Source organism: Mus caroli, unplaced genomic scaffold (assembly GCF_978045245.1).
Source record: "Mus caroli unplaced genomic scaffold, Mus_caroli_1 scaffold_9, whole genome shotgun sequence".
Classification (NCBI taxonomy): domain Eukaryota; kingdom Metazoa; phylum Chordata; class Mammalia; order Rodentia; family Muridae; genus Mus; species Mus caroli.
Window position 1 is genome coordinate 21656335 of NW_028227264.1, and position 138977 is coordinate 21795311.

Sequence of the window (138977 nt, forward strand, 5' to 3'; positions counted from 1 at the left end):
TGTTCACAAAGATACTTAGAACATGAAACTGACTTTTATTGAAAATATTTAAATGCAAAACAAGGGAATTGCTAAATGAGAAAAATAAAGCTTAAGGTTCAGTTTTAGAATTGCTCTGAAATGTTTTAAATTTTTCTTTAATATTGAGAATATCACGCACTGGATAATGAACTGTGATCATATCTACCCTTTATCCCCCTCTCCGACTCTTCCCACATCCTCTTCAGCAATTCCTTCCCAACTTTATGGGTTTTTTTATTATTCATTTTAGGTTTTTTAATAGCTCACTGAGACCAGTTAGTGCTGTTTATATGTGCTTGGGTGTGAAGCTATCTGTGAGGGCATGGGAATTCTACCCATGACCACATCCTTAAAATGATTACCCCCACCCCAAGCAACTATAACCTACCACTAGCTTCTCAGTAAGAGGCAGGAGGTGGCGCTCCTCCACTGCACCCGGGCCAGAAGCTCGGCCGGTGTGATCTCATGCAGATGTTCCCAGGAACTGGGAGTTCATGAGTGTGATGTGCGTTTCATATCCAGAAGACAGCATTGCGCATGGCATTCCTCTTCATCCTGCAGCTCTGCTCTTACACATCACATCTCTGCACTGGAAAATGAAACAGGAAGCCGTTTTGGCTATGTCTGCATCTGGTTCAAACCAAAGGAATCTCCTCACCGAGTTCCTTGTGTTCTCAGACAGGACTGAGATTAACTGGCCTCTTAGATTGAACGATAGTCTTAACATTAAGCATGTAGGTTATTAAAATATGGCAAAGATATGGTTTGGCAGAACAGTTGATAGTATGAGTAACTGTTCCCTCTGGTTACAGTGAAGTGTTTCTCAGAGAGAATGGGCATCTTCTGCTATAGATATGGGCACAGACAGGGCCCAGGATAGAGCAGCAAGCCATGTGCACTGTCTGAAGGCACCCCCGTGAGCATGCCAAGGGCCACAGCAGCACCTATGGCAGGCACCACTTGCACCACACCTTGAAGATGTTAGCACTGGGACGGTGAGCATCCTCCCTGCTTTTGGTAACAGTGTCCGAGTGCTTTTATATCCATAATACTTTGAATACTAGCCTTTTTAGGTAAATCTATAGTGAAAACAGGTTGACTCAGTTCATTTGGGACCCAAGAAACAGGTACATGATTTTAGCAAAAGCAAACACACAAAAACCACTCACAATACTTTGGAGTTTGTGTACTGTTTGTTTCTTTGTGCAGAAAAGTGAAGTTCATGGTGGAAAAATAAGAGCTTGAGAGAGAAAGAGTCACTGTCACATCTGAGAAATACATTTGACGTGGCTTTCACTGGACACTGAGTAGTCTGCTCCTGGGGACTGTCCTCACTGGACAAGGGTAGTGGCTTTCCCCCAAACCCAATGAGACGTTTTCTTATTAGGGCGGCAGCATCCAGAAGTTTCTTCCTGCTTCACTTCCTTGTTTCCACCCTACTTCCATCCCATAATAGTTCCTCAATACATACTTGACCATTTGGAGTTAGCTTTTTGCCGGGTACTACAGATCTGGGCATAAAGATTATGAATGAGCCAAATGAATGTAGGTCTTCTCACAGAGAGCATATGTCCTGACATTTGACATATAAAAAGTGCTTACTATCACGCCAGGCAATGTAGCTCAGTGTGGCAGTATGCTATGTCAGAACTCTGGGAAGTGAGGCAGGATGGTCAGAAGTTCAAGGCCATGTTCCACCACAGTGAGTCTAAGGCAAGCCTGGGCTATACTTTATTCATCATAAGAAAATGCAGCGTGGAAAAGGAGGAAGTGTACAAGGATGAATTCACTTTGGGACCACTGGGCGCTTCAGCAGTTGGCCAGACTCTAAGGACCACTCTCTCCTGTTGATCTTTTTTCCTTCAGAAAGTGACAGAAATTATTTTTTTAGAAATCAAGTTTTCTGGAAATAATCAGTTTTGATAGCCTATCTAAACCGTCACCAAGTGGAGTTGTTCTGATGGTTGTGACTGGGATTCAGGGGTATCTTGGATACCAAGGTCCTGTGTTTGGAAGACATTCACAGAAGGCTGCTGCTTCCAGTAGAGGGCAGAGATACATAAAGAAGGGAGGGAGTAAGGGGAATTTGCAACATAACAGCCTCAAACAAATACATTGAGTATCCTCTGTACAAAATGTATCACAGAATGTATATATTCAACCTTACCCCACCCCCTCGCAGCAGTTGTTCTTGTTGGTTATTTTGTCTTTAATGAAAAGGGAGTGTAGAAGGAAACCCTCATGCAGGTGGTAATCTACCCTTGAAATCCCAGCACTTAGGAAGGGAAGGCAGGAGGATCAGGGATTGCATTTCTGATCAGCTTTCACTGGCTACACAGCAAGAGCCCAGGCCAGTTTGAGATCCCTGTGACCCTGTCTTCAAATGAAGTGAAGGGAGAGGAAGGGGATTGAGGCAAGGGAGGAGCAAGAGAAAGAACAGGGACAAATGAAGATTAAGCTGATGGTTGATGCCAATCTCATTTCCTGTAATTCAGATGCATGCCTCAACATGCTGATCTTAACGCCTTGTCTTGGTGATCATTTTGATTGACGCAAAAAAAGTTAACCAGGAAGCACTATTATCCAAATAATCCTCTCAAACACTGAAATTGAGCCGAGGAGCCAACACTGTTGCTTCTTGCAGGGTTTTAAGAAGTCTGTCACCTACTTACTCCCAGTGGGTTCCTGGAGGTTGTGAAATTATGGGATTTTTTTTCCCTGAGCGTGGTGGAAGGCAAAACCAGATTTCCTGTGTGGGCCCTGCATGCATAACACCTCTACTTGTTTTCAGGGGAGTCTTCTAGAACTGAACCAAGGAGTCTTTAAATAAACTTGAAAGAGCATTAATTCCCACTTGGGCCAACCCAAAGTACAAATTTTTAAGTGTTTACTGTAAGTACCGTTACACAGTAGTTACTCACTCTGAAAGCTTTAGACATGGGCAGACAGCTGAGCAATGAACTCACTTAGCCCCAGCTAAGGCGCACTGGTTCCAGCTTTCCCTTCAGAATGCTTGCTTTGTATCAGTGTTGTAACAGGAGAATGGAAATACTGAACTCCACCGAAGGAAAAATAGTACTAGAAATTAGGTATCTACCCCAAATAACGTGAAAGATTTATTCTTTTTAAAATTTTGTATCACTAAAGACTTAGTGGTGAAGACTTCCAGGTCCAAGCTAGTCTTCCTGTCAGTCGACCCAGGAAACACAAGGCATGTTTTGGTGATGAACATGTTATGGTTTAGTCCATTTTCCAGTGTTACATAACCAGAACTATATAGCTTGTAGCTTTTATGGTGGACATTTTTAATTTTAATCTCAGTTCTTAGGAGAGTCACCCCAGTTTGTGTAAATATATATATATGTATATATATATATATATACATATATATATAGTCAGCTAGCATTTTGTTTGTAATGTGAGTATGGTTTTATATTGTGGGCTTTACCCTGGCATATTTACCTGCTGAGGAACATCTGACCAGTCCTGTGTTAATATGGTTGAAATAGGCATAAGCATTCATGTGTAAGTGTTACAATAATATATTTTTTCTTTTTATGGGATAAACGTCCCACAGTGCAATTGTTAGGTCACGTGCTAGTTGAATAATTTTTTTTAACTTTTATTATCTTTTAGGTGAATGTGTGCTTTGCTTGCATGTATGTCTGTGTACCACATACATGCCTAATGCCCATGGAAGACAAAATATGGTGTTAGAGCCCCCGGAACTGAAGTTACAGATGGTTGTGAGACACCATGTGGGTGCTGGGAATTAAATCCAGGTCCTCTGGGAAGGCAGTCAGCATATTAAACAATGAACCACTTTTCTGGCCCCTGAATGGATAATTTTACAGAAAATGTGAAAACCACTGGTTGCCACAGTATATATTTTCAAGATAGTCCTTCACTGGATGTATGGCTTGTACTGGCTGGTTTACTGTCAACTTAACTCAAGCTGGAGCCATTCGAGAGGAAGGAGCCTCAGTTGAGGAAATGCTCCATGAGATCCAGCTGTAAGGCATTTTCTCTGTTAGCGATCAATAGAGTGTGTTTGATGCCATCCCTGGGCTTGGGGTCCTGCATTCTATATAAAAGCAGGCTGAGCAAGTCAGGGGGAACAAGGAAGTAACTAGGACCCCTCCATGGCCTCGGCATTAGCTCCCACTTCCAGGATCCTGCCCTGTTTGGATGTCCGTCCTGACTTTGATGATGAATAGCAATGTGGGACGTGTAAGCCAAATAAACCCTTTCTTCCCCAACCTGCTTTTTGGCCATGATGCTTTGCTGCAGCACTAGAAACCCTAAGATGCAGCTCATGGAGTTTTCCCCCAGTCAGTGGCTTACCCTCTACACCTCTCATCTGTGGCTTTTGCAGAGTGAAAGATTTTAATTCTGATGAAATCCCTCTTATCCATGTTTATTTACTGCTCATGTTTTTGGTACTAAGAACTCTTTGCCTAGCCCTAGATTCCAAAAGTCTTCTCCTTTGTGTCTATGAGTAATGTATCTCTATATTACCTTTAAATAAAGAGGCATTTTGAGTTAATTTTGCATAAAGTCAGAGTTGGATCTAGATTCATTTCTTAGCTGTGTTTCATTACTGTGTTTGTTTAAAATGTTTTCTTTCCCCTGTCCACTGGGTTAGTTTTCCTTCTCCACCAAAATCGGTTAGTCAAGTGAGGTAGAGGACAGACACAGTTGATTTGGAGGTATGGGGTGGGGATGTGAAAGGAGTCCCCCTCTTGGTTATCTGCTGTGATCCACTGAGCTGCCACTCTGCATGTGTACCAATGCCAACCGTCTTGGTTACTGCAAATAAGAAGTCTTGAAATGGGCAAGAGGGATGGCTCAGCGTTTAAAAGCACTAACTGCTCTAGTTCTAGAAACCATGTATAATGGGATCTGATACCCTCCTCTGTCATGCAGGCATACATGCAAATAGAGTATCAATCAGTCAGTCAGTCAATCAATCAATACATAAATAATTTTCAAAAGGTTTGAAATTAAAGGGAGGCATTATTTCTGCTTTATTCTTCCTTTCTGAGACTGACCACTCTTTATTTATTTATTTATTTATTTTGGTTTTTTTCAAAACAGAGTTTCTCCATATAGCCCTGGCTGTCCTGGAACTCGCTTTGTAGACCAGGCTGGCCTTGAACTCAGAAATCCACCTGCCTCTGCCTCCCGAGTGCTGGGATCAAAGGCATGTGCCACCATGCCTGACAAGACTGGCCACTCTTATTTTCAGTGTCTCGATATTTGACTATTTTCATGGCAGCTCTGGCTATCAGATTTTAAGTGTCTAACTCTAGATATCTGTAGTGTGTCCACTTCGCCACCTGGAGTCATGAACAGTCTTTGAACTCTCATTTATGTCTCCTATCATTTCCTATGTCTGTTATAAGTATTCCCTCAGTACACATTCAGAACCATACTTAAGGTCATAGTTGTAAAAGGAACTTTTATTGCCTGATGTAATTGTAGTCTCCAAGGCTTACTGCTGAAGCTTCCAGCCTCCATACAATCTTGTCTAGGCCTAGAATGTTTTCAGCCTCTCGAGACTTTCTGCGGAATAAACTAACCCTTTCTAACTCTTTCTGAACTCTGTCTGTCTGATCAACTGAGCTGTTCTGGCTCAAAACTCCTCTCCACACTGATTAAATCTTGCTTCTTTCTCAGTCTCTCCTGCTCTGTTTGGCCTCATACTTAACTTTGGCAGTCTGTCCTAATCTTCTGGCCCCTTCTCATTTTCTGGATCATTCTGTCTTCACCTATGTCTAGCTTGTTCTCTATTCAACCTTTCTCTGTAAAACTCCCCCAGTACCAGTAAAACTGCCTTGTTCCTTTTTTTCTGCACTGCCTCTCAAGTAGCTTCTCTTTCCTCTCTCTTCTCATGAGAGCTGGGCAGATCTTATTCTGTCAAATCTTTCCCTGATTCGTCACTTTGTCTGCCACTCAATTAGACGTCACTTTCAAATGTGGTGCTTCTTCTACCAACTAACTTTGCCTTCATTGTTTGGGATTAAAGGTGCATACTAAGGGTGAGCCACATGACAACTAGAAACAACTTTCTCCAGTAAATAACACAATCTCGGGGTTCACAGTGTGATCAAATATCCTGCAACACATAGTTGTTATTTAACCTCTGAACACAGGTTAGAAGCCTTTTAAAAAGCAAGGGTGTGAGGATGGTTCCTCATACTCTCCATGTTGGGTTCATTTCTTCCTGATAGTCTAAACGTCTGTGGTTATCATTACATTTCTGTGTGACAGGCTTCCTTTGACCTATACTAGTTACTGTCATTGCTACTCTGTTAACATTCAGTTCTGTAAGTTCTTTTTCATACCGTCTGCATTTTCCCTTTATCTTTGAAAGACCCATCCTTTTCCCTAGACATAGAATTCAAGGTTAGTAATTCCTGAATGCCAGCACTTGGTAAAGATTGACCTTCTCCTTTCATTTTCTAGCTTCCATGGCTCCTCCTACGAAATGCACCCGTTTTCAAATTTTCTTCTATAGGCATGGTATCTAATTGTTTTCTTATTTCATTCTTTTGTCTTCAGTTTTTGTGTTTTGTTTTTTGTTTTTTTTTTTTTTGTCTTCAGTTTTCAAATGTTTAAACCTGAACATGGTTGTGGGAATTGGTGGCACTTCGGAACTCACATTGTTTGAGAATTTTCAACTTATCTGTGTATTTATGTCTTTGGACAAATTGGGCAAATTTAGGGTCATCATTTCTTCAAGTCCTTTCAAAACGGACCCCTGTCTTCTCCTGGGCACTCCCATATGAATGCCAGACCTCTAACTGTAGTCTTGTGGGTCTTTAAGATCTGTTGGAGTTGCTGCCCATCTTTTACCTGTTGTTTGAGTGGGAATTAATATTTATTGTTTTATCTTAAAATATATTGCCTTTTTTCCCTCTGTGTCTTTTATTTTGAATTCACCAATTTGATGAATAGTATATGTTGGAATAGATATCTCAATGAATGAGTCAGATTTCATCATTTTAAACAGATTAGAAAAATTAGTATAACTACAGAGGAAACCAGAGAAGCCTCTTGCTTTAAAACCCTCCTTCCAGTTTTAGCTCAAATATCAAAATAAAACATAAGTATATAGAGTAGTAATATGTTCTTATGGTGTCTCTCATGTGAATTGCAAACTCTCAACTGTTAAACATGTGTACCTGGGTGAGGCTGAATGTGAGTGGAAAGCAGCCGACTAGAAAGGGGTCCTTGAGACTGTGATGGAGGCTGAACAGGACAGGGTGGGGACAAGAGAGCAAAATGGAAGTGAGAATGACAAAGGACGGGGACAGGGAGATGGGGGTGTCAACAATAAATAAACAAAGAGCCTCAGTGACCAGACTTGACTGGATTAATTCGTAAAGACGCACATTCTCCGAAATGAAAGAATGCTCATTTCCTCAAAGCTTGTGTGGAAAGCTTAAGTGCAGTGTGTTGACAGTCCTCTGCTTTCAGAAAGATTTCCTTAAAAATATGCAAAACCAGCAAACATCATCTACATAAAATCATTTTTCTTAAAATTTCAGTGTAAATAATGTTAATTGGTTAAATACAACAACCTAGTCAGTTAATCAACACTGACTTAATCTAAAGCATTTCTTTTACACAATGGATACCACAGTATCTTAGAAACAAAAATGTGGTGTAAAATGTCATAGTGTTGCTTTTAGTATTTTGTTCTTACCAACATGAAGGAGATTTTCTTTACTACTTAAGAAATGTGGGATTTTTTTTCTTATTCATATCACATCCTTAATTTCACATTGAGTCATACTAAATATACCAAATTATACTGTATTATTGGTGGCCCAACCAGCACCCACAGGACACTTGTCCACTCTGTTTCTCTTACATGTGTGAGTTCATGGCTATGTATGAGTGTCCTTGCATGTGTGAGTTCATGGTTATGTATGAGTGTCCATGCATGTGTGAGTACATGGCTATGTATAAGTGTCCACATATATGTGAGTGCATGTGCACATGGATGCATGTGCCTGTGGCGGCCAGAAGTCCTCGCTGTGTATCTCCCTTGCTCTTTTACCACCTGTGTATTGAGGCAGAGCCCCTCAGTACCCAGAGTTCTCTGATTGGGCTAATCTGGCTAGCCAGCTTGCTCTTGGGAATCACCAGTCTCTCCCTCTAGAGCACTAGGCTTGTAGGCTGCCACCATGCATCATGCCTGCCTGTAGTACTCACAAGGGTGTTGGGATACAAATTCCAGCCTCATGTTTCTGGGTCAAGAGATTTACTCACTAAGCGGTCTCCTCAGCTTGTCAGTTCTTATTGATGCTCAGGCTTCTTTCTGAAACTATCTTTCCTTTTGGTGAGTAGATTCTTTAATCTGGAAGGCTGTAGGTGGAGTTGACATTGTTCTAATGGCCAAGATTGCAGATGCTGCTTTAGTACTTATTTTGTCTCAGTGATGGTTTAGAGATAGATAGGCAGAAACCCAGTCTCAGTGGTCCGTCAGCATACACTGTTTCCTTTAACCTCTGATGCAAACTGGGAGAGATGCAGAGCAGCATTCTCAGATGGGGAAGCCAGACCCTAAAGAGACGTTTCCATTTTATGATGAAAAGATATCTGCCAAACAGGCATGAATGGGAAGAGCCCTTCATCCCATTATTCATCCAGAAAGCATTTGTTGGGTTCTTCTTGAATGCTGGGCCCTCAGAGCAAAGTCTCATTCACTAGTTTCTAACACTGGCAGTAATAAAATAATCCATAGTTTTCCATACTTAATGAGAAACAAAAGATTACCTCCCAAAGTTTCATTGTTGTATCTAGGAAGACTTGTTTTTCCAGGCAGGAATTTTAGTTCCAAGAAGGAGAATAAGACAATGAGAACAATGCATAAAAAGTTCTTTTCAAACTTCTCCAACCAACAGTCTTCCTGCTTGCCTCACTACGGTGCAGAGAGGCCTCGGAAACACAAACAACGCTGTGTTCAGACGGAGTACTTGACCCGGGGAAGATGAATGACCAGACCTAGTCACCATATGATTATAAGGGTCAGGTAGTTTAAAAAGAAATTACAATCTGAATCGAAGCAAGGATGAACAGCATTGCTATTGATTAGGGTTGCTACGGATCAGCAAATAAGCATGACCCCGTGAAGAAAGGCTGGTGTTAGGGAAACTGCGTGTTCCTGGAGATGGGCAAAGCTTGTGTAGGGGAGCTAGCTTTTGTCTGTGATGCCTTTGCCCTCTTGGTTAAAGCTGTTTTGGGTCTATGTTGAGAATTTTAGAAACCCCAAACATTATGATGATGGCTCCACTTATAATTCAAAAGCAAACTTTCTTTTTTTTTCAAAATGGTCTAAAACTCACATGGATCCTGGCATTCAAATGGTCCTCCGTTATTTCAAAATAATGAGTAAGCGTTTCTTGGCCATTTCTCAGCGCTCCGTTTTGTGGGTGCCCTGAATGATTACTTAGTCTGTTGACTAATTCAACACTGATTGCATTTCAACCAATTATAGTCTTTCTATAATTTTGTAAAGTCTACGTAGAGAGGAGGGCTATTATTTAGACAGGAATTTGATCACTATCTTAGTTATTCGCTACTGCTGTGAAGAGATTCCATGACCAAAGCAACCTCACAAAGGACAACATTTCATTGGGGCTGGCTTACAGTCTCAGAGGTTTAGTCCATTATCATCACGGTGGGAAGCATGGTGGTGTGCAGGCAGACATGGTGCTGGAGAAGGAGCGGGGAGTTCTACATCCTGATCCACAGGCAGCAGAAGGAGACTATGCCACACTGCCTGTGGCTTAATCATATGAGGCTTCAAAGCCCACCTCTGCAGCAAGGCCACAGCTACTCCAACAAGGCTACCACCTCTGAATAGTGTTACTCTCTATGGGCCTATGGGGCCCAATTACATTCAAATTACCACCCTTACTCATAGAAAGCCATATGTTTTGTCTTGGGCTCCTCTAGGCTAATTGTATTGAATGGCATGCATATACTGTGGAATGTTTTTCCGCTATAAAGAAAACCTGAAATGCTTGTAACTTGAAAAGATCATATTGAGTGAGGCACCATGAGGGGGTGGTCGGGTGGGGCAGGCAGTAGCTGGCATTAATGCTGTCCTAAAAAAAATGTGATCACCCCTGCAGTCCTTTCATGACATTTGGTTGCAGTCTCCCCCACATCTGAATCAGTGCAGGAAAAAGCAAACAAATTTTTAAAAAATCTACTTGAATAAAAATGTCTTTATGAAACCCATCTCTATGTGCAATGAATATATGCCAACAATTTTTTTTAATCTCTTATGCCATAGGGTAAAAATCTACTTCAAAGATGTCTTTTGTTTTTAATTTGTTAAAATACTTGGGAGATTTATATAACTTCCCAAAAAGAAACTTTTCTTTTGTCCCCACTGAGTCTTTTATTCAGCAATAATGATTTAAAGATAATTCTAATTTGTTCTTTTAGGTATAGTTTTCTCTAGGAAAAGGTTACTATTAATTAGCTATTATAATAAAGCAAATAGATTATCAAGAAAAACCTCTAGTGTTGATTTTTCACATGTATCATTTACAATTTAGGGGCACAAAAAATTAATAAAAAGCATTAAAAAAATCAAGATAATGCCAGTGTTGCATGCCGATATCCCCTCCAGCAATTGGGAAGCTGAAGCAGGAGGATTCCAGGAAGTTTGATGTTAGCCTGAGCTACATGATAAGCAAGTCACACAATAAGACCTTACCTGAAACAAAAGAAGCAATCAGTACATATGTCCAGGTGTGAGGGTGCATACTGTTGCAGTAGGTGAGCTTCCAGTAGGGGTACCACCCACCTCTAAGTACAAGTGCAGATTCTCCTTCTCTAAGATCTGCTGTATGCGGGCTCACATCCAGCAAACATCCGTGACTGGGGGAACTAAGCAGCTGGTTATAGATCAGATTTCTCCACCTTTCTTTGGATACCTAGAGCAGCCCTTAATTTGATTCCTGAGATGAGAAGATGAGATGCGTTGAGCTTTCCCACTCCCTACTTCCCCCAAACACATCTCCTTTCATGCTCTCTGCCTGAGGCCACACTGCTCCCACTGCTCTTCTGTAAGACAGAAACAAGGTCTATGCTCATTTCCGTTTCCATCTGTACATTTTGAGGACATACAAGTGTTAACACCTGTCGTCTCATGCTTGAGTCTTCATGGATCACAAGAGTCCATCATCTCCCTTAAAATGACAGTGTAGCAACTTTTGCAAGGGGTTTATTGGAGCAGTGACAGTCTCTGCTCCAATAAAGATCCAATGTGTCGTTGGATCTTCCATTTCCTGGACTACCTGGTTGGACTGCACTTCTCAGTGGGAGAGGAGTGCTCAGTTCTGCTGGGTATCCTAGGGTAGGGTGGTACCCAAGGGGGTTCCCTTCTCTAAGGAGAAGAGGAGGGTGCAATGAGAGGAAGGATTTTGTAAGGGAGAGAAGGGAGGGGCTGCAATTGGGATGTAATGAGAATAAAAAAATAACAAAATTATGGGGGGAAAGATGGCAGCAATTCATAAGACCTAAGGTATGGGAATGATGTAGCTGTTTGCCAACAGCTGAATGCATAAAAGAATACAGTTACGATGTATTCATTGGAAGATGTGTGTCCTCTCTCTCTCTCTCTCTCTCTCTCTCTCTCCTTCTCTCCTTCTCTCCTTCTCTCCTTCCCGCCCCCCCCCTCTGCCTGTGGATCAGGATACATGTTTCAATCACTGATCCAGTGCCTGCCTGCCTGCAGCCATGCTCCCCATCATGATGATAATGGATAAAACCTTTGAAACTGTAAGCCAGCCCTCAACTAAATCTTTCTTTCCTAAGAATTACCTTGGTTGTGGAGACTCTTCACAGCAATAGAAGAGTGACTAAAATATGGATGGAACTGGAGATCATGTTAATAAAAATAAATTGGACCCAGACAAACGTATTTTCTCTCCTAAATGGAATGTAGTCATAAGGCATAAATATTATTATGAGGGGGGAATAGGGCTAACAAAAGGGGGACCAAGAAAGGAAAAGAGGAACAGAAATTCATATTACTTCTCAAGTGGAATCTAGAGGGGTATGTGTGTGTGTGTGTGTGTGTGTGTGTGTATGTGTGTGCCTCTGCATTTGAGTGTGCACATGTGTGTCTCTCTGTGTGTATATATGTGTGAACATGTGTGTACACGTGTGTGTACATGTGTGTGTACATGTGTGTTTGTGTGTTTATGCACATGTGTGCATGTGTGTATTTGCGTGTGCAGATGTGTATGTGTGTATGCATGTATATGTTTGTGTATCTCTGTGTATGCATGGATGTGTACATTTGTGTGTCTATCTGTGTGTTTGTGTGTGTGCATACATGTGCGTGTGCACACATATGTGACACAAAAGCAGACAGAGAACTATTTGGAAGAAAGAAGGAGGGGCAGGTAGAGAGTGAAAAGAATGTGGAGGCACAATGAAGGGAGGTGAATAGGCACACAATACAATCATTTATATATGAGCATGTCATGCCATACTGAAACACACTATTTTGCACAATAACATTTTTTTGTTTTCTCATGTTTGTATTTTATAATTTTTATTAATTATTTTATTTATTTACATCCCAAGTGTTGCCTCCCTCTTGGTCTCCTCTCCCAAAGTTCTCCCCCTTCCTCCTTTCCCCTTTGCCTCTGAGAGGGTTTCCCCCTTCCTTGGGCATCAAGTCTCTACTCCCATCTGAGTATCCTCTCCCTCTGAGGCCAGAGAAGGCAGTCTTCTGCTACATATGCCCCAGACCAGCCTGTGTATGCTCTTTGGTTGGTGGCTCAGTCTCTGGGAGCTCCCTGGGATCCAGGTTAGTTGACACTGTTGGTCTTTTCATAGGGTTGCCATTTCCTTCACTTCCTTCAATCCTTCCCCTAACTCTTCCATAGGGGTTCCTAACCTCAGTCCAATGCTTGGCTGTAAGTATCTGCATCTGTCTCAGTCAGCTGCTGGTGGAGCCTCTCAGAGGACAGCCATGCCAGGGTCCTGTCTGCAAGCACAACATAGCATCAGTAGTAATGTCAGGGATTGGTCCCAAGTTGGGCCTTTAAAAGTCTAACTCAACAGCTTGATCAGAATGGAGCATGTAGTTCCCTTTGCTTCAAAACAGGATCTCCCTCTGTAGAACAAGCTCTCCCACGTGACAGAAGGCCTTACGCTTGTCATAGACAAGGATCACTTCCTTTTCTGAGACTGGAGGAGATCTCACTATCATTAAATGATGATGAGTTCAATAGGAAGTATCTGCAGGTGTGTGGCTCCTCTTCTTCCAGTCTGAAGGGCCATGAGTGATGTCAGGAGACCAGGCCATATGTCACACTGGCTATGTTCGTTTCAGTTCCATCCAGGGTGGCTTTTGGATGCCATGGATGTACGTGGCTCTAGAAACATTTAGCCAGGCTTGCGGAGATTTTTCTTTTTGCAATCTTAGGGGTAGCATCTGAGAAAACATGATTTAACTGGCTTGTAGTTTTGAGGGTGTTTGCATGGTATTATTATTCTTAAGCATTCATGTTTGAAGGATGAATAACTCTGAAGAGTTTCAAGTATCATACAACAAGTTTTCTCTAAGACAGCGCTTGGAAGATAGAATGATGTTTGCTTATTCTCAGTTAGAAAAGTTACTGTTTAAAAATTGAATAGTTCACATTACTTGGCATCTCATTTGAATCAGTTGACTCAAGGTAAAATGAACATAGGTACACAAGATATTACAGAGGGGGGAAATCGGTGAGATTCATCAAGTGAGTTACACATCTAGTCTCATTTAAGATTGTCACCAATAAATGACAGAGATGTACTTATAGAAACATACTTATAGAAACCCAAACATTAGATGCTGCAAGCTATAAATGTTTCTATAGTTTAGAAATAAGAGAGAAAATGAGGTGTTCACTGTTTTCAGCCCCGTATTTTGTTTAAAGTAATTGTGTTTCAAGGCAGCTACTCATTCACTTGTTTCTGTTTAAATGAAGAACAGGACTGAATAGCAACTTTTGACATTTAAAAATTAACATTTACATTAAGATAATCTGCTAGAATGCTTTCTCCCATGAATTTAAAGAGATTTATAAACACTTGGGTAAATTTCATGTTCATATTACTGCCTTTCAATTATATTTTCCTATAACTGTAAACAGTAAAAATGAAGCCATCTGTCCATGGCAGGCAGTGGTCATCATTCTTGTTTATTTTATTCTTAAGCTTAAAGCATTTGTTCAGCTGGAAGACAATTTTAGAAATTAAGACAAAGATTAAAAGATACTGGGTTCATAGTAATGAAGAAAGTTATGAACTGAGTAACCAGTTGAAAATGTATATCCAGGACATTCAAAGAAAGAAAGTGTGTGCGGTTTACTTGACTAAGCTATTGAATTTCCAACATGAAACAAGGCATTAAATATGTGCAACAGAACACATTATGTATGGGCATATTTTACCATTTTGATCATAGAATGTTTCAAAGGTTAAACAGAATGAGAATTATTTCAGTTAGAGTTTGGATTTCATGCTCATGTTTTGCAGTTTTACCCTTGGCTTTTTACAGTCCCTCAAATCTTTGAGCTGGCAATTTGCAGTTGGTTGATATATCTCTATATCTCTATATCTATGTATCTATATATATCCAAACATTATATGTTATATATATATATTCAGTTTTAAGAGAATAGATGAGGTATTTTAGTCAACAAATACATGTCTTGGATAACCATATCTAGGATTTCCATATTAGTTACTTTTCTCTTTTTCATGATAACATTCCTGCCTACAGCCATTTAAGGGAGGATGGATTTACTTAGGCTTACAGTTTGAAGAATACAGTCTGCCTGTCACAGTTGGATAAGACATGCTCAGCAGGTGGCTTCATGGTAGCAGGAGAATGCAGCTACAATGTTCTACCTCCTCACTTGTTGGCAGAACAGGAAACAAAGACAAGAAAGGAGTGGGACTCGGCTATACATCTCAAGGTTTCAGTGATTAACCTCCTCCCTTGAAGCTCCAGTACCTGAAGTTTCCACAACATCTGAGGACCAAGCACCTGCACCAAGCTCATGAGCCCATGAGACAGATTTCATATTTAAATGGTAATAAGTCCCAATTGGGATATGGGGACAGAGCTTGTGTCTATGGGATCCATATATGAATAAGCATATGAACCTTTTAGACCCTGGAGAGAGCATCAACTTCCTTTCCTTGTACTGAAAAAAAAAAAAAACCCCAGGAGAAGAAGACCTCTTGAGCTTCTCTCAGGATTATGCTTGGTCGGAGGAGTTCAGAAAGTTAAAAATCAGGTATTTTCATGTAAGCACTTGGGGTTCCACTTAAATCTGATCCTGTCCTATAGCCATTCCCACTTTCAGTGCAGTTCACTGCCCCTTATCAAACTGGTATCCGATGGCCTAATAATTAGCACTGAGACCTGAATCTTTGATTTCTCGCCAGCTGTCATCTCTGTGATCACAAAGCAATCACTGACTACTATCTCTCTACTAAAATATTTTTAATATTTCCCCATGCTAAATCAATATAGTTTTGATTTCCCAGCATACCTACTGAAGTAGCATATGTGGTCACAAATGAACTGGCTTTTTCAGGGCGGTTACACATCCATAGGTTTTGTACAACCTCACTGAAAGTATTCAATGTACTGTAGGAAATGGGGGCCTCACAGCTCAAACCCAGGGCAGCAAAGATGTGATGGAGGGAAAGTGTTCCCCTCTGAATTATCTCTTTCAGTTGCAAGCACAGTCACAGACATGTTCCTATTTGCTGCTGCATACACTCCAGAAATCTCTGGGAAGTTAGGGACACTCCAGAATCTTTCAGAGTTCATTGCCACAAAATAGCAGGACCGATGCACAAAAGGAAGAAAACAAAAAAACAAAAAACCTGTTGTATATTTTGTATGTGATCATGAATAGTTAAAATGTATCACTGATTCCATTCATTTTGATGGCAATGGTTGGTTATCTCCTCTTTAGATTATACAGTGGGAAACTGGCCAATATTCTCTCCCTAAATTTCCATATGACCATGGCAAATCCCCAGGGAACCGTCTCCAATGTTGGTAGATACACACCTGATTTTGATTGGTTTTTCATCCTCCTACCGTGGTGCTCCGTCTCTGTGACAGCTAAACCAACCTCAAAACAGTGAACATTCCATGTGTAATTGGCTTGGTTCATTTGCCACGTGGAGATCTGACTTTAGTCAGCAGAAGGGCAGTCTTATGGTATACTTCAAACATCCAGATGTTCTAAGTACCAGAAATAGCTTCCCACCCATATTCTGCCCAAGTAAATATTTCCTAGTAGTATTTCTAAGAGAGATGTTGCTTAAGTTGAAACAACTGTTCCTTTGTATTGCTCTTAGTGGCGAAGTGGCAAGCTTTGATCTCACATTCTGCTGGCAAAACAGAACTCAGCCAGAGGAGGCTGAAGAGTGAGTCTAATTAGGTTACATTCTTACTTGAAGAACAACCAAATTGACATACTTTTTTTTGTGGTATTTATGCCAAAACAAAATAGATCATCTTGGTTCAGAGTGCAAGGAGGTATAAAATTCTCAAAATTATTTATACTCATTTTCCTTCCTGGAATTTTTCATTGTTATTTTGCACAGATGTTTTAAGAAATTGAATATCTTGAACACTGGGGTTCCTACTGTCTATATTTAAATTTTTTGGAAGTTTATGAAAAAATGCTGAACCCTGATAAATGTTATGTGAATGAGTCACCCCCTTTCCTATGCAGAGATCTGAAGAGGGTTGACCCTTATGTATGAACAAGATCTAAGAGGCATCAAAGATATTATCAAACAAGCAATAGAGAAATAGGAAACTCAGGGAAACCAAAATAGCTGGTTGTTTTTGGTAACTGAGACCCAGATGAGGAGTATAGGTCCTGAGAGGGGTTGAAAGGAACATGAGAGAGAGAGCATGGTGCACACACCCCTATATCTGTAGACCTGAGGCTTCACACTTGATCTTCCTGGAAATCTTTGGGGATAGATCAGAGTTCTCAGGAGAGACATTTATCAATGTAACCTGAATGAGGCTCGTGTTAGCATTTCTCCTGATTTCTTACTGGTCTAGACACACTTAATGGATACTTACCATTTTTCCAGGCAAAGGTTTATGTTTCAAAGCATAGCAATAATTTATCAGACTCAAATCTGCACCTCTGGTATGTATATGTTCTAGTAAAGTATAAAAGTTAAAGCTATTGGTATCTTTAATAGTGATAAGTACCTGGGCGGAGGGTGTGGAGGACAGGGACGGAGGATAAGGGAAAGAAAGATTAAAATTTTAGAAACAGAAGCACAAAAGTCAAACAGAAGCAAAGCTGTAAGATGACCTAGCTTGGAAATCAGACTGTTGTTTCCACATTACCCACAGGTCAGCCATTCGAAGTGGAGGGGGCAAGCAGCACAAGATCTGAGTACCAGCAGGCAGAGAACACTAAATACTGCCCTCAGAGCCAAACGTGGTGCTGATGCTCAGATGGCAGGCTCCTGAGAAAGAAGCAAAGCCTAGGAAAATACGTTAGTAAAAACATCAAGGAATTGGTCCTTACCATCTCCTGGGTCTAAAGCACACTGAGCTCAAAGATAGCAGAACTTATTTAATAATCCCAGAAAGACAAAATCAGAAACATGACACACACAGCGTGAGGAAAACCTAACAATGCTGAATTCGTAGGAAGATGAAGACAAGAAGCACATGATAACCAAGAGGACCACAAAAAGATCACAGTGACCTGTCGTCTCTACTGCCCTGTGTGCTGGTGGAAGAATGCGCCAGATGGGCTTGTACTCACTAGACATACACATAACTCTGGGGTTGTGAAACCCCACTTCCTGAAGAACCTCAAAACCCAAAACTGAAAAATATAGTCCAGAGCCAGTAGCTTTGAGATACATGGAGGCATCAATTGTGTATTTTATCAGTACCATGGCTGCTGCTGTGAGAAAATATCACTAGACACAACTAATGGAAGGAGGAGTTTATTTTGGCTTGTAGCTTCATATGGGGTGACCTATTATGGTAATAGGCATGGCAATAAGTGGTAAGCTTGGTCGTAGACTTACAAAGCTGAGAGATCACATCATTACCCATACGTGCGGAAGCAGAGAAAATGACTTAAAAATGGGATGAAGCTATAAACTCTCAACATCCTCCCTCAGTGATGCACTTCCAGCAAGAATGGCCTCCTGAGCCTTCACAACAGTCCTACTGAGCTGTTCAAATACACAAGCCCATGGAGCATTTCTCAAACCACCACACAGAGCAGCAAGTCTCAGGTTATGGCTTCCGTGATTCCTCATGGTAAACCTGAGAACACATTACAAAGTTATAAAACTCTCTGACAAATAAGGCATTCTGGTGAGAATCACAGGAATAATAAACAACAGAACCAAACACTAATACATTGGAATTAACATGTTAAATTAATAATAAAACTGTATAAAATAGTAAAAGAAAATACATATAAAAATCACTCAGCTTTCCAAAACCATGAACACGAAGAACAAAACACTAGTATAAATAATATAACCAATATGGTCATATAATGGGGGAGGGGGTGAGAAAATATTTTTTTTTCTCTGAAGCTGGACAGAGCATCTGATCTAGCTAGATGTGGTATTTTCCTGAAGCAGCAGCAATGATACTAACATACTTCTTTAGATATGACTTACAACCGATGCTTTCCATGTAGAAACGCATTTGACAAGACCAGTACTCACATATGATAAAAATATCTCAATGAGACAGAGATAAGAGGAAGAGATAATATGCACCCATGAAAATATCTAAGGAGCATCCTATGTAGCTGAATGACTGGATATTTCTTCTTGAAAATCACCTTCAAGGCATAGAAAGCTACTGGTGTTCCTTTATTCAACACTGTGATGGAGGCCTCTGCCAATAAATAAAAGAATCATTTGCTCCCCTCTCCTTTTATTAGTTTTGCTGTTGTTTTGGTCTCTGGCTTTCCTTTGGAGTAGCTGGCTTTCCTACAATACTCGTAGGGTGTGCACTTTTCCACTCTGAGAGCTGGGGCCTGGAAATAGCAAACACTGAGACTTAGTGGGACTTGTATTGTGCTGGAGATGCCAAGATGGCAGTTTCAGTAAGAAGCCCTAAATCCAGTCCTCAGGCTGAGTGGGTCTTCCAATGAAGAATGTTCTGGCTTCCATCCTCAAAGTTTCAGCCCACTCCCAAAAATCTAGACACAAATTTGTAACACACAAGACCTCACTCTCCTCTTCCTTCCCTCACAGATTCCTTTGGCCTCATCAGTCTCTCTGACACCCTTTCTGAAGAGTAGCCTTTCAGTATGGGGCTTCAGTAGACACGGGTCTATAGGTACAGTTGAATGGGATTGATCAGTTGGGCTTTGGTTGTGTTTTCTCTAAATTTCCTGTCCTATTTTGATGGATGTCTCTACTCCCCCTCTCTTGAGGAATTGCCTGGAATCCCTGAAGCTGATGAATCATTTGGAGAATGCACGATTGATTTAAGAAGTCACCCACTCCTGGGTAAAGTTGTTCCCCAAATGTGGTAAGCACGTGAGCATTGGTCAGTACCCGACCCAGTTGCCCCGAGAGTGTCGCTCTTTCTTTTCTTCCTAGTCTTCTTCCTGGGTTTCAGGCTCTGCAGAGTGAAACAGCTGAGGCTTGGGAGGGATCCAGGTAAGTCTAGACCAAAGGTGACTCAGCTTGCCAGGTCTACTCAGTGGCATTCCCCTATTCTGCACATATTTTCACATGCCAGGCAGTTTCTACAGTTTAAATTAGTTCATTGAAAACCTCTCATGCTTAGAAATAGTTAAAGTCAGGATGAGCCCAATGATCACCTTTGCTTGTTGAGGCATGTCTGTCTCTGGTATGACCCCATAAGTCCCTTCTCCGGTCATACAAAAAAAAATCACACTTCTGGTTTTGGAAACCTATTGTTCTTTCCTTGGCAAATGTAAATAAAAACACTTATCTTACCCTACAACTTCACATATGACAATTCCTTTGGCTTATTTATTTTTGAAAGTGTAAGATACAGAACAGTGACTTATGAATTCAGCAATAAACAAATCAACAATGCACATTCTAAACTCTCAGGATCGCTGCCTAGTTCCAGATGACTTACTTAGACTTGGGTTTTTACTTCCTTACAAATGAATGGCTATTTCAGAATTCTCAGGAACTAGATCTTTCCATTTGGTCAAAGGTCAACTTGATGCAGCTCATAGAGGGTGAGTGTTTTGTGAGTGATGTCAAAGCCCTCAGGGGAGTCTACTAGTCTGAGAGGACCTTATTCAAGGATCTCACACAGCAGTCTCATGGCTCATGAGACATCTGGTGTCTAACTTGAAGAATTTCTTAGTTGGCCCATAGCAGTTACATTTAATAAAGCCTCTTGCGTGCTTATGGGGCAGGGCTGGTGAAAAAATCCACACTTAGCATCAAAGCTGAAGGTTTGGTTAGTACACTGGAAAATCTAGTTGGTCCAGGGGGAATGGGTGGGCCCCTTGGCCTCTTACACTTTCCCTTTGCCTTTGATGCTATTCACTCTGTAACTCTTCCTCCTGTATTTATAGCTAATGACTCAGGAAAAGGCTCATGTCTCTCCTAGCCGTGTGATGGGAGGCAGGCAAGGTTAACAAGGCTCATTAGATGCTTTTAATCGAAGCATTTGTAAATATTTTTTCTTGCTTCACTGCCTGTATTTTAAAGGCACTTCTGCTGCATTCATCTCTCAATCCACCTAATTTCTGAAGAGCCCCTGCCTCTCCGTAATTGCTGCTGCAATGGGAGCAGTAGGTTCTTAATAGAATTTGTATGTGCATATATGAATTCAATGGGTGAAAAGAAATAACTTTAGATTATTTAAACATTGCATTTGTTGTGTAAGGACAGGATTAATGTGGGAGGGTCAATGGAAAAATCTGGTGTCTTCCCAAACTTTCCATGCCTCTGTGCTAGGGAAACTATTTCTAGGAGTGAAGATGAATTTTGTCGTTAGTGCTATTCTTTAATTTTATTAACTACATGCTTACACATTATTTCCCAGTGCTAAACTCTGAGGATTTGGAAGATGAGTCTACTTTTTCCTAACAGTCCCTGTGATAGATAATTACTGTCACCTACATTTTACAAAGCAGAAAAATGAAGCACAGAGAAATTAATTGAAGTTGCAAATTGTAGGTGGCGAGGCTGAGACCCAATTGCATGAATTCACCCCTTGTACCAACATCCATGTTCTACCTAACCTAAACTCTCTGAACTGCTGCCGTATTGTCACCTACAGCTTTACCTGCTTACAGAACTCAGAGAAGGAAAGCAAGGAAGAAAGAAAGAAAGAAAGAGGAAAGAACAGGAGAAGGAGGGGCAGAGAAAATAGGGAGAGAAGAATAAAAAATATGGAGGGGCGAGGGAGATCACAAGTGGCAATCATCTGTCTCTATCATCATTCACACACACCATATATAATATATAAAACATATAATATGTATATGATCAATGTATATTGATCAGAACAGAAGGAAAAGTTTAAGTTTCAGCATTTTTCCTAAATACAGGATTCTGCTTTAAACTGCAGACCCAATAACTGAGGTTTACCTCTTGCAAAATTGGACTAAATTGACTTTAGCCAGATGTTGTAGATGTGTGTGTTTTCCAGGAAGATTCGGCTCTTCTGTAAAGCGCACTGTTTGTGTGCAGGCTCAGTCTGCAGTGGAATGGAGGCTGCACAGGAAATGTGGTCGGGAAAGGAAGCTTAAACACTGAGTCTTATAGAAGGAATGCTCACCATGACTATGTGCCACCATCAAATAAACACAAGGGAGAAGCTGAGACCACTTTTATTTCTACAATAACTAATGATAAAGTGATTTACATATATGCAAACAATTAATTGCTCAGCAGAATTTGCTTCCTAATGAATTAACTCGATAAATAGCTATATTTTGAGATACTATCACATTCATACACACACACACACACACACACACACACACACACACACACACTCCTGACTTTGGTGAGCTAAAACCTTACCCAGAATAACACTTTCTATTTGTTCCTTTAGAGCCCAAGTGCATGACTTTTTGCTGGTTAAAACTTTGTGTCTTGCTCCATGCAGAGTATCTTGATGCAGTTTTATTTTATGTAAATGTTCTTCTCCACAGTTTTTGTTTTGTTTTAGTTCTAATACTACTTACCACATGGACAAAACAATTCAAGTTTTATTTAGGAGAATGAAGGCCTCGTTTTGGACTTTTATTTTGTAGCACTCAAAATAAAGAAAGTAGGCCAGATGAATAGAAGTAGAAATAAATATAGGTAGATGATGGGCAGGTCGAGAGAGAGAGGAAGAGATAGAGGGAGGAAGGGAGGGAGGGAGAAATGGAGAGAAAGACAGAAAATGAGAGTGAGAGTGAGATAGAGATGAGAGAGAGAGAGAGAGAGAGAGAGAGAGAGAGAGAGAGAGAGAGAGAGAACAGACAGACAGATTTCATGTGTTCCAAACTGACTTAAGTTGGCTACATAGCTAAGGCTAGCCTTGTGCTCCCTGGTCCTCCTGCCCATACCTCCTAAATGAATCATCACTCCCAGCTATAATAGATAATATCTTTAACATTATTTAATGTTAATGAAAATGTATTTCACATTCAGTTTAAAGGGGGAGTTGTCAGGTCTGTGACCAGCTATGTTTATTTCTTCCAATTCAGGCTTCAAACTGGCAATTCAGGAGACTAGGCCCGAATCTCTGTCTCCAAGAACTGGGCAAGTTCAAACAAATCCAGGTCTCAGAAGCTGCCCTGCCACCTGGCCTGAGGCAAGGCCTAGTGTAAGACTCTGGCGAGACCCTCCGAGTGAACAACTAGGACTCAGGAATCAATGCAAAAGCAAGAGGAATTTTATTGTCCCAACATTCTGGGATCACTGCACATAAGAAGAGAGAATGACCACATGAAGCCCATTCAGCGAGTTTTTAATACAGTTTTCAGAGCAGCAGCCATTAGGCATAATGTGATTGGCAGAACTGTGTGACTTTTAAACTGATTGGTCTCTAGGGAATGAGGTGGCAAGGACTTCCCTTGTCTGTAGGTGAACAATGGTTGGTCCACCTTGTGGAATGTGTCTACATTCTCTGGGCCACCCCATCCACAGGTGTTGAATAGTCGCCCCCCCCCCAGCCCCCTTGGAGTCTGAGGAATGTAATTAAGTCTCTCCCTTCTGGAGGGGAGGGGTGCCTAAATGTTCCATGACCTTTCTCTCCCAGGAGGGGAGGGGTCTGGTGGAATTTTCCAAAGGTCCTGAGCTGACCTCCTCACTGAGGGCTCCCTTGGGCATCTCCCTCATTCTTTGTTTTTACGTATTATTCCAGGATATCATTCTTCGGACGAATCATGAACCTTGTATAATAGTAGTAAACATTTGTCTGACATTGTCACCTTGAAGTAGCATGCAGCTCTGGTGCTAATTTCTCAGGTTCACCATGTGTTAAAGAGTCAAGCTTAATGTTCTTTATCCTAAACAACTTACGATTTTCACAGGACCTAGACTATGCACACATCTCTGCATGATCATGATGAGTTTTAAAGTGGAAGGAAGGTTGGGACCAGGACCTGGTTTGACTGTGTAAAAATTTTGACTTCTTTGTCAGACACAGAAAAAAACAGTTTCCAAAAAATCATCTCCAGGCTCCTCCCTTGAATAGTTATAGATTCAAGTTTCTTTACATGGCTAAATCTCACAAAAGTTTCTTATTTTTCACATCAGTCTTGGTTCTGCTAGGGAAGCAAAGGTGCTCTTTAATAGTACTGGAGATATAAAATTAATGTGGATTTCCTGCATTCTACCTCAGGGGAGAGTTCTTTCCCTGCTTTGTGTTTGTTGGTTTTTCTTAGTTATTAGTCCTGACATGTAAATATCAATAATGAAACCTTATCAGTCAGGTCCATTAATGAATTTTTTTTCTTTTTAGATTATATGTTCAAAATAACAAGAATTTAGCAGACAAAGATAATAGAGTAGGGAGGAAGGAGAAAACCTGGCAAGAGAAATGGGTAGCGTGTCGGTATGGTAGAAATAGGGCATGTGCACATCAAAAAAAACATACAGAAAAACCCAGTGATCTGCATAGTAATTATACTGCAATATATGTCAAAATTTTAGCCAGTGATGGGTGGATAGCTGCAGTTATGGTCTGAATGATCTACATGCCTTTGCTTTCGGATGCCGCTACAGGTCACAAGATAAACACATAATTTTAAACATTTGATCCTGGCAATTTTCTCCATAATGTTTTTGTGCTATGAATTCTAAGCAGTTATTACATACCTGGATTTCTTTTGTTTCTAAAGTTGTATGTTTCAAGATATCCACTCCCAGTCTATGCTACACAAAGTTTACATTTTCAACTTGCACATGCTTAACAGCTTAAAGAAAATAGATTCAATAGTAGCAAGCCCCTTTAAAAGAATAGCTGAATTAATTATCACTGGTGAGTGTGTGTGTGTGTGTGTGTGTGTGTGTGTGTGTGTGTGTGTGTGTGTCTGTGTGTGTGTTCTCTGTGACTGACTTGGTTTTCCTCCATGTATATTCAAGATCCTTGTAGAATCTGTGAGTACTTCAAGGCCTTTTATTGATGAATAATATGCGAAATGGATAAAACCAATTTTCTCTTGGCACAGTGGTATCTTTCTATCACACACAAAGGAAGGGAAATGATTCTTTTTGAAAACCAAACTATAGTTATATGAAGACAGCTATATAGTTTGGATCTTAAAAAGTAGCCGTTTCTAAAAATAATTGAGACTAGAGGTTAGATTTAGTTATGAAATAAAATCACACAGCAAATAAATAGGCACACATAGTTTCCCTCTTTATCCCCATGCTGACCAGCGTGCTTCAAAGCCTTAGTCCTCAGTCCCAAATATGCCCGATATCTGTCACTTTCCATACAAAGATAAATGCTTGACTCTAGATTTTTCCTCTTCAGAAGAAACTTTATTCATTATTTGTTATTCTTTGTAATGGCCATAATGACTTCAGTTAAGATCTTGGATATTAAAATTTAGTTTTATATTTCTGGTCTTCATGTTCTTTCATTACAATACAGATTATAGTCTGTTATTTCAGTATAGTATAGATTTCACTAAATTTTCCCAAACAACGTGAGGAATTCTGGAGTCAAGTGAGTTACCCTAGACCTGCCTGTCAAATGTGTTGTTAAATTTGCCTTCAACTTTGAATTGAAGTCGTTATCCTATTTTGATAGAAGGCATGCTTTCTTTAAGTTGATGGCTACAGAAATATAAGAGATCAAACTATTTAAGTGCCAAGTCTGGCAGAGAGGATGATGAGTGGAGAGATATAGGCTTGGATGAGGAAAGTGTCTTCCCCTCTCTACTCTCGACTCCACATCTCTTCCAATCTGTCAAATCACTGCCAGGGGAGAGGCTCTAGTCTCCTCTGAGAGGAGGACATGGAAGAGATAATATTGATTGTGTTGGGCAACCCATTTTCCTGCTTTTTAAATTTAAAATCTGTATTCTGGATCAGTTCGCTTTTCCGTAGGCCTCATTTCCTTTATCTGCAAGATGATAATATGGAAATTTCTTTTAAGGTTCTTTACAATCATAGTCCTTTGGTCACCCCCCTCCTCTCTCTTCCTGCGGTCTCTGACGGCTCAGGTTGTCTGGTCCCCTCAGAAGTGAGATCTAACAAGACACGAGAATATGGCGTTCTAAGGTTAAGGATCGGTCGGGTAAGAGCACAGCCCGGAGGCCTGGCCTCACCAGGCCCACAGGCATCTTTTAGACATGGCTCCATGGTAACACAGCTGAGCACTGGGAATACGTTGCTGATGCCCCTGTGCTTCCTTGTAACGAGGAATTCTACCAAGCAGCATCATTAGTAGAAAAAAAAAGTTTTGCTTCCCCACCCCACAACCCCAACCTTTTAAAGTTAAAGCTGCTGACTTTCAGAGCATGGCTCACTAGCAACACGGAAGTATATGTCTTGACTGAAGTGGTTTGCTTGCTGTGAATCGCAACAGGCAGAGCCCAAGAGTGATTTTCATTGTCAAGTCGCACCCATTTCAAAGCCACCTGTAGACTCTAGGTAGTAGAAGCAAATCCACTTGATCCTCATCCTTTTTCTTACCTATCTCTACTGTCACTCACAGCAGCAGTGACCTCAGTGAGGAGCACACAACAACCCACATGTTTTGCAGCACCTCCTGCTGGACCCACATGGTCCACAGCACCTCGTGCCCGACTCATGGGGAACGGACCAGCCCTACCAGTAGAATGCTCCAAGGCGAAGACCGGTGGCTTTAAATGTTATCACTGCTTTTACTGGAGATAAATTGAGTGCTGGAGAAAATATATTTCAGAGAGACATCTCATTTCTGCTTCAGTCTTTTCTGCCATTGACTTGGGGATGAATTTGAACTAGAACACTTACCCACCAATGCAGATTGGTTATAAAGTGAGAAAATGCTTCAAGTTTCCTATTCTAGAGTTGAAGAACGGCTGACCACTTACATAAATATTTTTCTTTGTGCTCCCTAGAAAACAGAAACTTTACAAATATTTAGTATTATTGTTACTCCTTAGGTACAGCGAAACAGGGAAATTATGATCGTCTCAAGAAGTACGCTCTTTCAGACCTCCTAGTGTGCACCCAATAACCTTGCTTTGACTTACCCCACCTGCCAGTCTGCTGGCTTTCCTATTCTCCATCCTGCAACCAGCCCTGTGTAACTGACTAACGTGACAAAATAAATAAACTTTAGCAACAGAGGTTTGGGGTGGGGATGAGGAGGCTCAGCTTGGGTACTGTCACCCCGGCTGATGTCCAGCTGTGTATCATCACAGGATGAGTATCAACATAAATACTAAGTTTTGAATTCCTGAATGAAAACTCTGAGAATTGATCTGGCTGAATGTGAGATCCCACACAATTCTAGTTCTCTCCCCACCTCCTGCCTTCCCTCCTTCCTTCCTCTTCCTTTTCTTTTATCTTCTCCCACAGCCCGATCTAGCCTTGTGTTCCGAGGACATGGAAAGAAAATGAGCCCTATCCAAGGGTTCCAGTCACTCTGTTTATTTCAAGTGGCGTCTTCACAAAATTAATTCACTTGTCGGCACATTCTTGCCCAGCAGTCTGTCCTGGGATATTTCAGTGCAAGCAGGTCCTGGAAATGGTTCAGAAATGCACAGGGTTATCTTTGGAGGACAGATTTGCAGGGTTTTTCCAAGTTTACTTCCTTAACTCTGCTTTTCAGAGTTTCCTGACTGTCACATTTCATTTTTAGAAAATCAATAGCATAAAAGATGAACGTGAACTCTCTCTACCTTCAATCCCATTCTTTCCTCTGCTATACACCAAGTTTTAATGGAACTTCCTCTTTCCTCCCTTACCTTTTTTTCCCCCATTGCTAAAGACCAGATCTTCTTAACCACACTATACAACTACTGAGCCACACACTAGGTCCCCTTCTGATTTCCTTATAAATTTAAGACAGGCATTAATGCAGTAACCTCTTTCTAAATGAGTTGGCAAGAGTGTTTTGACCTAGGAAACTCAGGTAATTACAAGGGGAACATAAGACAATTTTTTCCATTTTACCTTAAGTACTTGGCTACTTCAAACCAAAGTAGAGTAAGTAGAGTGTCTCTCCTGAGCAGGCACTGTGCTAATTGATCATTGTGTTCAATTAAGCTCAAGATGAACACATTAGTGTTACTGTTTCTCGAGCCCCCAGAAGACTGAGTCATAACACCAATCACGATAGACAAAATACAGTAATTTCTTTTTATAAAAAAATTTGTGTCACCAAACTGACCTTTCCATGAAATATGTAGATTACTGTATCAATCAGCATGGTTGATGGGAGCTGCTCTGTTGATTGACACATACACACAAACCCAATGTTGTTTAAGTGAGTATTAAATACATACAACTTTAAATTGTTATCTTCTTGTCTATGGATTATTTGCGAAACTATTTTATGTATTTTTCAACAGCTTACATATGTAATTTTTTTTCGAGACAGGGTTTCTCTGTGTAGCTCTGGCTGTCCTGGAACTCACTTTGTAGACCAGGCTGGTCTCGAACTCAGAAATCTGCCTGCCTCTGCCTCCCAAGGGCTGGGATTAAAGGAGTGCACTACCACCGACCACCGGGCTACATATGTAATTTTAACTTCATCATATTGATGATATTGACATGTAATGTTATCATTTAAATCTACTTTCTTCTTGGAAAAAGAGAAACAAAAACTTCATGCTCCTTGAACTTCATGAATCCAACTTCCAGCTCTCTCTGTTGTGTATTCATGTGTGGTCTCTTTTATTTTGTCTTAGTTTGGTCAGGGTTTCTATTGCTGTAATGAGACACAGTGACCACAGCAACTCTTATAAAGGAAAATGTTTAATTGGGGCTGGTTTATAATTCAAAGGTTTAGTCCACTAGCATCATGGTAGGAGTCATGGCAGCAAACAGGCAGACCTGGTGCTGGAGAGGTAGCTGAGAGTTCTGAATTCTGATCAGTAGGCAGCAAGAAGAGAATGAAACATACTTCTTCCAACAAGACCACACCTACTCCAACAAGGCCACACCTCCTAATAGTGCCACTCCCTATAAGCTATGGGGCTATTTCTTTCCAAACCATTACAATACCCATGTAAATTACAGCATTTGATCACAGTACTAACGCTTGCCCTCTCTAGCCCACTTAGTTAACAGGACTCTTAGAGGATAACCTAGAGACATTTGGACTTGGTTTTCCTGCAGATACTCATTAAGTATTTGTTCTCTGCCTGTCTGTTCACTAGGCAATGGGGCAGTTAAGAGACCAAGCATGCACACAGACTGTGCATGCACTAAAGTGTTCTGGGTGATATAGGACACCTGAAACTGTTCATGTACTGCCACTGAGGAATTGATACCACTTGAATGAGACATGTGCAAAGAGATTCAGGAAATATTTCCAAGGACAGAGGAGAGAAAGCACAATCCTGGCAGAGCAAGCAATCTGTAATGGTGTTGGAACATGAGCGTGAGGCTGTGGGGCAAGTGGGACATTGTCACCAGACAAAAACCAAGAGCCTTGAGTGGATTCAGAAACCCCTCCCGGTAACTCTCATATCTGAGAATGGTTGGCATTTCATCTACTCCTGACTCGGTTCCTGTCCTAGAGCATGTGACCATGACACCCCACATGAGGATCATGACAGCTAGTCACATAACATAGAGCCCGGAGTTCTCCATCCTAATGCGGTAACTAGGTTGGCCGACTCCCAGTGTTTAGCCAATAAGATTACCTTCCCAGACATTCCTTCCTACAAAAGGTATTTAACCACCGGCCCACCCTGATGAAGTCGTATTCACACATTTTCCATGATGAACAATGAATAAACAGTTTGGGCAAGCAAGGACTGTCTCTCTTCTCAAGAACCGCAGTGGGGGGTGGGGGGGGGAAGCCTTTGTCATACAGAGCCACCTAAGTCTCCCACAGAAGGTCCCTCTGTGCTCTGTATACTCACCCTTGAACTAACCCAGTCCCCCCAATCCTTGCCCAGTGCCTACCACCCTCTTTGTGGTTTCCAGCGGCATCTGGGTGTCCTGGAGTTTGGGAACCCCAACTTTAGGTCCAGCTTGTGTCATTTCTTACCTGCGCTGGGACCTCCATCTTAGGATACTGTCCGCTGGGAACCCGGCACCCTGAGAATGAATGCAGACCCACAGTAGAGGAAGTGTTCATGTACCCAGAGCCAATGATTAAGTGGGGCAAGCAATCGGATGAACAGGAACGTCAGTCAAATCTTATAAGGTGAGGCATCATTGCGTGACAAGACAGAAAATGTCCTGGCAGATGTGAATTTGGAATTTTAATGGGAATGCACAAGAAGCACATATAACTGATGTGTTCATTTCCAGGGTAATAAAAAGGTTACAAAACAGAAAGCTTAGCTTTCATTATCCTGACATCCCTGCCATTAAGGGCAGAGGATACTCAATATAGGAAGACTGCCGCCGGTGACATAGCAGCCCATTTCTCTTGTCTCCATCGCTGGCTCTCTTACTCTCTCTAACTACATCACTCCTTCTTCCCGGGAATCCAGCAACATCAGCCAAAGCCTTGGTAGATGGTTGAAGTTGGAAGGCTGCCACCATCTGTTGCTATCCTCAGTACCTCCCCAGAGGGCGCTGCTGCAGCATAGGCGCCACCCAATTGCACTCAGTACCTCCCCAGAGTTGCACTGGGGCTCTGTTCCCCTTGCTCTACTTCTCTCAAGACTCTGCTAGCTCTAACTTGACCCAAGATCCTCACATCCCTCTTTTCTCATGCTGTCCTGTTGTCACCGGCTAACCCTGTGTACAGTGGCCCCTTCTTATCTGGGAATAAATTATTTCTCCAGACAGCTGCCCAAATCCTTCAGGAGGCAGTTCCATCTCAAAATTGCCTTCAGAAAAGACTATATTTATATATAATGTACATATTAATATAAAACTTAATTGACATCATTGTGGCTATTTTAGGAATAATAAACTGGAAAACTAGAACAATAAACATTTCTCTTCATAGAGAAAGTGGCAGATTTGGGGCATACTTGAGAAATAGATGAGAAGGTTTTGAAGTACTCTAGTCAACACAGGTAAAGGAGTTAAGTGTGTGTATAGTTATTTCCCGTGTTGCAAGATTTTACTTCATCTCTAAATCAGAGCTCTAACTTCAATATTTTGAAATTTTCTACAACATAAGCTCCACACTAAATAGTTAACTTCATATAAATATAAATTGGTTTTCAGAAAGAATTAAGCTTGATACCTTCTAACAGAGTTTAAAGATGTACAGGTTTTGCACAGATACATACATATATACATGCATACATACATATGTACACAAAATATACATACACAAACATACACACACATACAAACCTACATACGCAAACATACACACACCACACACACATGCACAGATACACACAAACATACACATACACACACACAAACACACATACTACACACACACACCACAATCTCTCTCTCTTTCTTTCACACACACACACACACACACACACACACACACACACACACACACTGTGTTTGTTTGAAGCTTTGTGTCAACTTGACACAAGCTAAAATCATCTGAGAAGAGGGAACTTACTTCAGTTAAGAAAATGCCTCCATCAGATGAGGCTGTAGGCAAGAAGCCTGGAAGCCGTTATCTTAATTAGTTATAGATAGGAGAGGGCCCAACCCGTTGTGGGTGGTGCCATCCCTGGGCTGGTGGTCTTGGGTTCTATAAGAAAGCAGGCCAAGAGGAGCAAGCTAGCAAGCAGCGCCCTTCCGTGGCCTCTATTATCAGCTCCTGCATCCAGGTTTCTTTCCCGCTTGACTTCCTGCCCTGACTTTCTACATGATGAACAGCAATAAGTCCAATAAACCCTTTTATTTTTCCAGCTTGCTTTGTCGTGGTCTTCGATTGAAGCAATAGAAACCTTAAGCAATAGAAACATGCGCGCGCGCACACACACGCACACGCACACACACATCCTATACTGACATCTACATACACTTGGATAGAAATAGTACAGAGAGCAACAGTGTGCTTTATCTATATTCTTATCGGTATTTTGGTCTGATCTCCCAGTATTTGTTATCCTATTTTGTTTTTGATTTTGTTTTGTTTTTTTAAATCAGACAAGAGTTTACTTCTGAAATATGGTAAAGTGTATATAAACTAATGAGGAATCCAATGTGCCCTCAGTATGAGTACTGAGCATCTGGAATACAGGAGTGTTGTGTTCAAAGACCAACAAGCCAAGCAAGACTTGAGATTAACAAGACCATGGCCAGAACTTAAAAGGATCAGTGGCGGCAGTGGCTGGAGAGTGAGGGATAAAGGGACTCAGAGGAAAGCTGACCTTGACCTAATCCTCTTCTGTATAGGCAGAAGTCATTCCTTCACCACCAAACGGAAGAGATCAAAACCCGACGGAAAGCTAAATCAGCAGGAGAACTAAGAATTGCACCTCACCTCCCCAGCCCTGCCTCATCCCAGAAGAGGAAAGACTGAAAGAACGGAGAAGAGGATGAGGGTGTGCCTTCCTTGCTGGATGAGCAGGCATCACTACGGGCTCCAGTGAGGAAAGTCAGAAGTCAAAAGTTTGCCAGGGATGCAAACTGCGCAGTTACCATCTGGGGGTGGGGGTGCTTTCTCTTTCTCTCCTCCGCACCCCAGATTTTCCCAGCTGTCTCTTCCCTCCCATGGTCCCGAGAGGGATGCTTTTCTATCCCATCACTTTCCGATTCCTTTCCTAGGTCCCTCCCAGTCTGCACATCGATTCCCTTTTTCCTCCTTTACTTGGCTGGGTCCCCTTTTCTCCGCCTCCTCCTGGAAGCTCCTCGCCTTCTTGCCCTCTTAACCCAGACTTCAGGGACAAAATCGGATACACGGTGGCAGCAGGTGGATGCCTGGGGAGAGGCTGGGGAGTCTCCTGGTAGGACCCAGAACCACCGGGGGCGGGGACAGCGGGCGGGCGCGGCCAGCCCCGGGGCGGTCCCAACTTGGGCTCCCTGGTCTTCGCCCCCCAGTGGCTGCAGCCCAGGTGCGGCGCGCGGGACAGGAGGATGTGCGGGTGGCCACTGCTTGTGCTATGGGCGCTGCTCCCCGCGACGGCTGCGGGGAACCCGGGCCGCTCGTACCCGCACCGCGTGGTCCTCGATCCCGAAGGCAAGTACTGGCTGCACTGGGGCCGGCAGGGCGAGAGGCTGGCCTTCCGTCTGGAGGTACGCACGAACGGCTACGTGGGCTTCGGCTTCTCGCCCACCGGGAGCATGGCCGCGGCAGACATCGTGGTAGGCGGAGTGGCCCACGGGCGGCCCTACCTCCAGGTAAGCTCGGGTCCCTTCGGGGAGCTCCCTGCGCTGGGATCGCCCTGGAAGGGCGATGGGCAGTGCAGTCCACCCAAAGGCGAGGCTGATACGGGCTCCGTGCAGCAGAGTCCGTCTCACCTCCTTTGCCACCTTTTGCCCCAGGGTCATCCGAGACTGCCCTGGGGTCCCTGCCTGTGTCATTTGCAGTCTTCGCCCGGGGAAGTTTACCTCTTCGGGAAGCTCGCATCCTGGTGCCCCACTTCACCGACCATTGCGCACAGCCCACACATTCCCCCCCCCACCCCATCAAGAAAAAAAAAAAGACCACAGCTTTTGAGACCTAACTGGTCGGACCTGCGTGCACTTGCCTGTGTAAGGTTGGGAATCGCAGTCTCCAGTGGTTGGTTTTGGGGGGCATCCTAGGAGCAGCACCAACATTTACTAGAGCATGCACGAGATGAATGAAGGGCCCTGAAAAATTGGTTAAGGAAGTTTTGTTATAGACAGCTGTCGAGGAAGCCAGGTTTAGCGACCCATGCACAACCTAGAGTCTCCAAGCAGAACCCTCTATTCAGGGATAGGTTTTCCGCTTTAATAGGCAACAAATTCATCTGATTCGCTCCCTGCCCATTAGCTCTAGGGGAGAGAGCTCTGGTAGATGCTACCTGATCCCGGCATCTTTATGTGTAGGGAAACGAACAGAATTCTGTAGCTCGGCTTCCTGGGTATTGAACTTCATCTGGGTCATAGTGGATATACACACTTTCTTACGGGCCAACTCCCATGCAAGAACGCAGGCCTTTGCTAAGAAGCCTCACGAAAACTTCTGAGCAGCATAAGAATGCCCCTTGTGAATTTCAGCGTGTATACTTCCTCCAGTCTTCTAAGATGGAGTTTTCACAGCATTCTGACTGAGGTGCTATGGTATTATAGCTTCAGTTCTGACGCTGAAATGTTTGGCTGGAAACAAATCGACAGCAATTCAAATTTTCAAGCCACCCTGCGGTGTGTTTACTTCTCCCCAAGTCTTCACTTCCTCGCTACCTACCCCCCACCCCCGTGTAAGTGCTGTGCACCTCTGCTAGAGTGCAGCCTGACGGGGTTCGCTCTGCTGACCTCCCCGACGACGTGAGCCTTTCTGATGCTGCATCATCTCTGATATGGAATTTGATGGCTGAGAATTTGATCCCAGGCCTCACTAGCCAACTAGCTTACTCTACCAGGATCTGAGTAAGATGCTACCTTATTTTAATACCCATTGCAACCAAAGGGGAAAAAAAAATAAAGCTGTTTTTGTAGAGTATCATGACCCCAGCACAGCCTATAGAAGTGGGCATGAGGCATCTTGCTGTGTAACAGCGATCTGGTACACTTTAAAATTCAACTTGATATTACTTTTGTCCAAACAGCAGCATTTCTAGAAAGCCCATACAATTAGTTATCAAATGAAAGTCCAAGGGAAGGGTCCCGACCCAACTGCTGCTAATGCGCCCATCACAAACATCTTGCTAAACCAAAGAATATTTGCTTTTTTTTTTGTACAAATCAAGTGTTTTTCTGATTGATTTAGAAACTCTGAACTCTTCTTAAAGCAGTAGTTATATATTAATGTGAGACGCATTAAGAATGGACAACTGTATGTGCAATGAATGGGAAATCGCCCATTCTATTTTCCGGTGCTTCAGAAACACATTCTTTGATTTCATATATGAGCTACACAGCTTCTTATTTGCCTGACTTCCTTTCCCATTTCATTTCCTTAGCGATTCTTCTGATTTTAGGGCACACATTAAGTGGTTAGGTGGCAAGAGAGCCTATTTGAAACCTCTCTAATAAGGTAAAATATTAATAATATCAATAAAAAAGTTCTGATTACAGCTGGCAATCTAGAGTGGGAGATTTTATTTTCTAATCCTTAACGCTGTTTTTTTTTTCTCCCTAGATATTTATTTACAATTTCTCGTACAGTGGTATGATAGGTGTGCCTTAATTAACTATACTCAAACCAAAGCTTCTTTAATGGGACATATGATTATATTAGTACACTTTGGATTTCATGCAATTTTGCTTCCAGTGAGAAGAGACTTTGCATAGAACAGTGACACAAAAAGCATTGGTTCCTTGGGGCGTTAGTGTTAAGTACAGCGTGCACCAAGAGCTGGACAACAGCATCAGGCTGTGTGGTTTAACCCAAGCTGACATCTCAGTCACTCCCCTTTATGGCTCTCCCCTTATAGTTCAGCCCTTTTCATGTAATTTTGAACGTAAACTTTCATGTTTTTAATATTTTGATTTTATTTTTTAAAATTACCTATAAACACTCCTTTGCAAATGGGTATGACTATGGGTGATTGCTAAGCAAAAAGGAAGAGGATTTTTGGCTCCATGCATGCCACAAAGCCAAATGCCTGGAGAAGTCAAGAGGGCAGGCAAAGTGGGGCATGGCCTGAGGAGAAGAGGTGAGATGCAAGAGCAGCTGGAGCATGCGGGATAGCCAGGCTTTGTCAGTTATGCTTTCAGGGGAGCACAAATTCACCATTGCCAGATATTTTGTTTGTATTGTTTTAAAGAGAACACAGAAATTCAGTGTGTGTGTGTATATGTGTGTGTGTTTGCTGCTATTCACTCAAGTCTACACACAGTGCACACATGTATATTTTCTACTGGGGTCTAGCTGACAGATGATGTAATCTTGGACCAAAAAGGAAAAAAAAAAACTTAAATTGAATCAACTGTTAACATAAATCAGGAAGGTCCATGGGACGACGAAAGGCAAGTCTGACTTCTTTCCAGGGTGATTATTCTATGCCAGGAGATGATTGCAGTATCTGGGAGTCTTGGCCATTATCTGGGCTAGTGACTCTTATGTTAAAAAAAATTACCGCAAACATAATATTTTAGCATATGAACTTTATTTTACTCAGACATATATGATTTGAGCAGGGCTTGGTAGAAGCAACTGCTCTCCTCCATTCTGGGTCAGCTCTAAGAGGAGCTGTTGGCAGTATCTGAAGGCTTACTCACCTTTCTGTCTGTCTGTCTGGGACTGAGGTTAGCCAGTGGCTGGGCCCTCACTCAGACAGCTCTGTAGTGTGACTGTGGCCTTTCCACCTGGCTGCTTGGCTTCCTCACAGCAGAGTCGCTGCTCTCAGACTGATCATTCCTAGAGGCCACGGGAGAAACTCAGTGTAGCCATCTGTGATCTTCCTTCCATCTGAGTCAGTCACTGATGGAGTTTTGCTGTTGTCACAGACCCATAGACTCAGATAGGAGCAGACCTTATCTTGATAACGGAGTATATCAGTGTAGCCATTTTTGTAAAGTGGATCCCACCACCCCTCTCTCCTTTCACCATGCCTCTGGTCACTCTAAACACTGATGTATGATTGTGTACTCTATTTTGACATTGCTTACATCAGTAGACAATGTTCACTCATTGACCAGTCCTCTCCTTCTAATCGTATTCACCCCACCCATACCTCCTGTTTAGCCACTCAGTTCCCTCTCTGTGAACCTTGACAAACCTGTCTTTTTTAATGATTCCCAATCACTTGTTCAGGTTAGACCCTGTAGATGACACTGTAACATTTGCTGGCTGGCTTACAGAGGGACTGTGTTTATATATATATACATATATAATATTAATATATAATATATAGAAAAATGTTATATGACATATATTATGTATAATATATAATCATTATATCATATATAACATATAATCATTATATATCATATAAAATATATGTTGTATATAATATTTTTGTATATGAAATATATATACATATATATGTATGCATGTATATATATACATACACACACACACACACACACATACACATGGATTTCCATGAATCATCAAGGCAACTGGCTTAGTTAGTCTTAAAAATATACTTGGGGCTCCACATGGTGGCACACATGTGCAATTCCTGCACTAGAGAGACTGAGGCAGGAGGATGCTGAGGTTGAGAACAACCTGGGATACATAATAAGATGCTGTTTCAAAGCAAACAAGTGAATGAACAGCACAAAGACCTAAGGGTCTGTTAATTCTGGAAGTTCAATTTGCCCATTTGGGGATCTTCTGGCCTTCTGAGAGGTATCATCATCTGTACTGGTCCAGCTACAGTCAAAACGGGAAGGAAGAGAGGAAGGGATTCCTCTAAAGGGAAGCCTGCCTCTGGGAAATCTACAGGATAAAGTATGAAGGATAAACGAGGCTTTACACTTACAGAATTACAGTCCATCTGGGGTGCTGGACAGGTCATTTTCTAGTCTGTCTTTAACAGCAGGACCCGGGTCGGGTGGGAAACACTCTGTCCTGTACAACTGGCTTCTCAGAACCACAGTAAAAATACTTGTCTCTTGCATCAGCCAGACTTTCAATCCTCTGATGGACTCCTGCCCTTCCCCTGTTCTTTGCCCCTTTGACACAACTCCACCCCCATTGGGATCATTTAGCAACTGTGAGTGCCCATTCGAGGCTAGAAATTCCGTATATGAATGCCCAGTTTGTGTGAGCGAGAGAAGAGAGCATCATTGTCAGATGTGCTCTTGATTTGCACAAAAATTGATTCACCCCTTCCTATGGGGGTAGACATCCCCAGTGAATGGAGTCTGACACATATGTCATCATTTGTGGTAACCTTGCTCGTTGGCCCATTCAAAAACTGAAGCTTTTCTGTGTGGAGCAGTGTGGAGCATCTGGGTCATTGCTGTCAGGCCTCTCACTGAGGAAGTTCCTGCAAGAGATCTGAAATCACAGAAAACAGGGAGCATTCTTCTTGGTTAACGATGTGCTTCTTTTTAAACACACCCCAGCCAACTGCAGCAAAACAACATTGGCAAAGCACACTGAGAGGGTGCAAGGCTGACCCAGCTCAGCTCAGCTTCGCTAAGAGATAGTTATAAATCTGGGATGATGCCCCTGACTACCAGATGAGGGAGGGACCTTTCTAAGCTTCTTGCTCTCAGCTCTGCTCAACAAGGAGACAAGTCCAACTGTTCAAATGCAAGATGGTGGTGCTCAGCTGTAAGCTGTGTGTCTCTCCTGGCAGGAGCAGGAGGTTTCTTAATTAGCCTGGAGAAACAAGCCAGTCTCAGAGCCAAGGAAACAACGCACCTGAATTGACAGGCAGAGTTCAAAGCTTTGGGCTTCCAGAGCCAGATTATGGCAATCTTGGAAGGAGAAGCCAGAGTCCACTTCAAAGAAAATGAATGGCGCTTGATTGATTCATAGTTTGTAAAGGAGTGCTGTTGAAGTTACTCACGAAAGAGATGAATTCATTACCCAGTACTGTGTTTCTGGGAATGTTAGAGCCATGTATAGCAACAACAATAATAAAACAGTGCATACAACAATAATAAAACACTGCCTCACAGTGCTTTGCTGTAGTAGAGATTAATCACTAGTGAAGAACTTTTAAATAGAAAGATCCTTCAAGTAGGAACAACGGATTTCTTTAGGAAGCTTCTTCCAAATTTTTCTCTCTTTGTCTCTGTCTCCGTCTCTGTCTCTGTTTCTCTCTCTCTCTCTCTGTGTGTGTGTGTGTGTGTGTGTGTGTGTGTGTGTGTGTATGTGTGTTAACTACCTTGTTCCAAACCTGAGAGAAGTGAGTCACAGAATGAGTTATGTATAACATGACTAAAAATAATTGTGACACAAAGCATAGCTTCTTTCCCATCCAGAATCTTCTGTTTGTTTTGCTTTTTGAGACAGGGTCTCTCTATGTAGTCCTGGCTGTACTGTAATTCACTATGTAGATCAGGCTGGCTTTGAACTCACATAGACCCACTTGCCTTTCAAGGGCTGGGATTAAAGGAGTGGACCACCATACCCAGCTTCAAACTTGAAATTTTTTTTTAACTTGCTAAACTCTAGGGTAAAAATAAGTGTTTAAAAGACAGCATAGAGCAAGCCTATGAGAAAAGGCTGTAATTGTAGGATGCTGCTCAGTACACTGCTTGAGGACCTGGGTTTGGTGTCTGGAACCTGCATGGAGGCAAGATAACTAGCTCTGGAAAGTTATCCTCTGGTCTCTCCATGTGTGCACACACCTCACACACCTCTCCTCCCTCCCAGGAAAACAGTAATAAAAAAAGGTATAACTTTATTAACTGTTCTGGGATCATCAATTTGACTGCTATATTAATAAATGGTTTATGAAGAAGGCATTGTTTGTTCCCTGCCGAAGAGTAATGGGGTCTTTAAGCTGCTTTTGCAGGCTAAATGTTAGTGGTTTGTGTATTTAATCATTACCCCATCAGAGTTTGATGGCTTCCTTTCAAACTCCCTACTCCTTTTCTGCTCTCCTCGTGTTGTAGGTGAGGAATAGGCCTTAGGTAACTGTTAAGTGGCCTTTTGGTGCCTTACAGATAGAGCCAAAGCCTACAGTCATTCCCTCTGAATCCTGATTTGGTGCCACTTTGACTTCTGTAAGAAGCCTCCATAAAAAATACTCTAGTTTCCTTTCTAAATAACAAGAGTACATGTACTCTGTGAATTATGTTTCTTACTATATTTATCCTACTATAAATGTCACAGACATGTACCCCTCATTTTGTTAAGTCTTTTAGGTGTGCTGATCATGTAACTCTCAAACGGCCTATCTGAGGCCAATATCTTAGGTGGAAACTCTGGGCTCTGGGTTCTTCATCATGGAAGCCACCCGTGGTTTCCATACAGTGGCTTCAGTGAAAGCCTCACCTATAGGCAGAAGATGCTGGGATGCTTGATCTTCCATTCAGGCAATATTGATTGACAGTTCTAGATGCTGGGGAGGGAGGGGGCAGATCCTATAACCAGAGGGCATCAGGAGTCTTATAAGCCTATATTATAGTTTAGAGTTGTCCATAAGCAAATAATTGTTAAAAAAAAAAAAGGTATCAGGAAGTGATAACTGTTGAGCGAAGAACTCAAATGGAGGGATGTGAGAAGGTGTGGTGTCCTGACTAACTCACACAAGCAGGAGGAAAGCAAGAGGATTGTCTTTGGCGGTTGACTATAGTGTTTCCAACCCAGTGTGTCATATCCTAGGAAGAAGGTGGTGTTGTCTGTGAATAAATGACTCTGAAGACCTTGAATGCAGGAACCTATTTAGCTGGAGAAAAGGTAATGAATTGCCCTATGTTGTAAAGAATTTCTGAACCACGTGGGCTCTTTCTCCATCTCAGTGTTGGGTGCCATGATGGCCCGTAACAAAGAGGATTCATGTCATGGCAGACTACAGAGCTGTGATAAGATGCCAGATAGCTGAGAATCAGGAAGGATATCGTCTAGTTCAACCTCAAAAAGTAAGTGATTTGATCTTCTTTTAAAAAGCTCCCCCAGTAACTGGGAACATTATCATTTGGAAAAGCAGTTACTTTGCCAGCAGAAGGACTTGAGTCTGTTGCTCAGAACCCATGTGAAAAAGCCAAGCATGGTGTCAAACGTGTAACCCACTGCTCTGCAGTAATGGAAAAATACGGTCCCCGAGGACTGCTGGCCAGTCAGCCTAGCCTACCCTTCGAGCACTAGCCTCCATGTAAGAGTTTGTCTCAGAACTGAGGTAGACACTCCTGAGAAGTGATGATTGAGGCTTTCCTCTGGCCTCCATACACATGTGCACACTCTTGCAAAGGCATTTCTGCCACAGTTTCCAAATCCTCATTACCCACCTGTGACTGAAGATGACCACGTATGGATACAGGGAAGCCATATTTCAGGTTCCTGAGGAAAGTCTAGTATGAAGGCATGTCTGCTCGGTATTGATTTTCTGTGGTCAGGCTCTGTGATGGAAATCATGGGTCTTAACCTGCAGTGGCTTGGAAGATTTCAGGGAAAGAAGTTCATAGAAAGTCATCTCACAGTGTCCATGTGATGGGGTGATACCTGTGTAGTTGTTCAACAGTATGCTTTAAAATGGAAACACAAGGTCATTGTTCTTAGCATGCATTTAATAAATTTGCATATAGTTCTAAGCATTTCCCCAAATTCCTATGCTGTGACTGAAGCAGCAGCTTTTATCCTCTGAGTATAAGTGTGTTTCAGAGTTATGCCTAGCAAGGGGTCTTTCTCTCCTCCCCATAACCCTCTTTATAACTACACACCTTATGCGGGCTTGTACTAGTAGTATTTCTAAGCAAGATTAATATCTACCCACACACAGCGTAAAAGGTAACAGTTATGTGTTGCCACAGGCTACCTTATTTTTTTCATTATTAACTGAAGGTCCCAGGCCCTAGGTTATACCTAGTCTATAATTTCACCAAGATGAGGATTCTGATTAGAAACTTTTGATTAGAGTTAACAGTAAATGCTTTCTTTTATATTTGAACATACTCTCTAGTGTTTTTCAATACATAAATAGACAACCTTTACCTCCCTCACCCATTCTGCAAGATCGCTAATAAGCTTAAAAATACCCTCAGGTTATCCTTGCAGAGCGAGACAGAGAAGAGGCATAGGAGTGGTAGATAATTAGTATCTTATTAGGGCATGGATGGAACATTGCAGGTTGATGACTGTGTCAGTGCTGCCAAACCTCCCTCAAGGTAGCAGGAACAATTCCATGTGCTTGGCAGGATCTCAAGAGAGACGGTTGGGTAACTGGTGTGGATAAGACCAGGAGTCTTCTAGGCTGGGTATGAACCTCACCAACACTTGTTCTTAATTCTTGTGTGGCCCTTGGCAAACCCTTAACCCTCCCTAAGTGGCAGCTTCCTTTTGTGCAGGAGGGAGATCATGTTTTTTAGCTCATGGGTTTTGCAAGGATTAAACAAAATAGGCATTAATGCTCTTAGCAGAACTTTATAATTGAGAGCTATGGCTGTAATGATTCCGTAGTGAATTATGGGAACTTCCCAGCTTTTGAAAAGGCATTCACTAAGTATAGAGATCGGGGCTTAAAATGTGAGGAAGCCTGGGGACAAAGTGCAGGCAGTTGAGTGGTGATTGTTTCGATCATTAACAACTGGAGGCCAGCTTATTTCCATAAACATAATTTATAGGATGTAACTGGGTTTTCCTTTGCTTTTGAATTGTTCTTTTAGGTTAAGGCCTTAAAGAAAAGGTGCGTGTGAATAACACAGCAAAGCATCTGGTTTAGGTTGAATAAAACTAACTGTATATTCACAACCTTGTAAAATTGTACTAAATCTGCTTCATGTGGTAAAGGCCTTCGTTACATTAGTAGGTAGATTCCAGTTCACTGTAATGGGGCTGCTAAACAGAGATTGTATTAGCTAGTGATCCAAGCTGTTCGCATCAAAGGATTCAGTAGTGACACTGTACTATATCTCAGGAGGTATACACCAAAGGCCCTTTCTAGGAATAGCATTTTCAAAGGACGGGTGGGTAAATGACAGCATTCTGTGGGTCACTGAAACTTCTGGAAATCTGGATGCCCAAAGAGCTGACAGTGTTCTCACAGAGAAAGAATGATCATTATTATCATGTAGTGGACAGACTTCCTCCAGAAACATGGAGGAAAGAAACATCACTTGTAATGCTCCAGTTGGCACACCATAGGGGTAGAAGAATACTATAGCTTAGCATCAGTGTTTGTGTCTGAGATGCCAACCTGGAATGGTTGGCCCTGTGAGGTTGTGAGATCCTGAACTTCATGCTTCAAGTGTTCAGCACTGTGTGCTTGTATCTTAGAGCCATCTCCATGGACCTGGAGCGAAGGACAGACTAGGTAATGAAGTGCTTGCTGCACACGCAGGAGGCCTGGTGTTTGGATCTCCAGAACCAAATAAACAGCTAGGGAGGTGGAAGCTGGAGGGGTGGGGCCGCAAGCCAGTCGAGTCACACTGGAGAGCTTTAGCGGTGGATGGCATCTGCGGAAGGACACTGTAGCACATGCGCACTCCATTCCCAGTCACAAATGCATGCGCAAACACGTGCTAGGAACGCTTTTGGGAGAAAACGTGCTTGGTGCCAGCCAAGATTAGGTTTACCTCAGAATTAGTTTCCAGCTATAACCCAATGCTGAAGACACCTAAGCATGCTCTCAGATAACCCAAGAAATGAGCAGAGGAAGGTTTAACCATTAGATAACTCCATGAAGTTTTAAAAATGACAGTGTGTGTGTGTGTTTGTGTGTGTGTGTGTGTGATAGTTATGTATAGTGTTTTTACAGTGTTATGAAAGCACCTCATCTCTAGCCTTTTAATAAAATTCAGTATATTTAACAATATATAGTGGCTCTGTTCATCTTTAAATCTGAAAAACATAAAAATAAGAATATCTCTTGGAGGGCCTCCAGAGCAAAGCTGTTGGGTTTCTGAGGCCTGTCCCCAATTGGCTCGTTGCTTTCACCTTTCTTGAAATACTTCCTGCCTCCTGACCTGCCCACACAGTACAGATTCTACGCTCAAACCAGTCTCCTCGCCAGCCTTTCCTATCTCAGTAAGCGGCAGCTTTTGCTAGCTACAGTTAAAAGGTAGGAGCAACTGTTTTTTCTCCCCTTTCCTTTATCCATGGTCGAAACCCTATCTTCAGGTCCTCATGTCTTTCCTACCAGAATCTAAAATCCTCCAATTCTCTTCGGCTGACCTAAAACCAGTGGGATTACTGAGAGATGTTTGTATCTCTGGGTCACAGTCTACATCCCTCCTCCTCTTCCATTTCAACACAGTAGCCACAGTAGTCTGTGAATACTTAATTCATAGGCACACAGATACACACACACACACATACACATGCATGCGCACAAACACATACACATGCACACTTGCATGAGAGGAAGCAAGGAGGGACAGGGCAGGAGAAATGGAAAGGGAGAAGATAGGAAAAGAGGGGACAGGAGCCTAAAACAAAGAAAAAAACCTGCTGTTCTAAAGATTTTCATTCCTGTTTGGATAAAATAAACCTAGGTTCTTAAATGAAGTCTTCTAAACTTTATTTTTAATTAAAAGATAGGTTAGGAAGGAAGGAAAATAATATGGTTAGAATTGAAGGGTCTAACAATTAACTTTATTAAATATGTCTCGTAATTCTATAGATGACTTTACATGCAAGCTGAAATGACTGACCTCGTACAACACTGTCAGAAAAATCATGCTCCTCGGGTGGCACCTTAAAGAAGCACAGGTTCATATTTTGCAATTCCGATAGGTATTTAATGACTCTCAGGAGACCGAGGGAGAAGCCTGCCTGATACTGTTTCCTAAGCACAGTCAAGTTCGATTTTGAGACTTCATTTTGATTGCTTAGTGAAGAACTTCCTTTTGAAAGTTAATGAAACTCGAAGATTTTGTTTATGCAGCCAGCCAGGACAGCTTCGTGCAGCCTCCTGATCACATAGGATCACAGGCGCTTCTTTACTCAACAGTATATATTACACTGTGACTATTATAACACGGCTTTACCAGCATCGCAGAAGTTGATATCATAAACAGAAATGTGTGGTGCGATGGGCTTGTGGGTATTGGGAACAGAAGAGGAACTGCAGGCACCTGTTGCAGGAGATGTTGACAGACGAACACGCTTTTCTCAAGACCTCCCCGCAGCTGTGCTTACATCCAGCGCCCCAAGCTGAAGCAGTCTATTCATAGCTTTTATTACACCCACCAGAGTTGCTGCTTCATCCTGTTTAACGCAGCCGCCGTCAAAGCCCTATTCTATAGCAGAGATTTCATTTCCGAGAGGAGGAGAGAGACTGACGATGAGCGAGAAGCAACTGAACATCTGTGTGATCATGTTTCTGAACAAGAGACCTTAGCAATCCTGACAGCAAAGCTAGCTTTGGGGTACATTTTCTTACTTTGGAAATGGCAGCCAGGGTTCACGGTACCCTATGAAATAAATACTGCCAGCTCCCTGCCAACTGCTGGTGGGGGCAGCTCGCTTTATTGTTGCTGCACAGCATTTTAAAGCCTCAATTACACACTTCATGGTATTTTTTGTTTCAAAGTTTAAGTGTTGCAGAGGGAAGATCGTGTGAGAACATGCTTCTGCCGAGAGACGTTCTGAAGCACAGCTAAGGAAGATCTTCATTGTTGGGTTTAATTAACTCATTTTTGGATGATATCTTATTAGGAAAATATGAACAAGGTCAGTGTATGATTAGTAAAATAATCCACAGTCAAAATAATGTAAGTCCATCTGGAAGCTGGGCTGAGTGTCTGTGGCAGAATCAGTGGAGACCCACACAAAACAAGCAAAGAGGTGGGATAGCCGTGCTTCGTATCTGTTCTGCAGAGCTCTGAAGCTGACTGAGCACAGCCAAGCCTGGCTTCTGTATGTCAGCACTTCTGCTTGCATTGTTTAGTGACTTCTGCAGAATCCCAGTCATAAACTATTCCAACTTTCGTGAAATTATGCTTCTCTCTATCCTCACTAGCTCCCTGGTGTTGCAAGATCCTATTTTAATGAATTAATGAAAAGTGTGTGTCTCTTTGTGTGTGTTTGTATATGTATATTTAAGTGTGTGTGTGTGTGTGTGTATGTGTGTACATGTAGGCAGTATGGGTATGCACATATGGGTGTGTGTGTTTGTATACATGTGTGTATGTATGTGTGTGTGTGAGCGTGTAGTATGGAGGCATGTGTGTGAGTGTATAGTATGTGTGTATGACTGTGAGTGTGTGTGATTGTGTGAGAGTGTGTAGTATGTGTTTATTAATGAGTTTGTGAGTGTGTGTTTCAGTGTGTGAGTGTGTACTATGTGTGTTTGTTATATGAGTACATGTGTGTAATATGGGTGTACGTCTGAGTGAGTGTGTGTATAAATGTGTAATGTGGGTGTATTGTATGTGTGTTAGATTGGGCATGTGAATTTGTGAATGTGTGTGTTTATGTTAGTGTGTAGTTCATGTGTGAGTGTGTAGTATGAGTGTGTATGAGTGTGTGTCTTTGTGTGTGTAAGTGTGTAATGTGAGTGGGTGTGTAATGTTGTAGTATGGGTATGTGAGTGCACATGTTTGTGTTAGTGTGTATTATGAGTATGTGTGTAGTACCAGTGTATATGAGTGTGTGCTTGTAGTATGAGTGTGTGGTGTATGTGTAGTGTACGTGTATATAATGTGTGTGTGTGTGGTATGGGTATGTGTGGTGGTGTTTGTATAGAGGCCAGAGGTGGACATCAGGTATCTTGAGTTGGCTCCCCTTTTTTATTTTTTTTTAACTGTTATTAAGAGTCTCTCACCGACTCTAATGCTCACTGAATCTGCTGGGCTGGCTAGCCAATGAACGTGAGGGAGCTGCTTATCTCTGCCCCTCTCCACTCATGGTGTTGGAGTTACAAATGCACACTACCACGCCTGGCTTTTTTCACAGGTGTTAGGGATCCAAACCCAGGCCCTCAGCTTGGGCAGCAGACACTTAATGATTGAGCATCTCTCTAGCCACTCACTTGTAATTCATCTTAATTGGAAGTTTTATTTGTCACTATTTATGTGATATTTAGAATAGATGCACTAAATGCATAGAGGGTGCAATTAAAATGTTATAACGGCTTCAGCATTCTACCATGCCAGTACCTGTGTACTGTGAGCCACATTTCTGTACTTATTTGAGGTCTCAGACCATCATGTACTACAGGCAGATGTCTGAGTAATTACTCCTCTTGCATGTGCAGTGCAGGTGTGTGTGTGTGTGTGTGTGTGTGTGTGTGTTTCCATGTGCTCTGTAGATCAGGGACTGGCCAGGGCATCATTTGGTTTAACTATCAAGAAAGAAATAAGATACAGTGAAAACGAGCTGGGAAATTTAATATCACAAGTATTATGCATGTGATATGTAAAATGAAGTATATGATACTTCATTTTATCAATATCAACCTGTAGGTTATTTTACCCATATTTGAATTCTCAATTGGTTAATGTTTGAGTATTCTAGTATCATTTTCTTCTCTCTGGAGGACAATAATGCTCCTTTGATTGACAACCCCTACCCCCAAATAGCACTTTGTCCTGTTCTTACTAAGCTGTCAGTAAACAAACTCTTTAAAAAACAGATGAACTAATCTAACTCTCAGCACTGTATTAGCTTTCTATCTCTCTCTCCTTTGTTTTTCCTAGTAAGAATGTCTGAAGGGCATGAAGTTTGAGATGACTTTGTCCTCTTTTTTCCCTTTTCCCTCCCTTAATTGCATCTGAAGATTTTCCAATGTGCCATTTATGCTGTGCAGCACCACACTATGAAGTCTGGGCTTGGCTCTTGTCCACACACTTTCTTGTGTTCCCGTTAGTTCAACTTTTCCACTCCTACAAAGACACACACACCAGATGTGTCTTTTTCTTTTTTCTTATTTCTCAAATGTCCTCATTGTGTAGAGTAGTCACCTCATAGACTCCCCCTGCTAGATTGTGATAGTTCAGACTCCCAAAATACTTTTCATATAAAGGCTGAAAGATCATGACAGCATTTCAGAGTGTCACAGAAAGCTGAGCTTCCTAGGGGCTCATCATCTTCTAGCATCTTCCACACCAGGTCGTAAAGATGTAATTGACAGGATGGATTAACATAATATATTAGATCACCTTTGGGTGGTTCCATTTAAAATATGGCCCACCATTTTAAATGTAGAAATATATAATTAGATTAAAAGGAATAGTTGTCCATCTCTTGGCAGTTGCCTCTGGCTTGAGATGGTTTTGTAGTTTCTAGAAAGTATTACTTGTTACGTAGGAATGCAAGGAGGGGAATAGAGATTCAGAATGGCAGCAAACTCTTTCTGCCGGGATGACCAGTGTAAACTGTATAGAGAAATAGGACTGTGAGTTTTGAAGTAAAGAGCAAGCTTCCGCAGGTGATGTTCGTGGAGAGGATCTCAGTTAGAGACTAGAAGATAGAGAGAAAGAGCGTAACCAAGGCAAAGGTGGATATTTAAATATTTGAAAGAAATAATACAGAGCAAGCATGTATTATTATTAATCATAACAACTGTAGAAAGCTAGGTTAGGCTAAGTTTGAGGGAAACAAGGAACCTGTAACCTAGATTTTAGTATGTTGTAGTGCATGCAGTTGGATAAAATGCAATGACATACTGAGAGCAATGCTGTGACATCTCCAAGCAAACCTTGATAGCACCGTTTAATTGATAGGGTCAGAACTGAATTGTTGAAACGAAATAAAACAAGGCAGATTAAGCCTTTCAAAATCTGACTTGATAGGAGGAGAAGCTGTCTGTACAGAGAGGAGCCAGGGGAAAAGTTAAAAACAATGAAAGCTTGAATTTGGGTAGTTGGAAGAGTGTCAGATTATTGAAAACAATCTGGAAAACGCATGCACACATTGGGCCTGGAAATCCAAGATTGGAGTTGGATTCACTTCACTTGAAGTAACAGCAAGACTTGCAAGTCAAAGGGGCTTTGGTGACATAGATTACAAGATGACAATCTGAAGCCATTCCTTAGAGGATGGGAGGACTCAATAGGACCAGAGACCAAGGCGGGGATAGACGAGGCCTCTAACAGTGCCTCAACCTTGGGCAGGAGGATGATTTCATCCCTCTCATTAACTATAGCTATATCATTGGTGACCCTTCTATGGTTGAAAGTTGAAAGCACTACCCTTCTACTGCATGGTTACTGAGAGGTTTGGCTGTGAATAATCTCTTCTAGTGACTTGAAGGCTTTTGTTGAAATATGAATCTTCTTGGTTAGACCTTTTATAGGACACTTAGATGACTGTTTCTCTGTTTTTGATTCAAGTCTCTATATACATGATATATTATTTGTATATTGCAGCCATGGTTTTCTAATTATTTCTGTCTTTACTTTTATTAACATATACACCTAGTTCTATGAGAGATATCAGGTTGCAATTTTTAATAATGTCTTTCACATTGGTATCAGGGTAATACTAGAGATGTAAAAGTATGACTTATAAACTATTCTCTTACTTTCTAGGAAAGCTTAAGAGGGCTTGGTACCCATGTTAGGTGCCACCTGTAGGCTTATATTTTTAAATCTACTTTAATAAGGGTTCTTAAGGGCTTTAACCTCCTTTCTAGGCTATTACCCACCAGAAGTACTGGAAAGTTAAGTAATAGGACAAAGGATGGTGTGGCCATCTTTAGAAATAGTTCTTTGAAGCAAACCCAATCTTCATTGTCAGGATTTCAGCAATTCAGTTCACACACATCAGCAATAGTTGCTCAGTCCACTCACAAACAGCACTGACAGCAAGGGCAGTTTGATCCAGAAAAAAACCTCAAGTCTCTGCCAATCAGTTAAGTCCACAGAAGTGGCAAGAAGCCATCAGAATATCACAAGAAGTTCTTTGGTGTGTTTCTGTCTACAAAGTCAGTGAAGGCAAGGTGAACCAATGCCACAGAATCATCCGTGAAGACCAGTGTCAGCAAAGCCCAATGAAGACCATCAAAGAGTGGCAAGGTGAACCAATGCCACAGCATTGTCCACTGTCTATTGGGTTATACTTATACCCTTTCCAAACATCATGTGTTCTCTCAAGTGTCTTCTCTAGAGCCTTCCAGGTACATTCCAGAAAACACCACATGTCTGTTTTCAGCAAAACATCCTCTCATAAGACAGTGTCCAGTAAAACATCACATGACACAACTTAGAAACCAGAAATCTGTATTAGTTTCCTTAAGATACTTGATGAAATTTCAAGTGAAATCATGATAGCCTAGACTTCTTTTGTAGGAAGGCATTTCACTTATGAGACCACTTTGATTGTCTGTTCTCCTGAACGACTTTTTTGGCTTATGACTTCTTATTTTTGTCTAAATTTTTCCATCTTTTCATTAAGAAGTGCATGTCATAAATGTTGAATGTCTGTATAATCTGAAGTGATTTTTTTCCTTGTATTTCATTTATATTCATTTTCATCCCACCTGTTCTATATACTTCTCTTAGATGTAGTACATTTTAGGATTTATGTGAGTTGGTATTTTCTAGGATAGAAAGAAGGTGAGGAAAGAGCCTTCAAGTGTTATGGCTGAGATTTTCACTACGAGAGAGAAGGCACATAGGGTGAAGGTGGGGAAATGTTGACATCTTGTAAAGATGCCTGTGGTTGGAAGGCCTGAAGTCAGGTAGACCTTCAGTCTTTGATGATCTGAACTAAATATATACGTGGTAACACCATTTGGATACCTGATAAATAAGGCTCTAAAAAGGGGTAAATGGGGAACAACCATTATGTGGTTCAATTATTTTACATATCAATATTTAATTTTATATAAAATTTAATTTAGTTTTAATAACATGCAGCCATATTTTGGTCCACTAATGTTGTGATTATCAGCCTTTGTTAGACAGTGTCACTTAGGTCCTGAAATCCTTAAGAATCATCCCGTCTCATTCTTCTGCATGCTGGCTCCACAGATGAATGCCACCACACTCCAGAAAAGTTCACTCCAGACTTTTCTAAACATTAAAGTCTGCATAAGACCTACAATTCTAGCTTCTTGAGGAGCTGAGACAGGCAGAATGCAACTTCAGATTCAATACCATCCTGGGCTACAGAATAAATTCAAACCCACCCTTGGCACCCTTGGCACCCTTGGCACCCTTGGCACCCTTGGCACCCTTGGCACTCTTGGCAGTAAAACTCTGTTGCAAAAACAGAAAGAAAAAAAGTGGGGGGGGGAAGAGTACTGGGGACATGCCTTCATACTAGAGCACATGCCTGCCACATGGTACCACAAAGTCCATCATACGTACATATATACACACTTCTTATTGATTTATCTGTTACAGAATGAAAGGATCTACAGTGGTAGCTAAGGGAGTCTTCTCCTCCTCTTTCATAGCTAATTTTTCTGAGAAGCCAGAGAAAAGTAGATAATAGGAGTTCGTCTCTGGAGAGCAGGAATGAGATGAATGTAATCTTGGCAAGCAAGATGGATATTTTGTACAACTACAGGTTTGGAAAACATTTGCAAGATCAGGATAATTGTTCTACCCTTTGAACTGATTATGGTTTGCGCTGTACCGATTTTGTTCACAAGATGAATTATATGAGGAACATTACAAATATGAGCCAGTGTAAAGGCACAATGGCTCCCAGTCCCTTCTTTTCTACAGGCACTGGGGTGTCACTTTCGGGCTCAAATCTATGTGATTGAAACCAATAGGCACAAAATCACCATCCCAGGAGATGTGTTTTAAATCACTTTCATGTTCACAACATTAGTTCTCAGAATGAACAGTCAGCCCGCATCTTTAGCACATATAGGGAATATTTTATAAAAAACCTAATATAATAAGTTTCTACAGGCAGGGAAAATAAAATTAATGAATCCATCACATTCCAGCAGTGGGCATTACAGAGAAGGACACAGACTGTGAGCTCCGGCTGACAGCATTTGAATGTTTTCAGTTGGATGGTCTTGTGCACCTTGCTTCAGTGTTGTTTGCAAACAGGAAAAATGGTTTCGTCTCATCAATTTGTTGTACATATAGCACCCTGCAGCAGACCCTGGAGTATAGTGTACATACAGGTTGCAGTTGTTACCCACTACTGGAATGTGACATAAATAAAGGCAGTTAGACTCTGTTGTTAGTTATCTGAGGCATTCTTGAATTAAAAGACCTTGTGTATCTAGACCTTGGATGTCAACTTCTACACATTTGGTAATTATGTTAAAGTGTACTCAGAATAAATTTGCCAAGTGTCAAGCAAGTGCCACTATCAAATGTAAAGGCTTTTCTTGTGTTGAGTTTTCTGAGTCTAGCACAGCAATCAATTCTTCAGATGTAATTTAATGTCATTATAGTCATCAAAGTTATATTATTCTTTTTCTATTGAATATTTTATTATTTATATTTTAAATGTTATCCTCTTTCCTGGTTTCCCCTCCGGAAGCCTCCTATCCCATCCTCCCTCCCCCTGCTTCTGTGAGGGTGTTCCCTCAACCCACACATCCACTTCCACTTCTCAGCCCTGGCATTCTCCTACTCTGGGACATCAAGCCATCACAGGACCAAGGGCCTCTTCTCCCATTGATGCCTGACAAGGTCATCCTCTGCTACATATACAGCTGGGGCCTTGGGTCACTCCATGTATACTCTTTGGTTGGTGGTTTAGTCCCTGGCAGCTCTGGGGGGTCTGGTTGGTTGATGTTGTTGTTTTTGGTATGTATATTCTCACACAACATGATTTTTTTCAAAAATGGAATACGTTAGAATTTGAAACACATAAATAAACTATATAGAAAACTATATTTTCGTTAAGCAATAGAAATCACACCTTTATCTTGATCCTTTTTAGTATGGTAAGCTATATACTATTTCTTAATCTACAACATAAATACATGCTACCCCTACCTTGCTATCTTTCAAAGATCTCAGAATTTTGACTTCTAATACCCTCCAAAGCCATTCACCAGGACCGCTGGGCATCAAATTAAGGTCATTTGGCTTTCAAGCCCATTGTTCCTGTCTGCATCCCAGAAATAATCCACAAAACTAAATTTTTTTCAGTTTTCAATACCTCATAATTTAGTAATTTATTTTCTTTGTATATTTTGCATTTCATCGTAATGAGCATGTGCCCTTACAGCTTATTTTGAAATTACCCATGGCTCCCCTCCATGCTCGGGCTATGACTGATGGGATGCTGCAGGAGGTCTAAGAGCAGAGAGGGCTGACCTTGGGGTTGGCTTTGGCTTCGCTGCTGACTCTCAATGGTGGGGATAAGCCATTACACACTACCTGTCTCCCCCTTTTCATGTGTACACCAGAAGAAATCCACACAGTGACCTCAAATAGGCACTCATTTCTAATGCTTTGTGGGTACCATGGACCTCTACTGCTTGTCCACAAAAGGCCAGTTCTTTAAATGTAGACTGGTTTCCTAGATAATCAACTCTCAATGGGTAATAACCCAATCCATTAGGAAGTCCCAGGATTCATAACGTAGGATTACATAAAGGGTATTATCATAAACAAACCAGGAATGGACTTTGCACAGTCCTTTAAACTCTTTCAAACTATTTTCATACTTAAGAATACGTATTTTTAATATCCTGATTTTCTTTTCCTGTTTTCCACAGGACTATTTCACAAATGCAGACAGAGAGTTGGAAAAAGATGCCCAGCAAGATTACCACCTAGATTACGCCATGGAGAACAGCACACACACGGTGATTGAGTTTAGCAGGGAGCTGCACACGTGCGATGTCAATGACAAGAGTCTCACGGTAAGACACGTGAGAGTGACGACGCTCACAGGCAGTGTGTGTTCAGTGTGGGGGGAAGTGCTTGCTACAACTCGAAGAGGAGCTCCTGCAAAACAGGATTACCAGAGTCACACACTCCTCAGGCATCTCTTGAGCTCTCTACAAACTTGACAAACACCCACAATTTTAAAACTGTAATTTTCATTCTTTGAATTTATACGCAAAGTTAACATTTTAAAAATCTCTTTGAAGGTTGTCGATTTAAAAGAAATAAATATACGCCTTAGCTTTTTCCCTATAAAAGTTGAAAATGGATAATAAACGTTGAAGAACTGTACTACACAAAAGATAATCATGCTGCCGGGTGGGAGGGGATAATTCCTCTGATCTGTAACCGATTTGGCTTTGTAAATTTCTAAAATCCAGATGAATAGTCAGTTGATTATAATCACCTATTGGCATGCTATATGAGGTTTCTTATTTTCAGATTTGATACAAAATTATATTCATGAATATGCAAATTAAATATCTAGAAGAGACACATTCCTGTGACACTTTCAATGGGTTGCATGTGCCATTTCATTTTCATAGAACGATAACATTTTTTATTTAATTCACTAGAGCTTCAAAAAAGATAATATAAAAAAATCTGAAGTAATTCTGATTTCCCTTCAACCTAAGAGCCAAGGAGGAAAAGAACGCACATGAACGGGCTGGCTTTGCTTTTCATGTAACACATAGCATAATTACAGTTCAGTTGGAAAACTTATAAGCATCACACAGTAGAGCAAAGAGAACACCTAAAACAAGTAGCTTTCTCTTTATTATGCATTCTCAGAGGTTTCACTGTAAGGAGATGGCAACCACCCTTACTGCAGAAGGAAGGAAGGAAGGAAGGAAGGAAGGAAGGAAGGAAGGAAGGGAGGGAGGGAGGGAGGGAGGGAGGGAGGGAGGGAGGAAGGAAGGAAGGGAGGGAGGAAGGGAGGGAGGGAGGAAGAAGGGAGGGAGGAAGAAGGGAGGGAGGGAGGAAGAAAGGAGGGAGGGAGGGAGGGAGGGAGGGAGGGAGGGAGGAAGGAAGGGAGGAAGGGAGGGAGGAAGGAAGAAAGGAAGGAGGGAGGGAGGGAGGGAGGGAGGGAGGGAGGGGGGAGGGAGGGAGGGAGGAAGGAAGGAAGGAAGGAAGGAAGGAAGGAAGGAAGGAAGGAAGGAAGGAAGAACGGAGGGAGGGAGGTAGGGACGGAGGGAGGAGGGAGGGAGGGAGGGAGGGAGGAAGGAAGGACTCAGTCATTTTCCCACTCTCCTGCAAACTTTTCCCTTCCCACCCCAGAACCCCTCCAGCAGTTTCTCTCCTCGGTTCAATCAAAACCAGTTTCACTTGCTTCCCCTTGGAAATTCCCGGAATTCATATACTGAGTACAGATTTGAGATGTGAAGTAAACAAGCTTGAACATACAACTGTCTTCTTCTGTATTGGTATTTCCTGTAAATCCATTGTAGAAAACAGTCGGGGTAATTTAATGTCTTGTAAAAGTATCTTTTATGCTAAAATTATTTTTAAGGTAGTGTATAAAGTAGTAGATTTAGTTGTAACATTTTCATACAAATACGTTGTTATATTTTGCTGTTTGCCTCCCTTCCCTGCTGTCTCACCCATTGCCCTCCCCCACTGCCCTCCTCCACTGCTTTCCCCATTGCTCTCCTACACTGCCCTCCCCCACTGCCTCTCCCATTGCCCTCCCATACTGCTCTTCCCCACTGCCTCCCCCATTGCCCTCCTACACTGCCATTCCCTGCTGCCTTCCCCCACTGCCCTCCTTTCTGCATCCAGCTCTTTCTGGCTCATTCTTTTCTTTCTCTTGAATATTTTTTTTTTTGCTTTGTTTTCTGTCTTTCCCTTGTCTTGGAAGATCTCAGCCAGCTCTCTCATGATGCCCAGTCTAGTCTTTTCAAGTCTGCAAAGACACACACATACATAATTTAAACTCCAGTTCTACTTACTACAGAGAACATAGAGATGATTTCTGAGTCTGGTTCATTTTATTTAACATGGCGATTTTCAGTTGCATCCGTTTTCCTAAAAATACCAGTTTCCTTTCAGAACAGCTATGTAATGTTCTATTGTATGTAATACAACATTTTCTTTTTTTTTTAAGATTTATTTATTTATTATATGTAATACAACATTTTCATTCTCCACTCATTAGTTGGACATCTAAGCTGATTTCATCTCCTAGCTTCTTAGAATAGACTAGAAATGAGCATCTATAGGCAAGTGTCTCTGTAGCAGGATAAAGAGTCCTCTGAGGGATGCCCAGGAGTGGAATAGCTGGGTCATATGATTCTGTTTTTCTGCTTTTTGAGCAAACTCTATGCCAACTTTCAAGATGAAAGTTGAATTAAGGGCTGAATTTTCTCACACCTCACCTATATTTGTTGTCCTTGGTTTTCTTGGTGATGGCTGTTCTGACTGACAAATAGAATCTCAAGACTAGAAGGGAAAGAAGAGAGGGGTAAGGGAAGAAAGATGGGGAGGGACAATTAACATTAAGAGCCATTGGGGGCCATATGGAAGCCTACTACTGTAGACATCTTAAGTCACTAAGTAAAACCACCATTGTCAGGACTGGCTTACATATAGTAGATCCTTTAATCAAGGTGGCATCAAGGAAACCCCCAAAGATCTCAAAGTTTAATTTGAAATTCTCTAATAGCAAGGGAATTGAGACTCCTGTTTCAAGTATTTGTTGGTCATTTGCATTTATTCTGAGACTAGTCTATTCTATTCAATAGCTGATTTGTTGTTTGGCTGATTTGGAAACTTGTTAATTTTTGTAGTTCTTTATGTAGTCTTTTACCAAAGACACTATTCCCCTTTCTGATGAGTCGCTTGCTTGCTTTCTTTCTTTCTTTCTTTCTTTCTTTCTTTCTTTCTTTCTTTCTTTTTCTTTTTTATTAGATATTTTCTTCATTTACATTTCAAATGCTATCCCCAAAGCCCCCTATACCCTCCCCCAACCTTGCTCCCCAACACACCCATTCCCGGTTCCTGGTCCTGGCATTCACCTGTACTGGGCATATGATCTTCACAAGACCAAGGGCCTCTCCTCCCATTGATGGTCAACTAGGCCATCCTCTGCTACATATGCAACTAGAGACACAGCTCTGGGGAGTACTGGTTAGTTCATATTGTTGTTCCTCCTATAGGGTTGCAGACCCCTTTAATTCCTTGCGTACTTTCTCTTGCTCCTTCATTGGGGGCCCTCTGTTCCATCCAATAGATGACTGTGAGCATCCACTTCTGTATTTGCCAGGCACTGGTATAGCCTCACAAGAAAGACCTATGTCAGAGTCCTGTTGGCAAAATCTTGCTGGCATATGCAATAGTGTTTGGGTCTGGTGGTTGTATATGGAATGGATCCACAGGTGGGGCAGTCTTTGGATGGTCCTTCCTTCTGTCTCAGCTCCAAACTTTGTCTCTGTAACTCCTTCCATGGGTATTTTGTTCCTCATTCTAAGAAGGAGCGAAGTATCCACACTTTGGTCTTTCTTCTTATTGAGTTTCATGTGTTTTGCAAATTGTATCTTGGATATTCTAAGTTTCTGTGCTAATATCCACTTATCAGTGAGTGCATATCATATGTGTTCTTCTGTAATTGGGTTACCTCACTCAGGATGATAACCTCCAGATGCATCCATTTGCCTAAGAATTTCATGAATTCATTGTTTTTAATAGCTGAGTAGTACTCCATTGTGTAAATGTACCACATTTTCTGTATCCATTCCTGTTGAGGGACATCTGGATTCTTTCCAGCTTCTGGCTATTATAAATAAGGCTGCTATGAACATAGTGGAGTATGTGTCCTTATTACAAGTTGCAACATCTTCTGGGTATATGCCCATAAGAGGAATTACTACATCTTCTGGTAGTACTATGTGCAGCTTTCTTAGGAACCACCAGACTGATTTCCAGAGTGGTTTGTACAAGCTTGCAATCCCACCAACAATGGAGGAGTGTCCCACTTACTCCACATACTCACCAGCATCTGCTGTCACCTGAATTTTTGATCCTAGCCATTCTGACTGGTGTGAGGTGGAATCTCAGGGTTGTTTTGATTTGCATTTCCCTGATGATTAAGGATGCTGAACATTTTTTAAGGTGCATCCCAGCCATTCAGTATTCCTCAGTTGAGAATTCTTTGTTTAGCTCTATACCATTTTTAATGGGGTTATTAGATTTTCTGGAGTCCATCTTCTTGAGTCCTTTGTACATATTGGATATTAGTCCCCTATCCAACTTAGGATTGGTAAAGATCCTTTCCCAATCTGTTGGAGGCCTTTTTTGTCTTATTGATAGTGTCTTTTGCCTTACAGAAGCTTTGCAGTTTTATGAGGTCCCATTTGTCAATTCTCCATCTTACAGCACAAATCATTACTGTTCTGTTCAGGAATTCTTCTCCTGTGTCCATATCTTGGAGGTTTTTGCCCACTTTCTCCTCTATAAGTTTCACTGTCTCTGGTTTTATGTGGAGTTCCTTGATCACTTAGATTTGACCTTAGTACAAGGAGATAGGAATGCATCAATTAGCATTCTTCTACATCTTAACTGCCAGTTGTGCCAGCACCATTTGTTGAAAATGCTGTCTTTTTTTCCCACTGGATGGTTTTAGCTCCCTTGTCAAAGATCAAGTGACCATAGGTGTGTGGGTTCTTTTCTGGGTCTTCAATTCTATTCCATTGATCTGTCTGTTGCTGTATCAGTACCATGCAGTTTTTATCACAATTGCTCTGTAGTACAGCTTGAGGTCAGGCATGGTGATTCCACCAGAGGTTCTTTTATTGTTGAGAATTGCTTTTGTTATCCTAGGTTTTTTGTTATTTTAGATGAATTTGCAAATTTCCCTTTCTAACTCAGTGAAGAATTGAGTGGGAATTTTGATGGGGGTTGCATTGAATCTGTAGATTGCTTTTGGCAAGATAGCCATTTTTACTATATTGATCCTGCTAGTCCATGTGCATGGGAGATCTTTCCATCTTCTGAGATCTTCTTTAATTTCTTTCTTCAGAGACTTGACGTTCTTATCCTACAGATCCTTCACTTCCTTAGAGTCACACCAAGGTATTTTATATTATTTGTGACTATTGAGAAAGGTGTTGTTTCCCTAATTTCTTTCTCAGCCTGTTTATCCTTTGAGTAGAGAAAGACCACTGATTTGTTTGAGTTAATTTTATATCTAGCTACTTCACTGAAGCTGTTTATCAGGTTTAGAAGTTCTCTGGTGGAATTTTTAGGATCACTGTGACCTCCATTTCTAGATTGTAGTTCATTCCAGATGTAGTGAAGTTGGCAACTAGGGTTAGCCATCACAACCTGAGAATAAGTAGACTTAATCATGAAGTATGGTCTTTGTAATGTGTTTTTGAGTTTGTTTTGATAGAATTTTCATGAGAATTTTTGTCTATATATTTAATATGGAAAATGGTTTGGTAGAATTTGACAATGAATCCATATAGTCACAAGCTTTTCTTTGTTGTGTTATTATTTAAATCTTGTTGTTGGTTATACATATATTTAAACAATGTATATCCTCTTAGTTTAGTATGGGTTGGTCATCTTATTGTGCAACATTATCCATGAGTACACATGAACAAACATGTACTTACCTGGCAAGGAACTAACAATGGATTAAAGATAGTACCAAAGTTAAACTTGGTGAACCAATACATTTCACTGGAATTATGAACAGGAATATAGATCAGAAGGTACTGAATTACTCAGGCAGGTACATTAGTAAAAATTCACCTCAGCATATGCCATAACTTACTTGGAGTAGACTGGACAACTTGCAGGCAGTTCAACAGTTTGGACTCTTTCTTTTAATCATTTCAGCTGGTCTCTGCTTCTTTCAGATGTATGGGCAGATGGGGTCTGAGCCTTTTCTAGACAGCTCAGCTTGTCTAAGCCTTTAAGTGGTTCAGCAGACTAGAAAGTATTCTCAGAAGCTCCTCTTGTCTGAGTGTGCCTCTTAGAAGTCCTTAGAGCTTACATACATTTGGGAATGAGGAACCCACAGTATCTGGTCAGTTTCAGGAACTTCCTGAGATTGTTGAGTTTTTTACCTCTGGAATTTAAGGAAATTACTTCCAGGATAGAATGTTTCACCACACTTAGTACATCCTGTACTTTATATAATGTCCCTCAAAGATGGAAGGTTTTATTCTAAATGAAATTGTTACACAACCTATGTATTTCTAGAATTTATCATTTCTTCTAAATTTTCCATTTTTTGAATACCAATCTTCAAGGTATTCTTTAATGAGTTTCTGTATTGTATTTTGATAACATTCTCTCTTTTAATCTCCAATTTTATTTATTTGAGTATTCTTACTCTTTATTTTGGTTAGTTTCACTTGTGATTTGTCAATTTGGGTTTTTTTTTGGGGGGGGGGGAGGAAGAGGGTAAGAATCAACTCCCTTGATACTCTAAATATATTTATTCTCATTTCTTCATTCTTATGGGCTGCTTTAAAGAGAATTCTTTAAGTATAAGTTAGTGGTAAGGAAAGTGCTGTTATGAGACATAACATACCCATGTATGATTACTAGGATAGCACCGTGAGAGTTATCTGGGCCTACCATCATGACGATCCCGGAGAATCTGGTCCCAAGTACCATGACTTAAATAGGGGCACAAGGAGTCTACGGTTACTGAATCCCGAGAAAGCCAATGTGGTGTCTACAGTCTTACCATACTTTGATCTGGTAAATCAAAACGTAAGTTCCTCTTTCTTTCTTTCTTTCTTTCTTTCTTTCTTTCTTTCTTTCTTTCTTTCTTTTCTTTTTCTTTCCTTCCTTCTTTCCTTCTTCCTTCCTTTCTCCCTTTCTTTCTTTTTCTTTCTCTCTTTCTCTCTCTCTTTCTTTGTTTTTTCTTTTTCTGTCCTTTTCTGTTTTTAAACAAAAAGATGGGTTAAACAAAAGTGTATAAGACTGATTGCTTATGTTATTGAATTTATTGTCATCTCAACCAAATGTGACTTTTTATTTTCTTCCCGTTTTTCTTAAGACAGGTTCCCATTCCAAACAAAGGCACAACATACTGGTGCCAAATGTTTAAGATCCCTACATTCCAAGAAAAGCATCATGTGATAAAGGTATGTGACTGTCATGTGGGTCAAACTTCAATGATATGAGTGGAAAAAAATCTTTTTTTTTTTAAATGAAGATAGTAAATATACAGAAATGATTTCTAAGTAAATGAGAATATTTGATAGAGAAGAAACACTCTTTAGAGACTGAAAGCTTGTAGTATTCCATCTATCTTCTAACTCTATACATCTAAGGTAAGTAGGCACTATTTCTGTAATAGGAATTGCTATTTTAAATAGTATATTACATATTAATAAATCCTATGCGGGAGAGTGACTCTTCTCACATTGTTTGAGACTATCTGATTCATTGAAAATACTAGATCTTGTCATTTAAGAAAATGCTGTTGTGTTTTCTTGATGATAGGAAAAAAGATTAGTGAATTTCTATCAAATTGTGAAAATGAAAACTTATACAAGCTCAAAATGAATGAGCTCAAATTGCCCCTGACGTGCAGTTCTCTTTTCCTGTTCCCTGGGATTGGATCTCCCCAGATTCTTACGTCTAATTAATGCATGAACTCTCCTCTGGCCCTGGTTGTTATTGGCAGTACCAAAGAGATTGAACATTATGCCATTTGCTCTCCAAAACCTCACTGGATACTGTAGAATAAGACAGAGTTAAATATTGCCAGCTGAATGACGCGAACCCTTAGGAAGCCTGATGTTGCTACATTTGTCTTGGCTCCCAGAGTAAGTAATGAAACAGTGTGGATGTAAGAGAGGAGCAAATGGTTAGACTGTGGCATCAAGATGGCTCCTGCATCTGAATCAGCGGTTCTTCCATTCATTAGCATTGGTCTCCCAGGTAAAGGACTCTGAATACAGTTGTAGCTACAGTTCTCTCTGCAGTAAACATCTCAGTCTTAACATTCACTCTACCAAGCTCACAGCATTTAACCTGAGGTAGAAACACTCATAACTCAGAGTGACTAAAACATGTAGATTTCAAATATATTCATCCAGGTGTCCAGATCGGTCTTTGTTTTGGGATGCTCCACAGCTGTGTAGGATACAGAGCATGTATGAGTTACCAGATGGTCCCAAACTTTTACCGCATATATTTTGCCAACAGATGTCTTAGCAACCATATAACTGTGAATGCATTGCTTGTCTCTACAAAAAGTTATTTTTTTTTCTTCATGTAAATAGAAAGTGAATGCAAATCTATGTACTTAATGCAGGGTCAAAGTTCTTCAATTATATCAGTAAAGTCTTTCCCAGAAAATAGAATATTCATAAACACTATGTGCCATTTACCAGTAATTTTACAAGCTTCTGGCTTAAGAAACAAGTATGAAACCAGGTTCTGAAATGAAAACACGCATTTCAAAAAATAGGCCCTTTATTCACTTTAAACTTTGATAGATGGTAAAATTCATAACTGCTTCCACTCACATGTTTTGTCATTATAATTACTAATGCAAAAGATGGAGTTGAATGAAATAAATATAATTGTGTCATCTGTGAGATGCCAGTATGGATTTCCTTTGCCTGAAACCTCATCAAGAATTCCTAACTAGCTTTTTTTGTCACAAGCATATCACAACACACAGACAAAGAAGCTCTTGAATAGGTACTTTGTAATCCATTTATGCCTTTACTATATATTTGTAGCAAGCAGAATTAGTGGCATGTAAGACTTTTGCAGTATTTGCAGTCCTACCAAAACCCAGGAGATCTTTACCTTGAGGAAGACAGGATCTGAAAGAGGGTCACCAAGTTGAAGGAGGTTCCTGTCATATTTTGTGGGAGAGGAGAGTTTTGGTGACTAACACCTTAAAATTGAATTATTTAGATAAAAATATCTCTCACAGGATAGATTTCTGCTCTTATCTCTAAGCCCCCAAAGTAAGGTTTACTTAATATTATGAAACACCATCCTCCAAGTAAGACAGCATACGAAGAATCAAGCCCTGCCAGGAATAGGGTCAAAGAAAATATTAGTGTTGTACAAGTTGTTAGAGTCCATATTTCAAAAGATGGTTTACTTTTTGATAAATGATACAGTAAAATTCTTAGGAAGTTTATGAAGAAGAACTTTTAGATCTAGAGCTCTCCTAGAGATATCTTGTTTCCAGTCTCTTTGTCCTAGAAGAGATGATATCTACTACTTTATAGGCAATATGTTATCTTCCCATACAAAAAGACTTATGGTTTGAAAAGCTATGGGTCAGATGTTTGTCATTTCCCTCAGGTGCTTGCCCAACAATGTGCTAACACTGTGTGGAAGGGGCTCCACTCGGCTGGGGAGATGTGCTTTCAGGACATTGACATTTCAGCATTGGCTGGGAAGCCTTACAACCTTAAACACAGGGTGAAAAGAGATAGTCAGCTCCCACAAGTTGTCCTTCCACTTCTATACATGAGGTTCAATACCTCCTACTTCTGCATATTTCTGCAGTGCCTGCACATGCCTCCTAACAGACATGCAATAAATAAACAAAAAAATATTTAAAAAGTAGGCCTCAGTCCTTCTCTGATACAAAGTACTTTAAAGGAAGATTGTTTTTGAATTATCAAGTATGTGATTTTGAGTGAGCTTCAACAATGTTGATTACAGATCATTTTTAATAAGATTAATTCAAAGAGAGTTCCTATTTGTGGCATAAATGTCAATGCTATCTATTTTATGGCTGTAAACAATAATAAGACTAAACAGATAAAACATATCAGTCATCCGATCATGACTTTATTTAATTGGAATACTTAAAGTTAATGATAATAGGTTAAGTCTTAAATTTTAATTTTACTCATGTAAACATGATTCAAAATTAGGGTTATGCTGCAATGAGGTAAATATTGAATTACTAAAATCACAAAATAAATGATTTGTCTGGAGGAAGATAGGATTACAATAAGAGTTACTAGTTGTTCAAATTCTCTGGTGACTCTAATGTATTGACTTCTATTTGATTGTGGAAACAACTGGCTGAGTTGTAAGTGGGAGGTGGGTATAGTGGCATCCCTGTATTCCAAATTCTCAGGAAGCTAAGGCTGGAGGAGTGTCACTTCAAGGTCAGCCTGGGCTACTTTCGAAACACGGTCTCAAAAGAAAATATTGTGAGTTTGAAAATGTGTGTGTTAGATGCTAGCGTTTCATTCTTACAAATGGATGTGTAAATTGTAGACAGCTTATGGTAGTTTCTATTACACAGACTCTCCTCATCTTGGATCATTTGTTTGGATCACCTGCTCTGCCTACTGGTAGCCCACACTCAGCCCACACTATCTCAGGCCACATGACCTCAGGCCAACATGGCTTTTCTTTATTTAGCCTTCTCATGCTGTGTCTTTACCTTCAGCTTGGAATTTATTTTAATAGATGACTCCTTCATCTGGTGCACTCAACAATGATGGAATTGTCAGGACTAATAATACTTAAATATGCCGCCTTCCAAATTCGGGTTATTACTTGGTTTAATACAGTTTCTTTTAAGGGTTGTTTTGTTTTTATCACCAGAGAATTCTCTTCCCAGAAAATCCATACCATGAGTTTATCTGTTCAAACAAGACATATTGTTGGCCTAACAAATATTCAGTGATAGCTGGATATTTTAGAGAAGAAAATACTCACCATGTGACCCAGCATAATCATGGTCCCCCCATCTTCTTGGAGAATTACTTTCCTGGTTACCTATAGGGAGCTGAATGCATCTCTGAACTTGAATTCTTTTACCATGATTTGCTCATCAAGTTTAAGAGAGAGTTGTGAGCCATTCCTTAGTCCTCTTTATTAAGTGGAAATGATACCTTCCTCGGGAGGTTTTTAGAGTAAGGGATAAACAAGATTTTGAGTGGTTTGGGGTTTTGGTTTGTTTGTTTGTTTGTTTTTGATTTTTGTTTTTCTCAATACAGCAGACTCAGACTCAGAAACTCTTTGACAACGTGACAGCTGCTGTTGGGCAATTTAGTTTCATTGATTCTCATAGAATGACTTTTCTCTGAAAACTGCATTTTCTGAAAGCCTGGGAAAGAACAGATTACTGGGCTAAAAGTTCAGTCAGATCTGAGTCTCGTTTAGGGCTGCTTTGACTAATTATAAACTGTTTGCCTTTGTATGCTAATTTCCCCTCCTAAAAATTGGAGAAGTCGATCATACTTTACTGACTTAATTAACTTTGAGCATAGGTGTTACTAGGACTTATGAGTGAATCAAAAGGGGTTAATATTTAGTACCATGACCAAACTGAAACATTTAATAAGCTGATAGATTATTTGCAACATATAGCTGCAATTTTATATATTGTTCATCTTGTTCAGTATCTGGGATACTGAAGGGTTTCCCATCAGCCTTTTTAGATGTTCAGGGATTTAAATAAAAGCTACGTTGTGAAGTTCGGGAGAAAGCTCCCTCAGTAACACACTTGCTGAGTAGACACGAGTAAAGAGTTTGCTCTCCAGCATCCGTGTAAAATGCCTGTAGCTTCATTTCTGGGGAGACCGAGACAGGAAGATCCAGTCTTGCTGATTAGACAGTCTGGCTGAAAACTTCAGGTTCAGTGTTAGATCTTGTCTAAAAACCAATAAAGTTGAGAGCCATTGAGGAAGCCTGTTAATGGTGACCTTCACATGACCTCTGTGCGAACACATATACCGCACAACGGAGACATCTACATTATCAGTCACATCACCTAGGGAGATCACCTTGAAAAATAAATGCTTTAGTGAATGCACAAAAGAAACATCGAAGTAAAGCAAAGCACTGTCATTTTTAATACACACTGGAAGAGAAATGCTACGCTTTACGTGTGCCCCTGAATATATGTATTTATCTCCATAAGATCAGACTTTATTGCTGCTAAATCTCAATGATGGATTGTAGAGGATGCTTCCTAGGGAAACTCAGGCATAACTGCTCTTAAATAGGCATGAAGGGTCCTTGAAACCTGAATACTGTATGACCATAAAATAGTTACTGGAAACTTGATTCCTTGTTGTAGGCATAGAGTAAACGTTTCTGTCATCATATCATAGATTAAATAGATTTGGCTGTGCTCATTCATTTCTTAGAATGAAAGGACATTGTTGAGTGGAGAACTTCATCGTTAAAGCATGTCACAAAACATGAAATGTCCTAATAGGTTACTATTTTAAGAGAGTAAACTGTTAGAGTTGATTTTCATAATCATGGGAATTTGACCCTGACTGATATAAAACTCCTCGATCCTCTGAGGATCAGAATTAGCTTTTCTCTCTGTGTATCTCACTCCTGTCTTCCTCCTGAAGTGGCGTCTTCACTGATGCTGACTGCCTTCCCTCCCCATGGCGATGCTTGTTGGTCTTGTCGTCAGGGTGTGTGCCCACACTGTCATCAGTCTTTGCCATGTGCTCACGTTACCATGTGGGAACAAGATGTTTGCTGTTGACTGACTCGGTGGTCCAGTGTGCTTTTCCCAGATCTGCTCTGACCACGGGGAATGGCTTTGTCTCACCACTGTCTAGCTTTCATCCCTGGCTTTCTTACCATACTCCCTGGAGGCAGATCTTTGGATCTGTCGATGGATCTGTTTAACAAGTTGAGACAAATGCATTTTCACAATAAGCCTCAGGTTAAGCCATGTTCCACTTCTTCTAAAACCTTTGCAATACTCATGATTCCACTAAAAGTTCATGCTGTAAATAGAAAAGTTTCAACAATCCACATTTTAGTAATTTGTGCTACATAGAGAATCAGTGACAAATAATTATATCCCTTATATTTAAAGCATCTGATTTATACACACACATACAAATATAGACATACACATACACACATATATATGAAAAGGTGAGAAGCCCAGGGTATTTGTGCTGGCTAAACCTAAAATTTTGGATGGAGAGATATTAGTAGGAACATCAACCTTACTGGTAATGATGTGACTTAGAGAAGCAAATTTTAAAGATTGCTGATACAGGCAGGGCGCTCAATGTTGAAGACTTTGCTCAGTATCCTCCCGGGCTACATCTATGTCAGATATATCAGGGGTTTGTCTCTCTACCTGGGTGTTCTTTATAGTCACATAAACTACAAAGGGATTGAATTCACTCTGAATGCATGTCTATTCATGACCGTGATTTATTGCCCTGATAATTAGCTTGCTGACCCTAGAAAAAGCACTTAACCTTGCCTGCTCCTCAAATTCCAGCCCAGTCAGATAAAGAGATTTCACCGAATGATTTCAGTGGGTTCTTTCTGCCTCTAAATATCTGTGACTTGCTGAAAACTATGACTGAAGTCTGTGGTAGAGATCACATGTCCTATGGTCTGAGTTTCCCACACTCTGATTTCTCACTGGTCTATAGTAGGTTCAGAGTGAAATGTGCCCCTTTCCCCAAGAGGTTAAAAGGCCTTCATAGGGGCTCCATAAGCATAGATTTTGATGCATCTCCATCCTCTCTAGGGCATGCCACCAAGAGAACCTTGGAAGTCTATACACAATTGTAATAGTTCAGTATGTTAACAGACTCAAGTTTTAAAAGAGAGACCAGGAGACTTTATTCTGCCTGGGCTCTAAACTGTTCAGTTTAATCCTTACACCCACAATTGACTGAGCTTGTTGCTATTATTATTCAATGACTATTACATTAAACTAAACAATAAAATTCACATGTTCACTGTCTTTATTGTGTAGTGGCTTAAGCACAGTCTATGATGTAGGACGTCATGATTCAAATCTTGACTCCTCAGCCAATAGATGTTGATTCCAAGCGAGTTCCTCACTTAATTAAGTCTTAGGCTACCATTTGTAAACATGGCTAATAAAAGTACTTGTTCCAATTGTTAGCTGTCATTACCAAATGAGTGTTTACGTGTTTAGCATGTATTGGCTTAATAAGGACAAAGCCATGTTACCAATTTACATGGTTTTCAAACCTCTTAAATCTCAGGATAAGACAGAGGCAAGGCTTTACTGAAAGAGGCTAGAACAGAGCACACTGGTATATCCTGACTCTGCTTTTCATTAGCTAAGTACCCTTGGGCAAAGAAAACTCTCAGAGCTGGCCTCTTCAGTCGTAAAGTAGGAAAAGTAATTCTTGGTGAAGATTAAATGAAGACAAGCAGAAACACCTGTTGCATAACAGGCTCGTAATTGCTTGTTTTCTTCCCTTGAAGGGAATTATAGAGACGGAAGACTAAAAGGTCTAGTATTTTCTCATATAGGCTTGCCATATAGGATTTTCCTAAAGGCTTCACAGAGGCCATGGTAAGCAGTAAGTCACTATATTATTTTGAAAGAAAGATTCCTTAGGAGTTAGATTTCATTGCTTGCTTCCATTACTCTAAACCAAATGAAATGTAAGCTTGTTCTCCCCTGCTCTTTTCTAAGTAAGGACAAAGACCAGCTGGTGACTCTCCCTTGGGACATTCTTGGACATTCTTAGAGCCCCCATTAGTCTTGCATTTGGTGACTTTAAATAAGGACATTTTTCAGCAGACACTGGATATTTATTTTCCTTAGCTTTTCTTCTACCACCCAACCCTTCTGCCTCCATCTAGTGTATCATTTTCAATTGTGCAGAAGGTCAGATGAGAACACACTAAAGCATTAGCACATATGATGGGAGTTAGTGGCTGTAAAATTCTCAAGTAACTTAATCATCACTTCTGTTGACAGAATACAAAAATGTTTATATTAAATTCCAGGTGGTACTGTCACATTAGTAAAAATGGTGACGCCAAGCTATGAGTGACTTTAGTTTGTGACACTGGGAAGTATTAAGTAAAACTTCTGTTTATTTTTGCTACTTAGATATATCATCTCATCAGGATTTCACAGTTTCTCAAGATAAAACCAACTTTCTAGAACTTTCTGGAGTCAGGCAAGATCAAAGTAACTTATTCAACCTCATACAATGCATCGGAAACAGGACCGAGATTTGAGCATAGATCCTCTGAGAAAAACTAACAGACTGTTGTCTGTATTGTATGGTCTTACTAACTCAAGCCTTCTGCCTCCCCCACCTCCAAAGATATTTGTGGTAAAATGAGAAAAAAGATCCACTCGAAAAATGTCAGATAGCACAGATTCAGCCTTGAGTCTTTTCAGTAGACTTCTGAAAGCACAAGCTACTTTTGTTTTTGTTCTGACAGCTTTACTGAGACTTGTGATATATAAAGAACTGCGTGTGTTTAATGTGTACTATTTGGTGAGTTTGAACACATGTGCGCACCCCTGACCTTGTTCCCAAAGCCGAGGGAAAGGATATCTGCACCACCTCCCAAAGCTTGATAACGTTCCTTTGCCTCTGTTTTAGTAAGAACACTCAACATGGGTTGTGCCATTTTAACAAACTTTGAAGTATACAGAACCATTTCTCGCAAGGTTGCTTCTGAGACCCATAGAATGTGAACATACTTCGTGGGCTACATAAGGCACCCCTACCAGAACCTTCCGAGACTTTGGGTTAAAAGTCCTGCAAGCTGACAGACTTTACGTGGCATCCGAATACACAGAAGCCCAGAGTTTTACTGCTTTGCTAAATATAAACACATTTATCAATAATGATACATAGAAAACCTCATGAGTGATTTAGGAAATGACTTAAGGTCAGAGTTCAGACGTTCAAGCTAAAGATTATGCATATGTTTCTAGAAAGGGGCAGAATGCTGAGCCTAAGATGATGGTGCAAGGAAAAGAATTAAATGAGAAGGAGGCCATGGGCTCTAACTCACCGAGCATGTGCCGTAGCATAAGACCTGGCTCTAACTCACTGAACATGCGCAGTAGCATAAAGGATCCTGGGAAACAGGCCAGCAGCTTTTTGGTGGAGTTTAAAAGAAAAAAATCTTCCTTGGAAATGAAAACACCGTTAATGGGTCAGTTCATCCCCATTCCAACTATGGTCTACATAAAGGGACCCGTGAGATGAAACACTAACGTTTTCATTTGGTCTTAAGTTTGTGGCAAAATGCCTGTAGTGCCATAAAACAAGAAAAGACACGTTGGGAAGAAAGCTAGAGAGACTGGCTGCCTAAGACCCACTGGTAGCACAGATTTCAGTCCTACTCCAACCACTGGCAACATGAAAACTAATACCATGATTCCTCCAGGAGATTAAATTCACATTACCCAACCACTGGAAAACTAAATCTGAGAAACTGAGAGGTGTGTGATGAACAATCCCTAAGAATGTTGTTTCTTCATTCATGAAATATTGGAACTCAGAAAACTGAGGATTTATAAACTCATTAATTTATAAGCACTTCTTTGCATTTATTGGTAAATTAAGTTATAATGCAAAATTATAACTACAAAAATAATGCAGATAGCTTTGTGTGTTCCTAAAGAGAATTATATTACAATTTTCTGTTTAAAAAAATCATATTAGTATACAACCAGGATGGCATCATAGAATTGACACAATTGAGGTAAAAACAAAAATTATTATAGTTTTTATGAATGGAACTTTTGTCACGCTTGAAATGAAAACTGACTTGTAATAAAAGAGATATTTGCAATTTAAGTTTGTATAACTCATGAGTTGAATATATTTCACAGCTTTCTACTTGGCATTCTCAATGCTGAATTTACACATTATTAAGCTATTATCAAAATTTCGGAAGAAAAGCCTAATAATACAACTATTTTAGAAAGGGGAATTCTAGCAAATTTAAAAGCATTATGGATTTGTCTTGCTCTGGTGAGTCACTATTGTTCTGCTTGGTTCATATCCTTAGGGTACAGCTTAAAAATTATCTAAGTTAAATCTCTTAATACGGTGCCAACCCCTGTGTGAAGGGGTGGTTGTTTAAATTCTTTGGAAAAGTTCTACAATTAATCCTGATGCCAACCTATTGTTTGAGAACCACTGCTTTGTTCTTATTTAAAATTCCCAGATGGTTCTTATAACTTTTTTTTTCAAACCTTATTTTTAATGATGGTTCTTAAATGCTCTAACCACCCTTGTAGCCCACCACCCACCAGAGGTAGTGGAAAAGAAAGGATACTGGGGGTGGGGGACAAGGATGGACTTGTTTAGAAAGGTTCTATGGAGCAACTCCCATCTGTGTGATCTGGAAATTAGCAGTTCACTTCACAGATTAGCAGTCAGAGGCAGCTTGATCCACTTGCAAATAGTTCACGGATACACCAGCAGTCCAGTTTGGCAGGGGCAGGTTGGAAGCAGAGGTGACACTACCAGGCAGAGACAGCCAGGCCTCAGCCTCAGCTCGAGTCAGTAGAGAGGAACACCAGGAGAAGTTCTTGGTTGTGCTTCTCTAAGGGAAGCAAAGATCAGTGAAGACAGGAGACCCACAAGCATTGCACAGCTTACTGTACCAGCAAGCCAAGCTCTGTCTCTTGCTCCATGGAGTCCTATTTATACCCTCCAAACATCCCGTGTCCTCCACACGCCTTTCATCGGCATGGTTTTGCCTCAGCAAGTGCATCCAATCAGCCCAAGTCTGCAGAAGTGGGAAGAAACTGCAGCACACCACCAGAGGTCTTTTTGGTGTGTTTCTCTTTATGGAGTCCCAACAAATGCAGCTCCATGCTACAATGTAAGGCAGAGCAATTCATGCATGCTCTTAGCGAAGAATCCCTCATCACGTGTCCTTTCACGTGCTTGCTTTAGCAGAACATCCTCTCTCCTGTGTCTGCTTCAGCAAAATGTTCCTTCATGTGTTTGCCCCAGCAAAACACCATCCAACGAACTTTCCAAAGAACCCTTAAGTTTCAGGCTTTTGCTATATATTGGTATTTTATAGAACACAATACACTGTTTTTCATAGTAGAATTAATACTCTCTTTTATGTCTCAACACATACTGAAGGTTGAACAAACACTGAGCATCTACTATCAGAATGTGGTATTGTGCCCTTGAAGAAGAACCCAGGTCACTAGAGAAATGGCTTAGTGATTAAGTGTACCTACTACTTTTAGAAAGGACTCAGGACTGATGTCCAGAATCTACAATGGTGGCTTACGATGCCATGCAACTGCAGCTCTAGGCCTCTGTGTGATGCTGCAACATGGGATACAGTACACCTGAACTTAGGCAGACACGGCCATGCCCATAGCATTATTAAGAACAAATCTTTATAATTCAACAATTATGGTATTGACATCATTTATTCCTTGGTGCATTGTGTATTTATTTGTGGAAATAGAGACACCAAAAACCCAGCTACTTCCTGGAGCTACAGCTGTTTCCGTTATAAAACCAGAACAGCTTGTGAGCTAGAGGATGCTTTCTTCATGTAGGGAAAAATTCATGTTCTAGTGAAACTGGTGCACCAAAGTTATATCTGTACATTAATGTTTACAATGTAAGGGCAGTTTAGAAACAATACTGAAGGCTATCTAGCTGGCTTTTAAAAGAATGTCTTTAAGTCATTTTGTTGCCAAATTTTAAGGAAATCATTTCCTCATTGAAACCAAATTCTCATTGAATCTCACTGTATCAATATTTTAAATGGTGAGTAAAAGCAAGACCATGTAGATAGCTTTTAGCATGCACTAGTTATCTATTGCTTCTCAGCCTGAAGAATCGTGAAAACACAGCAGCGCTAGCCGACAGTGCCAGAGTCTAAGTGTGTGCTCTGCCCACTGTGTATCTAACTGCCTGGCACCAGTCTTTCATTCACACCTCTGAATGCAAAGGACAAGAGAGTACCTGCCTGAGACAGTATTCAGTGCTGTCCGGGCCTTTCATCACGTAAAGTGATGCTTGTAATGTCAAATCTGAATGCCCACTGACTTCTTGTAAGGGAAACCATTTTCCTTAAAATCACTGACTGCCTCAGTGGGTTTAAGCTAAAATGGGTTTAGCTTTCCATTTGATGACATATATACTAGCTGGTTTTGTGTGTTAATTTGACACAAGCTATAGGCATCAGAGAGGATGCCTCACTTAAGGAGATGCCTCCATGAGACACAATTGTCAGGCATTTTCTCAAGTAATGATCAGCCCAGCCAATGGTCGGTGGTGCCATCCCTGGGCTGGTGGCCCTGAGTTCTATATAAGAAAGCAGGCTGAACAAGCCATGAGAAGCAAGCCAATAAGCACCATCCCTCCATGGCCTCTGCATCAGCTTCTGCCTCAGGTTCCAATCCAATTTAAGTTCCTGTCCTGGCTTCCTTTAGCAATGGACTATGATGTGGAAATATATGCTAAATAAACCCTTTCCTTCCCAACCTTTTGGTCCTAGTGTTTCTCACAGCAATAGGAACCCAAATTGCAGCAATATACAAACCTAAAATGATGTCAAGATTATTTATTTTCTTATTGTCCACAGTTAAGAAAAATATTCCTCCAAGCAGGCACACTACTAGCTACTACACATTTATAACCTCAGGACTCCAGAGGTGGCGACTGGAGGATCATGGCTTTGAGGGCAGCCTGAGGTATTGTAGCAAAATTCTACATCAACAATGAAAAAGAAAATCTTGCACCTTAAATTCACCCAGCTAAAAGTACCTTTGGTTCTCTTGACTATTAAACTCTTCATGTCATTTTGTTGTTCCATGTATGTATAACTGTGTGGTATATGTAAGCACATACCAGTGTATATGTACAAGCTCCTCAACACAACTGTGGCTATGACAGCCATGAGCAAAGATCTATCTTAGCTTTTCCCTTTACCTGCCATGATCTTGGTATCAGCATGTATATCCACGTGTAAGGGCAAATGCTTCGTAAGTGTCATGTTTTAGACAACACACGCTGACAGATTGCTTAATGTATGCCAGACACTGCTTCACTTAACAGTCATGCCATTTCCCAGAAGAGCAAACCAAGGCTCAGAAAGGATAGATATCTTCTTCAAAGCCACAGAGCTGGAGGTGAGATAGGATGGCTGTTGGAGTCTTAATACCCTGGTCTCCATGACTGCTGTATACAAAGGTAATAGGAACAAAGTGAACCACAAGAATGGGATGATTTAATTTTATTTTGTTAACTGAAGTTGAAGGGCCTTTTCTTTCAGCTCTCAGAAAAGCTTTCAAATACGTGGCTCACCCTTGACCTATAATAACTTCTCTGAATCTTGTTTTTTTTTTGTATTGGCAAAACAGATATAGTACATGTTTACAAATGACCATGGAACTTATTTGAAAATGCTTAGCAAGCACTTGAGGCCGAGAGATGCACGAGCATTCGTTACCTTATTGTCTTTTATCTTCTCTGACAGTCTGGACTAGGTGTCTGATTTTGTCAACATTTTATTTTATGGATGTTAGAAAATGAAATCTAGTGAAAAAAAATCTCATTATCAATTAAACCAGAATTTAAATTTAAGCCATAAACTGCTGTTATTTATCTACATCTCCGTTTTAACATGTAAAAATGGAAAAGAATCCCCATATGTATATATAATTAAAGAATTTTCTATAATTAAAGAATTTTCAGAGCTTTTGAAAAAGCTCTAATTACTTGAATGCAATTATCCAATAATTCAAAGAAATTCACTTTGATTTTGTTGATCCTTTCAAGATATTTCAGAGTAGAAAGTTGAAATGTATTTGTTTATAGCTGACTGGCTTCACTGAGGTATATCAATTCCTTTATATTTTGGAATTCAATACTTTAACCATTTTTGCTTTAGATTTCTATGTTCTAAGCAGGTAGGAGATTGCTACCAAACACACTTTGTTGTGTAAGCTCCCTTCTACTGAGGTTCGGTTTGTAAGATTTACAGCCACTAAATTGACAAGGTCAGAGAACTAAGCTCTTCTGTGCAGTGCTAAAAAGGGAACAGCAGCTTTCTGAGTAATGATTTCCACGTATGCCACAATTAAAATTTTCCAACAGTTTGTTGATGTGATTACATATTTTCCGAATACTATTTATTGGAGTGCTAAGATTACCATTATGGAATAATCTACATCTTCAGTTTGAGGTAGTAATATTAGGAGATTCCATTGTCAGGCCTTGTTCCCTACACTGGAGGTCTTGAAAAGAAGTCACAACAGCTGCATTCTTGATCCCTCCCCACTGGGAGGATGAGGGAGAATGGCCTCAGCTCTGTCTCTTAAGACAATGCTCTTATTTTCCAACAGGAGACTGCATTCCTGTTGCTTCATTGCCAACATAATAGTACTGGTTTTTATTTTAATGCCTCAAATATTTTTCTTGTTTATTCTTTAATTTCATTAATTTTATCATTAAAAAACTTGCAAATAAAAAAAATTACACAGCAAAAGTACTTAAACCCAAAGTCTACCTAACTTCTAAACAAGTAGGAGTGAAACACATTAAAAAAAATTTATTTTAAATGAGTGATGCTTCTCTCTAAGTTAACAAATGGTGACATATATCTATAGTCTATATTTTTATGCTCAAAGAAATACTTATAATATTACATAAGTTTTTATTGGTTTAATTTACCTTCTTTTTAAAGTTACTTTGAGAATCATTTAGTAATTTTATCAAATTACCACACTTTTTTTGCAGGTTAAAATATAGTAAGCATTTAGTTCCTAATTCAGCCCTCTGCTTTGTATAAGCCCATTTTTGTGGTCATCTTCCACTGATGAGCGTTCAAAGTGACTTGAGGATTTTGCTCATCAGTTATAAGGTTATAAGCATAACCTTAATTATTGATAGTTCCACTGATGGTTGGATTACAAGACGCTGGTCAAGGGTATAGATATTATGCATTTTAATATACTTACCAGGTTAGTTTCTAAACATGTATCTCTCATCACCACTGATGTGAGATTATCTTTTCAGTATCCTTTTAGCCCTAGGTAGGTTGGTCATTGCCACCTGATGGCTAAAAACATAGATGGTTGTAAGGGATGTCAGGACACCTTGTTATCTTCTTTTTTTTTTTTTATATTTTTATTACATATTTTCCTCAATTACATTTCCAATACTATCCCAAAAGTCCCCCATAGCGCCCCCCCACTTCCCTACCCACCCATTCCCATTCTTTTGGCCCTGGCATTCCCCTATATTGGGGCATATAAAGTTTGCAAGTCCAATGGGCCTCTCTTTCCATTGATGGCCGACTAGGCCATCTTTCGATACATATGCAGCTAGAGACAAGAGCTCCAGGGTTCTGGTTAGTACATCATGTTGTTCCAACAATAGGGTTGCAAATCCCTTTAGCTCCTTGGGTACTTTCTCTAGCTTCTCCATTGGGAGCCCTGTGATACATCCAATAGCTGACTGTGAACATCCACTCCTGTGTTTGCTAGGCCCCGGCATCGTCTCACAAGAGACAGCTATATTTGGGTCCTTTCAGCAAAATCTTGCTAGTGTATGCAATGGTGTCAGCGTTTAGAAGCTGATTATGGGACGGATCCCAAGGATTAAGTGGTTCAACTTTGTTTCGTCAGATTTGGGCTTTAGAAGTTTATAAGTGCATGACCAAAGGCTTGGAGGCAAAGATAGTGCTGGGGGTGTTTGAAGGGCTCATGAAAGGACCAGAAAAGTCATGCAAGGTAGGCCACTAAATAAGGTCTGGATTTTTTTAAAAGCATCTTTATGTGTGTTTTTCTTCCCCTTCTTTTTTCCTCATCCCCGTTCCTGTATGTGTGTGTGTACATTTAGATGTGTGGGTGTGTATGTCCCTGTGAATATATACAGAAGACCAAGCAGGACATTGGGTGTCCTCCCATATGCCTTTTATGCTGGGGTTATAGGCACACTCAGCAATGTCTGGCTTTTTACATGCGTGGTAGGATTCAAGTTCTGCCCTTCATGCTTGCAGAAGCATATTTACCTACCAAGACATCTCCCTAGTCCCTGAAATGAACTGTTTTTTTTTATTTGTTATTCTTTTTTCAGCAGAAACAAAGCACATATATATGTGAGTACATGTGTGTATGAGTACATGTGTACATGTGTATGTGAGCACATGTGTATGTGAGCACATGTGCATGCGAGCACATGTGTTTGTGGGCACATGTGTATGTGGGCACATGTGTATATGAGTCCATGTCTATGTGAGCACATGTGTATGTGGGCACATGTGTATATGAGTCCATGTCTATGTGAGCACATGTGTACAAGCATGTGATTTTAGAAGTGAAACTTCAACAGGGGATGTCCATTGTTTCTCCATCTGATTTTTGAGACAGGGTCTCTCATTGAACCTGGTGCTCAGTAATTTGTCCAGACTGCCAGGCCAGTAAGCCCAGGAATCCTCCTGCTGGCCTTAGGTTACGGGCATGCACTACTGCATCCAGATTTTTCTTGGGCACTGAGTATTAGACTTTGATTTTCATCCTGGGGAGACAAGTGCTTCCAGCACTGCATTTGGAGAAATGGAATGGTCTGCTGTAGAATTTAGAAATCGGCTCACTGGAGCTAGGAGTTCTGCCGTGGGTATTTGGACAGGGTAGGGTGGGAGGAAAGGCAGCTGCTGCTGGGGGAATGACCTTGGCAAGGGGCTCAGAGGGCCATGAGAGCTGCTGCAGAGGACGAAGCTCACGTGCTCATCCATTTGATGTTAGGCATTGGGACCATAATAACATCTAAAAGAAACTGGTGGTTCAAAGCTCAGAGGGTATGGCAAGTTCTTTCTTAGAACCATGGTTATAACTCAGTTTATCAGCTCTTCAGATCCCTTCTTCATCTGCCAAGAAGAGAGCTCTACCATATTTCTAAGACTGGAAGCCTTTTCTCTGAGCACCTAAGGAGAGTGAATTACAAAGTTAAATGTAGTTTTGCTTTTATATGCCTGGGAAAATACCCAAATATAGAATAAATCACCAATGAGTTTTATGTTTCATTTGTAAGTAGACCCATTTTTCACTGTAATTTTTATGGCTCACAGCCTAAGAATATTTAAATTCTAGCAAACTATTGCATTTGTTTTGTTTAAAAGGAGGAGACATGTTTAGGGAAAAATAGCAAAACAAAACAAAAACAACAGAAGACAAACAATGACAACAACAATGAAACAAAACCAGGTTAAGTCTATTGAGACTAAAAATCTCCAGTTTGTGCTTGAGACTGACCTGGAGCATCTGAGGGGATGCACTGAGTTCTACTGGAAGGCTAAGATGAGTGGCAAATGTTACACAGCCTGAATTCATGGGGTAGTTCTTATGTAGAGAATGCTAAAGTGTTTTCCCTATGCCTTAATTTATTCAATAAAACACAAGCAAACAGCTGCAAAGACTAAGAACACATTGACCTGAGAGGACTGAGACAGTCAGAGCCAGGCTGACTCCATGACAGGCTACAAACTGGCAGTTCGGGAGACCAGGCCTAAATTTCTGTTTCCCAGAACTGGAAAAGTTCAAAGCAAGTCAACACCTGTCTTCCATCCTGATGTATGGTGAAATCCTGCATGCAGTTTCTCTGCAGAATAAATGCTCCTTGCTGTTACTTGAGTCTGGGGAAATCATTTTTGTGAATCACAAACCCTTACATACCTAGGCCTCTGAGTGTTGACATCTGTGGGAGAAGAGTAACTTCATCACATTTCTGGAAGGCATCAGGAGCCTTACAAGGTTTGAGATTCAGTATAGAGCCATTTATGAAGACAGACAAACTTACTAGAGTAGGAGTTAGTTACCTCTGCAGACAGGAGACTTACCCATAGACAGTAACAGCAGTGTTTAATCCGTCAGGTCCTGATATTCCTAAGACTGTGTTATGCCATCTTTGAGCTTCAGCACTGCACGCAGATCCCAAGAGCTCAGTAAATCTTTGTAGAATCTATGAGTGGAATCTAGACTAAGAGGAGGAAGAACTGGTGAATTGTTACAATGTTCAACCCATCTGTTTTCTCTCTGTCTCGGACAAATGAACTTTAAAAGGCTGCCCTATATCCGAGGAGTCTGTGTTTAACTGAAAGGCCAGGCTGCTGAGCTCTGTTGCACAGCTGAAACCAAAAGTCAGGAAGCAGACGACTATTGCATAAGCTGGATGGTTATCAGGTCAAAAGCAAGTTTATTTGGAATCTTAGAGAATAAAACAACATCAGTATCTCCTGCCTTTGTTATTGAAAAGGAGAATTTACTTTGCAGGCCTTTAAGTGAGTTATGAATTCTGGGCTTCTGGATAGAGTCTGGAACCGACTTTTCCAGGAAGCAATGTTGCTAATTTGTATTGTGTGAAATTAGATCTCATCTTTAGATTATGTCTGAAGATATAAAGACCGCCATTGTCTCATTTCCTTGTTCTCAGAAGTAAAAACAAGACACCTCATTTATTGAGTTCCTCTAGCAAATAAACCTTTAAATTATGATGAATAAATGCTAAAATAGTGTGCTTTGTTTAGTATTACGAAATTATTGTGATAAATTATACTTAATATAGGCAATGGAAGTTTGAAAATGAGTTTCTATGTTTTCTTACAAGGGAGGTAAGAGTCAAAACATGAAGAATTTAATTGATATGTTCAACTTGTTTTTCTTTGTAAGTCATATTGGATTGAATGAAAAAATTTTCCACTTCTAATTTGGGGCTGTGAAATTTTATTCTGAGAGCCATCTGTTGGTAATTAAGTTCTGTCCTGTCCTGTTGGCATTAAGACCCTGAAATCATACATTTAAAAAAATAATAAATGGAACACATAAGAAAGACAAACAAGATGAGCCCAGCAGGGAGATCTTCCAAGGAGACCTGGAGTGGAACTAAAACTCAGAGAGTAGGAAATACTCAATGCAGAATCCAGGAGAGACTGTGGTACACTTGTGGCATCCTCCTGCAAGGAGATGAAGCTGTCAAGGGATCCACACATTTGAGCTGCGAAGATTTTACAGCAGCTTTCAGTAATAAAACCATGTTGGTGAATTTAAGAGATGAGCGCCTCAGGGGCCATAATTGAGTTTTCAAATGGAGTATATACACTGTTTGACAAAACCTATCATAGCTAATAATCTAAATATAAAATTTAAAAACAAATTACAAGAGGAGATTAATTGTGTTGTATTAACTCAGTATTTGGAAACTAAACATCTATAACATTTAAATTAGAAAGTTTCCCTGATATATAAAAACCTAGAAAGGGTGTATATGTGAGCACTCTATAATGACTTATATTCATATACATGTTTGAATAATGTTTAAATCAATACATGTATGCCTGCCTTCTCAAACACTGTTCATTTCGTTATGTTGAAAACATCTTTTCTTCTACATTCGTGAGAAATACAATGCACATTATTTCCTGTAGTGCTTCTCCTGGGTCATAGCCTGTCAGAACCTGCTTGGATCTAACTGTAATTCAGCATGCAGAGGGTTGATTGATAGAAGTAAATACTTTGAAGGTTGGTGCGAACTCTTGCTAATTAACTATGATGGCCCATAAGAAATATAGTTTAATTTTTCAAAGAAATAAAAAGTTATGGAGAGAAATGTGAGCATCGATATTGGGTTGGTGCTCTCTAATGTGGGGGTTTCTATGGCAACATGTCCTCGTGAGCATCTCAATGATGGGAACTGGAGGCCAGAATGTTAAATAACTTCTTAGAGGCCATTTATTGATAAAATAAGAATTTTAAATATATATTGTGAATTAATGTTTTCTTCACAGAAAAACAAATCAAGCATACAGAGTTATTAAATGAATAGCAAACTGCTCTGGATTCTAAAGTCCGAACTTTATTTTTCTGCAAATTCACACACACACACACACACACACACACAGAGAGAGAGAGAGAGAGAGAGAGAGAGAGAGAGAGAGAGAGACAGAGAGAGACAGAGAGAGACACAGAGAGAGAGAGACAGAGACAGAGAGAGACACACAGAGAGAGAGAGAGAGAGAGAGACAGAGACAGAGACAGAGAGAGAGAGATGCATGTGCACACACACGTGTATATAAAATGCTACTTCCAATTCTTTCTTTTGTTGCATTTAGTTTTCTTCTCTGGGATGGAGGTGCGGAACACATAAAAAAGTCGGGACACGAGTGCACCTCATCCCCTAGCTATGTCTTCTATGTCACTTTCTGATGTGTAGTTGTGTAAAAGGTTCCCTGTTTTTGCAGGGCTCATGCCCCGTATAGCTAGTTCACCCATGTCTGTCTATCCATCCTGAGTAGACTTGTCATAAATCTAGCTATACTCATCTCATTGACATAATGGCTGCACTGAAGACCATACCCTGGTTAAAAATAAACCTGTTTAAATATTTTCTAAACCACTTCTCTATTATATGAAAGATATATATAAGCTGTATACACACTTGACTCTATAAATTTCCAGAATTTGAAATGTACCAAACAAAAATCTATCTTTCAAAGACAATGCATATTTAAATGGATACCAGCACCGCCATGTCAGAGAGTATATAGTGTGTCAGTGTGTGTGTGTGTGTGTGTGTCTGTGTGTTACACATACTTATTAGTGTAGATGTGTGTACATGTATGTGCAGGAGTTGGTCTTTATATTTCATTAACTCTCTTACAAGTGTATGCACTGAACACACAAACACACACACATACACACAGGCATGCAGACACACACACACACACACACAGGCGTGCACACACACGCTCTCACAAGATTCTGAAAACCTTTGCTATATGTAACAAATTGGCAGCATGAGAAAATCAATGAGTTGCTCCTCAAAGTTGGGGAAAACAATGGCATTCAATGAAAACTGTAAATATCCACTAAGTTAGGCTGAACCTAGTACAACTTCACTAGTGTTTACTGTAAGCTCTGCACTGGGTGAGAGCTTTATTTTTTTTATAGTAGACGAAGATTTGATTCGAATTTCCACTCATTAATAAGAAAACTAACTTTGGCCAAGGTAGAGAAAGGGACATCAGGAGCCAAAGCTCACAAAGGGCAGGTGTAGGATTCAAAACCCAGACGTGGGCATCAGGCTCTGCACAGCACTGCATCCTGAGGAAAACAGAGAGATAAGATGTGCATGAGCCAGAATCAGAGGAGGCAGCCAAAGAAACAAAATGAATCTCAAACATGAGGAAGATGTTAATAAGTAAGGTTTGATCCAAGAAGACTGATGGATGAGATGGGCAGATGAATGAGTTAAATGGCGGTGGTAAGAATGAACATGTGTGAGAAGAAACTGGAGTCTCATGCCTGAGACGTTGTGTTAACAGAACTGTGAGGGTACTGGGCAGTTGGTAAAGGAGAGAAGGCCGTGACTGTTGGAGAGGAATGTTCATCTGTTCAGCTACCGTACATGGCTCAGCATTACTGGTTAGGATGCCAGTGTGCACAAAACAGTGTCTTGGGGAGCCCAATTGGGACCTGGAGTGCCCTTCTCCTAACATTTTCCTCAGATTGCTTATGTTGCTATAAAAAAAAATACTTCAGACCTTGGAATGTATCAAATGTTGAAGTTTACTTATGATTCTGGACCGTGGAAAGCCCAAAATAAAGACACTAAAATGAAGATCTGCAAGGTTAACCCCGATGAGTCCAAACACAAAAAAGAAGGAGGACTTGCTAATCCCCTTGATTTGATCAGTGTTGTGCACATGAGTTGGAACATCACACCAAACCTCCAAGACACATACCATCAATCTAGCAAAGTTTTATTTAAAAAACAAACAACATCCCTCAAAAGGCCATGAGCATTGATAACTACTGCGGCTGCAGCACACACACACACCACACATAGGGCTCTTAACAGGGAATTTACTGAAATGACTGAAACCCTTCCCAGATCCAGTTAAAACAATATAAGAACAACTTTAGGTGGCAATCTTTCTAAGATAAGGAAAAAGGCAAACTTCAGGTGGCGTGTGTTCAGGAAACACAGATGAACTGGTGACCTGTGGTTTTGTTTGATAGCTTTTGATTGCCAGATAGAAGGTGGCGGGGGAAGAAGGTGAGCCAGCTTGGGAGGAAAAGATGACTAAATCTCAGAATGGCAAGAAGGGACTGATAGAGAAGCCTTGGATAGAGAAGCCTCCCTGGGTCTGGGTCTTCTCTGTGCTGTCTTTGTGGAGCCCACTGTACCAGGTCATAAACATGTCACTTGTGACATTTGCTGACCTCCTACTATGGCCTTTCAGGGGCAGTGAAATATTTTTTAGAGTTTAAGAAACCCAAGGACAGCTTGATAGGCTGGGTACCCACCCCTGAGCTCGTCAGTTGTGGTGTGTATAGGACAATGATTCTCATGAGAATTCTAGATTACAGTAAAGGGGGATGGTTTCCAAGGATTCTCCTCTCCATTCCCACTCCTGTTTTTTTTTCCACTTTTTCTTTTCCATTTCTTCCCTAATTCAGTCTCCTATTGTCACCTCCCTTAGATGCCAAGTTCATTCTTGTTGGCTTTTAAATGTCACATCAAGACATGCTTCATTCTCATCCCTGACTTGTTCTCAGAGTGGAATATTTATGGGATGAAGTCTTCATTCCACACTCAGTCAGGTTGAATGTATTGTTAGTCTCATGCCATCCACTTCAGAGATGAGAGTGAGGCCAGGCTGTGAAGGGGTGAGGGCAGACATTTCTCCTACCGCCTTCTCATGAGCATGTCAACAGAGACCAGCCTAAGTGCTAGTTCCAGCTCTTCCCTGCTTCCTCCCATCTCCTCTCCCTTTGTTTTACGTTTTGATTTATTGAAGTGCACGTTGTTTTTGGAGAGCTCCTTTCCACTCCTCCACTCATGTTCCAACAAGCAAGGAACCACATCTTAGGCAGATAACTTGGAAGGACAAGAAAACAGAAACTGTTCCAAAGAATTCTAGTCACTGGTTCCCTGCGGTTGGAGAGGACAAGAAAGCTCCTTCTCCCCTCTTTACTACCACGTTAGAGTCAAGCAAAATACACCAAGATTTACTCTGAGATAAAGATGGTATTAATAACGGCGGACACATGTAGCCTTGTGTTTTCTGTGTTCTAAACAATTGCAGGGGCAGTCATGACCTCCATATAAAATGTACAGATCTGAAAATTGTTAATTTATGGTACAAAATTCAGAACAGCTGATACATCAGCTCTTTAAGATGCTATAATAAATAGGTGCAAGCAGGACATCCTGAAACCACAAAGACATTCTAACCCAGCTCAAGGTGGGGCAGGTCTAGACTGCTCGCTGCCTTCTCTTTTCTCTTTCTCTCTCCCGCTTCTTTTGTGTTTCAAGGGTCGCTGCTTCTTCCAAACTACTCTCCATTCCCTTTCCCAATCAGCAGCCAGGTCTGTATCAAGTCTCCTGTCTGCCTTATAAGTAGTTTCATCCTCAAAAAAAATTCATTTTGTTTTTTCCTTTTTGGTTTTACCCTCCTCAATTTGTAATCTATAAATGGAGTTATAATCAGATTCTCCATGAAGCTCTGGCAGGTTCACTGGAGACACGCTGTCTTCTGTCCTCTTTAAGGAAAGAACATAGTGGCAGGCCAAAGGACTTGGGGAGTGAGGAGATCAGTCATCCCCCAGCACAGGACTTCCAACCGGATACAGCTTCTCCAATGGTAGCTTTGTATGCTTGTGGTTTCCCAAAGAACCTCCTGGCATTAACCTGTGATGCCGTTTCTCTTGCACCAGCTGTCTCCAGTTACCTCAGCCTTTCATCTCCCTCCTGCTGGTAGTGGCTTGTAGCATTGGTGACTTTCCAACACACCTTCCCGCCACAGCACATTCTCATCAGAAGAGATGTCAGAGTCAGAACAGTCCGGTTTCTCATCTCTATCCCCTTCTCCATAAGTATCTGTGACCTGTTGCCTAATCTCTGTGAATCTCTCTTTATATGATGGAGACAGTAACACTTAGCCAATAGCTATGGCATTAATATTAAGTATGTAGACCAGATATAGAAACAAAGAATGACATTGAGGTTGGGACATGGGAGTTGCTGGATAAAGGATAGATATTATTATTCCAAGAACTCATTGTAATCTGGACGCTTTAAATATTCATTTCACTATTTCTCAGGACAACAAAAATTTGCTCTCAATTTTTTAAAGTAGTATTTGAGCTTCCCTAAACTCAACCACCCCACAATATCACAGACTCTTAGCTCCCTCTCACTATGCCTTGATGAAGCTGTCTTGGCAACATCTGCTCTTTCCTTGTTCTGTGGCTCATTTCTGAGTTCTGTTCTGCAGAATTCAGTGCAAACTTGGAACTCTTCCAAGGCATAGAACAAAACCCTCACATGGCTTTGAACATCTGCCTGTTGAGATCTTTGTTTTGTTTTGTCTTTGGGGGTGAACAGAAGCACTCAAGTAAGTCTATAACATCATAGGACAGCACAAACTATATATGAAAAAAATTTTTGATAGAAGGTCTGAATTAGAGTTCTGTGTAATCATGGCTAATTTTATAATCACGTTTGAACCATCACCACCATTTTCAAACAAATGAAAAACAGTCTCTGCCTTCAGGCTTGTGACCTTTTAAAGATAAGCACAAACAACGTCATGTGCTTCCTTATTTCCATAAATGGGGGTCCTAAATGTACAAGTGGATAATACAGAACTGAATTTACAAAGTTGAATCTCTAAGCAGTCCACTTCGGACCTCTACCTACTACATTCTTGTGCTTGGGTTTTTCCTACCAAAAAGAAAATTCACAGAAGTTACAAATGCAATGTCCTAGGAGAAAACGGCTGAAGATGCTGCATCTAAGTCTACAGTCTGATGTAGAGAGCAAGCAAGGGTTTCCGAGTGCAGTGCCTGCATGTAAGGAGGGAGAGCGAAAGCATAAGCATTGCTGAGGTCCGAGAATTCAGGGACTGCAGCAACATCATGAGGACCTCTTTAACCGAGGCTCATACCCACAGCCCAGACTCCCATTTCATCTGGGTGTAGAATACATGTCTGGAATGGTGACGCTCTTGGTACATTCTGGGTTCACATATTCCTGACTGAAATAGACAAGTGCTGAGAAGGAGAGCTGCAAAGAATTCAATAGAAAAGGGTAGGTTCACATGGGCCTTCAGTACTTATTGACTTTTCCTGTCTTAATTGGCTTCAGATTCCCCTCACATTTCAAGAAGTGACATAGTCATCCGTCACCAGTAGTTGTTTTTTTAAAACTCTCAAATTGGCCCTGTAATCTGTCATTAAAATGTGACCTTTTTTATTAAAATAAAAATACCCATTATTGAGCCCTACTTTATGTCCCGCTCATATATATATATATATATATATATATATATATATATATATATATATATATATATGACTAAGACATGATCTGTCACCTCCAGTAGGGTAAGAATAATATTTTGAAGTCAAAAAGAAGAAGACAGAGAGTTTGTGCTGGTATCCTTGATTTGAATTTTATATATGCAGGGACAATGAGAGGAATAATAACAATGCATTGTGAAGGCCTTGGGAAAGAGGGGGGGCATTGCAGAATGGATGAGGGAAGCAGACATGAGTTATACATGCAAAGAGAAAATTGGTGAAGTTCTGCAACTCTTGAAGTAGATAGTTGTCTCATCATTGTTGTTACCCTCTGTCCGCTCTCATCATCATCATCATCGACAACTTCAGAACAACTCATGTTTGTATCTCAGTGCCTTTTATATAGCAGAGAAGGCTATGCCTTTGAAGACTGAACAATCTCTGCTGCTGTTTCCATGCACACTGTAGGATGCAGGAAGGCTCTCTTATTTATGATACTCTCCCTGTTATTTGTATTTGTGTAGGTGGAGCCAATAATAGAGAGAGGCCATGAGAACCTGGTCCATCACATCCTGGTCTATCAATGCAACAGCAACTTTAACGACAGTGTTCTGGACTTTGGCCATGAGTGCTATCACCCGAACATGCCCGATGCCTTCCTCACCTGTGAAACTGTGATTTTCGCCTGGGGCATTGGTGGAGAGGTGAGGCTATTGATGTTGACCAACCCATAGACAGTTATTTGATTGTGCTTCTCCCATATGTATAGAAACATGTAGTAGAAACACACTGCTCTTACACAAAAATACATAAAGATTTATTCATATTTCTACTTTCATAGGAAAGTCTTCTTCCCTTAATTAACTGTATTATCTGTGCTTAATGAGTGACGGTGTTCCAGAAGCTGAAGGGTCTTGAAGGAATGGTTGGGTTTGAGCACCAGAACTCTTAGGGACTTCCACAAGTCGCTGTCTCCTGAAATTGTTTTTCCCCATGCTTAGGGCTTTACCTATCCGCCTCACGTTGGCTTATCCCTCGGCATGCCACTGGATCCTCGTTATGTGCTTTTGGAGGTCCACTATGATAATCCCGCACGGAGGAAAGGTAAGTTCGTTATTTTACCTACCAACTTTAAAACGTCTTTGTAACTATTGCCCATAGCATAGTTGAAGTGAAATAGGAAATGTATTAGAGAATGTTAACTTCTAAGTCCAAAGTAGGATGCTTTTAATAGCAAAGCAGGTTGCTCTTCAGAATCACACTGGGACAGTATCTGTGAACCAGAAGCATCTGTGCACATGGGTATCTAGGGTCAACAGATCCTAAGAATACATTCTCCTATTTGATGCCAGAAACTAGGAAAACAGGCAGCTACTTTGTCATATAAATTAGTTCCAAATACATGTGTTTAAAAGTCTCTCTCTCTCTCTGTGGTGTATACACCACACAGTGGTGTATAGATTAGATGTGACATCACCAATGAAAGCAATCTTAATTATTTTACTATGTAACTATTAAGTAAACATTAAACATCAACTACATCATTATTCTGTGCTTGAAGAGTAATATGAGTGGAAAAGACACTTTCTCATCCATGGAAGTTATAGTCATGACTATGTACAATGGTGAATGCTTGTAATCCCAACACTCGGGGTCCAAGAGCAAAGGACTGCCTGTGTGAGGCCATCTTGGTCTACATAGTAAGACCCTGAGTCAAAATAAAACAAAATGAAACAAACAAAAGTTATGGTCCAGTAGGAAAGAGAAACAATTAAAATAAAATGACATGTTTCTGCCAGTTGATACGACAGGGGTGTACCTGACAGTGTGAGAGTATTTAATTGTTGACCTAATTAATCCCGGAGGATGTGACGGAGGTCTATAAAACTTTCCTTGTAAAAACAGAATCTTCATAGACCTGCGTCTAGGTACCGGTAGGAAAGATTTCAATTAATTAAAATTAATTACAGGTTTATAGTATCTGGGTCACATATTCTCCCTCCCTTTGGTAACATGTCATAGCAAAGAATGTGTTATTTGTCTTTTAACCCTGTAATGCTCACCACATATCAACTCTCAATCACTGTTTAGTGACTTTGTTGAGGAGTAAGATGATGCTAATAACCAGTTCAGAGTTTAGCTTTAGTAGCTCTCTGTATCAGTAGCTGAATGGTTTATAAGTAAGATTTGAAGTCACCCCAAAACAATATAAAATAAAACTTCTAGGGTTCTCACTCTTATAATGAATGACCTTAACTTTGTTGTTATTGTTGTTCTGCCGTTGTGTTAGGTAACAATGAAATATGTCTGCTAGATAACTCAAGCATACCCTCCATCACATGTTGTATGGGTCTATAGTGGTTACAGACAGTACGGTGGTCTGTGTTCTAGTTTCTGTTCACAAAGGTAATCTTTGCCTCCCATTCATTTCTGCTTGCATTCCTTTTCCTCATGAGATTTTTAAACAGAAATGAATGATCCATTTCAAATGAACGTGAAAACATTTTAGGAGTACTCAAATCCTCTCTTCCTTATGTGTTCTTGTTACAGGCTTAATAGACAGTTCGGGGCTGAGGGTTTTCTATACTACAGATATAAGGAGATATGACGCAGGAGTGATTGAGGCTGGCCTCTGGGTGAGCCTCTTCCACACAATCCCCCCAGGAATGCCCGAGTTCCGTTCTGAGGGTCACTGCACTCTGGAGTGCCTAGAGGAGGTAGGTAGTGTCCCAGTCCACAACTGGACATCTCCAGATTAGCCCCCACTCTCAGATGCGGTGTTGTGAAAGTTTCATGTTTATGATGTGTTCAGCGATGGCTTCTTGCAAAGCCATTGATGTCATTTGGGCAGGACCTTTGGCTGCCCATTCAGCATGAAAAGGATGTAAGAGAAGAATTAGGGGGGCAGAATGACCTGTGAGGTGATTTCTTCCTTGGCTATTTTTCTTCCTACTTCCTTTGGGCATTTTATGAGTTTTCTTCATTTGTGTGATTTCTTTCTCCTTTTACCTGTCATCTCTGCACTTTTTCATGACTCACTATGTTTTTTTCTGTTTTTCTCTGCTTTATAATTTTTTTCTTTTAAAAAGAAGAAATGTGAAAAACACCATGCACAAGGGAAGCAGTAATCTGCAGGCTTTTCACTACTACCCCCATTAACAGATTTTTCTCTTGAATCAAAGTGTTTCAATATGGGTCGTATTATTTATGAAATATGGGATTCTGTGACCGTACAATGGTGAAGTGGAAAGAACATGTTCTGCTCAGCCAGTTAGACCCTGATTCAAATTACCATGACAACACATAGAGGCTGCAGAACCAGGGCAAAACACTTAATTCCACTCGGAAAGATGCTTTCTTTTATAGGGGAAAGTGGGACCAGGTTTTCTTTTGGAGAGTTTGCATTTAGCAGTTATTGACCTGCTGTTGTAATCTTTTCACTGGGGTCATTGTCTGACTTTTCATCGCCCAGAGGAAGAGGAGAGAAAACTAAGTCAGTGTGGCTTGTTATCTTTCCAGTCCTTCTTCTGGAATGCTGGTCACAGAGAAGTCAACAATCCAAGTTCAAGGTGTTTGGCACCTTGGGGTTTCACTTAAATTGCTTCATCTTTTTGTTCATTGTACCTCAAGTATGCCTGAATTGTCTGAGCATGCCCTCCAGTAGCTAATCAGGTCTTCCTCCCTGTCCTGCAGGCCCTGGGAGCTGAGAAACCAAGTGGAATCCACGTGTTTGCGGTTCTTCTCCATGCTCACCTAGCAGGCAAAGGCATCAGGCTGCGTCATTTTCGAAAAGGAGAGGAAATGAAGTTGCTGGCTTATGATGACGATTATGACTTTAATTTCCAGGAGTTTCAGTATCTGGGGGAAGAGCAAACAATCTTACCAGTACGCATGTGTGTTCGTCTCTAGAGACTGTCATGAAGTTTAGCTCCCAAGATGCAGTAGGGCTCCTGCTAGCCAAGAGAATTGCTCACTCACAGTCTTAAAGCCACCCACTGTGGGTGTTGCTTACATCAGAGTCGGGAATGTGTTTGATCTGCTTCCCAAACTAGAAACTTGCTTTTCTTACCATTCCCTTGGGGCAATGCAAGTTCTTGATGAAAGAAAGAAAGAAAGAAAGAAAGAAAGAAAGAAAGAAAGAAAGAAAGAAAGAAAGAAAGAAAGAAAGAAAGAAAAGAAAGGTCAACTGAAGAGTGCAGATTCAGATCACTGGCTTGGGAGCCTTTAAGTTGCAATTATGATAATGGCAAGATTGCCCTTTATGATGTGCCATCTTGAAGAGGGGACACATTTTATTAGTTTTCTTAGAGTGAACGATGAACCTAGGATAAGTCTGCCAGAAGAGCAGAGCTGGAGAAATGGCTCAGTGGGTAAGAGAGCTTGCTCTGCCAACATGAGGGCTTGAGTTCAAATCTTCAGCAACCTTGTAGGAACGTAGTTCTGAGTCTATGACCTGTGTGTTGGGGGAGAAAGTTGTGAGGGTCAGCCACCACCAACACATGCGTGTGTGTGCGTGCGTGTGTGTGCGTGTGTGTGTGTGCGTGTGTGTGTGTGTGTGCGTGTGTGTGTGCGTGTGTGCGTGTGTGCGTGTGCGTGTGTGCGTGTGTGTGTGTGTGTGCGTGTGTGTGTGTGTGCGTGTGCGTGTGCGTGTGTGTGTGTGTGTGTGTGTGCGCATTCCTTTTTGCGTTGTGAGTCAAGTTGTATCAATACTTAGGGTTAGGGTGAAAGATGAGAATTGTATGTCTTACAATAATGGAAGTTTTCATTTTCCCTTTAGTTTTATAATGCATTGTCTCCCTTCTATGCCCACCAGGCTCAGTAGTCATACAAATTCCTATCCTTAGACTATTAAAAGTTAGATGTTCACACACTTTGTTAGATGATCATGACACACAAGGCTTGCTGTAGAGTTTTTAGAAGTTATGAGCTGTCAGGAAGAAGACAATCTTTTGGAGGACACTGGAAAAAACAGAAGTAACTAATGGAGAAAGAGGGACCTATGTGTTTTTTTAATGATCATACTTTACTGTAACTTGTATACCTCAGCAGGCATAAGATGTTTTGAGAAGGAATATTTCGTTGCAATTCCCTCCACACTCTCCTTTCACTCCTTGTGTTGGTCTCACAGCTGGCTATCCTAGCCCATCTCTTCCTAACTGTGATGTATACTTATGCTGGGCTCAGGGCTGGGCAAGCTGAGAAACTTCAGGTGCAATGCAGAAAACCCAGGGGTTGGGGCCAGAGATGCCTGCCTCCGGCCCGTGTACTTAGAGGGTTCTTCTCTTTCTCCTTGTATCACGTAGGCCCTAAGAATTAGACTTGATAGCAAGAGCTTTAATCCACTGAACCATCTTCTCACTGGCCCTTTAAGTCTGCTCTCCAAAGTGAAATGATACCAGCAGAAATATCTTATCTACATGGTGGAAAGCTATATAAAAAAAATCATCATTTTTTTAATGTGTGCTGTAACGCTCAAAAAGTTGGAAAGCCCTAAACCAATAAATTACCCTTAATGTCTAAGGAAGTAAGACTGTAACTAAAGAGCTTTAAGGATGTTAATTGATATGTATGTAAGCGCAGTACAATTGTGCCTAATATTTCACTAAATAATTATCTCCACTAAAGTCTAAATACTAATTATGACATCAAGTGTCCTCATAACAGCTGTGTAAAGTAAGTGCTATTTTACTCACTGGGCTCAGATACACAAATTGTATCCAGATTTTTTAGTTTCTTATCTAGTTGTCAGTCTGGAATACTGAAGAGTCTGGTCTGAACTCGGAGGGTCCTCTTGTTTGCTTGCTTTCTGAGTGTTTTAACAAACAAGTTAAGCAGGGCAGAGTCTTCTGAATCCATCTGCTTCATGTTCTCCCTCACACAGTAAACATACATTGTTTGTCTAAGGATGGCTTAGATAAGCAAAGTGGTCTAAAATCCTAACCTGAAGGCTCTTGCTTTTGTTCCAGGGTGATAACCTGATCACTGAATGCCGGTATAACACCAAGGACCGAGCTGTGATGACTTGGGTAAGAAAATGTTAGTCTTAGAATTCATTTTAAGACAGGAAGAAATAACATTTGATTGTAAAAGAAGTAAAATAAAAAGCAAAGTCCATTCCTATCTTGAAACAAAACCCTGAACTACTTCAGCATGAAGCATCATTAGGTGAACTGAGAACTCTGTTAGTGCTTTATCAGGCTTCAAAACCCCAGTGGCACCGTGGCGATAACCGTGGTGTAATTTACTGGTGCTTTGCGGAAGCTTCCCTTCTTTATCTTTTACTTTGTCCCCATCAAATAGACAAGGCATTAGCTCATCTCTGTATCAGTTGGGCCTACTTGGGTGTTTATTTAGATAAATCCGGACTTCAAAAAGAAGAAGGGAGCATATGAACTCGGAGCTTCTGGCCCAAAGAGAAATGTGGGTCCCCACAGATTTATTGGGGACTTCTGGCAAGCTTTCACGAAATGGATATTCTTGCCTTGCTCAGTCCCTTCTAGGAACACAAGTAGAGGTCATCTCCCTCCAGCTTGTTCTATGAAGGGAAAATCTTCGATCTAAAGCTATATACTAAGGCATGAGCCAGGGCAATGTATACCTCTGGCAAAATATTGACAGATTGCATCCTGTTTTACGTAAAAATCTATGGTTATAACTGATTTGGGTTTAGATAAAGAATATATAAAATCGAATTAAATCAGAAAATATATCCTGCCATCCCATGTTAAGCGATTGAAAGAAGAAGATATGATTTCTCCAAAAGAGGCAGAGAAAAACTTCCTAAAACTTCAGCCTATCCCAGGGGGAGGAAAAGGTCATAGCCAGGAATAGGAGAGAACTGCCTGACCCAGAGCCAAGGTGACTCCGATCAAATCTGCTGTCAATGTTAAATTAAAAATATTTGCTCACAATTGTAAAGAATGCAAGGACAACAAACCTACAATCCTACATTTGTGAATGTGGGTGAGGGTTCACGACAGGGCATTTGGATAAGTGAGGCGTTGTGGGGGTTTTTGATTTAAGTATGGCGGCATGATTGAAGACTGCCCATAGTAAGAAAAATAAACGTGTCCTTTTACAAGTTTCTTTTCCTCTCTGTTATCCTGATTATTTCTACCAATCAAATTTTAAGTTCCTTAATTCTTCCCTAGGTCATAGCAAATGTGCTGTTGAGTGCTTTCCATGGGTGTTTCCGTGGACCTTCTCATGGACAGTCCATGGACAGTCCGTGGAGTGGATGTCCTGTGGGTGTTCCTGTGGGCACTCATAGGGACAGTTTACTCCATTTTGTACTTTCAGAGCTTAAAGTCCCACCTTTTGGGTTTTCTCTTTCCAGTGCCACTTCTGAAGTCTTCCCTCATTTTGACCGCATTTGCCTTCAATTACTTGGCCTTTGATAACTCTAACATCTGTATTGTCTTTCAGTGTGTGACTAATGACTTCTTTGTCTTGAGTAAATATCACAGTTTACCGTTTCTTTAATAATTTTTGGTTGAAAACTGGACAATAGAAAATGTTGAGGCACCTCCAGGTTCCTCAGATAGCTGAAGTTTTGACTAAAACAAGGTGGAATATCACATGTTGCCTGTCACCACTATGGCACATGGTTGCTGATAATAATATACATAATTGATATATACATAATGATAATATCACAGGAAATTCAGTTCAGCTAAGAAACCACTCCAACAATACATGGGAGGAAGATGCAGGAGGATAAGAAATTCAAAGGAGCCTGACCTTCACAAGACCCTCTCTCTCCCTCACAACCCTGAATAATTCCATCAAAGGGATTTCTTAACATGGGCACATCACCAGGAAACTCTGAGATCTCTACTGCAGCATGGTTTATATCAGAGCAATAGAACTCTTAAGGGCTTTAATAGGTTATCTAGGAAAGGGACCTCTTAAAGAGTTAGAGATAATACTAATATTTAATGTTTCAATATATTTTGAAAGTTAAGAGTTTTGTTAATTATCAGTTTTCAAGCCAGCTATTTAGAGGCAGAGGTAAAAGGATTGTAGGTTCATGGACAGCCTGAGAAACTTAGTGAAACCCGGTGTTAAAACGTGTTAGAAAGAGGCTGGATCAAGAGCTTAGCAATAGTATTGGTTTGTCCAGCAACTCTGAGGCCCAGATTTGACCCTCAGTACCACAAGAAATAACAAAAATAGGCCTCTCCTTGCAAATGATAACAATTGAATGCATTTCAGAATTGAGTGGATCTGTGTGACACTGTCACCTTTGTCTTCTGTGTCTGAGAACTCTGCAAAATAAAATATCTCATTTTTCAGGGAGGACTAAGCACCAGGAATGAAATGTGTCTCTCATACCTTCTTTATTATCCAAGAGTTAACCTGACCCGGTGCTCCAGCATCCCAGACATCATGGAACAGCTGCAGTTCATCGGCGTGAAGGAGATCTACAGACCTGTCACGTGAGTGGCGATGGACTATGGGCTTCCAAGAGTGGCTCCTGTCTTCTTCTTCTTTTTTTTTTAAAGATTTATTTATTATATATGTGAGTACACTGTAGCTGACTTCAGACACCCCAGAAGAAGGATCAGATCTCATTACGGATGGTTGTGAGCCACCATGTGGTTGCTGGGATTTGAACTCGGGACCTTCAGAAGAGCAGTCAGTGCTCTTAACCACTGAGCCATCTTTCCAGCCCGGCTCCTGTCTTCATACTGAGACAACTATCATATTATAACCATTTTATGTGCTGCCCCTTTGGATTGCTTGGCACTCAGGAGACCAAGTAACCTTGGTTGCCATGTCCAGGGCCCTACAAAACAGCCTTGCAATCAGCAGTTGCTAGGAAGACCTAAGCCATTAGCTGAACTCCTGGGTAAGTTATTACAAAGAAATGATACAAAGGAAAAGCAAAGTTCAAAGCAGCCAAACTAGCAGCGACCTCTCTGGGTTGCCACACAGAGTGCACAGCCAATTGAGATGATGTCTCTGAATTAGGGTCTCTTAGAAAAGCTCTGTAGAGCAGCTGTGCCAGGCCTTATCCTTGGGATGCTCCCTGTAGTGCAGTCTGCCTAATGCATGCCCAATTTGCTGACTTGATAATAGAAAGCAAGCATTCAGCACAAAGCACATCGACTATAGTGCCGAGGTATGCTGAGCCTTCTGATAACTTATATCACCTTAGGGAATTCTCAACTATTTAAGTTCCTAGGCAACAGCCGAAAACGAGCCTTGCAAGCAGGCTTTCTCACTTTAGATAGGGCCTTCCTACAGGACTTGGGTTGGCTTCAAATGTGTGATCCTCCTGGCTCTGCCTCCCAGGTTCTGGGATTCTGGTTGTGGGCTTCCATATGCAGGTAAGATCATGATTAGGAAGGCAGCAGATTCAGGCCTGCTCCGTAAACACTGTGTGTTCATATCAGAGAAGCTCGTATGATTAAATACAAAGATTATTCTTTTCTTCTTAAGGTTATATTCTAGACTTTGGGAGGGATATAAGAGACAAAATGGATGGACATTAAATTTGAAATAGTAGTAGATATATTAAAATGGTGAGAAGAAGGAAGCGAGAGAGTAACTGGCTAGCAGAAGAGTCAGAACCTTTCATGGAAGATGGTATTTGATCAGGACCCTGCAGGTCGAGGAGCCAACAACAGGAAGATAGTCAAGGGCATTGGATGCAGAGAGAAAAGAGAATAGTGTGTGTGTGTGTGTGTGTGTGTGTGTGTGTGTGTGTGATGAGTCTGCGGGTTTGAGCAAGAGGGTGCCTTTGGCTAGCACAGAGTGAAGTACGGCAGAGACTGTAAAGAGGCAGGGTTAGGAGTAGACTGGGCCACAGAGACCACTATATAGTAGTACAAAAAGAAGCCAACATGGCTATGACCCTTTGGCTAGGCCTGCACTGGCTCTCACTCTTCCTAATGCTGCCACCCTTTAATACATTTCCTCATGTCATGATAACACCCAACCATAAAGTTATTTTGTTGTTACATCATAACTGTAATTTTGCGACTCTTGTGGATCATAATGTAAATATCTGATATGCAACCTCCAAGGGGGTTGTGACTTAAGGATTGAGAACCACTGGGCTAAGGTGACAAGAAAAGACTGTAGAAGGATAAGATGGGAAAGAGTGAGTCAGGAATTTACTGTGATTGGTCCCTGAAAGCCAAGAGCACCTCGGGCCTAGGTGGTGGCACTAGTTTTGACAGGAGAAATGTTGCTACGTTCAGGTGTCCAGTTGAAAGTGGCCCCCGCATGGCTAGTTAGCTGAGTGCATCTGAGGGAGCAGCAGGAGGAAGAGGAAGAAGAGCTCAGGGAGCCGCATCAGGACACCCGGCATGGTGGAATGATGTCAAGGATACATTACAGGAGACGATGAAAAGGAGTCTGTGTTCTCTGAGACATCAGCACAAAGCAGGAGGATAGTTGATGGGAATTCAGAGACAATGTAATTTGTCTTAACAGGAAGATCTTTCTGATAATTAAAATGAGAAAGACTTATGCAAGTTAGAGAAAACTATGCACAGACTTCTGAGAGCTTTTTAAAGAACAGGATAAAAATAAAAAACACTCAATGAAGACATGATGATATACAGAAAATACAAACACAATCTAATTTATGTTCCAAATAACACAAGGATCAGAATCTGTGAACTAAGTACTTTATTGTTGATCATGTATAGACATGTTTTCTTCTGTTCCTTTCCGAGCTATGCTGTGATCATGAGAGCACAAGGCATATTCTAGTGATCACAAAACATTTGTATTTGTTACTTAGTAACAGTTGTTACTAAGTATGCTCACATACATGGCTTAGTTTAACCTCTGTTGGCAACAGGACTTGGAACAGCTCTGTAGAGGAGAGGACAGAAACTAAGAGACTACTCAATACGACACAGTAGGTCATAAAAGAAAGAGTGTTCACAGTCTATACCAGGACGAACTTTCTGAATGATTAAACCTTTCAAAATGAAAGATTATGATATAATTACACAAAAGTACATAGGATCAATAAGATATTAATAGATGTTAGAGCAACACACAAAATATGATTCTAAAAAACACTGAGATAGGGAACAATGAGAAGACTTGGTGGGAACAAGCACTTGCCACCAGGTCTAAGAACCTACATCCAACCCCTGGAAGTGTAAGGGCATGATTTGTTTAAATATTTTGATTGTTGGGGTTTGGCGTGTGTGTGTGTGTGTGTGTGTGTGTGTGTGTGTGTGTTCATGTGTACATGTTGGGTGTGTTGCAGTGCTAGAGATCAAATCCCGAGGCTGGCATAGGTAGGCAAGTGCTGCGCCATTGTTTTACATCTCCAGCTTCCCAAATATTGGTATCCTATTGTTTTTCAATTTAAGTAGATTTTTTTTCTCTTTACTTTTTACACACTAAACAGGAAATGTGTGTGTGTGCCTGTGTGTGTATGTGCCTGTGTGTGTGTGTGCCTGTATGTGTGTGTGTCTGTGTGTGTGTGCCTGTGTGTGCATGTGTGTGTGTGTGTGTATGTGCCTGTGTGTGTGTATGTGCCTGTGTGTGCGTGTGTGTATGTGTGTGTATGCCTGTGTGTGTGTGTGCCTGTGTGTGTGCATGTGTGTTTAACAAAGACATAAGAACCAAATGGTCATAGATTTACAAATGAACTGATGCTTCTTTTTCTTTTTCATTTTTTCTTTTATTGGATACTTGCTTTATTTACATTTCAAATGTTATCCCCTTTCCAGTTCTCCCCTCCAGAACTCCGTATCCCATCCCCCCTCCCTCTACCGCTATGAGGGTGTTCCCCTATCCATCCACCCAAACCCACCTTCCCACCCTAGCATTCCCCTAAACTGGGGCATCGAACCCGCTCAGGCCAAAGGGCCGCTCCTCCCACTTATGTCCAACAAGGACATCCTCTACCACATATTCGGTCTGAGCCATGGGTTCCTTCATGTGTACTCTTTGGTTGGTGGTCCAGTCCCCAGGAGCTCTGGGGGGTTGGCCAGCTGACGCTGTTGCTTCCCCCATGGGGCTGCAACCTGCCTCAGATCCTTCAGTCCCTTCTCCATGCATGCAGTCCAATGGTTGGCTGCAATCATCCACCTCTATATTTGTCAGGCTCTGGCAGAGACTATTGGGAGACAACCATATCAGACTCCTGTCATCAAACACTTCCAAGCATCCACAATAGCATCCAGGTTTGGTGACTGTATATGGGATGGATCCCCACATGGGGCAGTCTCTGGATGACCTTTCCTTCAGTCTCTGCTCCACACTTTATTTCCATATTTCCTCCTGTGAGTAATTTGTTCCCCCTTCTAAGAAGCACTGAAGCATCCACACTTTGGTCTTCCATCATCTTGAGCCTCATATGGTCTGTGAATTGTATCTTGGGTATTCTGAACTTTTGGGCTAATGTCCACTTATCAGTGAGTGCATACCATGTGTGTTCTTTTGTGACTGGGTTTCCTCACTCAGGATGATATATTTACACAATGGAGTACTACTCAGCTATTAAAAGCAATGAAATTTTCAGGCAAATGGATGGAACTTAAATGGATGCTTCTTGCTTCATCCTCTATGCTCACCTTGGAGCATCTCCACAGACTCTCTCATTGCCTGATGGGCTTTGCCAATACCCCTAATTTCTATCTTCCCAGGAAATGGATTTTTTACCACTTGGAACAGCAGGGAAAATTACCCTGCAAAACAAGGCTAGCGGGGTGGGCTATCATTACCCAGAAAAATAACATTTTATTTTGTGTTCAAATTTATTTTTAAAACAATGAGAAGAGGACCTCTATTCTAAAATGAGATGTTTCAATTTTAATAAATATTCTTTAACTGAGTTCATCATCATTCAGACATAAGTAATAGTGAAGGCAAAACCAACTAAGTGCAGGATTACAGTCCAGAAGGTAGGACACGGGTTAGATGCCTTGTGATCGCTACTTTGATTAAAATGATGTACTAATAACTCTTTAGGATCCAGTGCTAGAAAAAGAGTACACTTCATCATGTCGCCCCAACTCCTCTCTTCTGTGCTTTTAATATCTTGATGGACTAGACAGGATGTTCTTTGTAAACATTTTGTAGCAATCTTGCGACTTAGATGGTGGTTTGATATCAAAGTTGAAGCATTCACATCTTGACTCATTTTACTGTTTATTCTGGGGGAGGGGAGGGATGCAGTTTCTTTTTGCCTTCTACAGAGCTGGCAAAGCACAAGGAAAATCAAAGCACTCACAATGATAAGATCAAGGGTAGATGATAAACGTGCACGGTCTGTGGTCCCACACACCAGCTTTATATATGTACTGCGGGGAGGCTGTGACCAGAAATGAGGGGAGGTTTGGCCGGAAATGAGGGGAGGCTGTGATGGGAAATGAAGGGAGGCCGTGACCGGGAATGAGGGGAGGTTTTATCTGGAAATGAGAGAAGGTTGTGATCAGAAAGGTGAAGAAGCTGTGAAAGGAAATGTGGAGAGGCAGTGACCAAAACTTCCCTAGATTGTCAGTTCTGGAATTGAGAGGCATTTATAGGTGGTTAGAGGCTTGAACTCACACAAGCTTCCTATAAAGAACCAAGCATGGCAGAGCATTTGTTTCAAAAGAAGGCCGAAGCAATCAGCTCAACAATTGTCCCAAATAAACAATTCGGGCATCACCCGTCTGTTACTACAGCTTCTTTGTTATATGGATAACGATATGAAGATGAGTAGAATAAATTTAAAAGTGACAGTTTGAGCCCTTCTCAAACAAAAGCTAACTGGTTATAATTTTGTTTCCATCTATCTGAACAAAGAAGCTGAATTAAAATAGAACTTTGTTGAATCAAAGATATTTTGCTGTTGTCCTAACTCTCGGATGTTATTAGATAAGGGGGATTGAAGCAATCCTAGAGACATTAAGGTATCACAACAAATTTTTGTCACAAGTTTCACTTTTGGGACATACAAAGTGATAATGTGCCTTCTACAGTCTCATTTCCCACACCTTATGTCGATAATTTGCAACTTTTGTATTTTCAAGATGTTTCATTTTCCATTTAATAATGAAACAAACATTGCTACAATAGTTACCATATGTATTTAAACCAATCCAGTGATTTGTTTTTTATTATTTTTTAATTATGTGTATGGGGGAGGTTACGTACACATGAATGTAGATGGTCACACAGGGCAGAGGCATCAGATCCCCCTGAGCTGAGTTAGAGGCAGCTGTGCAGTGTGAGACTTGGATGCTGGGAATACAACTTGGGTCTTCTGAAGAGCAATACATACTCTCGACCACTGAGCCATCTCTCCCCCTCTTTCCTGTAGGGTGTAAGTTGTACCACATGATTTTCTTTAGCCTTGTGGTTTCAAGGTTCCCCTCTCTTTTCTTGCTTATTCTGAGGGCTCTGTCCAAAACCTCATCAAACATATTTGAACCTAGGCTTTCTTCTCACCATACCACAGCTGAAGGGTTAGATGACTCATTTTCTGTACACATACTTTCATATTTTGAGGGGAAAGGGTTGTGGAGTGGGACTGGATGCTCCCCGGTTCAATGTGTACATTGTTTCTGTCTTGGCTTCATTACTTCTGATGGAAGCTGCCTTAACTTTGGGGGGCTGAATCACTTTCATGGGGAACATGTCAGCTTTGGACAGGGTTGTCCAGTCTCTTGCCACCCTGGAGCCTGCCTCCTGTCTGGGAGACTCCAGCTGGCGGTGTTCTTTCCAGTCATTCACAAGAACATATGAGCAGATTAGGAGACACTATTGAGATCAGCTTGTGACGGTCATGGCGTGGTGTTCCATCTTGGTTTTGTTTTCTGCTGGATGACCTGCTTCCAGCTGCCGTGTTTATCTTTTATGTCAATCGCTTGAGGCAGCATTTAAAATTAAGGTGTGCCAATTTTAAATGCAATCTTAGAAAATGTCATCAATGTCATACCCATCCTGTCTAATTAGAACATGAAGAGGTTTGGCGATCCTACCTCCTCCATAAAGTTCTGGGAAGCTGAATGTGTGTGTGTGTGTGTGTGTGTGTGTAAATTTGTTATTTCCTATATTTTTTATGCAAGTACAGTTATGGCATGTGCTTCTGTGTCTGGCTCCTTTATGAAGAACGCTTCTGAGATTTGTCCCTGTTTGTGGAGGTATCAGTCAGTGTCTTTTCCTTACTGAGTAATATTCCCAGAGTGGATACATCCCCTGCATGCCTGTCACTATGGAAACACAGTTCCAGTGAGCTGTAAACGTTCACACCACATCAAGGGCTACTGGGACCAACTGCACCCCTTCCCAACCTGCCTGCCTGTCCCTTGTTTGGTATGTTGCATCCTCAGACCATTCTACAGCTAATCTTCAGAAGTACAGCAAGAAAGATCGTTCCCTGGAGTCACCTGTGAGTCTGTCTGTGAGATTCCTTTTTACTTTTTAATACATGTTTTGTATATTGTCCGATTGGATTGTTTATTTTCTTATTGAATTATAAGCGCTCTTTATATTGTGGCTATTCATCGTTAGACACTGAGCCAGAGGTCATTTCTCTATATATTCCGTTCTATCTATAGTTTCATTTTCATTGTTTCACTGTGATGGTCAAGGTTCTGTCTGTCATTTTGTGTCTCGTTTTGACTTTTGAAATCGCCTCCATGCAATCTTTGTAAACTGTACATCATTTTCCTCTTTGAAACTTTATAGTTTCCCTTTCACATTTTGACAGACGATTCATTTTGATTATATTTTCTTATAGAATAAGGCAAATTTAAAGCGCGTTGGTTTTCAAAGAACCATTTTGTATCTTTAAGTTTTCCAAACCCTACTTTCAATGATGGTTCTTAAATGCTTTAATCTTCTATGTAACCCACCACCCACCAGAGGTTGTGGGAAAGAAGGATGCTGGGTGGGGGAAGTGGACCTGTTTAGAAATGTTCTCAGCAACTCAACTTCCATCTGTGTTGTCTGGAAATTGGCAGTTCAGTTCACAGGTTTGCAGGTGGCAAAGCTCGACTCACTCTCAAACAGCTCACAGGTACACCAGCCATCCAGTTCGGTAGAGTCTGGTTAGCAACAGTGGCGGCACTGCCTAGCAGAGACAGCCTGGCCTCAGCCTTTGGCTCAAGCCAGCAGGAGGGACCAGGGAGGAACACCAAGAGAAGCTTTTGGCTGTGTCTCTCTCAGGGAAGCAAAGGTCAGTGAAGAAGGGAGTCCCACAAGCAACAAGAATTGCACAGCTAGCTGTACCAGCAAGCCAAGCTCTGTCTCTGTTGCTCCATGGAGTCCCATTATACCCTCCAAACATCACGTTTGCCTTGTCTCAGCACGGGTCTTGCCTGAGCAAGTGCATCCAATCAGCCCAAGTCCTTGGAAACAGCAACAAACTGCAGCACACCACCAGAAGTTTTTGGTGCGTTTCTCTCTAATGCCTCCCGACAAATGCAGCTCAACTACACAATGTAAGGCAGAGCATACTCGTGTGGTTAGCAAAGAGTCCTTCATCACGTGTCCTTTCACGCGCTCGCTTTAGCAGAACATCCTCTCTCCTGTGTCTGCTTCAGCCAAATGATCCTTATGAGTCTGCCTTAACCTTTCACACCTGTGTCCACTTTAACAAAATATTCCTTCATGTGTTTGCCCAGCAAAACACCATCCAACTGACTTTTCAAAGAACCTTTAAGTTTCTGTTTTACTATTTAGTGAAAGAAAACTGCCTTTAAGGTATTTTTCAGTGTGTGTGTGTGTGTGTGTGTGTGTGTGTGTGTGTGTGTGTGTGTGTGCAGGGGTTAGTTATTTCCTTCCACCTCGTGAGCCCCAGGGATAGAATTTACATTGTAAGGCTTGGTGAGAGGCATGTGTGCCCTGAACCATCTTGCAGTCTTGAAACCCACCTTTTTACCATGAAATTTGGAATTTCAGTTATTTGATGATACGTTGACTCTGGAGGGGACTCTATTTAATGGCTGTGTATGTATGGTACTTCAGTACCACATTTGATTATTATAGATTTAAGTAGCAAAATAAAGTCCGTAAACTCCTATTTGTTGTTACCCTTTTCCAAATTAATTTGATACTCTAGGTTCATTATATTTTTATAGAGATGATTAGGACAATCTGTTAGTTTCTTAAAACAAATAACCAAACAAAAACCTACAAACCCTACTTGGATATGCTATAGAAATCTCAGGGCACGCAGAAGGAAACCACTAGCCACCAAATAAAGACTAGACATCCCCAATTAGCAATCTAACATCCCCTGTTTCCAACCCTGGACAAGAAGTTTAAGAAACAAAGAAGCGAACAAGCATTAAAGACCAGCGAGGATTCATGCGGTGTAGGGAGCCCTCTGCGAACATGAAGTGCTGCACTCATTCAAGCACTTTATCACTTTCTCATTTTCCTCAGTTCTGTCTTATAGTTTCTAATGTAAATGTCTCTCACCTGTTTTGTAAATAATATTTTAATACCTTCCTGTGCTAATCTTGTAAGCTGACTCTCTGCAATTTTCAAAGCGTGGTGTTTCTCTAAATTGTCTATAGATTAAGCTTATCTTTATGTAGTTGTTCACATGCTTAATAATTTCAGACTGTCTCTGACTCTTTAATAGCCTCGTCAGTGTGACTGGTCAGGATGTTTAGGACCATGGATGCAGCTTGACTACTGAGGCCTGCCCCGGTCGCAGGTGTCTCAGTTGGATCCCTGAATACCTGACCTGTGTCATCAGCAAATACCTCCACTCTAACTAGTTGGAACTTAAAAGATCTACCAGCTCTGGGAGCTCTCCAATTTTTTTTTTTTAAATATTTCCCTAGTTCCTCTTTGCCTATCTTGTGCGATTTCATCCTAAATCTAGTCGGCTCATTACTCAAGCCCGCACTTAGTTGTGCTTAATATGGACTTAAAGAGCAATCTGTGTGCCAGCAGGCCCCCTGTTCTCTACATGGAAACTCCTATCACCTCTGACTCCCTTAACTCTGATTTTTGTCTCTTGAATTCCTTGAGATGGTCCTTTTATTGTTGGAAATTCTCCTTTCTGTATTGTGATCCGAGGAGTGCTCACAGGCAGAACTCTGGAATGAACACAGCGTTCAGACGTGACATGTCTTCATTTGCTCTGCATCAGAGTTTTCTCATGCCTGTTTCCCAGTCTCCTAAGCCAGGCACTCTGTACCGCTCTGTTCATGAGTTGTTGACGCCCCCTGCCCCGCCCCCCACAGTAAGCTGGTGTTAGCTGCTCCGTGTGGCCAGGAGTGAAAGTTTATTAATGAACATTTTGTTTGCTTTACTAATTTTTGACCATATGTTTATTTGTGCTATAGAAGGCAGTCTGTAGTGCTATTCATTCAGCTGTATGGACCTGGGACTGCTTCTTGGCTGGGATTACCCACTTCCCTTCCTTCTCCCCACACCTCTTCCTGCTCCTAAGAACGACTCCAGCGGGAAGACCTTTAAAAGAACAGTGTGGTTCCAGGCAGATAAGAAGTCTAACAACTCACACATATAGGATATTTTCTTCCATCTGGTTTTATATTGGAGCAGGAAAGCCATGTCTAAAGTCATTAAAATTTAAATGCTTCCCTGAGTCAACTGAATTTACAAATAAAATTGTTAATGTTATGCAGAAAAATATTAAAATACAAAATTAAAAAATTAAAATATTGTGTGTTGCTGTAAATTTTGCTGTGCTATAAGACAAGCATACCTCAGAGTTTAATCTCAAGTTACAAAGGAAAATGATCTGTCAGTACTAAAATATAGTATTAACACAATTTGTTCAAATCAACTACAGTGATTATTGGTATTGTTTCCTTACTTATAAGTGTGTCTGGGTAGACACACCCAGTACTTACTTGGGTTTTTTAGTTTCTGTAAGATTCTCCCTTCTTCTAACTTGACCCTACCCCAGTGATAGCAGGGGCATACATTATTCTTCGTTTGTTTATTTGTTTTTTGTTTCCAAGATAGAGTTTCTCTGTGTAGTCCTGGTTTGCTCTGTAGACCAGGATGGCCTCGAACTCACCTCCCAACTCACCTTGCTGGGATAACAGGCAAGGTCCACCAAACCCAGTCGGTACTTGTTACTTTCAGGGTGAATGTTTCTGCTAGAAGGCATAGACTTTTTTTTCAAGCAAATAATTAGCATATTTGCTTTTGTAAGGCTTCTCTCCTTCTCTCATGGTTCTGTAGGGATTTGAATTGTGCTCTTAGAGAAGCTGGAAAGGTTAGAGGTGACCAAAAGGACATTTATTACCAGGGGTGGAGAGAGGCAAAGTATGTGGCAAAGAGGCTCAGGGAGACTAGTACTGCATTTTCAGATTCAGTCTTCAAGCATCATTTCCAATGCATAAACCATTGGGTTTGCTCCCGTCCTCTGGTTGTCCTACCAGCTCATGTAGCTTCCACTCTTTTCTTTCTGTGAACTCTCCATAAACATTAACTTATTGTTTTTTATATAGAATCAAAGATTTTAAAGTCATCTCTACAGAATGTTTACAGTGTTCACTTTGGCCAGCAAAGCTGCACAAAAGTCACTTTTAGAACTTTAATCACATCAAATGCCTTAGTAAAGGTTCAGGCGTCCCCTTGTAGTCTTTCCTGGGATTGCAGGCAGATACTTCCAGTGCCCATCCTGCAATTCCTGTATTCCATTTACAAACATAGTTTAATTTTTTTTGCAACATATACATCTTCTCCCTTCAAAGGTAAATGTTATTATAATATTTAATATCAAATTAACTTATAATAAGTAAAATAAATAACAAATATCATTAAATAAAACTAGGAGCAAATTTTAAATGCAGAATATGCAAATTTAATAGGCTTCTTTCCAATCAAGATTTGCTGTACCGCAATTCTGGGTTATATGTCACCAGAATTTGCTGAGAAAATGCTATAGGTCTGAGGAAACTGTGTGATATATTTAATGTAGAGCGATGCAGATTATTCCTAAGTTACTGAATTCAACTTTAAAGACAGTATGAAGTAATGCATTTAAGACTCTACAAAGACATTTTGACTTTAGTTGGGGGTTGGGGAGATGAGGGCTGAGAGATATAGCCCTGCTCAAATCCTACCCATTCTTTTCATGGTCTCGCTTCTTAGAATAGAGAAAAAGAATGTTCAAATTTGACATGAAAATATTACTTTCATAATCCCTCCCCTCAGATCCATTGCACTGGCCTCGCTTATTTAACATGGTGACACCCACTGTGCCTCAGGTTAGACAACAAATGGTCAGAGTGTCTTGGCCATGTGTTTAGACTGGATTCAGCAGGCAGGAATCTGTGATAACCAACGATCACCAAACCACCCTGTGGGGCTATCACACGTCTGCCACCTAGTGGTCACTCATGGCAATCTCACGTAACAGCTGTAGGTTAGTTAAGGGAAAGTTTTGGCTGCATACGTTATGCTTTTCTTTATCCAGAAGTCAATAGTATACAACGTTGACAGGAAGCAGTCTCCTGAATAGCCTTTCAAGGAGGCTAAAACCCTCTTGTGTTATCTTTTCATTCTTTGCCATTTAAAACCAATGTGCCTGTTTTTAGGGTGTCTGTGGGAGCAGAGTATGTTGTGTGTGAAGTATAATTTTCTCAGTATATATTTTTTTTGACACAGGGTCACATGTAGCCCAAGGGTGGTCTTGAACTCACTATGTGGTGAAGGTTAGACTTGAACTATTTATCCAGCTTCTGTCTGGATGCTGGGGTTACAGGGAGAGGCCACCACAGATAGCTTCCATGCTTTTAACCGCTAATTCAGAACTAACTCTTTTGTGTTGGTTTTCTCAAGCAGCCAAAGCAGGAGATCTGCTGCTGAGGCATCCATCCCCACTGGGTACTCTACACTTTGTACCCGGTACAGTAACTTTCAAGAACCTAGACTGTTCTTAATTATATCCTTAGAATAACATCCTGTTTAGACATTACCTATTATGTTAGGGTGTTCAGTGGAATTCTCAAACCCTGGGAATGCTTTCTGATGCAAATTAATCTGTCTAAAAGTTAAAATTCCCATGCTCTGATGGAGGGCACTACATCCATCTACATAGGCAGAGCACTAACTAGATTTAGTGGATTATAAGCAAGGGAAAGAAAGACATGAATTGGGAGGAGTGTGCTGGGGATGAGGGTGGAGGGGTGAAATGGATATGTAGGTATAGATATTTATATGTTGTTTTGTTGTATATATGTATGAAATTTTCAAGAGTAAAGAAAATTTGAACAAAAAGAATGTCTCTAAAAACGAAACACCGAGCAACAAAATTTGATCGAGCAACAAAATTTAATCAGCGTGTGTAACTGAAAATTACAAATAAAAATTACATATGATTTCACCTAAAATAGAAACTTGTGTCTAGAGAAAAATCATTCTTTTAAAAGCCTCTGTATTTGTTCACTAGAGAGATCGTTCAGCAGTTAAGAGGGAACCCAAGTTCATTTCTCAGCATCCAAATGTCGGCTCATCACCACTTGGTTCACATCCATACATGCAGACGAAGCACTCATACACATAAAATAAATAAGTGTAAAAGGGGAAAAAAATCCAACTTTATTTGGAGTGGATTTCTCCTCACAACTATTGAGTCCCTAAATGTTTATATGGCTTTATTTTTGTATGTGAAAAGTGAACATGCATAAAGTCTATGTTAAAATGATAAAACACTTCAGGAAATATAATGTAATGCAGTTGTGATCATTTAATTTCAGGACATGGCCTTTCATTATCAAAAGCCCTAAGCAGTACAGAAACCTTTCTTTCATGGATGCAATGAACAAGTTCAAATGGACCAAAAAAGAAGGGCTGTCCTTCAACAAGCTCGTCCTTAGCCTGCCCGTGAATGTGAGATGTTCTAAGACAGACAACGCAGAGTGGTCGGTAAGCCCAGCATTTCATCTTCTGGGAACCTGGTTGCCACAGTTTATCTGATTCCCAAAAATTAAAATCTAAGCTTCAGGCATTCATCTATAAACCAGTGGTTGGGGTGTCCTTTGATGTTTGATTATGTAATTTGTTCAGTGATCATTTGAGGTGACAGACAACCTCCTGAGAGCTCCCTTTGAAGAGAGATGTTTATTCTGAAACTTCAGTTGTGAAATGGTAATGCATGGGGCAGCTTTAGATACCATGGGGACCTGCCTGCCTGGGGCAGCTTTAGATACCATGGGGACCTGCCTGCCTGGGGCAGCTTTAGACACCATGAGGACCTGCCTGCCTGGGGCAGCTTTAGATACCATGGGGGCCTGCCTGCCTGGGGCAGCTTTAGACACCATGGGGACCTGCCTGTAGCTCTTTCCAAGACTCCTTTTACTCCACCCCCTCCCTGCCAGGCCTAGAGTTTCTGCATCCTCTGGTGGCTTGGTTCTTCAGCAAACACAGCCTATCCCCTAATCTCCAGCAGAAGTGCAGGTGACTAGGCAGGATCTTGCTATGAAAAGATGATGTGACTATGACAACATACAGAACAACAGTTCTCAGCCTGTGGGTCACAATCCCTTTGACTATTCTGCATGTATTTATATTATGATTCATAACAGTAGTAACATTAGCGTTATGATGTAGCAATGAAATAATTTTATGGTTGGGGGTCACCACCACATGAGGAATCATATCAAGGGGTCTCAGAAGGTTGAGAATCACGGATACAGAAGAGTTTATTCCAAGGCTTACAGTTTTGGAAGGTTAAACCCTGACTATCACAACCAGGAACCTGGCAGGTATGGTGCTGGAGCGGCAGCTGAGAGATTACATTCCTATCTAAGTAGGAGTGGGAAGGAGAGAGAGGGAGGGAGGGTGGGAGGGAGGGAGAGAAGGGAGGGAGGGAGGGAGGGAGAGGGGGGAGCAGGGAGGAAAGGAGGGAGGGAGGGAGAGGGAGAGAGAGAGAGAGAGAGAGAGAGAGAGAGAGAGAGAGAGAGAGAGAGGGAGGGAGGGAGGGAGGGAGGGAGAGAGAGAGAGAGAGAGAGAGAGAGAGAGAGAGAGAGAGAGAGAGAGAGAGAGAGAGAGAGAGAACTGACTGAAACCTCAAGGCCCACACGCAGTGGTACATGTACTCCAACAAAGAAAAAGAAGCCACACCTTTTGATCCTTTTTAGTTTCACCAACCAAGGATGAAGTATTCAAATATATGTCAAATATATGAGTGTTGGGGTCCCTTCTGATTCAGACTAACGAAGTAAGCTAGGCCACAGCCCTGCTCTTATATAGCGGCTCACAAGAATGGCCTTTTTCTTTTTCAGATTCAAGGCATGACAGCATTACCTCCTGATATCAAAAGGCCTTATGAAGCAGAACCTCTGGTGTGCGAGAAAGCAGCTTCCCCACCTCTACATGGCATTTTCTCCCTCCGCTTGCTCACATGCGCTCTGCTTCTTGGAAGTATGCTGAGCACCCAGGGTTTGTGACTTCTGTCATACCAGAGTCTGGAATATATGACTGTCCCTTAAAGTCAGGTTAAAGACCATGTCTATGTTAGGCCTGGAGAGATGAGTGGGTACGAAGAGCTTGGAAACTTAAATTTCTGCACACATGCTCTTTCCGTTTTCCTTCCCAGGCTACCTGAGTGATGTGACTGTGGTTCTCTGGGTTTCTCGACGAAAGTCCATGTTCTGTGCACATGATTAGTAGAATAAAAAAAAATTCTACTAATTCAGCACATCAAGTGGAAAGCAAAGAGTCTTTAATATTTCAGAATTCCATGTGATGTCAACATGACGCTCAACGTCCTTCTCACAAACACGTTGACCTTAATATCATTAGTGGACTTACTCTCCGCTCCCGTTTGCTCTTTTTCCTTTTTGGGTGTAAATCGCCAGGGTGAGCATAGCCCTCTCTTCGACAGGTCCCAGTCCCTGTGGTTTCTCTGATTTTACTCATGGTCCTCTGACCTCAGTGTTTATCTCTGCATCTTTGGCTTCCTCCATCCACCCAAGCCCACATCAAAGTATTTCCCAGTCTTTCTAGCACTGCCCAGCTGAATGTGTTTCTTACTGTACAACTCTCTTAAAGAAGAGAGATGTGAGTAAGTGTGGAGATGATGGGGGCTGATTGTTAACTGAGGGAAAAAAAATGGAGAGCAGTGAAGGGTTCTAGATGGGGTGAGATCCCCAAGACAAGCAGACGGTGTGTGCATGCAGAAGGCAGGGCCACAGGGTCTGTAAGGTTCCTCACCACTCAGTGCTACCCTCTGGGTCGATCTGAGTCACATTTCCTATAACAGATTTATTTTTATATTAGCTAATAAACCGACTTCCAATACAAAATTGTCACCAACTGAAGGTCTTATTCTTTTGGTTCTCTTTGTATTATCTGCTTAAATCTTGTTTTATGTCCTAGCTTCATCCATTAAGCTGAATGTCTGGATCAAATTCATAAGCTTAAAGGAATAAAGGTTTTGTATGGTATCTTGTGCGATTCATGCGAGAATCAAGCTGTTGTGTACTGATGTCAATAAAATCAGCTGAGAAACTGTATTTTTCCACTTTAAGCCCTTTCTGTCTTACAAATATCATCTACATTGTCATTTAAATAAATATTATGCTTTAGAGTCTTTTCTTCTTGGTTCAAAGAATTTTTACATTTGAGGAAATATTGACCTATTTTGTGTCTAATTTTACTTATTTTTATTTGTATGTATGGTTTGTATCAGATTCTATGATTTTTTTTCTCTCTATATTTTTTCATTTGACTGTTTGCCTGAGGAATATGATCACCTCAGATACACCTATTTGAAATTTCATGTTTATTTCTACTTCAGAATTTCTGGGATCTGAAGTATCAAAACCAAATGACTTCCGTTGGGAGTGATTCAGTACTGTGTTTCGTCATTGTTATTTATTATAACTTAGTTCTTGTTATTGTACTTGGTAAGCGAGGTGAGCGCTGTAAGCATGAAGCACTTCAGAAGCGTGTGTGAGGAGCCAGCCCAGGAGACCTCTTCCCACTGCCATTGCGGGGCACAAAGCTGGAACTATGTTCTCCTAGGGTACCTTGTGACTATATAGCCCACATATAGAGTGGGGTTAGGAGAGATTAGGCCATGAGAATACTGTGCAGTACTTACACCCTGTGATGCTAAGTAGAGCCTCTGAAACTGCCTGGGCTTACTCTTTTTCACGGTCTTTGCGATGCTGCCTTGGTCAACATTAGCTGCTTCCTAAGACTGTCTGGCATGGAAGCCTGACACCTGAGGAAGAAGAGAATCCAAACAGATGAGATGACCTCTGTTTTGATCCTCACCTACAGGGCCTGTGAGGGAGACATGAAATTCAGAATTCATCCTGGTTGTGGGGACCTTGGATGGTCACACTTTTCTGAACATGTTCAGGGAACTAGCAGTGAGAAGAGCGATGCAGTTAGCTGAGGCAGAAATGGAGCAGCTTTGATGTGACCCTGATTCTAATGGCTGCAGAGACCAAGGGAAGGACACTTGGAAGCAGGAATAAACACATTATACAGTTTGCTCAATCAAACTCACTCCTGAGCATGAGGGATATTTCTGGTTTTCTATGTGCTGAGCATCATTTCACGTTCTTATAAGAAAAAAATTAATAGTCTGAGTATCTCTGTAGAACTGATTCAGTATAAGAGGAATCAGGGAAACAATCACATCATGTCCATGAACTCTGATGAATATTGATAGCTGTCCATCACTTTTCTTCACATCCTGAAACATTTTTTATTTATTCACTTTACATCTCAATATCAGCTCCCCTTCTCCCTCTTGTCCTTTGGGAAGGGAGAGACACCCCTCTAGGTATCACCCCCACACCAACTATAGCCCTGCACCACCCCACCCCACCCTTGACCTTGTGGGATGATGGAGCATCTTCTGGGTCTATGTTGAGGAGTGGTATAGTTGGGTCTTGAGGTAGAACTGTTCTCAAATTTCTGAGAAACCAACCAACTGACTTCCAGAGTGGTTGTACAACTTTGCACTTCCACCAGCAATGGGGAAGTGTTTCCCTTGCCCCACATCCTCGCCAGCATGTGCTAGCACTTGAGTTTTTGATCTTAGCCATTCTGCTGGGTATAAGATAGAATCTCAGGGTCATTTGGATTATTTGGGTTACCATTTCCCTGATGACTAAGGATGTTGAGCATTTCTTTAGGTGCTTCTCAGCCATTCAAGATTCCTCTCTTGAGAATTTTCTGTTTATCTCTGTATCCCATTTTTGCTGGTGTCCAACTTCTTGAGCTCTTTATATATTTTGGATATTATCCTTCTGTCAGGTGTAGAGCTGGTTAAAATCTTTTCCCAACCTGTTGGCTGCCATTTTGTCCTATTGGCAGTGTCCTTTGACTTACAGAAGCTTTTCAGTTTCATGAGGTCCTATTTATTAATTCTTGACTTTGGAGCCTGAGCCATTGGCGTTCTGTTCAGGAAGCTGTCTCCTGTGCTGCTGAGTTCAAGGTTATTCCCCACTTTCTGTTCTATTAGATTTAGTGTGTCTAGTTTTACATTGAGGTCTTTGATCCCTTTGAAGTTGAGTTTTGTGAGGTGATAAATATGGATCTATTTGCATTTTTCTACGTGCAGACATCCAGTTTGACCAGCACCATTTTTGAAGATGCTTTTTGTGTTCCATTCTTTGGTTTTGGCTTCTTTGTCAAAAATCAAGTGTCCATAGGTGTGTGGGTTTATTTTTGGGTCTTGATTCCATTCCATTGATTAACCTGTCTGTAGGCAGTTTTTATTATCACTGCTCTGTAGTACGGCTTGAAGTCACACTTCTTTTATTGTTCAGGATTGTTTTAAAGATCCTAGGTTTTTTTATCATATGAAGTTGAGAATTGAGTTCTTTCAAGGTCTTAAAGAATTGTTTTGGAATTTTGATGGGTTTCCATTGCATCTGTAGATTGCTTTGGTAAAATGGCCATTTTCACTATGTTAATCCTACTGGTCTATGAGCATGGTAGGTCTTTCTACTTTCTGATATCTTTCTCAATTTCTTTCTTCAAATATTTGAACTTCTTGTCATACAGGTCTTTTACTTGTTTGGTTAGAGTTACACCAAGATATTTTATAATACTTGTGACTATTGTGAAGGGTATTGCCTTCCTAACTTCTTTCTTAGCCCATTTATTGTTTGTATAAAGGAGGACAACTGATTTCTTTAATATTTTTTTTTTATCCAGCCACTTTGCTAATGGTGTTCAACAGCTGTGTGACTTTTTTGGAAGAATTTTTTGGTGTCACTTATGTATTCTATCATATCATCTTTGAATAGAGATAATTTGACTTTTTCCTTTCCAGTCTGTATCCCCTTGATCTCTTTTAGTTGTCTTATTGCTCTAGAAAGAATTTTAAGTACTGTATTGAATAGGAAGAGAGTGAACAGCCTTATCCCTGATTTTAATGGAACTCGTTTCTCTAGATTTAAGTTGATGTTAACCATTGGCTTGCTATATGTTGGCTTTATTGTGTTTAGATATGTATCTAGAATTCTTGATCTCTCCAAGACTTTTAACATGAAGGAGTGTTGGATTTTGTCAAAGGCTTCTTTAGCATCTAATGGGTTAATCATGTGGGTTTTTTTCTTTTAGTTTGCTTACATGGTGGATTAAGTTGATGAACTTTTGAATATTTAATCATTCCTGAATTCCTGGGATGAAACCTACTTGATTATAGTATATGATGTCTTTTTGGATTCAGTTTGCAAGGATTTGATTATTTTTTCATTAATGTTCATAAGTGAAATTGGTCTGAAATTCTCTTTATATCTTGATGCTTAGTGGTTTAGGGATCAGGGTGACTGTGGTCTCATTGAATGAGTTTGGCAATGTTCCTTCTGTTTGCATTTTGTGTAATAGTTTGAGAAGTATTGGCATCAGCTCTTTTTCGAAAATCTCATAGAATTCTACATCTGGCCCTGGGCTATTTTTGGCTGGGAGATTTTAATGGCTGTTTCTATCTCTTAGGGGTTATAGATCTGTTTAAATAGTTTATCTGATCTTGACTTAGCTTTGGTAATTGGTATCTGTCTAGAAAAATCATCCATTCACTTATATTTTTCAATTTTGTGAAGTATAGGCTTTTGATATAAGATCTAATCATTCTTTGAATTTCCTCAGTGTCAGAAATGAAAATATCTCCTTTTTCATTTCTGATCTTGTTAATTTTGGGTACTTTTGCGCTACCATTTAGTTAGCTTGTCTAAAGATTTTTCTATATCATTGATTTTTCTCTGAGAACCACCTCTTGGTTTCATCGATTCTTTTTATTGTTCTCTTGGTTTCTCATGTATTGAGTTCAGCCCTGATTGTGATTATGGCCTGCCATCTATTCCTCCTGGGTGTGTTTACTGCTACTGCTGGTGCTTCTGCTTCTCCTTCTCTTCCTTGTCCTCCTATTCTTCCTCCTCCTTTTTCTTTCAAGACCCTTCAGGTGTATTCCTTTTTTATTGGTTATTTTATTTATTTACATTTCAAATGTAATCCCCCTTCCCAGTTTCCCCTCCATAAACCTCCTATCCCATCCCCCTGCCCCTACTATTATGAGGATGCTCCCCTACTCACCTGCCCACTCCTGCCTCACTGCCCTAACATCCCCTACACTGGGGCATTGAGGCTCCACAGTACCAAGGGCCTCCCCTCCCATTGATGCCTTCAGTTCTCCCTGTAACTCCTCCATTGGGGTCCCTCTGCTCAATCTGATGGTGGATTGCAAACATCTGCATCTGTATTGGTCAAGCTCTGGCAGAGCCTCTCAGAAGACAGCCATACCAGGCTCCTGTCAGCAAGTATTTCTTGCCATCAGCAATAGTGTCTGGGTTTGGTGTCTGCAGATGAGATGGGTCCCTAGGTGAGGCAGTCTCTGGATGGCCTTTCCTTCAGTCTCTGCTTCACTCTTTGTCCCTGCATTTCTTTTAGACAGGAGCAATTCTGTGTTAATATTTCTGAGATGGGTAGGTGGCTCCATCCCTCAACTGGGGGCCATGCCTAACCTCTGGATATGGTCTCTACAAATTTTCTCTCTCCTTTGTTGGGTATTTCAGCTAATGTTATCCCCATTGGGTCCTGGGACCCTCTTGCTTTCCTGGCATCTGTGGCTTTCTAGTAGTTACCCCCAGTTCCCAATCTCCCACTGCTACACCCCTGAGATGTACAAGAGGGACAGGTGTACTCTTAATTAATTTGTATGAGAACTCTCCAATTTCCTTATGAAGGCACTAGTGCTATGAACTTTCCTTTTAGCACTGATTGCCTTGTGTCCCATAGGTTTAAATATGTTGTGCCTTCATTTTCATTGATTTCTAGAAAGTCTTCCATGTCTTTACTTCTTCCCTGATCCATTTGCTTAGCAAACCTACTTCCTGCCTGTCTATCTTTGTTAGTGAGCTGCAGAATGATGGATTTTATTCACACATACACTCTGTTAGTGTGTGTCTTTTTACTGGGGAATTGAGTCCATTGATGTTGAGAGATATTAATGTCCAATGGTTGTTACTTCCTGCTATTTTGATATTGGTTGTGCTAGTGTGTGTGTGTGTGTTTCTCTTCTATTGATTTTAATGGTATGAAATTATTTATTTCTTGTGTTATCTTGAGTGTAGTTAGCTTCATTGGGCTGGAGTTCTAGTATCCTCTGTAGGGCTGAATTAGTGGAAAGATAGTGTTTAAATTTCTTCCTGTCATGGAATATTTTGGTTTCTCCATCTATAGTGGTTGAAAGTTTTGCTGGGCATAGTAGTTTGGGCTGACATGTGTGGTCTCTTAGGGTCTGCAGGAACAATGCCTGGGCCCTTCTAGCTTTTGAAAGTCTCAGGTGAGGGATTGATGTAATACTGAATAGGTTTGCCTTTATATGTTACTTGCCCTTTGCCCTTTGCTGCTTCTAAATTTTTTCTTTGATCTGAATATTTTGTGTTTTGACTGTTATGTGGCAGGAGAATTTTCTTTTCTGGTCCAATCTGTTTGGTGTTCTGTAAGCTTCTTATACATTTATAGGCATTTTTTTCTTTAGGTTGGGGAATTTTTCTTCTATGATTTTGTTGAGAATGTTTTCTGGGCCTTTGAGCTATGAATCTTCTTCTATTCTTATTATTCTTAGGTATGTGGTCCTTTCATACCCCTCCAAATTTCCTGGATTTTTTGTGTCATGAACTTTTTAGATTTTTGCATTTTCTTTGATTGACATAATGATTTTCTTCTATTGTATCATCTGTAGCTGAGATTCTTTCTTCCATATCCTGAATTTTGTTGGTGATGTTCGCATCTGTAGTTCTTTTCTCTTTCCTAGATTTTCCATCTTCTGGATTGCTTTGGTTTCTGTTTTCTTTATTGCTTCTATTCCCCTTTTCAGGTCTTGGACAATTTTATTCATGTCCTTTACCTGTTTGATTGTATTTTCCTATATTTCTTTATAATTATTTGTTCTTTATCCCGAGCTTTTGTCCCCACCAGCAAGAACACACTCAGGACAACTGGAATCTTCTGGGGCAAAAGCTTTATTGCTTACTTCTTCAGGAGCCAGAGGAGAAGAGAGAGAAAATGGTGAAGCCCCGTCCCTTTTATGGAGGATTGTCCTCCGCCTCGGATGTGTCGCTCCCTGATTGGTTGTCGTCACGGGGAAGGCAGAGCACATGGAGTGGAAAACTACCCCGGCACATGCGCAGCTTGCTTGTTTACTACTTAGAACACGGGTGTAAGCGCCATCTTGTAATGGCGAATGTGAGGGCGGCTCCTCACAGTTCTTTTAATGCCTCTACCTATTTGAATGTATTTTTCCTGTATGTCTTCATTTCCTCCTTTAAGGCTTCTATTATCTTTATAGGATTGGATTTAAGATCCTCTTCTTGTGCTTCAGTTTCATTAGGACAGCCAGGGTTTACTGAAACAGGATAGCTGGGTATTGTCCTAGGCCTTGTTGATTGTGTTCTTATGCTATCCTTCAGGCATCTGGGTTTCCCTGGTATTTGCTGGGTAATCCTGATGGCAGCAGTACTTCTTGGGAAGATGGGGGAAACCATGGACCAGACAATAGAGGTCAGGGTATCCGACTTGGCTGGCTGTGCCTCAGGCTGATCCCACTGCCAAGGGATTGGTGGGGCAATGTTCCAAGCTGATAGTTCTTGGGGTCTCCACAGGCCTCCATGGGGAATCAGGACACTCTTGAGGTCCTACAAGGCTCCTCAGAACCAGAGAGTAAACCCAGAGCCAGACAATGGAGTTCAGGGAGTTCAGGGGATCTCATGAAACTCACCTCTCCAGGCTGTGTCCTGGGTGGCCCTAACTGGGATGGGATTAGTGGAGCAGGAATCCAAGCTGCTTAGTTATGGGCTCCTGAAGACCTTCTTCACATTTTTTATATCAACCTATTTATCTATTTACAGAAAGTAAATTATTTAAGTGTGATCAAAGAATAACAATCATGGAACCAGGATGAAGGGTGCAAGCATTCGTTGGATTATTCCCCGCAATTATTCTGTTTGGAAGTATTTCAAAATGAGAGGTTACAAATGCTAAATAGAGAACAAAATAGCCAATATTGAGCTGATCCAAGGCCCATGCAGTGAAGAGGGCCTCTGCCCTATGTAGTGTCCCCACATTTGTGGATGACAAAGAAAGTGGTTGTACAGTTTGCTTAACAGGACTCACTGCTGATCATGAAGGCTTGGTCACAAGATGCACACGGAAGTAGAAGAGCTGATTTCTGATGTCTAGTTTTTTCCTTGTCACTAAGTGAATGTGTTAGCATCCAGAAAAGAAGCGGTGGGGTGAATAATCAAGAGAGAGGCAGAACTGAAATTGTTCTATCAAGAAATGGAGCTGCTTCTTGTTTGTTTGTTTTTATGGGACAGAATCTCACTATGTTGCTCTGGCTGGCCGGGAACTCAGTATGTAGAATAGGCTGGCCTTGAACTTACAGAGATCCTCTTGTCTCTGCCTCCAGAATACTGGGATTAAAGGCGTGGACCATGATGCCTGGCAGGGCCACTTTTTCAAGAGCAAAACCCATCTTTTTTCACGGTTGTATGAATGAATCACGGTTAATGTATTTCCTTTTTGTTAAGAGTTTGAACACACAGGAGACTAAGGACAGTGTGGAAATCCACATTGTTGCACCCACTGGAATCTGCACAGGATCTGGCAAAGAGTACAAAGTTAAAATGATAACAGCTTCTCATTTCATTTCAACCTTTAATGTTAGGTCATTTGTAGGAGGAATGTTGTCAAGAAGTTACAGACCTTTTTTAATGAGTTGAGAAAATAAAGCAAAACCAAAAGTTGCAAGGTCTCTTTAAAAGTGTACTGGCTGGTTTTGTGTGGCAACTTGACATAAGCTAGAGTCATCAGAGAGGAAGGAGCTTCAGTGGAGGAAATGCCTCCATGAGATCCAGCTATAAGGCCTTTTCTTAATTAGTGATTGATGGGGAAGGCTCAGCCCATGGTGGGTGTTTTCATCCCTGGGCTGGAGGTCCTGGGCTCTATTTAAAAAACAAACCAGAGCAAGCCCTGGGGAGAAAGCCAGCAAGCAGCACCCTCCATGGTCTCTCCATCTGCTCCCATCCCCACACTTTTGCCCTGCTTGAATTCCTGTCCTGATTTTCTTTGGTGATGAACAGCAATGTGGAAGAGTAAGCCAAATGAACGCTTTCCTCCACAACTTGCTTTTCTGTCATGGTGTTTTGTGGCAGCAATAGAAACCCTGAGACTAAAAGCATTTTTTAAAAAAAGAAAAGAAAAGAAAGGAAAAGGAAAGGAAGGGAAGGGAAGGGAAGGGAAGGGAAGGGAAGGGAAGGGAAGGGAAGGGAAGGGAAGGAAAGGAAAGGAAAAGAAAAGAAAAGAAAAGAAAAGAAAAGAAAAGAAAAGAAAAGAAAAGAAAAGAAGAGAAAAGAAGAGAAAAGAAGAGAAAAGAAGAGAAAAGAAAAGAAGTATTCTGTTTTTAAAATGAGAGTTTGGAGGGGGTGTAGGGAAGAGAGCTCTGGCTCTTTGCTGTACTGCAGCTGTAATTGAGAAACAGGCGCCATCGTGTGGCACAGACGAAAAATGATTCTGTTGACCGAGCTTCACGTTCACATTCTTTTAGAACTCCTAAGCTAGCTCAAAACGAATTCTCCAGTTTCAACAACATCTCTGTACAAGATACAGGTACAAGAAGTTTGGTTTTTGTTTGTTTTGCTCTGTTTCGTTTTTTTCTTTCTTTTTTTTTTTTTTTTTCAAACACTTGAAACTTTCTGGAACAATCCAGAATGGCTCTAAGCTAGTGAGAATTTAAGTTCGTGTTTTTTGAGCAAACAATGAGCACAGCGCCCTCTTGTGGTTCATATGTTACTTTGCAGACAGAATGATAAATTTGTGGAATCAAACTTTAGAAAGGGAAGACTTGATTAAAGGGTTGTAGGAAGAAGAGAGGAAGAAGCAAGAGTTTCTGGTGCGCTATTGCAAAAATAGGGAGATTTCATATAATGTACTGTACATCTTTAAAACACAAGAAAGGATTTGAGAAGTTTCACTACAAATTAGAATGTAGTATGACCAGCTGCCTCAAGCTACTGTCTGCCTGTCTACTATCTACCTATCATCTCTATATATCTATATATCTATCTCTCAGCTATCTCTCTAATATCTACGTACCATCTATAATCTATCATCTATCTGACTATCTATACCTATCTATTATCTGTCTATTATATTTCTTCTATCTATCTCATCAAACTAGCAAAGTAGCCAAGACTGACCTTGATCCTCTGTGTCCAAGCCCTCAGTGACATGATTATAGGCATATACCACCATGCATGGTTTAACTGAAATTTTATACTTCCTGTTATTCTGTCATAAGACAAAAGATAAATGTCATCTTATACACCTGTTGAAAGAAATTTTGTGCAAACCTTGTAATGACTAGTTTTGTGACACTTGACACAAGCTAAAGTCATCCAAGAGGAGGACAACTCGATTAAGAAAATGCCTCCATAAATTTGGGCTGCAAGCAAGCTTGTAAGTCATTTTCTTAATTAGTAATTTATGGGAGATGACTCAACCCACTGTGAGTGTTGTCGCCCCTGGGAAAGCGGTCCTGGGTTCTATAAGAAAGCAGGCTGAGAAAGCCAGTAAGCAGCATCCCTCCATGACCCCTGATTCAGCTCCTGCCTCCAGGTTCCTGCCCTTTGGTGATGAACAGCACTGTGGAAGTGTAAATGCTATCCTCCTCAACTTACTCTTTGGTTATTTGGTACTGGCTGACTCTGTGTGTGTTGACACAAGCTAGAAGCATTCATCACAGAGAAAGGAGCCTCGGCTGAGGAAGTACCTCCATAAAATCCAGTTACAGGGTATTTTCTCGATTAGCTATCACAAAAGCCATTGCAATAATAAGCATTGTGTTATTAGCCCGGTGCCAAATGGCGTGTATAGCATAATTAATTCTTCCTTGAGAAGTAGTTTGGTCTTTCACAGGTTAAAAGCAAAGGATCATGTTGAGGATGTAAGACTACCGTGCAAAAACCGGGCGTGGTGGCACACGCCTTTAATCCCAGCACTTGGGAGGCAGAGGCAGGTGGATTTCTGAGTTCGAGGCCGCCCGGGTCTACAGAGTGAGTTCCAGGACAGCCAGGGCTATACAGAGAAACCCTGTCTCGAAAAAACAAAAACAAAAACAAAAACAAAAACAAACCAACCAACAAACAAAAGACTACCTCGCAATGCTAAGCTGCCACGCCCCTTCTTTAGTCCGCGCCTACCCCCCACACACTGCTCTGTACTGCTCTGGTCCAGTGTCCTGCTCTAAAGGAGGTAGAGTCTTGTTCTGAAGGATGCAGGGAGACAGTAAAAACTGAGACAAGGATCTGGAATATGGCTCTGTAGATGGCAGGCTGCACTTTGTTTTCTGGTTGGCCTGTCTGTCAAGAATGGGAATAGGAAGTGAGTCAGAATAGCTGCACTTTACCGCCATAGCATGAGCTGTTCTGGTACCAAGGTATTTCTAGTGTATTAATAGTTTAATATGATTAAATAACAAGAAAAACGATAATTTTTCTTATTTAGAAACTGTAGGGGGAAAAAGACAATAGCTGGTTATATGATTATAGTTTGGGTCAGGAAAGTTCCTAAAAGACCATTGTTCAAGACTTGGTTCTCAAGGTGGCACCGTTGGAAGGCAGTGATGGCCTTGATGATGCAGGGTCCCTGTGAGCGCTATTGCCATAGAGCAGGAAAGGAGGAATTCCTTTGGAGTAGGTAGACCCTACCTCTTATTTTTGTGTTTTCTGGCTATAGGGTATGCAATTTTGGACTCCCACACTCCCACAGTATACTGCCTTGCCCTAAACTCAAAAAGCAATGGTGTAACCTGTTGCTGGAAATATTAAAAAATGATGGAACCGCACGTTCCCCCACTTTTGCCTCTACCTCAGCATTCTGGCCAACCATGCACTGGTGAGCAACCCATTTTTATCTTGTGGCGATTCTGACTCTGAACTCCACAATCTCTCCACCCAGTTCGCTAGGTTCCCACTGGCGAGTCGCTACCATGCCAACCCTGTGCTTCAAATCCCCCACGGCCTTTGTGGAGCACCTTAGGCAAACCCACGCTTGGCCACGCTTGGCTACCTTTCTCTCTTGAACCCCAAGGAGCCACCACGTGAAGGAAAACACAACACAACCAGTCATGCACCAGGATCTCTAAAATCATGAGCTGAGTTAGCCTCTTTTTCTTATTAATATTATCAAGATTATTATTATAATTATAAGATTATTATTACAATTATCTATTACTTGTTAAGGTTATTCCTCACTAATATTATTATCTTGATTTTGGGTGGGATACTGATTAGTACAAGAAGTTGATGCCTATCAGTGAGGTCATTGACTATAGCTATATCCCTGGTAGTGAGGAGATGGCTTTCAAATAAAGCCATGGAAGCAAATTAGAAAAATTGCACAGAGCAGGTTAGAAAAAGTTCAGAATGCTGTTTCTGGTTGGGCAATTCTTGTGGAGTCTCAGAACGCCAGGTTGCTGGTAGAATTGTGGGCAGTAAAGGTGATGCCGTTTAAGCTTCAGATGGGAATGAAGGCTTAAAGAGCATGTGGCTGAAAGCCGGGTGGTGGTGGCACACACCTTTAATCCCAGCACTTGGGAGGCAGAGACAGGCGAATTTCTGAGTTCGAGGCCAGCCTGGTCTACAAAGTGAGTTCCAGGACAGCCAGGGCTACACAGAGTAACCCTGTCTTGAAAAAAACCAAAGAAAAGAAAAGAAAAAAAAAAAAAAAAGCATGTGGCTGAGACTACAGCTGCGTTCTGTCTGAGCCTTTAGTGGAAGCTTTGAAGGGCAATGCTTTGGTCATGTGTATGGCAGAGCAAAGTTCTAGGCAGTACAGCTCTCCAGCTGAAGCATGGAAATTGCCACCAGCCTTTAGCCAGAGTTGCCATGAGAACAGGAAGTAAACAGTAGAGGAATGCCGTGGGCATGACACCCACGTGGAGATGCACAACGGCAACATACAGTGCCAGCTTTGGTGAAGGATCCCAAGGATTTGGCAAAGGACACAAATGTTAAGAAAGAACGAGTGTTAAGATTCCCACAATTTTATTCCCATATGATATAATGGGAAGGTATTACCAATAAGCGGGTTTTTAGGAAAATATAAATTCTATTCATTTGCATAAGTACATCCTGTACTTAATTATAAATGAGTAGTTTGTTTACTGATGTAGTCAAAATGGAAAGTATCTTTTCATCACTAGACCTTCATATGAAGTCAGTTCTTACCACTGAACACAATGTGAACATCAATAGCTGGTAGCCAAGTGTCTGGAATGATTAGAACACTGATTGGATGGTGACATCACTTCCTTCCTAACTAGGCTCTTCCACCTGGAGTGAAATGCCACATTTAGGAAAAAATGCTTATTATATCTACTGTTCTTAGAAACTATGCTTTTGGAAGCCAAACACCAGGGTTTTTGTTTGTTTGTTTGTTTGGTTGGTTGGTTTTTGTTTTTGTTTTTTTTTTTAACCTTAAAGGTTGTAAACTAATTTTGGCCCCAGATTCAATATTTCTTCCAGCTCCTCTGTGCTTCAAGGAGCACCACAGAAGGACAACGGGAACCAACGTGGGGAGGAGAGCAGTCGGGTGTTGTGCTCTGGATATAGCATGGACATGATGATCATGAGCACGTGAGGAGCCATTATCCTCACGGGTCAGAACAAAGAAATGGGGAAGGGCTTAAAGCAAAAGGGGAAGAAGAAAGAACCAAACCAACATGAGAAGGGGAGGACAGAAGGTCATGGGACTGAGTGTAATCCCAGTGCACTGTATATAAGGGTGGGAATGCAGAGAAATTAACATCCTTAATCACACACACACATAACACATACACACAACACACACAACACATGTAACACATACAACATGAACACATACCACACAATACACATACATAACATGCACACACAACACACACCTACATGTACACATACCACACACACAACACACATATGCACACACCACACAACATATACACACACACACCTCTTGCACATAACACGCATACACAACACACACATATACACACACACCACACACCTACATGTACACATACCACACACACAACACACCTACACACACACCACACAACATACACACACACACACCTCTCACACATAACACGCATACACACCATACACCACACACCTACATGTACATATACCACACACACAAGACACACACACACACACACACACACACACTGTGCCACAAAGAAAGTAATAGTCACCCAAGCCCTCAGAAATCCACATCTCTGTAGGAAAGCATGTGAGTGTGCACATGTGTAGGTGTACATATGTGTGAATGGGCACATACGTGTTTTCACTTGAATAAGAGCTATTTCCATTAATATTCAAAAGGAAAACCTTGACATTTCACTCATAGGAGCTTTCAGAAATACCAAAGTGGTATAATATCCTAGAATCGTAATTTCTACTTAGCTTTAAAAGTCGACCCAAGTTCTGTATTGGTGGCCCCCACCCTACTCCACATGGTCTCTAATGAAAGACTAAGCGTAGGCAGTTGGACCCTAATCTTGGAAAGATTTTTTAAAAAGGCTGAGTAAGGACAGAAAGACTGGAGCCCGCTGGTCAGCTGTGTTTACCCATAGTGAGCCAATAAGCCTGGTGTAGGACCAGCTCCGACTGTGGCGCAGTGCCAGCTGCCGTGGGATAAAGGACGAACTCACTGACACGGGAAAAAGATAGCTCAGTATTTGCTCTCCTTATCTGGCTGCTACAACAATTTACGCAAATCACACAGCGCTGAGTAAAGGCGGCCAGCATCCATCCGGAGCTGTAGCATGAGAGGGAGACTGTCTCAAAAGAGGGAGGGAGAGTTTTCACATCCTGTTCAACTTGGGGCTGGCATTATTTTCTGCAGCAGGGCTATGGAAAATACTGGAAGGTCTGGGCAGGCAGTTTGAACACACACACACAAATTGTGCTGCTTGTAACTGGAGGTGCGCCTCCTTGCCAGCGTCTGTGGATGTGAGGCGGTCCAGGCTTACTCCCTCCGCTCGAGTGCCCATTTGGAATGACTGGTTCTTAAAGGTCACCCAGATTGCCTGCCAGCACATTCTTATAGGAGGAGTCCAGCTTTCTGTTTTGACGTGAGTCGGATGCGTATGTGGCACCTAAGGAATAAGGAGGAGACCGGGGAGAATCAGAGTCTCATCTGGCTCCAACAGTGTCAACATGGAAACACACGTCTGGGACCTTATTTGACCTAGATACTTCCAACCCTATCAAAATACTCTGCGACATTTTAATAATATTTTCTTTACCACAGTCTCAAATTTTAATATTGACTTCCTCCCTCCCGTTTTCTCCTTTTCCCATTTCCCCTATGTCTAATTCCCTTCTCAAACTCTTCCTAGATTCTTACTCTCAATGTCAGGTTGGTGCAGGTGTGATTGATTCTCAGAAAACAATGACTAGCAAGCAATCAACTGTGCAAATGCTGTTGGAAGGGCCGTTGTATCCCAGGCAATGACCTAGAAAGCATTAAAGTATATTTTAGATACTAAAGTTATAGAACTGACCTTCAGGTCAGCCTGCCTATCTGAATAGCAACCTTTACTTTGTTACTGAACCCTTATTTATTATACTTATTTATTATAAAAATTCCCTTGACTGGTTCACATCAACCAACATGTGGTGAAGGTTGATTGGGTGTTAGGTGAGCACTAAGATGTGGAGGCTACAAAACTGAATTGGAAAGTCCATTAACTAATTATAGATTAAGTCCCTCAATCCAATTATAGATTTGAGAATTTATCTTATTTATTTCATTTTACATATTCATGTGTGTGCATGCAGAGGTCAGAGGACAATTCCTAGGAGCCAGATCTCTCTGATCACTGTGTAATTCTAGGGCTGAAATTCAGGCTGTCAGACTTTAATAGCAAGTGTCTTTACCCAGAAACCATCTCCAGTTCAGCGAGGCAGAGATCTGAATCAATGTTGTAATTCAGGCGGTAAATTCTAGAACGTTTGGAGGATGCACTACAGAAACAGAGATGGTGAGAAAGTTTCCATTCCGCTGATAGATGCTCAGGGAGACATGATCAGATGAAATCACCAAGATTTGTGCTAATGTTTGAAAATAGTTAAGCAAGACTTCACAAGTGCAATGCTCATTTCAGATTTTACCAAAGCTTAGGTAAAATATTATAAGGTATCCCAATGAGTGGCAGCACACCTATTTAATATTTCCCATTCTTTATTTTAAGGTCTTTGGGTTACCCTAATGATTTTGGCTACACTATGCAACCCCCTCTCCTTTCTTTACCCTTCTCTTACCTTACCCTGTGCCTCCACTTTCTGACCCATGCCCTTATGCTGTCTTAAACTCCACACACTTAGCCCACTATTCATGTCCATAGACCCTATGAATTTGCACCACCCAACAAAGAGCTGTCTCTGAGTATCCTGCATGGATCAGACCTTTGAAACTGTAGTAAGTTTCCTTATCCATCAGAAGACACATTGTTCTACTACTGATTACACAAGTAGCTATGGGAGTGACCAGAATCAACCTTGGTTTTAATGATGTTTACCATTGAAAGTCCCCGTGAATCACTCATGACTCCTGGCCTCCTGATATTCTAGGTGTTCACTTGTTACTATTTCAACGTGTCCCCATAACATAGCATAAATACGACTACCACACATCCTTCCATTACATCCCGTATCCACCACTCCTACTAGAGACTTTATACAATTAGGATTTCACTGCTGATCTCCCAATGCTTCAAATCAGAGTGACCCTCAAGGGATTAACTGAGTCTTTGTGGCTAATGTCATCTAGAATATCAATACTAGTTTAGGTTGTGGAGTTATAGCTATGAATTTCTCAAGGGATTTTGCTCTTTAGAATAGAATGAACTAAAGAAAGTCAGCTGTGCATGAATTCCGAGAAGCAAGTTAAGTACATTTTTAGGGAGTCTGCTTTTTTTTGACCTTTTGCTTAAATTGTCTCTTTGAACGTAGAGGATGTTCTGGCTTTTGAGAAAAGGTATGTTCTTGGAACAACTGTGTAAAACTAAAAATGGTGGTAATTGAACCTAAGAATGCCCAAAGCAGGGAAGCCAAAACTGTAGATTCTGGTTACTATATTTAACTAAAACCACCTTTATAGGGAAGAGAACAAAACCCTAATCCAATTGGTATAATTTAAAAAGCGGCTGTCTTTTATGATGCAGAAGTTATTTCCCTTAAAAATGACCCATTTCATTTCATTAATTTTTCTTAGTTCTCAGAAACTCAATTCAATTGGCTTCAGGTATTGGATGTTATTGTTGAATATCTAAATTTAGTTTTATAATCATGAAGTAAAAGTTATAATGTACTTCTGCAGACTGTGGTTTAATCAACCTCGTGTTATTCTTTTCTTTTCATTTTTTTTAAAGTCTAGTTTTCTTCTCAGTGTCTAGCTGCCATTCTCCTCAAGAACGGAAGCTTCAGGTGAGTAAGTCATTTGGCGCCTGAGAGTAATGGATGATTCGTCTAAACCCAGTGCTGTTCTGCTCTGGAACTCAACATTTGGATATTAAGAAGATAATACCATATTTTCTATCTATTTTGGCAACACTTGTTCAACCATTGCTTTAAGGATAGGTTCCTGAAGGTATTTTTTAAAGCTCTTCAATCTATACTCAGTCTTTCATGGCAACAATAAGTGACATTTGCTAAGTATCTAACTTCAAATACCCAACCAACCCATCATTTGGCATGCATGTTAGCAGGGTAGCGGCAGAATGGATGGCCCCAGTGTGCTTTCTGAAGAGCCTCCGAGCCTACAAAAACAAGTGCTTTCTCTGTGTGGTAGCAAATAGGCTTTATTGGTTCTTGGAAATAGAGCGTGATATTTGACCTAGAATTTCAAAATATTTTGCACATCCTTTTGATGAGGGGCTTGTCAATTGTGTGACAGACAGAGCACTTCTTTTTAGTAACTCGTCAGTCTGTATCTATGCTCTAATCCTCTCTCACCAACATCTGCCCAGTAATTGGATGGTGCCTTACTTTTGAAAAGCATATAACATTTACATTTTGGATAGCTTTGAAGTTGATGCTAAAGGCAGTATCAATTAACATGTGTTGGGGGTGGGTGGACTCTGCTGCAAGATTCTGTGGTTCTGCGGATTAATAGGAGCCAGAGATTCTGGTAAAGTTAAGAGAATACTGTCAACATATCTAAAGTGCTAACTCGAGGGGTTGGGGAAACTTAAAGTGTGTCATGATAGCCAGAATGAGTGCTTTAAAAAAGTCTGAGTGATGTGCTATGTATGTTATTTAAAAAGTAATTATTTCTTTGAGCAATTTTAGTGTTGGTGATAAAGCATATTTTTTGAAAAATATTTTGTGGATACTCTTTGCTCCTGGGACACACCTATTATAATATCCTTCTCCTGTGATCTGAAGTTAGGGGCAATAACTAATCTAGGTAGACAGAATTCTTATCTGACTCTTACTTTATTCCTGTGAAAGAGGCAGGTGACACAATTAGCCCATATTTATTAAATATCAGCATAATCCATTAGTTTATTGAATATATCTTAATTGAGAGCACAGACAGTATCAGAAAAAATTCTCAAAGTTAGAGATATCGAGGTTCTGCTTTAAGAAGAGCTGTGTGTTCCCATAGACAACCACCAAATCCAGACACTATTGCATACGTCAGCAAGATTTTCCTGACAAGACCCTGATATAGCTGTCTCTTGTGAGGCTATGCCAGTGCCTGGCAAATACAGAAGTGGGTGCTTACAGTCATCTATTGTATGGAACAGAGGGCCCCCAATGAAGGCGCTAGAGAAAGTACCCAAGGAGCTGAAGGGATCTGCAACCCTATAGGAGGAACAACAATATGAACTAACCAGTAGCCCCCAGAGCTTGTGTCTCTAGTTGCATATGTAGCAGAGGATGGCCTAGTCGACCATCAATGGGAGGAGAGGCCCTTGGTCTTGGGAAGATTTTATGCCCCAGTACAGGGGCACACCAGGGCCAAGAAGCAGGAGTGGGTGGGTTGGGGAGCAGGGCAGGGAGAGGGTATAGGGGATTTTCGGAGAGGAAACTAGGAAAGGGGATAGCATTTGAAATGTAAATGAAGAAAATATCTAAGAAAAAAAAGAAGAGCTATATGTGTAATGTCTGGTAACAGAAGACATGTAAAAGAAATCGCTCCATTGGCCCCTATAGTTTAAAAATGTTAATATGGTTGAAATAGGAATAGCTTTTCCTCCAGATCTATATATTTAAGGTTTTCATAAAAATTTAGTATTGGGAGGAATTTAACCTGGGTGGAAGACGCTGTCATTAACTCCCATGTCTTCCACTGATTTCATTCATTCTTATCTGACAGCAATGCAGAGGAAAGAAAGGGAGATGGTGCCAGGGCTGACAGCTCACTGGATGTGAGGAATGGGGAAGACTACAGTACGCAGAATTTGGAGGTGACCCCCAAACTCTTCACCCTTAGTGTTACATTCCTGACATTATGGTTCAGTATGTTGTTGTATTAACGCGTTATATTATGTCATGTTTTGTATCATGCAGCAAGCGAGGTTATCTAGGTGGCCTAATTTACCACACAACCCTCTGAATGCAGTTGTTTGTAGCTGGGAGCAGGAAAAGAAGTATATTTGTAGCATGAGAAACATTCAACAAAATCACGTGACCAGCTTGACGTCACAGCTGGAGGTGGAGCTGGAGGCTACACTGAGGTGTTCCTGGAAAGCTCAAAAAGACGCACAGCTGACTTCCAGCAAGAAGACAGCGATCTTGGTCCTCTAAGTGCTGGAACACTGAGTTCAGAGAACCTGCATGGGACTGGAGAGCAACTCTTTCCTAAAGCTCAACCTAGCTGGCATCTTGCTTCCAATCTCCTGAAACTGAGCAGGACAGCTTGTCTGGGACTCAGAGCTGGAGAATGGTGACAACCAGTTGGTGTTGCTCTCGGGTACAGGATCTATGTGGTAACTTTTACTGACTGTGGTAGAAAGGACTATTGACTCATCAGTCAGTCACCTCGGAGACTACAGACATGCAAGCATCTTTAATAAAAAAAAATATGACTATTTAAAAAAATCAAAATCAGATTTAAAAGGGAATGGGTGAACGGAGCTTCTGACTAGTCTTTATGAATACTTACATGGGTCCAGTCATACTTGAAATATATATACTGCATGCTAGGCATTGGGTATATCTTAAAGATGCTGATAAAACTGATCTGGATTCAGTGACTGGCAGATTGTGAGCAATCAATGCATGTTGAATTGAGTCAAACTTTACTAAATGCCCTTGAGAAGCCCCATCTTGTGCGTTAACGTTTTTATAAGCTCTAAAGAGAATGAATGCCTGTATCTTCATAGATCCCCACCCCCACACGATCATGGTCTTTCATGATTTACTTCTGAACACATGCATATCAATATTCATTGCTGCACAAATTAAATATTGAATATTGTGTGTTTAGAAATTTACCAAATACCATTTTCACGGTCCACTAAATTGACAGACTGGCATGTCTGGTGCCTCCATCTGCAGGCCATTCCTCTACCTGAAATCCTCAGCAGGTGTTTGGCACTGACTTTGTCCACTGACTTTCACCATATGTGCCAGCCAGGCACAGTGTGCTGGTCAGGAGATGATCTTACGTTACCCTTTCTCTTTTTACTTCTCGGATTCTCTACAAGACCTGACTTGGACATCAATTTCAGCATTTGATGTGTGTGTGTATCTGTTACAGTGAGTGAACCTAGAGATTCTCGTTTACCCATGCATTCTATTTTTGAGTCATAAATTTCCCTTTAAGCATTTTTTTTCCTGGCAAAATCTATGGCCATGTCCATTTAAAATTCCGGGGGAAGAAGGTGTGTTCACTGCCCCTAACATTCTTGGTCTGCTTGTCTTCCTCCAGCCTCTCTTGAATTGGCTTTGTACCAATTTTTTCATCAGATTTTCATTAGATGAATGGAATTTCTTAAGAGCAAATGAAAACTTTTCATTTCTAATTTTTTCCCTAGAATTATAAATACATAAGGATTTAATGGGATTTTTAAATATCAGCTACAATCTTGATATAAAATATCATTATTAGTGGCTTAAAAGGAACAAAGAATTAGAAATATGCCTTAATGTTTATATAGGACATTTATGGTTAATTGTAGTAATTAGGTACAAAGGTCTTATAAATTGATAGACACTATTGAAAAATAGTAATCTTGAATGTACGCGTGTAATGCACGGCTAGGTCTTGTGCTGAGGTTTCATCATTGTGGAAGATGCTTGATGAAAAAGAGCAGCTTTAAAGGAAGGGCATTGACCCACAGTTTTGGAGATTTCAGTCAATGCCAAGTTCCCATCAGTGGTGTTTGTGGTGAGGGAGAATGTTACAGCAGGAGTGCCTGATGAAGTGAGTGTGCTTGTCTAGTGGTGGAAAAAAAGAGGTGAGGGAGAAGGCTGGGCATGCCCAAGGCCCTCCAGGGCACACCTTCAATAGCCTGACTTCCCTCACTAACTCCTGCCTTCTAATGATGCACTACTTTCCAACACCACCATAGACTGACATGGCCCTTTGTAGGATACTGGGGATCCAAACCATAATAGATAATTTCATATCCTTTTGCAAAGAATGATCCAGAGAGAAAAATAGTTTTCTCTGAACGTGTTTACAACTTCTTATCTCTCAGGGGAGATTCCCTAGTTAGTCCTGGGAAAGTGCTGGGATCCTTTTGTGTTCTAAGTCCCGCTTTTCATCATATCTCCTATTTTATGTTCCCCGTAAGTTCTCAAAAGCTGAAAAAATCATATTATGTCCTAGAATATAGTGTTTCTTCTCTGGTCCCCCAAGGAAACCTGCAGTTCTTTCTAACTCATAGCAATAGCAGCAATAACTAATACGTAAGCGTCCAGTTCCAATAATTATATGTGCACGTGTGAACTTGCTGATCAAACGTGGTGTAAAAACTATGAATAAAGAACTAAGATAGAGCCGGGCGTGGTGGTGCACGCCTTTAATCCCAGCACTCGGGAGGCAGAGGCAGGTGAATTTCTGAGTTCGAGGCCAGCCTGGTCTACAGAGTGAGTTCCAGGAAAGCCAGCTACACAGAGAAACACTGTCTCGAAAAAACAAAAAACAAAAAACAAAAACAAAAAAAGAAGAATTATTTGTAGTTAGTTTGTTGATCCATCCATCCATCCATCCACCCTCCCCCTCACACATCCATTCACCTATTCACCTACCTCCCCACCCACCTATGAATCCATCCACCTCCCTACCCACAGACTAACACATCCATCTACCCACCCACCACCCACACATCTACCCACTCACCCACCCACCTACCTATCCACCCATCCATACACACATCCCATGCAGCCATCCACCTACCTACCCACCCACCCATGCAGCTATCCACCTACCTACCCACCCACCCACCTACCTATACACCCATCCATACACACATCCACCTACCTACCCACCCACCCATGCAGCTATCCACCTACCTATCCACCCACCCACGTATTCATCTACACATTCACTCATCCATCCACCTACCCAGCCACAAACCCAGCCACCCAGCCACCTACCCATCTACCCACACATCCATCTACCCATCCATCCATCCATCCATCCATCCATCCATCCATCCATCTGTCCATCCGTGATCTACTTATTCTTCTTCAGAGCACCAAGTAAACGTAGATACTTTTTCTCTTTTTCACTTATTGGCAGTTGTGCTTTATAAAAGTATGCTTTCAAGGTGGAATCAATTTGTGTTATTTGTAATTAGTTTGCTTATCCACCCATCTATCTGCTCACCTACCTATCCTCTAGGCAAAGGACTTTCCTGGCGCATTAGTTTAAGTAATGGCAGCTGGCCCCATCTATTTAACTCATTAAAAAAAAACTAAATGACGTATTTTCTGGTAAAGTATTTTTACATTATGAGGTGCTCTGTATCACTGAGGTATTATTACAGTCAACAAGATTGTCACTAGGAATGACCATATGTGTATAGGAATATTCACTCCTACAGTTCTCAAGAAGTCTGCATAGAACTCATAGAAACATAGAGAAATCAGCATTTTGAAGGTATAGGAACTTTCCATGTTTTATGCACGTCTCACTTTTCAGATATATATATATATATATATATATATATATATATATATATATGTAATGGATCAGTTGCATGGAAAAAGTAATCATGCTTTTAAAAATCTGGGAAATGTTTCCAAGCATGTCAAGCCTGAGCCTGTAGCAATCCCTTCTTTGACATCACACAGCTATAGATGTTCCAGCATGTCTACCTCAGTTCTGATCAGCAAGAGAGATGTGGACCATGGATACCACATGCTGCAGAAATGTGCATTCCAGATGCTGGTGAGCCTTTCTCATGATATACCCTTCAAGTACAGATTGAACCATGTAAAGATGGTAAGAATCCAAATGAGACAGTATTTTTATTTATGCCATGACAAGAAGGAAAGTCTGTTAGCTCAGTATGATAAAAATCAGATGTGATCTTTATTCACAGAGTTCCCATTGACATCCGTGACCGAGAATGGTCACAGACTTACACTGTTGCAACGAAGACCTGACGAGAAGACTATCCACCAAGCGTCTCATTCTGTGCCTGTCCCAGGAGTTTCTTTTGTACACTAGAGGAGCAAGTGTGCAATTTGTACAAGCTCAGGACTAATACAGGTTCAGGACCCATGTGTTTAGGTTTAGGGTGAGAATCTGCTGAAATCTATTCCTATGACCTGTAAAAAAATCCAAAAGTAACCCTCATCAGTTCATTCCCAGGCTGTCTGCAAGAGCTGGGCACAATGGTCATCCTACTGTGATGACAGATAGGAACACTTGGTCTACCAACATCTATTCGTCTTACATAGAACTGTATACATTAATAACTGAAATTTCCCTTTAAACTAAAGAAACCTATTTTCTTTATAGTTGACTACTCTATTTGTCCATGGCTCCCTCCATGACTTTGGTTATTTATTTGCATCTCTTTTCAGCCTTGAACTTGATCTAAGTGCTGTGGATCCGTCAAATCCTTTCTTTTGCCTCTAAGATTCACTATGTGCTTTTCAGGTCTCTGAGTCTCTAGGAGCAGAGTAGATTCTGGGAGATCCCAGTGACTGTACAGGAAAGGGCGAACAGTACACAGCGATGCCAGTGTACTGCGTGAGGAGGGAGGCCACTGAACAAGAAGGAAGTTTTTCATGTACTTCCTGGTGACGTGTAAAGACAAAGTTCAGCGATCACGATCACAAGTGGAATTACCACTTTGAAACCCCAATACCATCTCCCCAAAATGGGGAAAAATCATTTAACCTGAAGGGAAGTAGCTACCTGAGGAATAAAGACTTGGGAGATAGCAGCCTTTTAAGAAGACCTGGACTCCAGGGAGCTCCCAGAGACTGAACCACCAACTAGGGACATACAGGGGCCATTCTGAGACCCCTGGTACTTATATAGCAGAGGTCTGCCTGGTGTGGCCTCAGTGGGGGAAGATGCACTTAATCCTGGAAAGACTTGAGGCCCCAGGGAAGCGGAAAGGTCTGGAGGGAACCCCTATCAGAGACAAGGGGGGTGGAGGAATGGGATGAGGAACTGTGGGAAGGGGGACTGGAAGAAGGGGGACAACAGAATGGAATGTAAATAAATAATTAAAAAGACAAAAAAAGACATTTCTCATACATGGCCACAAGGTGGCATGAGGAGTCCATTTAGCTTGGTTGTCCTGTACCCAGTAGGAGCTAATGGAGAATAATGGGCAAGCTGCCCCGGGAAGGGGTTGGGGGACAGAGAAGAGGACAGCATGGCTGAGGAGCAGGGCAAGAAGTAGGGGTGTTTGCAAGTTGGGAAGTCCTGGGATGGCTTTCCTTACAGACTTTAGTCCCCTCTCTCTTCCAAATGCTTCCCTTCTTGTCTCTCATCTCTCTTATTCTACACCAACCCTGCTTTCTCTTTCAGTTGCCTCAGAGACCGGTTTTCTCTTTAGAAAATCACCACCCCACCTCGGTACCTATTTTCTCAGCCGTGAAATGTTTACTAAGAGTCCATGTCTAGTGGAGACTGCAATCACCAAGTCCTAAAGTCTACGCTCAGCGATCCATCCAGTCTAATTGCCACCGCCGAGCACAGTACATCCAATTCTTCCCTTATTCAGCTGGAGAATTTGGAAACGTGGAATGATATCAAAAGAATATTCCACCAGCTTCAGCTGCTCGGAAGAACATGCCTGTCAGTGCTTCAACATTTTCCATCTGGCCTGTCAACACAGACTGCCAGAGCTGGCCAGTGTTGGTGGAAAGCAACCTGGAAAAGCCCCTGCAGGGTACTGCTTTGCCCTTTCCCAGAGAAAGGCCTGGGCATGAAAGCAGAGGCCTGCTGTGACTACCTACCGGGAGAGCTACATTCTTTGGAGACATTGTTTTTTCTACTGGTTTACAGACCTGAGATTCAGCAGTCCAAAAAGGCACTTAGAAAACTTTATTTTCCTAGTAAACATTATCCACTCCTAGGACAAGTTCTTCTCTGTCAGGTTGCCATTCCTCAGCCACGTTCTTCTAGAGCTACCTCATGAGCATCTGAGTGAAAAAGCTTCCTGATACACTAATAAGCTTCTCTCTCAACTCAAAGTTGCTTTCTTGTTCCTAATGGGTGCTGAAGCTGGTGATGTCTGTCCCGGGCTGAGCCTACAGATCTTCTCTCTACAGAGCTGCTGTTCTCTATGGAGATGAGTCAGTAGCCCCATGACTGAGCTTGCAAGTCCTTCCACACCCAAGGAAGAGGAGATGATGTTCCCCCTGGTAGTTTAAAGAGACTATGGATTGCTTTTAGAAGAGGCCTTGACAGGAAGCAGAAATAGAAACGGTTGTAAGTATTCAGCAGAGGTAGTGGCTCCATTTCAAGGAGAGGAGCCTTGGTGCTAGAGTTCTGAGGAGAGAGCACTGATAAAACCAAGCTTCACTGAATCTTTAATAAGTGCTATGCATGGTTCTTAGTCTTTCCAGTGGCTCCATGAGTTGTCTTATGTTACCTGCACTTTATGGCTAAAACAAACATGGCACACACAAGTTGTCTAAAATTATATAGCTTCTCAGTGGCTGAGGAAGGATTTGTAGAAAGTAAGACCAGTTGACAGGACCCAAGTCATTCTCTCAAGTATAACATAATATGTGTTCTGATTGGAATGCTCTAAACAAAAGCAATTGTTCTGAAAAAAAAAATGAGACCAGCTCATTTCTTTAGCACTTTATCTTTGGGGGCTGTCCATTTGAAAATTTTATGGATTTGTGATACTATTCTAAATTGGAAAGGAAAAACCAAGTAGAGTGAGCAACAAAATAGACCCAAATCAAGGCTTTAAAGCAGTGGTCCTCAGTCTTTGGGTTGTGGCCCCCAAAGACCATCCGAAAGCTCGGATATTATATATTATGCATAACAGTACTATATTACAGGTATTAAGTAACAACAAAATAATCTATGGTTGGGAGTGTCTTAGTTAGGGTTTCTATTGATGTAAAGAGAATATGACCAAAGCAGCTCTTATGAAGGCAAACATTTAATGGGGGCTGGCTTACAGTTTCAGAGGTTTAGTTCACTATCATGGTATAAAGCAGGGCAGCCTCCAGACAGACATGGCACTGGAGAAAGAGCTGAAAGTTCTACATTTTGTTCCACAGGGAGTAGAAGGGGACTGTGTGACACACTGGGCATAGTTTGGGCATAGGAGACCTCAAGTCCACCTTTATTGTGACAAACTTCCTCCAACAAGGCCACACTTCCTACTAGTGCTACTCCCTATGGGCTATGTATTCAAACACATGAATCTATGGATGTCATTCCTATACAAACCACCACTGGGGGGGGGGGGTGTGAGGTCATCACCACAACATGAGAAACTGCATTAAAGAGTTCATCGTTCTGAAGGTTGAGAACCACTGCTCTTAAGCCATTGCTGGCCCTCCGTGCTGATCCATTGCCTGTTACTACTTGCCTATTCTGTATATTTGTTGTTACCACCACACATACGTTATCCACTGTCACTGAAAACACAGTTTCCTAAGGCAAATGATTCAAAATGGCTGTCATTGACATCTACATCCAGAGTAGGAATGAGACAGGAAAGAACAGAAAGCCTGTCTTAATAGACAGCTCCTTACGTGACAAAGAGACATCTATAAGAATGTACAAGGATTTGGTCTTAATTTCAAAATCACATCAAACTTTATTTGACTCTTATTTGGGATGAAGAGAGACATGGAGTTAGGTTCAAATTAGGTAATGCTTTTTGAAAATCAAAATTGTAATATTTTTATTTTTGAAAAGATGTCAAGGCTTCTGAAGAGAAGATCCTGAATGCCAAACCAATGGCCATGTGGAGAAGGTACTTTCTGAACTCAGAGCTCCATCCTATTGGCTTGGGGCAGGAAGGGCCTTGCAGAGTAGCCACAGGTCCAGAGGCAGGGACAACAGCCATCAGTGTTTCTTCCGGTAGAATTTCAAAGTAGCTTGTTTTATCATAACAGGAAAATAAAAGTATTGATTATGACTCATAATATTAGGAAATGCTGGCATAAAAGCTGTTGTTGTTTTTCTCACGACTCAGCCTAAGACTGTCTTGCAAATACCCAGTGAAGTTTTAAGTTATGAACTGGGGTTCCTCAAGATGGCTCCGTAGATGACGGAGCTTTAAGCCCAATCACCTGGGTTCAATCTCTGGGACTCACATGGTGGAACAGGAGAACTTAGTCCTACAGGTTGTTTTCTGACCTTTATTGTGCACACATATGTGTGTGTGAGCACATGCCCTCAGAGAGAGAGAGAGAGAGAGAGAGAGAGAGAGAGAGAGAGAGAGAGAGAGAGAGAGAGAGAGAGTACATGGAAAATTAAGATTATAAACTACTGTAAGACCTGTGCTACAAATGCACGATAACTTTCCCTTTGTTACATTAAAAACATCACCCCCACCTTCTACAGAACGGATGGTTTTAGTACTTTATCTGCCACAAAAGACCACACCTAGCATTTTGTTTTATTTTGAATATTTAATTTGATATATACTCAGGTTTGGGAAATAAGCACTTCTTGACTAGTTCCATTAATTGTGTTAAAATCTGTTTTCTCCTGCTCTTTTTCCCCCCACCATAATTTCCGCTAGTTAAAAAAAAATAGCAGCAGTTAAATGATGTCATTCCTGGAAGCTTACAAGTAAGATGAAAATTAGAAGGGAAACTTCCTCTAAATGTGTCTGGTCTTCTATGATGGGAGAAAACCTTTCTATCAAGGTCAATGTTAAGCATGAAATACACAGAATTCTTTTATATCTGGAGAAAACATCCAAGTCAACAAACAGCAAGACCCTGGAGTTCGTCCACTCCTGCCCTGGTGCTAGAAAACTCACTAGGGAAGGTAAGAGAAAGATGGAGGACATGGTTAGAGTTTATGTCTCTAATGCCTCCCCTATCCCTCAGCATTTATGAGTGGACAGTAAGGTCCTAGGACAGCAGTGGGCTCTGAGAACACAGTGACTTATACTGGAGTTCACAGGTGACTGGAATAGTTAGTGATAGACACTAAGGGGAAGAATGAGTTACAATAAATAAATGACAGAAGGAAAGTCCTTCAACTAAGTGCCTTCCTCGGCTTTTTCCTCTCTCCCCTGTTCTTTGCTTTCTGGATGCATGTGATTAGCAGCTTTGTAGCCCCCATATGCTCCCTGCACAAAGCTCTGCATTGCTGCAAATGGAGACAGTATGCCTTGGACAACTTATGCTCTGTGTACCTTTCCTGTGGGAGTAAGGACAGCTTCTTCCCCTTGGGTTGCTTAGAGTATTTACATGAGATCATGTATGGAAAGTAGTACTTCCATGCCAGCCAGCAGCTGCCCTGACAGATGTTAGTGAGACCTAAAGAAAGAGGTCGTTGGGAGGGTGATCCTGCAGATGAAGAGACTCCTGGGTTTGGCTGGACAGCAGCGAGATGCCAAGCTTATCATCTGTCAGAAACAAAGGCGTCTCAAAGGCAACAGTAAATCACCTAGTGATGCACAAGACACTTTGATGTGCTAAGCAGGTGACATAAACTATCCCTAAGCCTTACACATGTTCAAAGATTTCATCTCCAGTTCTGCAGTTTCAGAAATGAAGATTCAACATGAGTCAGAAAACCAGACAAACAAAACCTAACTAAGAGGCAGGAATTAAGAGATAGTTCCTCTCATTCTTGTTAAACACGGGATCTTACTCCCAGCTCTCATTATTTTCCCCCTCAGTGAGGTAACTCGCCGGCTTTACTTCTTTCCCTTTTCCTTTATTAATTTGCGTGGTGAGCACATGTACGCATGTGCCTGGATTGGGGCATTGAGACTGACAGTGGGAGTCTCCATCTTTGTTCTTTGAGGCAGGGTCTCTCAGCTGAGCACAGAGCTAGAAGGTAGAACTCACCTAGTCTAGCTCGCCGCACGCATCCCGTCTGTCGTTTGCCTTTTGAGTGCTGGAATTATGGGCAGCCTACCTCGCTCACTGGGCACTTACAGGGATTGTAGGGATCAAATTGTTGAGTCCTCCTTCTTGGTCAACAAGTGCTTAATCCACTGAACCCCTAGAACTTTTCTTATGTCAGTAAGTAGTCTGTTCAACCATCCTTGACCTCTCCGGGATCTGACCACACTCTCCCGGTGGCTGTCAAATCGTCTTCATTATGACCATACCAACCTGTGGGAAAACTCTGAGGCCTTGGGTTTTCAGATGATAATCAGCAGTCAGATACAAAGCTACTGACTGGTGTCTATTCAATGCTAACATCACTGAATGATGCTGTAATGGTTTTCGTGACAGAAGCCTTGGGGTCCAAGCAAACTAAAGCAACTGCAAAGCATTAAGTCACACAAATAAACTGTATCTTCACTATGGCCAGCAGGAAGGCTCATGCTAATTGGGCTGTTAAAATTCAGAGCAGTCACAAGCGTATACTTAATCTGCAAATTAATACAATGAAGTCACTACTTTCTTCACAAAGCATCCTAAGATTCCACTGAAGTAGCCAAGCCACTTATGACATTAAGAAAGAACATATGAATTACAAGGACTAGATAGTTTGTGTTCCTGTGATGGGGGGATTTTATTCATCTAAGAATAAAATAAGATAAGAATAAAGTCCCTATTAAAATTAGGATTTCTAAATCTTGCTTATGGAAACTGCATGACTAATTAACTCTTTTTCTCTGATCCAGGAGGCATGGTCTCTTAGCACCCAATCTCTTAGCACCAATGAAATGGCAGCAGGAAGAATTGTTAATTTACACATAGGGTCTAGATCTGCTATAGTTCTTGATGTTTTCTATACTTGAGTAGTTAGTTATCCAAGTGAGCATAGGTATGCACAGATTTCTTTA

At 41.1% G+C, this 138977-nt stretch overlaps 1 protein-coding gene across 1 annotated transcript; it reads left to right on the forward strand.

The window, feature by feature from the left end:
• Window positions 1–32684: 32684 nt before the first annotated feature.
• On the forward strand, window positions 32685–109532 carry Moxd1 (monooxygenase DBH like 1). The gene is made up of 12 exons (XM_021174770.2): window positions 32685–32976; window positions 52914–53060; window positions 59641–59808; window positions 60102–60185; window positions 85645–85824; window positions 86122–86224; window positions 87671–87837; window positions 88814–89005; window positions 91087–91146; window positions 93416–93558; window positions 106780–106948; window positions 108307–109532. The coding sequence occupies exons 1-12, from the start codon at window positions 32713–32715 to the stop codon at window positions 108469–108471; spliced, it is 1842 nt and encodes a 613-aa protein (XP_021030429.1). The 5' UTR covers window positions 32685–32712; the 3' UTR covers window positions 108472–109532.
• The last annotated feature ends 29445 nt before the right edge of the window (window positions 109533–138977 follow it).

Coding starts and splice junctions, on each gene's coding strand:
- Moxd1 (XM_021174770.2), top strand. CDS start 32,713: ATGTGCGGGTGGCCACTGCTTGTGCTATGGGCGCTGCTCCCCGCGACG. Junction 60,186..85,644: donor AAAAGCATCATGTGATAAAG/GTATGTGACTGT, acceptor GTATTTGTGTAG/GTGGAGCCAATAATAGAGAG. Junction 106,949..108,306: donor CAGACAACGCAGAGTGGTCG/GTAAGCCCAGCA, acceptor TTTCTTTTTCAG/ATTCAAGGCATGACAGCATT.